Source organism: Salmo salar, chromosome 01, assembly GCF_965601325.2.
Source record: "Salmo salar chromosome 01, fSalSal1, whole genome shotgun sequence".
Taxonomy (NCBI): Eukaryota; Metazoa; Chordata; class Actinopteri; order Salmoniformes; family Salmonidae; genus Salmo; species Salmo salar.
In genome coordinates this window covers 45355748-45496590 of record NC_138291.1, presented here as the reverse complement: position 1 = coordinate 45496590, position 140843 = coordinate 45355748, and the positions used below count along the sequence as shown (strand labels likewise).

General features: G+C 42.3%; 8 protein-coding genes across 19 annotated transcripts in view; 2 read left to right on the top strand and 6 right to left on the bottom strand.

Moving 5' to 3' along the window:
- Positions 1-19320: 19320 nt before the first annotated feature.
- Positions 19321-22887, bottom strand: LOC106603844 (peroxiredoxin-like 2C). 2 transcript variants are annotated; one of them, XM_014198034.3, is made up of 9 exons: positions 22776-22887; positions 22496-22589; positions 22235-22288; positions 22003-22048; positions 21705-21832; positions 21459-21573; positions 21124-21246; positions 20803-20940; positions 19321-20702 (listed from the first exon to the last, which is right to left on the bottom strand). In XM_014198034.3, exons 1-9 carry the CDS (start codon positions 22879-22881, stop codon positions 20595-20597), a joined length of 912 nt encoding a protein of 303 aa, XP_014053509.1. In that variant the 5' UTR covers positions 22882-22887; the 3' UTR covers positions 19321-20594. The 2 variants fall into 2 exon arrangements, with proteins under 2 accessions (XP_014053509.1, XP_014053519.1); XM_014198044.3 differs by having other exon boundaries at positions 22508-22589.
- A 155-nt stretch (positions 22888-23042) lies between these two features.
- LOC106603250 (beta-taxilin) lies at positions 23043-29250 on the bottom strand. The gene is made up of 10 exons (XM_014196647.3): positions 29106-29250; positions 27712-27955; positions 27486-27577; positions 27047-27217; positions 25876-26070; positions 24993-25112; positions 24666-24740; positions 24361-24453; positions 24100-24195; positions 23043-23792 (listed from the first exon to the last, which is right to left on the bottom strand). The coding sequence occupies exons 2-10, from the start codon at positions 27938-27940 to the stop codon at positions 23142-23144; spliced, it is 1722 nt and encodes a 573-aa protein (XP_014052122.3). The 5' UTR covers positions 27941-27955; positions 29106-29250; the 3' UTR covers positions 23043-23141.
- A 6721-nt stretch (positions 29251-35971) lies between these two features.
- LOC106603258 (transcription factor HIVEP2) lies at positions 35972-49207 on the bottom strand. Of its 3 annotated transcripts, none has more exons than XM_014196658.3 (7): positions 48976-49207; positions 42037-46057; positions 41241-41416; positions 40803-40978; positions 40501-40599; positions 39514-40361; positions 35972-39286 (listed from the first exon to the last, which is right to left on the bottom strand). In XM_014196658.3, the coding sequence occupies exons 2-7, from the start codon at positions 45979-45981 to the stop codon at positions 38819-38821; spliced, it is 5712 nt and encodes a 1903-aa protein (XP_014052133.3). In that variant the 5' UTR covers positions 45982-46057; positions 48976-49207; the 3' UTR covers positions 35972-38818. The 3 variants fall into 3 exon arrangements, with proteins under 3 accessions (XP_014052133.3, XP_014052143.3, XP_082830976.1); XM_014196668.3 differs by having other exon boundaries at positions 49030-49207; XM_082974850.1 differs by lacking the exon at positions 48976-49207 and adding an exon at positions 47952-48955.
- A 10267-nt stretch (positions 49208-59474) lies between these two features.
- fuca2 (alpha-L-fucosidase 2) lies at positions 59475-72486 on the bottom strand. The gene is made up of 7 exons (XM_014196691.3): positions 72179-72486; positions 71770-71957; positions 71300-71639; positions 65050-65260; positions 64291-64481; positions 60841-60949; positions 59475-60563 (listed from the first exon to the last, which is right to left on the bottom strand). The coding sequence occupies exons 1-7, from the start codon at positions 72370-72372 to the stop codon at positions 60426-60428; spliced, it is 1371 nt and encodes a 456-aa protein (XP_014052166.1). The 5' UTR covers positions 72373-72486; the 3' UTR covers positions 59475-60425.
- A 72-nt stretch (positions 72487-72558) lies between these two features.
- tatdn3l (TatD DNase domain containing 3, like) lies at positions 72559-86530 on the top strand. Of its 6 annotated transcripts, none has more exons than XM_014196714.3 (9): positions 72559-72738; positions 72859-72891; positions 73367-73525; positions 73640-73702; positions 75037-75146; positions 75291-75346; positions 82724-82836; positions 83105-83182; positions 85732-86530. In XM_014196714.3, exons 1-9 carry the CDS (start codon positions 72685-72687, stop codon positions 85873-85875), a joined length of 810 nt encoding a protein of 269 aa, XP_014052189.1. In that variant the 5' UTR covers positions 72559-72684; the 3' UTR covers positions 85876-86530. The 6 variants fall into 6 exon arrangements, with proteins under 6 accessions (XP_014052189.1, XP_014052180.1, XP_082830973.1 ...); XM_014196705.3 differs by having other exon boundaries at positions 83102-83182; XM_082974847.1 differs by lacking the exon at positions 85732-86530 and adding an exon at positions 85017-85555.
- A 13689-nt stretch (positions 86531-100219) lies between these two features.
- Positions 100220-107918, bottom strand: LOC106603280 (dnaJ homolog subfamily C member 5B). Of its 2 annotated transcripts, none has more exons than XM_014196728.3 (5): positions 107726-107918; positions 103859-103983; positions 102697-102910; positions 102241-102391; positions 100220-100601 (listed from the first exon to the last, which is right to left on the bottom strand). In XM_014196728.3, exons 2-5 carry the CDS (start codon positions 103972-103974, stop codon positions 100510-100512), a joined length of 573 nt encoding a protein of 190 aa, XP_014052203.1. In that variant the 5' UTR covers positions 103975-103983; positions 107726-107918; the 3' UTR covers positions 100220-100509. The 2 variants fall into 2 exon arrangements, with proteins under 2 accessions (XP_014052203.1, XP_014052213.1); XM_014196738.3 differs by having other exon boundaries at positions 107709-107864.
- A 167-nt stretch (positions 107919-108085) lies between these two features.
- Positions 108086-122052, bottom strand: LOC123735051 (centromere protein O). The gene is made up of 5 exons (XM_082974845.1): positions 121428-122052; positions 120862-121018; positions 120168-120385; positions 119717-119877; positions 108086-108558 (listed from the first exon to the last, which is right to left on the bottom strand). The coding sequence occupies exons 2-4, from the start codon at positions 120911-120913 to the stop codon at positions 119719-119721; spliced, it is 429 nt and encodes a 142-aa protein (XP_082830971.1). The 5' UTR covers positions 120914-121018; positions 121428-122052; the 3' UTR covers positions 108086-108558; positions 119717-119718.
- Positions 122053-130589: 8537 nt separating this feature from the next.
- LOC106603291 (sodium-dependent multivitamin transporter) overlaps positions 130590-140843 on the top strand; it is a 10625-nt gene continuing 371 nt past the window's right edge. Inside the window, exons 1-17 of one of the 3 annotated variants that reach the window (XM_014196772.3) lie at positions 130590-130913; positions 132873-132956; positions 133145-133652; positions 133875-133940; positions 134058-134109; positions 134510-134577; positions 134837-134991; positions 135152-135292; positions 135418-135547; positions 135799-135887; positions 136027-136139; positions 136440-136510; positions 136609-136695; positions 136875-137068; positions 138748-138854; positions 139094-139215; positions 140087-140843. The exon at positions 140087-140843 is cut by the window's right edge and continues 371 nt beyond it. In XM_014196772.3, coding sequence (XP_014052247.1) covers positions 133305-133652; positions 133875-133940; positions 134058-134109; positions 134510-134577; positions 134837-134991; positions 135152-135292; positions 135418-135547; positions 135799-135887; positions 136027-136139; positions 136440-136510; positions 136609-136695; positions 136875-137068; positions 138748-138854; positions 139094-139215; positions 140087-140218 — 1875 coding nt within the window. In that variant the 5' untranslated portion in view covers positions 130590-130913; positions 132873-132956; positions 133145-133304 and the 3' untranslated portion in view covers positions 140219-140843. Of the gene's footprint in view, positions 131898-132872; positions 132957-133144; positions 133653-133874; positions 133941-134057; positions 134110-134509; positions 134578-134836; positions 134992-135151; positions 135293-135417; positions 135548-135798; positions 135888-136026; positions 136140-136439; positions 136511-136608; positions 136696-136874; positions 137069-138747; positions 138855-139093; positions 139216-140086 lie in introns of all 3 variants that reach the window. The other 2 variants (XM_014196761.3, XM_014196798.3) reach the window with 2 other exon arrangements.

Here is a 140843-nt window from a genome sequence, read left to right as displayed (position 1 = left end):
GGTGGTGTTCGCCTTAGCAATCTCACTGGAATAAAGACCTCCATTCCTGTCATTATTGAAACAGATTGTGATATCTCACATCTTAAAATAGGGCTACTTAATGTTAGATCCCTCACTTCAAAAGCAGTTATAGTCAATGAACTAATCACTGATCATAATCTTGATGTGATTGGCCTGACTGAAACATGGCTTAAGCTTGATGAATTTACTGTGTTAAATGAGGCCTCACCTCCTGGTTACACTAGTGACCATATCCCCTGCGCATCCTGCAAAGGCGGGGGTGTTGCTAACATTCACGATAGCAAATTTCAATTTATATAAAAAAAATGACTGCGTATTCATCTTTTGAGCTTCTAGTCATGAAATCTATGCTACTCAATAATTTTTTATAGCTACTCTTTACAGGCCTCCTGGGCCATATACAGCGTTCCTCACTGAGTTCCCTGAATTCCTATCGGACCTTGTAGTCATGGCAGATAATATTCACATTTTTTGTGACTTTAATATTCACATGGAAAAGTCCACAGACCCACTCCAAAAGGCTTTCGGAGCCATCATCGACTCAGTGGGTTATGTCCAACATGTCTCCGGACCTACTCACTGCCACAGTCATACTCTGGACCTAGTTTTGTCCCGTGGAATAAATGTTGTGGATTAATGTTTTTCCTCATAATCCTGGACTATCGGACCACCATTTTATTACGTTTGCAATCGCAACAAATAATCTGCTCAGACCCCAACCAAGGATCATCAAAAGCCGTCCTATATATTCTCGGACAACCCAAAGATTCCTAGATATCCTTCCAGACTTCCTCCACCTACCCAAGTACGTCAGAGTACAAAAATCAATTAACCACCAAACTGAGGAACACAGTTTAAATTTGCGCAATACCCTAGATGCAGTCGCACCCCTAAAAATAAAAAACATTTGTCATAAGAAACTAGCTCCCTGGTATACAGAAAATACCCGAGCTCTGAAGCAAGCTTCCAGAAAATTGGAACAAAAATGGAGCTACACCAAACTGGAAGTCTTCCGACTAGCTTGGAAAGACAGTACCGTCGAAGAGCCCTCACTGCTGCTCGATCATCCTATTTTTCCAACTTAATTGAAGAAAATAAGAAAAATCCAACATTTATTTTTGATACTGTCGCAAAGTTAACTGAAAAACAGCATTCCCCAAGAGCGGATGGCTTTCACTTCAGCAGTGATGAATTCATGAACTTCTTTGACGAAAGATCATGATCATTAGAAAGCAAATTACGGACTCCTCTTTAAATCTGCGTATTCCTCCAAAGCTCAGTTGTACTGAGTCTGCACAACACTGCCAGGACATATGATCAAGGGAGACACTCAAGTTTTTTAATATTATATCACTTGACACATTGATGAAAATAATCATGGCCTCTAAACCTTCAAGCTGCATACTGGACCCTATTCCAACTAAACTACTGAAAGAGCTGCTTCCTGTGCTTGGCCCTCCTATGTTGAACATAATAAACGGCTCTCTATCCACCGGATGTGTACTAAACTCACTAAAAGTGGCATTAATAAAGCCTCTTGAAAAAGCCAAACCTTGACCCAGATAATGTAAAAAACTATCGGCCTATATCAAATCTCCCATTCTTCTAAAACATTTCTGAAAAAGCTGTTGCACAGCAACTCACTGCCTTCCTGAAGACAAACAATGTATATGAAACGCTTCAGTCTGGTTTTAGACCCCATCATATCACAGAGACTGCACTTGTGAAGGTGGTAGATGACCTTTTAATGGCGTCAGACCGAGCCTCTGCATCTGTCCTCGTGCTCCGAGACCTTTTGATACCATCGATCACCACATTCTTTTGGAGAGATTGGAAACCCAAATTGGTTTACACGGACAAGTTCTAGACTGGTTTAGATCTTATCTGTCGGAAAGATATCAGTTTGTCTCTGTAGATGGTTTGTCCTTTGACAAATCAACTGTACATTTCGGTGTTCCTCAAGGCTCCGTTTTAGGACCACTATTGTTTTCACTATATATTTTACCTCTTGGTGATGTCATTCGGAAACATAATGTTACGTTTCACTGCTATGCGGACAACACACAGCTGTACATTTCTATGAAACATGGTGAAGCCCCAAAATTGCCCTCCCTGGAAGCCTGTGTTTGACATAAGGAAGTGGATGGCGGCAAATTTTCTACTTTTAAACTAGGACAAAACAGAGATGCTAGTTCTAGGTCCCAAGAAACAAAGAGATCTTCTGTTGAATCTAACAATTCATCTTGATGGTTGTACAGTCGTCTCAAATAAACTGTGAACGACCTCGGCGTTACTCTGGACCCTGATCTCTCTTTTGACGAACATATCATGACTGCTTCAAGGACAGCTTTTTTCTATCTATGTAACAATGCAAAAATCTGAAACTTTCTGTCCAGAAATGATGCATAACAATTTTTCCACACTTTTGTCAGTTAGTGTCAGTTAGTGCTAAACACGGCTGCTAGAATCTTGACTAGAACCAACAAATTTGATCATATTACTCCAGTGCTAGCCTCTCTACACTGGCTTCCTGTTAAGGCAAGAGCTGATTTCAAGGTTTTACTGCTAACCTACAAAGCATTACATGGGCTTGCTCCTGCCGTACATACCTACACGCACGCTATGGTCACAAGACACAGGCCTCCTTACTGTCCCTAGAATTTCTAAGCAAACAGCTGGAGGCAGGGCTTTCTCCTATAGAGATCCATTTTTTATGGAATGGTCTGCCTATCCATGTGAGAGACGCAGACTCTGTCTCGACCTTTAAGTCTTTATTGAAGACTCATCTCTTCAGTAGGTCCTATGATTGAGTGTAGTCTGGCCCAGGAGTGTGAAAGTGAACGGAAAGTCCCTGGAGCAACGAACTGCCCTTGCTGTCTCTGCCTGGCCGGTTCCCCTCTCTCCACTGACGTGATCTTCCTGTCCGGGTTGGCGCCCCCCCTTGGGTTCGTGCCGTGGCGGAGATCTTCATGGGCTATACTCGGCCTTGTCTCAGGATAGTAAGTTGGTGATTGAAGATATCCCTCTAGTGGTGTGGGGGCTGTGCTTTGGCAAAGTGGGTGGGGTTATATCCTGCCTGTTTGGCCCTGTCCCGGGGTATCGTCAGACGGGGCCACAGTGTCTCCCGACCCCTCCTGTCTCTGCCTCCAGTATTTATGCTGCAATAGTTTGTGTCGGGGGGCTAGGGTCAGTCTGTTATATCTGGAGTATTTCTCCTGTCTTATCCGGTGTCCTGTGTGAATTTAAGTATGCTCTCTCTCTCTCTCTCTCTCTCTCTCTCTGATGGCTCCTTGCTGTCCCCAGTCCACCTGGTTGTGCTGCTGGTCCAGCTTTAACTGTTCTGCCTGCGGCTATGGAACCCTGAGCTGTTCACCGGACGTGTCCCCGACCTGCTGTTTTCAACTTTCTAGAGACTGCAGGAGCGGTAGAGATACTCTGAATGATCAGCTATGAAAAGCCAACTGATATTTACTCCTGAGGTGCTGACCTGTTGCACCCTCTACAACCACCCCTCATAGCCTGGTTTCTTCCTAGGTTCCGGCCTTTCTATGGAGTTTTTCCTAGCCACTGTGCTTCTACACCTGCATTGCTTGCTGTTTGGGGTTTTAGGCTGGGTTTATTTACAGCATTTTGTGACATCAGCTGATGTAAGAAGGGCTTTATAAATACATTTGATTGATCATAAATGTAGATATCAGATGTTGGTGGACGATATAATTCAATCCAATAATAGTGGGAGACATATGAGGGGAAAGGAAGACATTCAGCCCCATACATTCAAGGTCATTGGCATGTTTCCATACGATTGCATTTAAAGTTATCTATAATGTACAGTGCCTTCGGAAAGTATTCCTTGACTTTTTCCACATTTTGTTACGTTACAGCCTTATTCTAAAATTGATTTTAAAAATCCTCAGCAATCTACACACAACACCCCATAATGAAAAAGCAAAACATTTCTGAAATATAAAAAACAGAAATACCTTATTTACATTCGTATTCAGACCCTTTGCTATGAGACTAGAAATTGAGGTCAGGTGCATCCTGTTTCCATTGATCATCCTTGAGATGTTTTTACATCTTGATTGGAGTCCACCTGTGGTAAATTCAATTGATTGGACATGATTTGGGAAAGCACACACCTGTCTATATAAGGTACCAAATTTGACAGTGCATGTCAGAGCAAAAACCAAGCCATGAGCTCGCTGGAATTGTCCGTAGAGCAACGAGACAGGATTGTGTCGAGGCACAGATCTGTCTGCAGCATTGAAGTTCGCCAAGAACACAGTGGCCTCCATTATACTTAAATGGAAGAAGTTTGGATCCACCAAGACTCTTCCTAGAGCTGGCCGCCCAGCCAAACTGAGATATCGGGGGAGAAGGGCCTTGGTCAGGGAGGTGACCAAGAAACCAATGGTCACTCTGACAGAGCTCTGGAGTTTCTTTGCGGAGATGGGAGAACCTTCCAGAAGGTCAACCATCTCTGCAGCACTTCACCAATCAGGCCTTTATGGTAGAGTAGCCAGACGGAAACCACTCCTCAGTAAAAGGCACATGACAGCACGCTTGGAGTTTGCCAAAAGGCACTTAAAGACTAATGAAAAGACCATGAAAAACAAGAATCACTGGTCTGATGAAACCAAGATTGAACTCTTTGGCCTGAATGCCAAGCATCACGTCTGGAGGAAACCTGGCACTATCCCTACAGGGAAGCATGGTGGTGGCAGCATCATGCTGTGGGGATGTTTTTCAGCGGCAGGGACTGTGAGACTAGTCAGGATCGAGGCAAAGATGAACGGAGCAAAGTACAGAGAGATTCTTGATGAAAACCTGCTCCAGAGCGCTCAGGACCTCAGACTGGCTTGAAGGTTCAACTTCCAACAGGACAACGACCCTAAGCACACAGCCAAGACAACGGCGGAGTAGCTTCGGGACAAGTCTCTGAATGTCCCTGAGTGGCCCAGCCAGAGCCCGGACTTAAATCCAATCAAAGATATCTGGAGAGACCTGAAAATAGCTGTGCAGCAACTCTCCCCATCCAACCTGACAGACCTTGAGAGGATCTGGAGAGAAGAATAGGAGCTTGAGGCGTCATACCAAGAAGATTCGATGCTGTGATCGCTGCCAAAGGTGCTTCAACAAAGGGCTGAGTAAAGGGTCTGAATACTTACATAAATGTGATATTTCAGTTTTTACATTTTTATAAATTTGCCCCCAAAAAATGTAAAAACCTGTTTTGCTATGTCATTATGGGATATTGTGTGTAGGTTGATGAGGGGGGAATAACAATTGAATCAATTTTATAATAAGGCTGTAATTTAACAAAATGTGGATATTTGAATGCACAGAGATACCATGACGAGTTAAGGGGTCTGAATACTTTCTGAAGGCACTGTACATAAGCAATCCACCCCCTCTGCCCTCTCCCCTTTCCCTCCTGAATATGGAATATCCAGGGACATTAAAGGCAGAAATAGGAGAAGATTTCTTTGGCCATGTCTCAGAGAAACAGAAAAAAATCTAGATTAGAGTCATTCAATAAATGTTCTTCCTGTTCACTCTTAGAAATAATGCTACGAATACTCAGAAGACCTCCTAATATTCCTCTATGCTTGGAACGAGGGTTCCAGAGCATTTTAGCCTGATTAACGGTTTGGAAAAGGTTCATGGTACAATGTTTTCTAATAGCTGGGTTAAGGGAACTGAGTTTCTGTCTCGAAGGCAGGTTTTGTTTGGGACATGTATCAAGAGTTTGCGTTAAAATGAGATTATCTGCAGATTGCTCATTGTCTTGAAAAACCATGTTAGTGACAGAGGTTATGCTCACATACACAGAATGTCCTTCTCTGAACCAGATAATATAAGCTACTCAAATATAGATTATTTAAATCATTCATGTTCCACCATTCATCAACAATTTCGGTCTGGATGGCTAATTAGGGGCAGTTTTCTCCACTTCTCCCAGAATTACATCTTCCATATCAGCCTTTTTTTCTGCAGGTGTCTTAACTCCAGACTCTGATGGGGAGCTTGGTACCCTGGGCCGCTTGAGTGTTTGTTGATTCCAAATTATTGAATGAAGGCCAGCGTTGATGTTTGGCTACCTTCTTTAGTATTCCGCGAAGAGTTGCACCACCTTCGTGGTCCCTTATTATCCTCACAGTTTTCTATTGGGTTATGATTGTCACTGGTCTCAGTAGCCACTTCATTTTTTCCCCTTCTTTTTCTTGGAATGAGAGGTCATTGTTGTAGATTCTGGCTCACCAGGTACCAACTCCAATAATTCATTCACGCTGCCTTTTGCTCTTCAACCCCTGTCTCACTTTCTGTCATTTCAGCTGGGATATGTGATACGTCTGCCCTACTCATGGGGACAGGACTGTTGTCCTACTGTAGTGTGAAAAAGTTTCCTCTATGCACCTTATGTTGTCCAGTGTAGTAGGACTGTACTCTACCATCTCCTGACACCCTCTAGAGTGGGATTGTGTCTGCCAGTCCTGTCTACGCGCAAGGCCTTGTCCATCATAAAATACTTTGATCCAGTGAGGGCCCATCTTTACAGACTGTGTTATGGGAGTGATGGGTGATGTTTCAACATATACAAAATGATCTCCATTGGAGCAGTTTGTGAATTGACGCTTGTATCTTATCATGTGCCTCATCACTCTCCCCATCACCTTACATCCAGCTTTAGCCAGAAACTCAGTCACAACACTATCATCTGCTGATTCAAGTAGTTCTTTATTTGTAACTTGAATTGAGTTCTGGTCGGCCATGCGTGACTTCAAACTGAAAGGATTATTCTCTTTGAACACAATGTTTTCTTCTGACTGTTATTTCTTTGATCAGACGCTTTACTCTTGATTCCTTACTGAGAAGATATATATGTCAGAGTCCACTTACTCTCTGTACTGACCACAAGGAGTTTGGAGGAATTTCATGTATGAGACTGTGGTAGTGCTCCTCCTCCTTAATGGGGTTGGCTATGGCCTCCTCCTTTGGACTGGAAAACCCACCACCGGCCCAGGTGACAGGCCCGATAGTGGTCAAGTTCCTGAGGTTCAAGGACAAGGTAGCTGTTCTGGAAAGAGCCAAGAACTTGAGAGGAATGTATATCTTCCTCAATGAGGACTATCCTGAAGCTGTGCACCAGAAGAGGAAATAACTTATCCCAGCCATGAAAGCTGCGAGAGCGCGTGGGGACATTGCTTACATCCGCTATGACAGGTTTCATTGTCCACCCTCCCTCCCAGAAGCCTGGACGGGATGAGAGAACCAAGCCTATGGGTTCGTAGCTTCAACCCTTCAGCATACACACACCAATTTATTAATGGACTGCTGAATGTATATGATTTTCTCTTGCTTTGTTTGCTCTTTTCAGTATTATGTCTATCTCTGATAAGCTCCCCAGGAAAGGGCTGAAAATTACCAATCTTAATATATGTAGCCTTAGAAATAAGGTTCATGACATCAATAACTTACTAACATCAGATAACATGAATATATTAGCCATTTCTGAGACTCACTTAAGTAATTAATTTGATGATGTAGCAATACAAGGACATAACATCTATAGAAGGTACATAAATAATTATGGGGGAGGTGTTGCTGTATATATTCAGAGCCATATCCCTGTAATGCTTGGAGAAGATCTTATGTCAAATGTTATTGAAGTGTTGCGGTTGCAGATTCACTTGGCACATCTAAAGCGTTTTCCTTTGGGGTGTTGCTATAGGCCACCAAGTGCTAACAGTCAGTATGTAAATAGTATGTGTGAAATGCTTGATAGCGTATGTGATGTAAACAGAGAGGCCTTCTTTCTTGGGGACCTGACTATTGACTGGTTTTCATCAAGCTGTCCATTCAAGAGGAAGCTTCTCACTGTAACCAGTTCCTGTAATCTGGTTCAGGTTATTAATCAACCTACCAGGGTGTTTACGAACACTACAGGAACAAGATCATCAACATGCATTGATCACATTTTTACTAATACTGTAGAACTTCGTTCTAAAGCTGTATCTATACCCATTGGATGCAGTGCACGTCACAATATAGTGGCTATATCAAGGAAAGCCAAAGTTCCAAAAGCTGGGCCTAAAATAGTGTATAAGAGATCATACAACTTATTTTTCTGTGACTCTTATGTGGATGATGTTAAAAATATTTGTTGGTCTGATGTGATTAATAAGCAGCATCCAGACGCCGCACTTGATGAATTTATGAAATTGCTTTTTACAATTATTGATCAACATTCACCTGTTAAGAAACTGACTGTTAGAACTGTTAAGGCTCCATGGATTGATGAGGAATTTAAAAACTGTATGGTTGAAAGAGATGGGGCAAAAGGAGTGGCTAATAAGTCTGGCTGAACATCTGACTTACTGCAAATTAAGAAATTATGTGACTGAACTCAACAAAAAGAAGAAACTGTATTATGAAGCTAAGTGCAATGATATAAACAATAATGGTAAAAAAACTTTGGAGTACTTTAAATGAAATTATGGGCAGAAAGACAAATTGAACTCCATCTTTCAACGAATCAGATGGCTTATTCATTACAAAACCATTTGATGTTGCCAATTATTTTAATGATTACTTCATTGGCAAAGTGGGAAAACTTACGCAGGAAATGCCAACAACGAACAATGAGCCATCGTATTCATGCATAAAAAACTAATAATGAAAGAAACGGTTGCATCACGGCAAGGCGCTCCAGAGGGTAAAGAGTACGGCCCAGTACATCACTGGGCCAAGCTTCCTGCCATCCAGGACCTATATTCTAGGCGGTGTCAGAGGAAGGCCCAAAAAATTGTCAAAGACTCCAGTCACCCAAGTCATAAACTGTTCTCTCTGCTACTGCACGGTATGCGGCGCCGGAGTCTAGTCTAGGACCAAAAGGCTCCTTAACAGCTTCTACCCCAAGCTATAAGACTGCTGAATAATTCATCAAATGGCCACCCGGACTATTTACATTGACACCCCCCCCCCCCCCCCCCAGTTATTTTTTCACTGCTGCTACGCGCTGTCTATTATCTATGCATAGTCACTTTACCCATACCTACTAACCTGTACCGGCACCATCTGTATATAGCCTCATTATTGTTACTTTTTATTATTTTTTACTTTAGTTTATTTTGTAAATATTTTCTTAACTCTTTCTTGAACTGCATTGTTGGTTAAGGGTGTCAGTGTTCACCAGGAAACAGGAGGGTTGAAGTCAGACGCAGGAGACTCAAGTCCGTGAACACACAAGAAATATTTATTATATATCCACACGTTGCCCAGAAAACAGGTAAGGCAGGGCAAGGCAAAACAAATGCCCAAAACAAACAGCCCGCACACAGCTTAGGGACGCAGCCCAAAACACGCTGCACTGAAACTCACAGGCAGAGGGAAAAAAACACCTGTACCTCAAACACGTAACACCTGACAACAAACAATCACGCACACAGCACAAACTACACAGAACGACTAAATACCCTCCCCCACAAATGAACTAATAAGAAACAGGTGCCCTACTAAACAAGACCTAACCGACAGAAAATTTAAAAAGGATCGGTGGCCGCTAGTAGGCCGGCGACGACGACCGCCGGGCGCCGCCCGGGCGAGGAGGGGCGTCACCTTCCGTCGATGTTGTGACAGTAGCCCCCCCCCCCCCCCCTTACACGACGCCGGCCTCGAGGGCGCCCCAGAGGGCGAGGCGCAGGGCGATCCGGATGGAGGCTGTGGAACTCCTGAATCAGCGATGGGTCCAAGATGTCCTCCACCGGTACCCAGCACCTCTCCTACGGACCGTACCCCTCCCAGTCCACGAGGTACTGCAGGCCCCTTACCCGGCGCCTGGAGTCCAAGATGGACCGGACTGTGTACGCCGGGGCCCCCCCGATGTCCAGGGGGGGCGGAGGGACCTCCTGTACCTCAGCGTCCTGCAGCGGACCAGCTACCACCGGCCTGAGGAGAGACACATGAAACGAGGGGTTAATACGATAATAAGAGGGAAGCTGAAACCTGTAACACACCTCGTTTATTCTCCTCAGGACTTTAAATGGCCCCACAAACCGCTGACCTAGTTTCCCGGCAGGGCAGGCGGAGGGGCAGGTTCCGGGTCGAGAGCCAGACTTTCTCTCCCGAGGTAAACACGGGGGCCTCACTGCGGCGACGGTCTGCGCTCTCCTTCTGTCGTCCCCTGGCCCGTTCAATGGATTCTTGAACTGCATTCCAGGTCTCCCTAGAGCGCTGGACCCAGTCCTCTACTGCAGGGGCCTCCGTCTGGCTCTGATGCCAGGGCACCAGGACCGGCTGGTAACCCAACACTCACTGGAAAGGCGATAGGTTGGTAGAGGAGTGGCAGAGAGAGTTCTGGGCCATCTCGGCCGGAAATGCCGGGGGAATCAATAATAAAGAGACTGATACTCTCCTTATGACCTCCCCCGCATTACCATGACCAGTGGCACAGTAACCTCCCTGACACGCCCTGACCCTAGTGGTCGACTATCTAAGGTGTGCACAGGGAATGGTTGGTCTAATTGAACCAGGGGAATCCCTAACTTACTGGCGACCCCACGGTCCATAAAACTCCCCGCCGCGCCTGAATCGACTAGCGCCTTAAGCCAGGAGTGAGGGGAAAATTCAGGAAAGGAAACTAACCCATACATATGACTGACAGGGGGCTCTGGGTGAGACTGGTGCTGACTCACCTGAGATGTCAAAGGAGTGCTCTGCCTGCTGTCTGGACTCCCGGGCGAGCTCCTGCAGCATCGGTCGCCAGTGTGCCCTCTGTGACCACAGTGGGTGTAGGAGGTGGCTCCCCCTCCAGTCTTCCTGGCTGCAGCCCCCCCTATCTCCATAGGCGTGGGAGCAGGAGGGTTAGGAGGTGGAACGAGCAGGACTCGGTTCGGACGCCCGCGGGCGACCAGCAGGTTGTCCAGTCGGATAGACATATCTATCAGATGGTCCAGGGTGCTTGTTGTGTCCCGACAAGCTAGCTCCCGGCGGACGTCCTCCCTCAAACTACAACGGTAGTGGTCTATCAGGGCCCTCTCATTCCACCCCGCTCCAGCCACCAAGGTCCGGAACTCCAAAGCAAAGTCCTGCGCGCTCCTCGTCTCCTGTCTTAGGTGAAACAATCGCTCACCCATCCGGGTAGTCCGGGTAGTGGTCCCTGGCCGAGTCCGGACTGTCCCAAACTGTGTTGGCCCAGGCCAGGGCTCTACCCGTGAGACACGAGACGAGGACGCTGACACTCTCCTCTCCCGAGGGAGGAGGACGGACGGTCGCCAGGTACAACTCCAACTGGAGTAGGAAACCCTTACACCCAGTGGCCGTCCCATCGTACTCCATCGGGGGCGCGAGTTTAACCCCACTGGAACCGGGTGATGTCCACGCTGGTAGTGGCACTGGTAGTGGCACTGGCTGTTGGGCAGCCGCGTTCGACGGGGTGGGAGCGCTTCTGTCCAGGCTCTCCAGGTGCGCCAAGACCTGGTCCATGGCGTTGCCCAGACGATGCAGGATGGCGGAGTGTTGAGCCACCCTCTCCTCCATGGACGGGGTCGACGAGGCGTCTCCTTCTGACTCCATAGTGGGTGCGTGATTCTGCCAGTGTTCACCAGGAAACAGGAGGGTCGAAGTCAGACACAGGAGACTCAAGTCTGAGAACACACAAAAAATATTTATTATTATATATCCACACGTTGCCCAGAAAACAGGTAAGGCAGGGCAAGGCAAAACAAATGCCCAAAACAAACAGCCCGCACACAGCTTAGGGACGCAGCCCAAAACACGCTGCACTGAAACTCACAGGCAGAGGGAAAAAAACACCTGCACCTGCACCTCAAACACGTAACACCTGACAACAAACAATCACGCACACAGCACAAACTACACAGAACGACTAAATACCCTCCCCCACAAATGAACTAATAAGAAACAGGTGCCCTACTAAACAAGACCTAACCAACAGAAAATAAAAAAAGGATCGGTGGCAGCTAGTAGGCCGACGACGATGACCGCCGAGCGCCCCCCGGGCGAGGAGGGGCGCCACCTTCCGTCGATGTTGTGACAAAGGGCTTGTAAGTAAACATTTCACGTTGTATTCGGAGCATGTGACAAATACAATTTGATTTGAAAATTATTGTTATCAATCAATAATGACAAACCTCCTGGCATTGACAACTTCGATGAAAAGCTACTGAGGATGGTAGCTGACTCTATAGCCACTCCTATCTGTCATATCTTTAATCTGAGCCTAGAGGAAAGTCTTTGTTCTCAGGCCTGGAGGGAAGCCAAAGTCATTCCACTACCTAAGAGTGGTAAAGCGTCCTTTACGGGTTCTAACAGCAGACCCATATGCTTGGTATAGTTAAAGTGAATATGCATAGATGATAAACAGAGAGTGGGGGCTGGACACAATGCAAAAACTATTTTCTATTTTTACCAATGACCTGTCACTGGCATTAAACAAAGCATGTGTGTCCATGTATGCTGATGATTCAACCATATATGCATCAGCAACCACAGCTAATGAAGTCACTGAAACCCTTAATTAACAAAGAGTTGCAGTCTGTTTTGGAATGGGTGGCCAGTAATAAACTGGTCCTGAACATCTCTAAAACTAAGAGCCATGTATTTGGTACAAATCATTCCTTAAGTTCTAGACCTTAGCTGAGTATGGTAATGAATGGTGTTGCTTTTGAACAAGTTGAGGAGACTAAATTACTTGGCGCTAACTTAGATTGTAAACTGTCATGGTAAAAACATATAGATTTAATGGTTGTAAAGATGGGGAGAGGTCTGTACGTAATAAAGAGATGCTCTGCTTTTTTAACACCACACTCCAAAAAGCAAGTTCTGTCGGCTCTAGTTTTGTCTTATCTTGATTATCGAGTGGTCGAGTGCTGCAAGGAAAGATCTACTTAAGCTGCAGCTGGCCCAGAACAGAGCGGCACGTTTTGTTCTTCATTGTAATCAGAGGGCTAATATAAATGCTATGCATGCCAGTCTCTCGGCTAAGAGTTGAGGAGAGACTGACTGCATCACTTTTTATTTTTATTAGAAACATTAATGTGTTGAAAAAATCCCAAATGGTTTGCATAGTCAACTTACACACAGCTGACACACACACTTACCCCACCAGACATGCCACCAGGGGTCTTTTCACAGTCCCCAAATCCAGAACAAATTCAAGAAAGCATCAGTATCATATAGAGCCATTTTTGCATGGAACTCCAATAAAGCAACACCTCACGGCACAACGCCTCTCCCTATTTGACCTATATAGTTTGTGTGTATGTATTGATATGTAGGCTACGTGTGCTTGATTTTTTTTTAAATGTACTTCTGTCCTTGAGCTGTTCTTGTCTATTGATGTTCTCTATTATGTCATGTGTCATGTTTTGTGTGGACCCCAGGAAGAGTAGTTGCTGCTCTTGCAACAGCTAATGGGGATCCTAATAAAATACCAAAATACCTTTGTCAGGATTTCTCTCTACATGATAAAATAGGTAAAAAAGTGTCCTTTGGGGAATTTCGTCCCACAAACTTGCTCTAGGTCTCATTTTCCTTGACATCAGTTTTTGCATCGCTGGAAATAGCCACAACTACAGCAGCCATTTTAATTGTAGTGTTAATGTTTAACCTGTTAGGGCTAGGGGGCAGTATTGACACGGCCGGATAAAAAACGTACCCGATTTAATCTGGTTACTACTCCTGCCCAGTAACTAGAATATGCATATAATTATTGGTTTTGGATAGAAAACACCCTAAAGTTTCTAAAACTGTTTGAATGGTGTCTGTGAGTATAACAGAACTCAAATGGCAGGCCAAAACCTGAGAAGATTCCATGCAGGAAGTGGCCTGTCTGACAAATTGTGTTTCATCTTGGCTCTTTTTATTGAAGACTGAGGATCTTTGCTCTAACGTGACACTTCCTACGGCTCCCATAGGCTCTCAGAGCCCGGGAAAAAGCTGAACGATATCGAGGCAGCCTCTGGCTGAAACACATTATCGCTTTTGGCAAGTGGCTGATCAGAGTACTATGGGCTTAGGCATGTGCCCGAGTCGACCGAATGCTTTATTTTCTTTTGTCTGTTTACCTAAACGCAGATTCCCGGTCGGAATATTATCGCTTTTTTATGAGAAAAATGGCATAAAAATTGATTTTCAACAGCAGTTGACATGCTTCGAAGTACGGTAATGGAATATTTAGAATTTTTTTGTCACGAATTGCGCCATGCTCGTCACCCTTATTTACCCTTTCGGATAGTGTCTTGAACGCACAAACAAAATGCCGCTGTTTGGATATAACTATGGATTATTTTGAACCAAACCAACATTTGTTATTGAAGTAGAAGTCCTGGGAGTGCATTCTGACGAAGACAGCAAAGGTAATAACATTTTTCTTATAGTAAATCTGACTTTGGTGAGTGCTAAACTTGCTGGGTGTCTAAATAGCTAGCCCTGTGATGCCGGACTATCTACTGAGAATATTGCAAAATGTGCTTTCACCGAAAAGCTATTTTAAAATCGGACATATCGAGTGCATAGAGGAGTTCTGTATCTATAATTCTTAAAATAATTGTTATGCTTTTTGTGAACGTTTATCGTGAGTAATTTAGTAAATTCACCGGCAGTGTTCGGTGGGAATGCTAGTCACATGCTAGTCACATGCTAATGTAAAAAGCTGTTTTTTGATATAAATAAGAACTTGATTGAACAAAACATGCATGTATTGTATAACATAATGTCCTAGGGTTGTCATCTGATGAAGATCATCAAAGGTTAGTGCTGCATTTAGCTGTGGTTTGGGTTTATGTGACATTATATGCTAGCTTGAAAAATGGGTGTCTGATTATTTCTGGCTGGGTACTCTGCTGACATAATCTAATGTTTTGCTTTCGTTGTAAAGCCTTTTTGAAATCGGACAGTGTGGTTAGATTAACGAGAGTCTTGTCTTTAAAATGGTGTAAAATAGTCATATGTTTGAAAAATTGAAGTTTTTGCATTTTTTAGGTTTTTGAATAACGCGCCACGGGATAACACTGGCTGTTACGTAGGTGGGACGATTTGGTGCCACCTACCCTAGAGAGGTTAAAGTAATTTGTTTAACATTGAAATGTATCACCAAGACTATTCACCATTACACAGTGAAGATACTTCTTACTCAAGTATTGATGGATGGTTAACCTCTTGACGGTCGCCTAGTATAGGGGGCGTTACAGCGATTTTTGAAAAAAATGTGTGCCCATTATAAACGGCCTCCTACTCAAACTCAGAAGCTAGGATATGCATATAATTAATACTTGTGGATAGAAAACACCCTAAAGTTTCTAAAACTGTTTGAATGGTGTCTGTGAGTATAACAGAACTCATATGGCAGTCAAAACCCCGAGACAGATCGTAACAGGATGTGGAATTCTGAATTGCGGACTCAACTTCATCCCTTTGCCTATAAATCACACCGTGAGCTATGGTTCATTGAGCACTTCCTATTGCTTCCACTAGATGTCCCCAGTCTTTACAAAGTGGTTTGATCCTGGCTACCCTCCCCTTTCGAAACGTTTAGAAAGACAATGCAACCGTCCCCCTTGAATCTTATTGGAGCTCTGGTTGAAAAAGGCCCTAAAGATTTATGTTATACAACGTTTGACATGTTTGAACGAACCTAAATAAAAATAAAAAAGCATTTTGTTGAGAGAGAAGTCCCGCGAATGACGGTACTTTTGGAGCAGCCTTCAGAACGCACTAACAACAACAAGCTATTGGGACATAAAGGATTAACTTTTTCGGACGAAAATACATTTGTTGTGGACCTGGGATTCCTGGAAGTGCCTTCTGATGAAGATAATCAAAGGTAAGGGATTATTGACAATAGTATACAAGAGTAGATTTGATATGCGATTGTGCCAAGATGGCGCTGACCTGTAACGGTAGCCTATTTTTCTGAGTATCGCATCCCCCCTCGCAAAGTGTGATTACCCAGTAAAGTTATTTTTAAATCTGGCATTACAGGTGCTTTCAAGAGATGTTAATCTATAAATCTTAGAATGACAATATTACATTTTAAAAATGTTTTCGAATAGTAATTTAGTAAATTGTAGCGCTGTTTCACCGGATGCATTTGAGTGAAAATAGTTAGTCAACGTCACGCACCGATGTAAAATGCTGTTTTTATATATAAATATGAACTTTATCGAACAAAAGAATGCATGTATTGTGTAACATGATGTCCTAGGAGTGTCATCTGATGAAGATTGTCAAAGGTTAGTGCTGCATTTAGCTGTTTTTTGGTTATTTGTGATGCATGTGGTTGGTCGGAAAATGGCTATGTGGCTACTTTTACGATATACTCCTCTAACATAATCTAATGTTTTGCTTTTGCTGTAAAGCCTTTTGAAATCGGACAACGTGGTTCGATTCAGGAGAGGTGTATCTATAAAACGATATACAATAGTCCTATATTTGAAAAAATATATATATTAAATTTTGTAAAGAAAATGGCGATAGGATTTTTCGCTGGATGTTGATCCCGCATACGGGACGGAGCCCGTCCAGAGGTTAATCCTCAAATAGACATTTGCTGGATTCAGTGTTTGCTGGATCCAGCAATTGAAGCTTCTGAGTTGGGCTGAATACTTAGACAAAAGGAGATTTCAAAACATAACAAAACAAAATATGGATATATCTTTCCGGACCTTACGGAGGTCGATATATCCTCCCCCCACCCTAAAAAAAATGTCCTTGCTCCACGAGAGAAGCAGAAATGAAAGAAAAACTACAAATGTCAAATAGATTGTTGATGATGCATTGATCATTCTATCAATTTAAGACATTTCTGGTGAATAAGGCTTTATTTAGTATTCTAGACTAGCATCAAGTAATGACAGAAGAGAAGCTGCATGTATCTAATTAAAGACAAGTTTACTAACAAGTAGCCTACCAAATGTTTGAAATTATAAGCAGAAAATATCTAAATGAGGCTTAAAGACAATCTTTTTCTGCACCCCCTGTCGTTCAGCTGAGTAATGTGTGCCGGTAGCCTACATGAGCCTTTTGAAGTAATTGTTTGACAAACAGATGAAAACATCAGGGGCGCAACTTTGGTTTTAGAAATGTATTTTTTTTATCCAGTCGGATAAACACTCCAAACAGCCTACCTGACTGCTCGGAGGCGTCTGCATGGTCCTAAAGCACACCCTTGCCTCGTTTTGTATCACATTCATATGATAAAACTGGGGGGGGGGGGGCAAGGGGGGGCAAGAATGCAATTTCAGAATGTGGGGGGATGTCCCCATGTCCCCAGTGAAAGTTGCACCACTGGAAAACATCATGACTGGTTGTGTTTATGCCACATTAAAAGGTAGGCTAATACGTTTTAAAAGTTGAAGAACACATCTTTACTATTAGGCCCATAGAGATCCTATATACAATTCTATGATTAGGCCCATAAAAAAAGTGTGTGCAGACATAAGATGAATGAAATGAAATCTACTTTCACCCCTGATTAGAAGTGTGATGGCTATATGGTGTGATAAAAGTGTCTGCTAAGTGACCAAAATGTTACGTGAAAATGAATACTTGCAAAGCAAACTCTAATGATCACCGTCCCCAAACAAGGCCAACTTTAATTACATTACGAATTATTTGGGACACAGCTCATTATAGAAATACCCAGTGTGCTTTGCAAATGTTTAGTTTTACCTTCACATTTTGGCCATTTAGCATACGCTCTTATTTAGAGCGACTTAAGCGTCCCCATGCTTCCAAGCCAAAACAATTCGGAAGAGTTCATGCATATATTATGAGTTTTTATGAAGTTTTGTCGGCTGTTCAGGTACACAACATTTTTTCTTGAGGCAATACGAAGTCCGCAGTCAAAGTCTACGCCCCCTTCATTGGTGATTGGTCAAGAGTAGGGATTCTTCAATAAAGTCTTTGTTGTCATTCAACGAGAGACGACTCATTTTCATGCACGTTTTCATTGGGAAATACTGCACCAAACATCTTCGTTAGATGTAAAATTGTGTGACTAAGATCTCCTCAGCAAAAACTTTACAATGAATGAAAGATTTATTGAGTTATCTTAGATTAATTCGGACTATTTTGGCCATGGCGTCTCTAAATGGACAAACATTACTATTGGCGCTTTTCTCTCGTTTTTCAAGCAAAGGTTTGTTAAGTGAGTATGCACACTTCAGGTATCATCGGCACCAAACGAGGGGTGACAACATTCGGAGGAAGTGCTAGCGAAAGAACTGCAGAGCAAGAGTGACTACATGTTCGATGCTGAAGATCCAAATCCAAATATTCGAGTACTCGAGTTTCACGACCATGTGCAACCACCAGAGGCGGGAATGGTGAGCAGAACCCGATTTGGACAAAGTGTTACAGCAGAGATGAGGCGGAAACCGACTGTACCAATAAAATAGGTTTACAATGCGGAATGTGTGCGACTGGGCCGGTAGACGCAGGGAGGAGGTGACCCACCACCAAAGCCTCAGTTTAAGGTCAATCATGCAAAGAGCCATAGGGTTGAAGGAACATAGGGTTGAAGGAACATAGGATTGAAGTAACATAGGGTTGAAGGAACATAGGGTTGAAGGAACATAGGGTTGAAGTAACATAGGGTTGAAGGAACATAGGGTTGAGGGAACATAGGGCTGAGGGAACATAGGGCTGAGGGAACAGAGGGCTGAGGGAACAGAGGGCCATGAGAACAGATGCATAATGGTAAGTAAAATGACATAGCGTTCTGAGGTAAATAATGTTAAGGTTATAAAAATAAATAAGAAAGGATATTCAGTGTCTCGTTACAACATTATTTTGTAATGGGATGTAATTGTGAATTGAAATGACTCATTTGGACAATGTACCAGTATGCCAATTGCCTACTGTTAAACTGGGACTCCAGTTAAACTGGGAAATTGTTTTTTTTGTTGGGGGGGGGGGGGATTATGAAATAAATGTTTTCTTAACAGAAATATATTTTCTAAATATGATCAAATGTTAAATTTCATTTTACTCAAATCTGATATCAGCTAGCTTGCTAGTGAATGCTAGCATAGCTGCATTTTCAAATCAAAGTTTATTGGTCGTATATATAGATTTGCATATGTTTTTGCAGGTGTACAACAATATTCACATAATCCAAAAAGTAAAAATAAAGAAATTAAGACTGTGTATTTATAGAAAAAGGTATGTACATCAGTAGTTATATAGGATGGGCCATGACTAGAATACAGTATATTCATATAAAGTGGGTAAGACAGTATGTACAATAATTTTACTTTAAAAGATATTACCTCATCAAAATTAAAAACGTTTATTTTACTGTATTTGACTCTGTTGACAATAAAACAGTCATTGAAATTGAGGGTTGAGGGGTCTTTCTGGTTGCATTTGACTAAATGTCTATTAGAGTGTAGTGTTGAGAATGTTGAGCTGATGGACCTAGGTCATTTTATTGTATGTATATACAATTACATATACATCATATAATCATAATTAAGCCACCCCCTTTAGACAATGGTAAATGGCCTGAGTGAACATTTATCCACCATCTTTGCTGCAGTCTGCCCTTTTAAAAGTAAAGAAGATAAGTTATGGTCCTAAATAGTACACTATTTCTCTTGGTGTCTTTTGCAATGACATTGGGTGCTTTCCAAGAATGTCCATAAGGTGAAATCCTCTTCTGCAGTGCCTTTAATAATATATTAGTAACTGGTGCTGTAGGTTATGTAGGTAATCATGAATTTAAACAACAACACCAAAACTGTGCTGCATGCTTGCACCTTATGTACCACATTTTGTAACCACAGTTCGTAGAAGAACTAAGCTCTAAGTTAGAGCATATGGTTACATCACCGGCATCTACGCCATCCAAAACACTTTCAAAAAGGTCTACAACAGCAAGCAAATAATAAGAAATCTCATTGGAAACCAATAAAAATCATAATTCACAAGAAATGAGGGAATGTCATATAAGGTTTCTCTTGATTGATCAGATACTACCTGTTAGTGTTTAGCTAGTCTCTTGTAATAAACTGTTAGAGCATGTAAGATTTGCTTCAAATTCAAATCTGGAACTTGAAGCCAGTTCCACAGTTTTTTTTTTATTCTTCCCACTCTAATCAGGGACAGATTTAGACCTTGAACAGCAGGTGGGTGCAATTAGTAGAACAGAAAACCAGCAGTAACCTCGTAGGGTAAGATTGAATACCCCTGGACTATAGTCTCCAGTGCTAGAGTTGTACAGCAGCTATTGAAAGAGACTGGCTAATATAATCTCAGTCCAGGGGTATTCAAATCTTACCCTATGGTTAACCGGAGTACTGCTGGTTTTCTGTTCTACAACCTGATAATTAATTTCACCGACCTGGTGTCCCAGGTCTAAATCAGCCCCTGATTAGGGGGGGAAGAATTTGAGGGCAATAGTCTATAGCTGATATCTCCCTGTGATAAAGCCATTTATGTATCAGATGAGATGGGGTCTGCTTGTTTCTTTTAACATAATGTTGAACCTGACAGGTTTGGGTATCCCTTCTGAATGGCACCCAGCATGTCCTCTACTGCAGGTCATTCTATAGGGCTTTCAGTATGTCCTCTACAGCAGGTCTGTCTATAGGGCTGTCACAGCAGTGAGAGAACAGCACCCTCCCCTGGTCATCCAGGACAAAGTCTCCTCCAAGCTGAGAATACACGGAAAACAGAATGAACGAAAGTATAACCATAAAAGTACACTCCTTAATGAATGTATTCTTTATGTATCTGATCATCTCACAACCACACCTGAAACATATCATCTTCTATAGACGGCAGACCTCTTGGAAACTCCAGGTTTGCCACAACGTATTCAGCATAGAGTAGCATGTTGTTGAAGTTCAACACTTTCTTTAGAGATGCTCTCAAGCCAAAAGCGCTGTATACCTGCAATCCCCCAACATAACATGACTGTTTATAGTGCATTGTAATAGTAGTAGTAAATATACTATATAGTATGTATAACATAAGTCATTTTAGTCAGATAAGTATTAGGAAGTGAGTGAATCAAATACATTTGACACTGCGATGCCTCGTTCTAAATTAATCAATTTGCCTGGTAACTCTAACCTTCCTGTGTGGGTCTAACACCATGTCATACTGGCAACCTGTCTCCGCTAGCCAATGCAACGCCCCCTCTCTGCAGCCAAATGACACCACCACCACTTGCACTGAACGTGCTTCCAGGGCAATCTGCAACACAAGGCACAGTGCTCTGTGTAATGGCCTCAACTTGAATATGTTTTTTCTGTCCAGCACCTGAATATGGACGTGCATATTTTTTCCTTATCACAGTTCTGTGTATCCATAAAGGTTATAGGCTATGCACAGAGAACTAATGTTGATGAGAAGAGTCAACTAGGTGTACCATAAACCTTAGATACAACTGTCAACGCATGGCTCACCTTATGGGCGTCCAGATCTTTCAGATGGATTCGACAGAGGAGGCAGGAGAACTGACGGATCAACACAAGTAGAACTTTCTCACCTCTCCCAAGGTACTTCCCTAACGTCAGAGTTCTGAACAAATACAGAGAGACAGATAGACAGACCAAATACGTCACTTCTGACAGACAGAAGTTAATACCCTGGTTTGACCTATTCTCTTATCACAAAGAAGAGGCCATGTAAGACAAAGTAATCAAACTCACGCTCCAGTCTGGGCATCAATGAGGGGTATGTCAGGCGACAGGCATTTTACTTGCGGCTCTTGACCAAAGATTCTATCATCCAGATGTAGCTCCTTGTCCAAGTACTCCAGAAAACTATCCCACTGCACCTATTACCAAGCACATCCAGTGGATGTCGGATGAAGGAAGTGTTAATGCAAGGTAGCTGCCTCCAGAACAAGAAAAAACACTAACCTGCTAAGCTAATACACAAGAGTTTTTACACAGAATCATGCAAGTAATATCAAACACAGGCCTAGCAACAGCCATATCAGCTTACTCCCAGCTGCAAGAAGTCCTCAACAGCATCCTGCATTTCAGCACATCTAGAGAGAGGGAGAGAGAGAACAATAACTGTAACTTCTGTATGAGCTGTTCAAAGGTTAATCTAATGAGGTAAACAGTGAATTATTACTAAAGGCATTGACTCTAATAAAGTTGATCTCACAAAGGTGTTGACATTCAAAGTCAATGGTTTTGATTAGGAAACATAGCTTTGCTGTATGTCTTACTGGTAGCTTCTCTTCCATAGTTCGTCAGCGTCTTTTCTCTTCTTCACTGACATGCTGGTGATGTATAATAATCAATGTCTTTCATTGTTTGCAAACATATTTGGTCATTTCCAATAATAATCATTGAATCTATATAGGCTAGATGTTGCATCATTTCCTGAGTATATTTTCAGCGCCTGAAAGGCTGAGTCAGTTTGACAGCAAATACGTGCTTAGAAACGGATTGTAAAGGGTTAATAACTTGTTAATGTAAAACAGAACCTTGTGAATAACCTTGCCCCTGCTGGAATAAGTCCCAGTAGTGATTGGTCCAGTTCAATACGGATCTTCTTCCTGATGTAGTCTTGCAGAAGTCCTATAAATGATATACATGTTTATTTAATTAACTGTCATAACCTCTTTTTAGGACATTGCTGACTTTAACTCACTGTTGCCATTTGCCAAGAGCTCATTAGCCTTCTACATATTGTCCATGTTGAGCAGGAATGAATCATGAATCTTTAATAGATAGCGCCAGCAGTAGGCCTAGTACACAACCTACCCTCTTTGCTCTCATGTTCAGCGAGTTCCAATAGTGCTTTTCCATTTTCAACAAAACTTGTCAAAGCTTTCGCATAAGTCTGCGCTTCTGTCTCCTTCTCAGCCATGTTGTATGGTTAATGATTAATGATTAACTACCAGCAAAGATGTGTAATAAATACAAGATATACAACTCCTAATCAATGCAGTGTTAGGCTTCCCATTTATACAACTCCCCCTTCTCAGCTTCTCTTCTAACATGGAGTCATAGAAAGAAGAAAACAAGAGCATGTTTTTATTGTTTATTCTTAAAAAATCCAGTCAAATAAGTTATGATCACTTCATGTTCTTCATCTCTGATTGTAACCTACTGTAACTACACCATAGTCTAGTCAACTGTCTCCAGTTCCCTATCTCTCTGCTCCTGGGCCTTGTCTCCTTCAGCTGCTGCAGGAGAAGAAGAAGAAAAAGGGCCAGTGGTCTCCTCTGTCATCTTGTCTCCATTACACCCCTCTATGTCATGTTCCTCTGGGGTCTTGCTGGCCTCGCTACTGGCCTCTGGGGCCTCAGTGTGTCCATGTGGCTCTGTGGTGGTCTCCTCCTCTTCCTCGTTGTCAAAGAACTCAGGTGGCACAACGTTGGAAAGGGTGAACGACATTTGAATCTCCTGCAGACGGGACTTCTGGGCCTTCAGGTTATCCAGCTCGCTGGTCAGGTGTGTTGCAGGTGCAGGTTTTTCTGGAGCAGAAGTTACAACTGCGAGGGTTTCTGTAGCAACAGGTACTTTGAGAGTAGGGCTTTCATTAGAGGGGTTTTCAGAGGGTGTCTCAATGGGCTTCTCAGCAGCAGGTACCTCTGGGTTCTCCTTCTCCTTTGTCTCATTTTCTTTCATCTCCGCTACACTGGTTGCAGCCGCTGGATTTGCTTCCTGGAGCTTATGAGAGAGACTGTTCCTCTCCTCCTGCAGCGCCCGGCACAGTTTTTCCAGCTTCTGGGTCTTCAGGGTGAACAGCTCAAACTCCTTTTCCTTCAAGGTTTTCTGAATGGAGTAGAAATATACAGGGTGAAAATCAGTACAGATATTCATAAAGATCACTCATAGGTGTCATTCCAAATGGTATCCTATTCACTATATAGTGCATAAAGTCAATAGGGCTATGGTCAAGTGTAGGGCACTAGGGAATAGGGTGCATTTGGTATGCAGACACTATCTCCACCATGAGTCAGAGTCATATTTAACTCTTTGTTGCTTGTTTGTCTTTCATCATGTCTTTGACAGAGGGTGACCGTAAAAGTAACATTCAAAAAATGGGTGAAAAGTGTACGCTACGTGTATGGTATCTTACATCTGTGAGCATATCAATAAGAGCCTTGTTGCAGCCCTCAAAACGGCTTTTCCATTGAATAGACTCCTTCTCCAGCTTCCTCATTCTCTTGGTCATCTACAAGACAAAACCCATCACATTTTTAAAGTGTGTCAGTTAAATCAAAGAGTAAACAAAGGGATTGTATTTGTGCCATGGCAACAAAATTGACCTCATATAAGATTATAGATAAGGTCATCATAATAGGAGATAGTAAGATACGGAGAACAAGGCTTAGGCTACCTTCTCCATGTCCTGTTTGAAGCTGGCGTACACTCCGTTGCTCTTCGACACAGTCCCCTGGAACTGATCGAACTTCTCAGAGTACATGGACAACTGGAGGGAGAAATGGGAAAGTTAAGTTTGTAAAATATAGAGACAGACACAGAGAGAGAGACAGAGATTTTGATTAGATTTTATTAGGATCCCTATTAGCCAACGGCAATGGTGACAGCTAGTCTTACACAGTCCGACACATAACGAAAAATACATTACAGACAAAAATACGGGGGGGGGGGGGCAGACAGACAGAGACAGTCTCCATTTACCTGGGCCTGCATCCCTTCCTCTTGCTCTTTCAAAATCTGCACCTTCACCTGTGACTGTGCTGCCTTATTTATCAACTTTGGAGAAATACAATTTACAAAAAATAAATCAGTTAATAATTATTTGCTTTGTCACTAAATGGAATTTCTCAAAAATATTTTATGTCAGTGTCTAACTTATTCCATCCACTGATCCATATTTCAGACAGTATAAAAAATGAACTGAACATGTGATTAAACTCTTACATAACAAATACATATGAATAAAATATCTTAAATTGTATAAAATCTATTAAGTCAGTCAAGTCTTGCTGAAAGATGCTAACTTACATGATCCCTCTCTCGCTTGTGCTTCTCCTCTCCCTCTTTAATGAACATGTTTGCCTGTTCAAGTTTGGTTTCCAACAACTGCTGCTGCAGGTCTCGATGTTTGAATACCTTTTCCAGGTTCTGCAAGGTAAGAAGAGGGAGACTGGGTCACTTTCACTGAGACGAACATTACACATTTGACGCAACATAGCCACAGTAAGACAGGAGGCAAGGGCTAGTATTTATCATTGGTATATTGCTAGTGGTAACATTTTTACTTTAAAGGAGAACTATGACATTTACGCAGAGATGAACAGAGCCAAGCTTATCAGACACTAACAACACTGGAAAAAAAACAACGACTTCTTTGCACAAACACTCACACTTGTCTTTTCTTACTAGCACTGACTTTGCTGATAGCTACTCGATTGAAGAACATTTACCTTACTATGACTGTGATGTGTGGTTGTCTCACCTAGCTATCTTAAGATTAATGCACTGCTAAAATACTAAAAAGGAAACGTAAGATGAGACAACTGAACAACTGAGCATGCTCTTGAGTCTTGACTCATGGAGGAGCAAGTTTTTTTTGGTCACACAGTGACTCCTGGTGTTGCATGGGCCTGTTGTGGTCAATAATGAGGGGGTCTCTATCTCAGTTGCGTATTGAATGCCGTCGCTAAGGAATTTGAAATGTGTATGTGACATACCGTATGTTAGAGAGACGCACACAGTAACATTTGTTTTATTGTTTTAAAGCATCTTTGAGATTCTCATTGTCTTGACAAACGTTATATAAAATAAATATATTATTATTATTATAGCATGTTGATATAAGTAAACACATTCAGTTTAAACTGCACTACAAACTCCAGTCCCGAGCGTCTGTAATAAGGCCCCATACCGCTTCTCTTGCGTCGTACTGGGAGATGAGGCTCTTGAGTTTCTCTGCCAGGTCGCTGTTCTCCTGACAGAGTTTGGTGTTGCGGTTACTGTGCTCCTCGATCTGGACCTGGATGTCCGTTAGCGTGCTCTGGAAGTGAGTGGTGATGTCCTTCCTCTTCAGGTCATCCTCCCTGCACCTCTGGAGGGTCTCCTCCTGCATGATCACATTATACAGGATGATGCACAGTTAGTTGGGTGGCAGGTAGCCTAGCAATGGGTTGCCAGTTAGAATCCCGGGGAGTGAGCTAGCAACCAAAGTGTTCCTGGTATCAAATCCTAGATACCATTGCCTGTCGTTGTGCCCTTGAGCAAGGCACTTAACCCCCACAACAACAGCTCCCCGAGCGCCCAGTGTGGCAGCCCCCGCACCTCTCCAAAACCTCTATATGTATGTGTGTCTTTCGGAGGGGTTGGGTTAAAAGCGGAAGTCAAATTTAGGTTGGACCTTGTGTGCAATTGACCAATAAAGTTATCTTAATCTTCATCTCACACTCACAGACACCTGATGAACAGTAAGTTACACTCACAGATATACTCATAATGCAAGGAAATATGTACTGTAATGTCGCTGCACATACAAGCAGACACACAGACCGTGTACGAACATACTAAGGGCTCTATTCAATCCGCATCCCGGAAGTTCAGCTTTACAGCATCATTTAAATTTAAAGGCAATGTTCCCACTTGAGTGGAGACTGCATTCACGGGAAATGCTGCATATGTCAGCTCAATCGGAAATGACCTTTACATTTCTATCAAAGGAATCTGTAACGCTTCAGCTTTACAAATTGAATAGAGCCCTAACTGTAGCCTAACCATACACATGCCACACAATTTTAACTTAGTGAGCGCCACTGGTTGTTGCATCAGACCTGGGTCAGTATTTGAGCTTGGAGTTTGCGCTTGATTTAGCTTGGAGTTTGAACTTTCGGGACTATTCCATTGGTTCCACTGTATAGGGAATATGAAATAATTAAGCACAGTTTAGGTATTTAAAAGTAGTATTTGATATATGCATTTGATTAAGTCTGGTTTGCTGTAGACAGTGAGATGAGAGCCTCACCTAGGATGTCACACAGAGCAGTCTGTGTACTATAGCACTGCAGTATATGCTACAGCGAGAGGCTCACCTTCAGTGTCTTGTTGTGTCTCTGCAGCTCCCTACACAGAGACTCGAGTTTGCTGCGGGCCAGAACCGCTCTGCTGTGTTCACTCTGAAGCTGGTCCTTCTCCTTCATCACCTGGAGAAGCTTCTTCTGCAGAACCTTCAGCTGCTTCTGGTCAACCCGGTGCTCCTCCAGCTACCAACACACACACACATCATTTTTGTTCTTCACAAAGAAATCTATGTAGAATAAGCAAATACTGCTGCATAGGTGTAGACTAATGATATGGTACTGGTTAGCAGCCAGTTAGATAAATATAACTATATGCTTCACTACGAATAATATAAAACATATTTAGCATGAACAGATAATACAAATGTACATGGGCAAAGACCACATCTAGTTCCCTACTAGGCACCACAGCATACTACCTCCGGTGTATAATTCAGCATGGTCCACTCACCAGCTCAGCGTGCTTCTTGATGATGGCCTCCAGTTTTTGCTCTGGAGTGCCGAGCTTGTTCAAGCTCTGCATCAATAGCATGGCCTCTTTGCCTGAATAGAGATCATGTTACAGTACAGTTAATAACACTAAAACTATTGATACACTGTAACACTAACAACTATTGATGCTGAATAGATGCTAAATAGAACAGAAGAAGAAAGATGAAGAAGAACACACAACCCACCAAGGCTTTTCAGCATCTTCTTCTCTAGTTTCTGGTCCTTGGCGGAGCTCTTGGTGACCTGCTCCTTCAGAACCTCCTCCTCCACCTCTTCCTGCTCAGCAGGCTCATCACTGGCCTCCTGGTAGGTACTGATGATGTCCTCTAGCTGCTTGCTCAGGTCGTCTGTCAGGTCCACCTGACCCTGACACTGGGCTGGATCACCCTGGTCACTCACCTGACATGTCTCCATTCTGATAGGCTTGCACTAAGATATAATGATACAGCATAGAATTAGAATTACTTGAACTAATATGGACATGTTCTTGTTCAAGTTCAATGTTTCTGTGAAGGATGACAGTTAATGAGACGAATCTTATAGCCCTATTACACACACTCACAAAGAAAGCGCCCTGATTAGTTTCTCAAGCTTGGAAATGAAAAGCAGTGCTATATACTAATAGTATTTGATATACTACTGTATAAGAAAAGCCAAGGTCAAACCAATCTTTATCAGAATAGCTTAAATAATCTTTTCCAATATGATTTAAAATGTTTTCTCTTGTTTATGTATTAAATTACCCTTAATGACATAGTCGATCAGATTAGCAATTTATAATCTATCAACCTCCACTGTCTGTTTGCCTATTGAAGTCTGGTGGTGCTTGACTGTGGCCTGTTTACGTGCATATAATTAGCCTGCTGCCCGGGTGCATACCCTCTACTCAGTCTCAACTCACAGGCAGAGCGCACCCTCTACTCAGTCTCAACTCACAGGCAGAGCAGAGTAGTCAGAGCAGAGTAGTCAGAGAAGAGTAGTCAGAGCACATGGCACCTGTTCTGGGTCCATATGCTATTTTAGGAACTTCTTAATATGGGCATGTTATTTCTTTTTTTCACAATCCTCCACTCGTTGTTGTAAATTGTAGTACATTCATATTCTTTGTTAAAGTACTTGATAGATTAATGACACTAAAAACATCACTTTAAATATCCAGCAAAGTACTTAAGTGACTACCCAACTGAGTTAGAATTGACATTTAATCAGAAGAAATTAAGACATATCTATTTCTATAGCCTTCCTAATCCATTCCAAGAAAAACTTTGAACAGAACATTCATTTGACACAACGGGACATGTAAAAATGCATTTGGCCTATATTGTGGCTGACAACTTCTCATAAAACACCAAAGAACAAGAGGTTCCATCACGATAGAAACATTACACTGCTTCACGAGTGTGACAAGTCACCCATTCCCCCCCAAAAGTAAGCTTATCCTAAATACGTTCAAACGCACAATGCAAACTTACAATGCACAAGACAGAAAACATATACCCATGGAAATATTTCATTCTACACCATCCAAAACTCAAATATCTGCAAACAAACGCATAGAAGATACTGAACTGCTTCTTACCAAAAGGTCCAGGATCTAGGAGAGGGGAAAGGAGACGTGAGGAGGGGGGTGAGAGAGAGAGGGGGAGGGGTGCTCTAACTCTGGCCCCACAGATATAACAGCTGTGAAGAAGACCTCAAAATAAACCACCGGGACACAACTGAGAGAGACAGGGGAACATACTGACACCAACATAAAGAGAGAGGCCATAGAGAAATAATAACATAGAAATAGATCCCCTGTTCAGATCGTCCCACAATGAAACCACACAAACCTTATGCCTCTAAGCTTGTAATGACCTACTGACGAGAGTTATGTTGATGTTTACCGAGAAACGTTAAGGACTTTGTAACAGTATTATCAGGGGTCGCGTTAACGCAGGATTCGCATTTGTCACGCAGAAAAGGAAAGATACAACGCAGAAAATAGGCTACATCTTGTTGCGTTTTATAAAATGCTTCTTAATGTAAATTCTGCTCGGTTTCAGTCAGGGTTCGCTCCAAATCATTCATGTAAAAGGACTAATTTCGTGCTTTAGTTTCACTTCTACACTCCGATGAAATGTTTTTGCACTGACTGATGTGCAGCCTATTGTAGGCTACTTTTGTCCGGTACTTTCCTCCTGTTTAGTATTTCTCTGGTAACTAGTTAAAATGCAAGATTCTTCAAGCAAAACATTAGGAAATGTATCTGGCTACATTCTTTCTACAATAAACATTCAGAAATATGATGGCCATGCATCGTCTAGTTCTTGCACGTCCGGTATCACTTCATTGAAGCAAAACACCACTGTTGACTTTCAATATAAAACGCAGGTGAAATGGTTTAAAACGCATGTGTTTTATGGTCTGCGTTTTGAAAATGCTGATTTCTGAAAGCTAATGCGACCCATGGCACTATGTACTAAACTATACAACCAGCAATCATAATTTGCTCACCCTCCAGCATATTAGAACTGAATTAATAGACAGTGAATACATTTTATGACTAAACGACACACGAAATCCATTGTATAATTGATCATGGTATTCTTAGTAACAGTGCCTGGAATATGAAGGATTGTGTTTAGGTGCAATTGACGTTCTCTCCTTTCTCAAAGTAACAGTTGTCTGTACTGATCATTCATCACCAGAGGATGTCGGTAGAATATAAATCTCTATTCACTTCATTCTGGAGAGTTCTCCCTCCTAGGACAAATATGATATAATCTGAAACATCACTGTGTTTTCTCTATCCTGACTGTCCTGTAACGATGTCAATAACTAATCATGGGAATTAGCGACTGCTTTAATAAGAGGTAAATTATCTGTAACTTGGTGAGTTACCACTAACACTGACTTTTTGTTAGTTAAATAGTCAACCAAACAGCTGCCCAGACGTTTTGCATTGACCCTTTTTTTGACTCATCACATACGCTGCTGCTACTGTTTATTATGTATCCTGTTGCCTAGTCTTTTTAATCTCAGTTATATATACAGTACCAGTGAAAAGTTTGGAAAACCTACATATTCAAGGGCTTTTCTTTATTTTTACTATGTTCTACATTGTAGAATAATAGTGAAGACATCAAAACTATGAAATAACACATGGAATCATGTAGTAACCAAAAGTGTTAAACAAATGAAAATATATTTTAGATTCTTCAAAGTAGCCAGGCTTTGCCATGATGACAGCTTTGCACATTCTTGGCATTCTCTCAACCAGCTTCATAAGGTAGTCACCTGGAATGCATTTCAATTAACAGGTGTGCCTTGTTAAAAGTTAATTTGTGGTATTTCTTTCCTTCTTAATTAATGTGTTTGAGCCACTCAGCTGTGTTGTGACAAGGTAGGGTTGGTATACAGAAGATAGCCCTATTTGGTAAAAGACCAAGTCCATATTATGGCAAGAACAGCTCAAATAAGCAAAGAGAAATGACAGTCCATCAATACTTTAAGACACGAAGGTCAGTTAATCCAGAAATGTAAGAACTTTGAAAGTTTCAAGGGTTTTTCTTAATTTTTACTAACCATCTCGATTGGGTTGAGGTCGGGTGATTGTGGTGGCCAGGTTATCTGATGCAGCACCATCACTCTCCTTCTTGGTCAAATAGCCCTTACACAGCCTGGAGGTGTGTTTTGGGTCATTGTCCTGTAGAAAAACAAATGATAGTCCCACTTAGCACAAACCAGATGGGATGGCGTATTGCTGCAGAATGCTGTGGTAGCCATGCTGGTCAAGTGTGCCTTGAATTCTAAATAAATCATAGTGTCACCAGAAAAGCACCCCCACATCATCACACCTCCTCCTCCATGCTTCACGTGGGAACCACACATGCGGAGATCATCCGTTCACCTACTCTGCGTCTCACAAAGACATGGCAGTTGGAACCAAAAATCTCTAATTTGGACTCATCAAACCAATGGACAGATTTCCACCGGTCTAATGTCCATTGCTCGTGTTTCTTGGCCCAAGCAAGTCTCTTCTTCTTTTTGGTGTCCTTTAGTAGTGCAGCAATTCGACTATGAAGGCCTGATTCACGCAGTGTCCTCTGAACAGTTGATGTTGAGATGTGTCTGTTACTTGAACTCTGAAAAGCAGTTATTTGGGCTGCAATCTGAGGTGCAGTTAACACTAATTAACTTATCCTCTGCATCAGAGGTAACCCTGGGTCTTCCTTTCCTGTGCCCGTCCTCATGAGAGCCAGTTTCATCATAGCGTTTGATGATTTTTGCAATTGCACTTGAAAAACTTTCAAAGTTCTTGAAATGTTCCGGATTGACTGACCTTCATGTCTTAAAGTATTGATAGACTATCGTTTTTCTTTGCTAATTTGAGGTGTTCTTGCCATAATATGGACTTGGTCTTTTACCAAATAGGGCTATCTTCTGTATACCAACCCTACCTTGTCACAACACAACTGACTGGCTCAAACACATTAAGAAGGAAAGAATTTCCACAAATTAACTTTTAACAAGGCACACCTGTTAATTGAAATGCATTCCAGGTAACTAACTCATGAAGCTGGTTGAGAGAATGCCAAGAGTGTGCAAAGTTGTCATCAAGATAAAGGGTGGCTGCTTTAAACAATCTAAAATCTAAAATATATTTTGATTTGTTTAACACTTTTTTACTTACTACATGATTCGATGTGTTATTTCATAGTTTTGATGTCTTCACTATTATTCTACAATGTAGAAAATGTACCAAAAGTCTGCAAGATCTAATCCCTGAGCTGACGAGGTAAAAATTGTCGTTTTGCCCCTGAACAAGGCAGTTAACCCACTGTTCCTAGGCCATCATTGAAAATAAGAATTTGTTCTTAACTGACCTGCCTAGTTAAATAAAGGTAAAATAAAATTTTAAAAAGTCAACAATCTACTGGCAAATCCTTTTCAGATGAAGAGAAATTATAGATAAAACATATCGGTGCTCATCAGCCATTGGACATAAACATTACACAACAAGTTGGAAATCGCAAATTCAACAATGACTGGTTTGGAAGGAATCAGTGGCTAACTGCATGCGTTGCAAAGCAGTCACTAGCCTTCTATTCAGTGGAGTGGGTGTGTGGTCCAAGTCTGGGTTTAATGGTCTCTTTTCCAAGCTTAAAAGGATAAACATTCAACGTGATGGGCCAGAAAAGTTTGAATACATTGGCCATGCAGTCAATCCAGTATGACTTCTGCTGTGTTCAAAACAACTGGAAACTGGGAAATCTCAGACTTCAGTGAGTTCAAGACAACTGGGAACTCTGAAAAAAAACTTGCACCGACTGGAAAAATACGTTTTGAATGGTCATCCAATTCAGAATTCAAAGTCAGGGACTTGGGTCTTGTATGCTGCTACCTAAATTCTGTAATATGTCAGGGAGATATGTATACTGTAGCTAAGAACGTAATACTAAGTGTATGTTGTGTAGTAAGCTGTTAGTAGCCCATGTGCCTCACCCTAATAATTTGGTCCCTTTCCCCCTCCTAACTTACCCTACTGTTCTCTTGGTGGTGCACATGTAGCCAATAGCATGTTTTAGAGAAATTGTACCATTGAATATTATAAGAACTTTGTCTGCTTATATGCCCCCCTTTATTTATCCTACAGTTCTGACTTGGTATACAGGGAGAATACTGTAAGAATAGCCCATGTCCTAAATTCTGTCGCTGTACATTTCAAAAGTGCTGACCAAATAGTTATGTCTATCCTAGCTCGCTCATTTATGTCTTAATTGAAATGACAGATTACCTCTTATCTGCTCGCCGTCACCTTATGCCATAGTTTGTTCATCTCAATTGTCAGTAGAAACCACATTTGTTTAAGCAAGTCAGCCATATGAACAGTTTTTTTTTAAAAGACAGTAGATCATTTCATGTTGTGTTGCTACCATGCTGTGTTGTCATGTGTTGCTGCCTTGCTATGTTGTTGTCTTAGGTCTCTCTTTATTGTAGTGTTGTGTTGTCTCTCTTGTCCGTGATGTGTGTTTTGTCCTATATTTATTTATTTTAATCCCAGCCCCTGTCCCCGGCAGGAGACCTTTTGCCTTTTGGTAGGCTGTCATTGCAAATAAGAATTTGTTCTTAACTGACTTTCCTAGTTAATAAATAAAAATAAAAAATTAGGCTGTTTCGCTGATAGTCAGGTGTAGCAGTGGTAAGGATTCACTCTATGATGCTGAAAAGAAAGCTCAGCTTTATGTAGGCCCTAACAGTTTGTGGGCACCGCAAGTCACCATTATAGTGCAATTCATGTATTGTTTAGTGTTGTGTTGTGCAGTGGCTTTGCTGGCATGCATCTAAAAAAAAATTGGGGGGAGGTTGCCCAACCAAGATTTACATGCTAAAATCGCCACTGCCATAGAGTATGACCTGTGATAGCATGCAAATGGAGTCGGTAAAGTGATAGCCACCCCAGACATCATGGTGAGAGTTAAAGCTGAGTATAACGTATTTTATATCAATCCACACTCATGCCTCAGCTGTGAAACTGTAAATGTCAAGTCAATTTGCTAACGTCATGTTAACTTCAATATTTAAAATGCAATTATTTTTTACCTCTTAAAAGATATCTACAATCCACATCAAAAGTTGTGAATTTAACACTGAAAATTCAACCCAGAAAAATAAACTGCACATAAAGGAAATATGAATTTCACTGTACAAGTATTTACATTTTTAGCGGAAACAAATTAATTAATCCACCCATCTTCTTCACCTAAAACCTAAAAGAACATTCACACTTAAAATTAAAGGGAAGAAAATTGTAAAACTTAAATGCACTGTACATGCATACTTACAGTGACTTCAGGAAGTATTCATACCCCTTTACTTATTTCACATTTTGGTGTGTTACAGCCTGAATTCGAAATGGATTAGGTAGATTTTTTTTCACCCATCTACTCACAATACCCTATAATGACAAATTGAAAACATTTTTTTAAATTCTTTTTTTTCCTAAATGTATTGAAAATTAAATACAGAAACATCTCATTTACATAACTATTCACACCCCTGAGTCAATACATCTTAGAATCACATTTGGCAGAGACTACAGCTTTGAATCTTTCTTGGTAAGTCTCTAAGAGCTTTGCACACCTGGATTGTACAATATTTGCACATCATTATTTTTTTAATTCTTGAAGCTCTGTCAAGTTGGTTGTTGATCATTGCTAGACAGCCATTTTAAAGTCTTACCACAGATTTTCAAGCCAATTTAATTTAAAACTGTAACTAAGCCACTCAGGAACATTCAATATTGTCATGCTAAGCAACTCCAGGTTATAGTTCCCCTCGTGTTTAAGGTTATTGTCCTGATGAAAGGGGAATTTGTCTCCCAGTGTCTGTTGGAAAGGAGACTGAACCAGGTTTTCCTCTAGGATCTTGCCTGTGCTTAGCTCAATTCCATTTATTTTATCCCAAAAAACCTCCCTTGCCAATAACAAGCATACCCATAACATGATGCAGCCACCACCATGCTTGAAAATATGAAGAGTGGTACTCAGTGATGTGTTGTGTTGGATTTGCCCCAAACATAACGTATTCAGGATAGAAAGTACATCTCTTTGCCACATTTTTTGCAGTTTTACTTTATTTCCATATTGCAAACATGATGCATGTTTTGAAATATTTATATTCTGTACAGGCTTTCTTCTTTTTACTGTCATTTACATTTGTACTGTGGAGTAAATACAATATTGTTGATCCATCCACTGTTTTCTCCTATCACAGCCATTAAACTCTGTAACTGTTTTAAAGTCACCATTGGCCTCATGGTGAAATCCCTGAGCGGTTTTCTACCACTCCGGCAACTGAGTTAGGAAGGACACCTGTATCTTTGTAGTGACTGGGTGTATTGACACACTATCCAAAGTGTAATTAATAACTTCACCATGATCAAATAGATATTCAATGTCTGCTTTTTTAAAATTTTAACCCATCTACCCATCTACCAAAAACCTCCCTGGTCTTTGTGGTTGAATCTGTGTTTGAAATTCACTGCTCGACTGAGGGACCTTACAAATAATTAAGTGTCGGGTACAGAGATGAGGTAGTCATTCAAAAATCATGTTAAACACTATTATTGCTCACAGAGTCCACGCAACTTATTATATGGCTTGTTAAGCACATTTTTACTCCTGAACATACTTAGGCTTGATATAACAAAGGGGTTGAATACTTATTGACTCAAGACTCATTTCAGCTTTTCATTTTAAATGAATTTGTAAAAATTTCTAAAAACATAATTCCTTTTTGACATTATGGGGTATTGCGTGTAGGCCAGTGACACAACATCTAAATGTAATACATTTTGGCTGTAACACAACAAAACGTGGAAAAAGTCAAAGGGTGTGAATACTTTCTGAAGGCACGGTAGATAAGGATCACTTAAAAGAAGTGGAATGTTTGAACTCACAATAGATCACATGATTGTTTTTATTTCTCCTTACTAACCATCTCAGTCAGTTATCAAAGTTTGGATGAAAGTGCTTATTTCAATTCATAAAGGTTCAAAGGCCAGAATAACAAAAACAAGTTTTTGATTAAGCCATAAGTTATAAAGCAATGACATGACATCATAAGGATCTCATAAGCATCGGTCAGTGGGACACACTGTTGCATAAGTGGAGATAATATACAGCATATAAATAGTAGTCAAATATTTTCCATCATCAATAAGAGAGTACTTTTCTAATATATAAAGACATCTCACAGTATACATAATATTCACTTCTCTATTTGTGCAATAGCATAAAGATAAAAACACAACATTGAGAATCTGCAACGTAAAGCATTTAAAATAGACACATTCACATTAAACGTAGCTGCACAAATCAGCAATTTAATTCCACAAAGTAAAAGCTATGTTTTAGTGCAATATTCATTGATAATAAATAACACTGTCACGTCAGACAATTCTGATTAAAAGTTCCTTAAAAATGATATTCACTTTCCCCTTGCTTAATATGCTTGTTCAAAACATAGGTTGAAAGCAAAGAAAAGGCACAGACAGACCTTCGCTGTTCAATCAAAAGCACCAAACTGGACAAGAAGCAAGTCTACGCTAAATTTGGTCAGACTCCATTTTCAAATCCTTTCATATTTCAGATACTTTGTTGTTATTTCCTCTCCAATTTTTTTCAATAATCAAACCCTTAACTATCATCACTCGATATGACTACAACAACAGCCTATTTTCAAAGTAGTCAAATCAAATGTTATTGGTCACACACACATATTTAGCAGATGTTATTGCGGGTGTAGCGAAATGCTTGTCCAAGTATACGTCCACATATACATGTGTATGCACATACTGTATGTGTTAAGAGTGGGTTATGGAGTATAATCAACATCAATAATTATGTTTGTGTGCAAGTATATGCAAGCTTAATTAATATATAAGCATTTACTTTAATACCATGTTTTGCACCTGTGTCCACCACTTCAACTGGCAAGAAGCTTGTCCTTCGCTATGAATATTCTGCTGACCTAAATGTTCAAAAACTCTTAATTCATAGAGAAATTCATAGAGAGCATGAAGTCTGTGTTGTTCCTGTATTTCAAGGTTTGTTCTTCGCTCAGATATAGATATAGTCTGTGGGAGGGAGACAGGAGAGGAGGGGCTTGTTAGATGCATGGCCTTTACACTACTAGCATGCAGAAACCTGAACCGACTGAGAGGAGAGCCTCCAACACCCAACCAAAAGGGCCTGGATGAAGTAATTTTGTATGTCTGTCTGTCTGTCTAGAGGAATGAGATTGAGAGGGACTGTGGATGTATTCTGGTCCCAGATCTGCTTGTGCTGTCTTGCCAACTCCTATGTGACCATAGAAGTTGGCAAGACAGCATAAACAGATCTAGGACCAGGCAAGCTGGGGGACTGGACGATGGATGAGAGGCTCCGCTGCTCCTGGAGGAAGCTCCAAGGTACACTATATATACAAAAGTATGTGGACACCCCTTCAAATTAGTGGATTCAGCTATTTCAACTACACCCGTTGCTGACAGGTGTATAAAATCGAGCACACAGCCATGCAATCTCCCTAGACAAACATTGGCAGTGGAATGGCCTTACTGAAGAGCTCAGTGACTTTCAACATTGCACCGTAATAGGATGCAACCTTGCCAACAAGTCAGTTCATCACATTTCTGCCCTGCTAGAGCTGCCCCGTTCAACTGTAAGTGCTGTTATTGTGAAGTGGAAACATCTAGGAGCAACAACGGCTCAGCCGCGAAGTGGTAGGCCACACAAGCGCACAGAACGGGACCCCCGAGTGCTGAAGTGCGTAAAAATCGTCTGTCCTCGGTTGCAACACTCACTACCGAGTTCCAAACTGCCTCTGGAAGCAACGTCAGCACAAGAACTGTTCGTCGGGCGCTTCATGAAATGGGTTTCCATGGCCGAGCAGCCACACACAAGCCTAAGATCACGATGTGCAATGCCAAGCGTCAGTTGGAGTGGTGTAAATCTCACCGCCATTGGACTCTGGAGCAGTGGAAACGCATTCTCCAGAGTGATGAATCACGCTTTATCATCTGGCAGTCTGAAGGACAAATCTGGGGTTGGTGGATGCCAGGAGAACGCTACCTGCCCCAATGCATAGTGCCAACTGTAAAGTTTGGTGGAGGAGGATTAATGGTCTGGGGCTGTTTTTCATGGTTCAGGCTAGGCCCCTTAGTTCCAGTGAAGGGGAATCTTAATGCTTACAGCATACAATGACATTCTAGACGATTCTGTGTTTCCAACTTTGTGGCAACAGTTTGGGGAAGGCCCTTTACTGTTTCAGCATGACAATTTACATTTACATTTACGTCATTTAGCAGACGCTCTTATCCAGAGCAACTTACAAGTTGGTGCATTCACCTTATGATATCCAATGCCCCCGTGCACAAAGCGAGGTCCATACAGAAATGGTTTGTCAAGATCGGTGTGGAAGAACTTGACTGGCCTGCACAGAGCCCTGACCTCAACCCCATCGAACACCTTTGGGATGAATTGGAACGCCGACTGCGAGCCAGGCCTAATCACCCAACATCAGTGCCCAACCTCACTAATGATCTTGTGGCTGAATGAAAGCAAGTCCAGTGGAGGCTGTTATAGCAGCAATGGGGGGAACAACTCCATATTAATGCTCATGATTTTGGAATGAGATGTTAGACGAGCAGGTGTCCACATACTTTTGGTCATGTAGTGTATGTCCCAAATGGTACCCTATTCCCTATAGAGTGCATTACTTTTGACCAGAGCCCTATGCAACCCCAGTCTATAGATGCTCCTCAGAAGTGATCCTGAGGTAGGCGATGGCCTTGGTGCAGGTCTGAAGACCCTCTTCCTGCTTAGGGTCCCTGACCGTGAGGACAGAGACAGGATCTTTCTCCTCCTCAGAGTCCCAGGGTGTCTGGTGGGGGGACGGCCTCTCCCTTTCCCGCTCCTTCTCCTGCTGCTGGGCTACGGAGTCCTCTGCACCTGGGCCCGCCACACAGACAGATCCCTCCTTATTGCTGTCCTGGTGGAGCTCAGTCTTCTGAAGGGACAGGGCTGACAGATGGGTCCGGTCAGAGCTGCAGGAGGGCAAAGAGCGCAGTACCTGGATCCCCCCGATAGGGACCATGGGGAGAAGAGTTCGAGCCTGCTGCTGGGAGTGTAGGGGAAGGTGGCTGAGGACGTTATGATGGGTACAACTGGAGCTGGAGGGACCAGGCAGGTTGGGGAGCGTGCTTCTCCTCTGATCCTAAAAACAACAAGTTATAGTGACTACCAGAAGACAGTTTTCTACAGTTTAATGCAGGGACTCCAGCGGTGGGAAAAAAACGAATAAAGGTTTTATATCAAGAATACTAACAACCCAGCTGACAAAGTGGTTGAAGTGAAGTCAGTGCAACTAGTTTTGCATGGACAAGCATACTAGTCAATCTAAACATGTGTGTATAATATAGTGTAAACAACTACATTACATACCAAATCCATTTCAATGGATCCTCCCTTGTGGACAAGTTCAGCCTTGGCTTGTTGCATGGTTTTATCGCCAGACCCTCTGTGTTGCGAGCCCCCTCTACGTGGAGACACAGCCCTCAGCACCACCCTCTGTCTGCCCCGGGCCGATGGCTCCCTCCTCCCAACCAGGTCCACTCCGCCTGGGGACAGGGGCCTCTCCATGCAGGCCGGGGAGAGGTGCTGGATGGGGGTGAGGTTGGGGGAGCTAGGCCTCAGCTGGGAGGTGTCCCATCGAGGTGAGGAGCGACCCCGGGGGGAGAGATCTCTACGGGGTGATGGGTAGCGGAGCTGGGAGGGGGACGGTTCCCTCAGAGGGGACTCCCAGCCAGGGGACAGCAGACCGGTGAACAGACAACCCTGGTCAGGAGACAGCATGGCCAGGCTACAGTCCTCATCCACAAGCCTCTCTCTCTCACTCTGCTCTTTGTCCAGGCTGGAGGCCAAGACAGTCCTCCGGTCTGGCCCTGTCCTCTTGCCTGAGATGGAGGTATGGGGATGGGACGATGGAGGCATGATGGAGTTGGTGAGGCAGCTGGGGAGAGAACGGAAGGTACTGAGGGTACAGCCATGGAGAGCTGATGACACAACCTGGGTGATGGTGGTAGCGGTGACCGACAGAGAGGCTATGTCACAGGGCTGAGGGCTGGTGCTCCGGGAGCGGATCTTTGGAGTGGAGCCACCGTCGTAATCATCATCGTCATCTTCGTCGATGTCATCTATCTCTTCATCCATGCCATCGGAGTCGTCTGCGTCTGAGAACTGGTGTTTGGCTGAGCTCAAGACCCCGGTCTTCGAGTCTTGCTGGGTGTCATCTGTATTGTTTGAAAGAACAGAAAAAATAAAGACAAATATATATCAAACTCCTTTCTGTCATTAATTCAGTGTTACATATCTGAATAATTCATATTAGGGAGTAAAGTATAGTATACTGGTCATTGGTCAATATTTTACCAGATTCCTGTGTCTCTGTATCATCCACTGTAACTGACACCCCAAGCTCAAGACACTTCTTCATGTGAGCCTTTGACTTCATATGCTTGGTCAGGTTTCCTGTAGGACAACAAACATTTAAAGATTCATCTTGTTGAACTTATTATATTCATTACCATTCAATTGTACATTTAGGAAATAAATGTTCCTATTGTCATCAATCAATCATGTATAAATCACTTTTTAAATCAGCAGTTGTCACAAAGTGCTTTTATACCTCTTGGTTCATTCATTTCAATGGAATAAAAAGACGGGATACCCACCTTTAGTTTTGAAAGCGAAGATGCAGACCCTGCAAACGTAGGGTCTGACGTCAGTGTGGGTGCGTATATGTTTCTTTAGCATACTAGGTTTCTTACAGCGGATGCCACACTCCTCACAGATATACTTTCCTCGGCCTCTGCCCCTCACGTACACATAGTCCTCATTGGACTTGAACCTGAGGGAAGGGAAACAATCCTTAATGTGATGTTCTATAAAAAGCTTTAGACATGCAAGGTAAGTGAAAACATATATTTCATCTAATTCCAGGTCACCCTTGGGAAAGAGGTCTTCTGACCTCAATAGGACTACCGGGTTAAATAAATAAAGTTACAAATAATTTGTACCACCAGGCGTTACCCCTATATAAAGCATTACAAACTAACATTATAATGAACATTCTATTGCTTATTGATTCATGTGATAGTATCATAACTGACCCTCCTTCAAAGATTTTGATCTGGGTTGGTGTTGGTGTTAGCGCTGCTGTTTGTTTCGAGGAGACCTCCATGTCTTTCCAGTCCTCCTTCGCTGCTTTTACCCTGCAGCTGGCATCCTTCACTTTCCTTCCATAGGAGATCACATCCAGCTCTTTGAGCTCCGGTTTGCTCTGTAGCTAAATGAGATAGATAAATAAACGTTAATATGAAGAAAGAATAAAAAATGTAACCCCGTTTTCTCTCCACTTTCGTGATTACGATCTTGTCTCATCGCTGCAATTCCCCAATGGGCTCGGGAGAGGCGAAGGTCGAGTCATGCGTCCCCAGAAACCGCCAAACCATTTGCTTAACCCGGAAGCCAATGTTTCAGAGGAAACACCGTTCAACTGACGACCAAAGTCAGAGTGATGAGCCAAGTAAAGCCCCCCCCGGCCAAACCCTCCCCTAACCCGGACGACGCTGGGCCAATTGTGCGCTGCCCTATGGGACTACCGGTCACGACCCATAATGACACAGCCTGGGATTGAACCCCAGCCTGTAGTGACGCCACAACACTGCGATGCAGTGCCTTAGACCGCTGCGCCACTCGGGAGGAGGTCAAGAATAAACATTCTGTTAACATGCAGTTTAGATATATTTAGGTAATGGAGTTAGGTAATACAGGATATTAACAATGTAATATGGTTACAATATTATACAATATTAGATAGTTTATGATGTAACTTGAGTCAAGGATTGTAAACATACATTCAATATGGAAATGTGAGGGTCAAAAATGAACAATAAAGGTTCTCACCAGCTCAAGCCTCTGTCTCCATAAGAGTGAGGAGGAGACCAGTTTCCCAGTCCCAGGTTGGTACATGGCAGCCATGGTGTACACCCATGTGTTAGTCTTCTGTTTGGAGCGGAGCAGAGCCAGGGTTGCACTGGTGTTGAGGTTAAGAGGGTTGGGATTATGGGCACTGATGCACCACGTAGTGTACACAGAGGACATAGGAGAAGTGTTGGGAGTGCTGTTTGGCTTGGTGTAGTTCAGATAGCACCAACTCACAACTGTCGTTGTGCGAAGACTTGGAAACTGAGATATCAGTTTGGTGTTTTCACCGTCAGAGATGAGGATGCCCTGACCTTTGACTAACTGCACCATAATTTCCATCTGTGCCTTGCTGTCCATGCCAGACTCTTTGAAATCATTTAGTGAAATCAGAGAGGGTGGATGTAGGCTTGTTTCCGTTGGGGAGTTGTCCATAGGGGAATCAGGACATTCTGACCCTTGTTGCTGAGGTGAGATGAAGCTTCCACTTGCTCGGTCGTCTTGAGAATGATGTGAGGATGACACAGACAAAGAGGATATAGAAGGAAGGCCTGACAGTGATGCTCCCTGGTTGGTGTCACTTTTAAACTCTGTCTTTAAACTGTACTTGCTCTCTTCGGTCACATTACAGTTCCCTAACTCCACAGCACCCAACTCCTCCACTATCTCACCGTACATTTTCTCCTCTTTGACACGTTTCTGCTGTTTTACCTCCATTAACAGGTCCAAGCTGCTGGCCGGAGATAGCATGCGCTTGTTGGATCCACCACTGGATCCACAGTTGGTGGTGGAGATAGTCCTGGAGGTCAAGGTTAGAGGGATGCCTGTCTTAAACTTAGCTGGTGACAGATCTAGTACTTGAATCTGGGCTGGGTTGGTCAACAGTCCTCGGGCGTGTCCTAATAATGCATCTAAATTTGTGGATAAATGTGCAAAGTGAGAAGTGAGAGAGTTTTCGTATGGATCATCTACAACCTGTGACACAGTGGTGTATGTAATGCTACCGTAAGACGGTACGTGAGCCTGTATTCTAACAGGAACTAAGAGACCGGAGTGTGGTGGCTGAGGGGCAAACATTGGCAGAGACTGCGAGAGCAGAGAAGTGGTTGAGAACGACAGGGCATTGCTGAGGTACTGAGGAAGAATATTTAGCGGAAGGACTGGATGTGTAAATTCAGGGTCAACATTCAAGGACGCCTGTCTTACCAAGTTACCCCGTCTGTGTTCTGAGTAACTGGCGCCGAGTTCTGCATGTCTAACTTTGGCCATTGGAGAGAGGCTGCCGTAGTCAAATGATATGCTTCGGACCTCTGGGAGCTCTCTGCGCTGAGAGTTGCACGGTGCCTGTTCTGAAGAGGAGCGTCTCATTTCATGTTGTTGACGCTGGTTCAGGACAGAGAGGGAGTGGGCGCTTCCTGGCACAGCTAAGAACTCCAACGCTTTTCCAAACTCATCCTGTCTCGCTGCCGGGGAAGCTGGCTTGGGGATAAACTCTCGCTCTCTCTCTTCTCGGTCAAACGAGAAGCTGGAGCAGTAGGATAGGTTGCTGTCCTGACTAGGGCTTCGGGAGAGGCTCGTACAGGCCGACTCGAAGCTAGACTCACCAGAGGAGTGCTCCAAGTCAGCTAAGCGCAGTCTCTTCTTCTTTGGAGGGAGTTTTTCTGGGGGGAATTGAGACAGGGTTTCACTTCTTTGAGGCCATTGGAACTCCTCTACATATCTATCGGGCTCCTTTGCCTTCACCTGTTTAACCTCAGCTGCTTTCTCTTTCTCTGGACTGTCAGGTTCTACAGTCACCCTGATCTCTGGGACCTGTATGTTGGACTGACGGACTAGCTTAGGTGTCATTTGATATGATTGATCTAACAATCTACTGTCACTCAATTGGTGTGCAAAGATCTCAGTCCTTTTATCTCGAGTTTCAGTTTGCTCCACCACTTCCATTGAGGAAGGCTTTTCCCATCTCTGGTAGTTGTAAGACTCGTCAGAATGAGACCTGCTTAGGGAGTTTGTGTGTTGAATCACAGAGATGACATTACCTAAAGTTCTCTTCTCTGTGGTGTCTTGCAACATTTCCATGTCCAGTCTATCACACTGTGCTCTATCCTGTGTATTCACACTTTGGGCATGTACTTTCACTGAAGGAGTAGTGGTTAAAGTACCTTGAGAGGCTTGCTTTGAATCACAGTCCCTCATCTCTTCAGAGTGGTCGTAGTCTGTGTGATACTTGCCTGCTACATCCTCCTCCTCCCTAATACATTTTTCCTTCCGTCGCTTCCTCGTCGCACATTCCATCTCTACACCAAGGTTGGAAATATCAGAGATGTTTCCATAGTGATCAGGAAGTTCTGTGTGTCCATCGTGTGCAGAGTGTTCAAAGGCAGCCTGTCGCCTAAGTCTCCTAATACCTCCAGGGGACGCCCTCTCATCAAAGGAGTGGCTGCCTCGCAGGCCTTGTGGCATGTCCATACACGCAGCTGAGGACGTGGGCATCGAGTTGCTCCGCACCAGCTGTCCAGAATCAGAGAGCTCTAGTTGAGCCTCTTTCATTTCTTCCCTTGTAAATGAATGTGTGTTTATTCTGATCGATTCTATCAGTGATTCCTTTTCTTGTGTGAATACGCGGGAAACACCTCGCTCTGAAGACTTACGATCACTTATTAAGTCTGTAGTGCAAGTCACAACAGTTATGGCCTGTTTCGGGTTCGGTTTGTAACACTTCCCAAACATAATCTCTTGATAGGACCTGGTGTTTGTGTTGGGAGGACCACCAGTTTGGTGTTCTGTGCTCTCAGAGCGTGAGAAGTAACCTGAGTCTGTGCTGCCTTTGCTTCCCTGGCTAGGCAGGGAGAGAGATGTGTCAGTGTCACTGCTCCTTTTCTCTGAGAGCCGGAGTGCCAGTCTCTGCTTGATGGCGCTGGATTGAATTGCACGGCTGACCTGAGAAACGTCTGGAGCTTGAGCACCATTGATCTCTGGGAGCCTGGCTGAACGCTCCTCAGATAATGTTGATGTAACTCCCTGTTTCTGGGCAATGAGATTCAGTACTTTTACAGCAGTGGTGCTATCTGGTTCCTCGACTGAAACGGAGTCCAAGAAAGATGAATAGTCATCATCCGTGTCAGAGCTCTGCTCAGCGTCAGAGTATAACTCTCCTTCTCCTTCTAAAGATCCCCGGTCCTCTATGTTGGCATTGTAAGAACCCAGTTCTGAAATTGGCACTGTCCCAGCTTTGACAGAGTGAGCATGAGATTTTCTGTGTTTGTATAAATTGCTCTTGGTTTTGAAAGAGAAGCCACAGGGAACGCAGGGGTAGGGTCGCTCCCCAGTATGTGAGCGAATATGCTTTTTAAGTACGCTGGGTTTGGCACATGCCCTCCCACAATAATCACAAACATACTTCCCAGGCCTCTGCTGCTGTTTCTGCTCCATCTTACTACACACGTCCTTGGATAGCTCCTCTATCCCTGACTGGGAACAGTGTTGAAGAGACGCAGGTAAACTGGGGGAGCTCCTCTGTGGAGAGGGCCCTTCACAGTTGCCATGGGATAGCGGAAGTGCAGAAACCAAGCGATCTGCCGTTTTCTGTCTAGCAAAGGGAACTGTCTGTCTCTCCTGTGGTGGATATGATGTTAATACATTGTAATGAGGATGACTGCAGGCTTGATCCTGTAATTGGCGTAGTGATTTCCCTAATTGTCTTAGTTTCCCTGAGTCAGACGTTTCTGTTGAACCACATGTGGTTCTACTCTGGTCCTCCTCAGGTTGTGGGCATAGGTGCCACCCCTCCCCCTCAGAATCAGCCGAAGGGGGCATTTTAGTTTGGGCAGTTGTAGGCTCTGGTGCTGCCCACTTTTTCTGTGTAATTGTCTTTTTTAGACCCTCTTTAAAGCATTTGACCTCCACAGTAGTTTCTAGTGACTCCATGACGATTCCTCTTCAGGGTTGATATCCAATCATGTCTGTTATGTAAATGTAGTAATATATGGAGATAAAGGGTCATCTGAAAGATATCAGAAAACTGAAATTATTATTAGTGAAATTGCATACCTCAAAATATTACCTCAAGGACATCCAAGCATTATCCCTACCAAAGACAGAATACAAGCTTAATCAGTAGATGCAAAGATAACTTACTTACAAAAATAATGTACTTTATGTTCCTTCCTCAAATAAACTTGGTACATAATGACCAGTGTTCACACCAGGAAAGACAAATCTGGCTCTTTACTTACTAGACTCTCTCAAATACCTCATAGTACCTCATATTACACACACACATTGTGCACTACAATCACAATGTGTGTGTGTGTGCGTACTGTATTTGTGTGCACTTGGACTCTAAACTCAAAGACATTGGATGTGCGTACTGTATATTATCCTGTCCTATATCTCAGCTCCATACCATGGGGCTATCTGGATCTCGGCGCTATTACTATGCCTTCATCACAAATGGCAGCCTATCCCTTACATAGTGCACTACGTTTGACCAGGGCCTGTAGAATGGGATGTAATCTTGGCCCATACCTCAGCAATATACAATAGGGTTGGGTATGTAATCTTGTCCTATACCTCAGCTCTATACCATGGGGCTCCACAATATGCTGCGTCTCAGAGGGAACATCATTTTCATCTCAGTATCAAAGGCTGTGTGCTCTTTAACGAGGTTATGTAAGATTATCTGGTTCAAACCCACTGAGCTACTCTTAATTAGGACATTCTATGAGTGACGCTCTCTCTTTTTGTTACTTCCTACTGCTCTCTTTCTTACAACCATCCTAGTATTCTCTCTCTCTCTATCTCTCTCTCGGGGATGATACAAATCCAAGGTGACTCAAGATGCAGAGATAAAACATGCATTAAATCAAAGAGTCTGTGCTTATACAGCAAGTATGTCCAACTAATATTCAAATGGGAAGTGCTTTATCCTCCCACTTGACATATGGCTAAAGACTACAGTAATCAGATAGAGTTTTGCATTCCTCACTTAGACAGACAGACCAAAGAGGAGAATCCAGTATATACTGTGTACTGTAAAAGGTGGCTTTTTGGAACATTCTATGAGAGAAGGTTTCCAGAGGTATCAGGGCAGAGGTGACAACATTGTAAGCCTTGAGAGGGAGGGGACAGGGGATCTATCTCTCCTCAAGGTCATTCTGACCTCATAGCTGGGTATTTTTCCATCGTTCCCAACTAAAGCAATGAGAGGAGGAACTACAAGTGCAGGGTGTCAGGGAGATAAGCCTGCCTCATTGAAACAATGCATACCTCGCCTCTGAACTACACCACAGAGAGAGAGCGGGAAGGGAACAGACCCTTTAGTATGTACACTTCCCAACCTCTTTTAAGTATATCTATTCCTCATGTAGGTAAAGCTAATGGTCGTGTCGCACGTTACAGTAATATATCTCATTCATGGTATATCAAAACTGTTCACAGAAAGATGCTACTGTACCACTGGTGTGCATAGCCAAAGAGCTCTATTTTGATTTAATCTGACCACTTTTTTTTTGTTGTTACCTTTATTTAACTAGGCAAGTCAGTTAAGAACAAATTCTCATTTACAATGACGGCCTACCCCGGCCAAACCCTAACGACACTGGGCCAATTGTGCGCCGCCCTGTGGGACTCCCAATCACAGCCGGTTGTGATACAGCCTGGAATCAAACCAGGGTCTGTAATGACGCCTCTAGCACGGAGATGCAGTGCCTTAGAGCGCTCTGCCACTTGGGAGACCCTGGTAAATAGCATTGGCACTTGGATTGTAACCGGTGCTATGGTTAGATGACCTGAAGATAGAGCTCTTTGGCCACACACACACACACACACACACACACACACCCAGTGGTGGGTTTGAAGTTGAAAAATGAAAGCAAATGCAGAAAAGTACTTCATACCTCCGGTAAAATATGGTGGTGGATCTTTGCTGTTATGGGGCTATTTTGCTTCAACTGGTCTTGGCTCCCTTGTTAAGGTCAACGGCATCATGAACTTTACCAGGACATTTTAGCCAAAAACCTGGTTGTCTCTACCAGGAGGCTGACACTTGGCCGCAAGTGGATCCAGCAAGATATTAACCCCAAGCACTAATCAAAATCCACAAAGAAATTGTTCATTGACCACAAAATCAACATTTTGCAATGACCATCTCAGTCTCTGGACTTGAACCCCATTGAAAACCTGTGGATTGAATTGGGCAAACCATGTAGACGAAGGATATCAAGGATCTGTAAATATTCTGTATGGAGGAATGGTCTAAGATCCCTCCCAATGTGTTCTCCAATCTCATAACACATTTAGAAAAAGGCTCGGTGTGGTTATCCTTGCAAGTGGTCAGTGCTAGAGTATCTTTTTTGAATTTGTTACTCATTAAACAAAATCTCTTTCTCTGAGCAATTGTATTAACATAATATAATTTCCCCGTTTTTTAGCATACAATATAGCTCAGTATTTCTATTATCTGTTTTATACAGGCTTTTTTGCAAATCTTTCTCAAGGATGCCAATATTTATGGATCTGACAGTACATGCTGATAAGACATGGATGGTACAGCAGCTGAAGCATGTTGAATGGAGACATTGGGAAGCATACTGTATGTAGGTTATGGAAAACGACCTTATAATACCACTGCATCATATCACGTTCAAGCTATACAGAACATATCCCATAACAGGGATGACAGTCATGTAGGCCAACACTAGCCCCTCATCCATACATCTTATAAGGACAATACATAGCGCCAGGGACACTGAGACAGAAAGCCCATGGCATGACAGCCCACAGCATGCAGAATGAACACCAATGCAATGAGACTGTTTTCTACTCAGAATACATGCAGTTAAAGCACAAGGTCTGTGGTAAGAAAATAGTATCTCCTTAAGCAACAGACATGCAGATATCGAATATAATCATCATACAAACCTGACATTCGTATACTCCCTTCATGTCCCATATCGCCAGTCACATGTGACATACCTCATTTTGCAAATTCCAGCGGTCCATTCTCCATCCCTGGGTTATAGTAATAACAACAATGATCAGATTTAGCGAGGAGTAAAATCTCATCAATCTTATGTTTCCGCCGCTGCTGCTGGCTGACTGAGTATTCATTCGACTATCTATTGATGTGAGCTAGTCAACAGAGAAAATACCCAAGCATGACGCGGACAGACCCAGGCACAAAAATAGCAAAGGGGCCCTGTGAGGGATTATACAACAGCCCACGTTAAAATACATTTTCTCAAACACAGCATTTACACTTTTTTAGTGTGGGTCCAAAACACAGCAGACAGATACACTTTCTCAGTGTGGAGGCAAAACAATGTTTAAACCCTTCATATACCAAAACGCTGCTTTTACCTGCGACCTGAACACAACAGACAGCAACATTTTCTTAGCTTGAGGTTCAAAACATAGCACAGTTACATTTCTCAGCGGGTCCAGGAGGGAATAGAATAGAATATTCAGCTACACTTTCCCGGTGTGGATCCTTTATACACCAAAAGGGATTCTACCAGGGTCTGGGATCCCTGATTACACTAGTTTGATAACCTGGGATGACCCAAATACACAGGAGACAGACCCAAGTAAAATCAGGGTTCATAGTGAAGTATAGTTAGGGATTTACCCTCCTCATTAGGCCAAAACACAGCAGACACTTACTTTCCCTCTGGGTGATGGGAAACAATTCACTGTGATCACTGACAACTACAAAGACATACAGTACCAGTCAAAAGTTTGAACACACCTACTCATTCAAGGGTTTTTCTTTATTTGGACTATTTTCTACATTGTAGAATAATAGTGAAGACATCAAAATTATGAAATAACACATATGGAATCATGTAGTAACCCAAAAAAGTGTTAAACTAATCAAAATATATTTGAGATTTGAGATTCTTCAAAGTAGCCACCTTTTGCCTGATGACAGCTTTGCAAATGATAGTCCCACTAAAAACACAAATTTGACCTTCGTGTCTTAAAGTATTGATGGATTGTCATTTCTCTTTGCTTATTTGAGCTGTTCTTGCCATAATATGGACTTGGTCATTTACCAAATTTGACCAATCTTCTGTATACCACCCCTACCTTGTCACAACACAACTGATTGGCTCAAACGCATTAAGAAGGAAAGAAATTCCACAAATTAACTTTGAACAATGGAAATGCATTCCAGGTGACTACCTCATGAAGCTGGTTGAGAGAATTCCAAGAGTGTGGAAAGGGTGGCTACTTTGAAGAATCTCAAATATAAAATATATTTTGATTTGTTTAACACTTTTTTGGTTACTACATGATTCCATGTTTGTTATTTCATAGTTTTGACATTTTCACTGTTATTCTACAATGTAGAAAATAGTAAAAATAAAGAAAAACCCTTGAATGAGTAGGTGCGTCCATACATTTGACTGGTACTGTATACCCTCATCATATACAGGTATGCACTTGTACAGTATAAAGAGAGGGTTGCAATTTGAATGCGATTTAATCACTATAGCCTAATACCACTCTTCCACGGTCTGGTTAGCTCCTATGCCATGCTCTCTCCATCTTCCGAACCTGGTGGTTAAACTGTTTGAATTCAGAAGTGGACCAACGACGGTGAAAATGTCCCAAAGCATAATTTGTTGGCTAAAATTAGGACACCAACCGCAAGAGAGAAAACTGTTTTATTATATAGAAGTGCAGCATGCAGCTTGTAAGGTGATGCCAAAGGCACTTTTCCATCCTTGGTTGGGCAATACAGCTCTGTTCCGTTCTGTTCCCTTATCAATGCTTTGTTCAGTCTGAGCTGGCTGTATACTGTGCAGCCTTTATACTACTGCAGTCACATCTACACCCACAGGAAGATTACAATCCACAATCTACGGTCACTGAAATCAGTCATTTTTGAGCATTAATTGTTTATGAACATAACTACAATTTTTTCTTTCATCTTTTAAAAAAGTTATAATTTAAACTGAATTTGATCTACACTTCATGACCAAAAGTATGTGGACACCTTCTCATTGAACATCTTATTCCAAAATCATGGACATTAATATGGCGTTGGTCCCCCCTTTGCTGCTATAACAGCCTCCACTCTTCCAGGAAGGCTTTCCACTAGATGTTGGAACATTGCTGTGGGGACTTGCTTCCATTCAGCCACAAGAGCATTAGTGAAGTCGGGCACTGATGTTGGGCAATTAGGCCTGGCTCGCAGTCGGCGTTCCAATACATCCCCAAAAAATTGTTTAATGGGGTTGAGGTCAAGGCTCTGTGCAGGCTAGTCAAGTTCTTCCACACCAATCTCGACAAACCATTTCTGTATCGACCTCACTTTGTGCACGGGGCATTGTCATGCTGAAACAGGAAAGGGCCTTCCCCAAACTCTTGCCACAAAGTTGGAAGCACAGAATAATCTAGAATGTCATTGTATGCTGTAGCATTAAGATTTCCCTTCAGACCATTAATTCAGACCATTAATCCTCCTCCACCAAACTTTACAGTTGGCACTATGCATTGGGGCAGATAGCGTTCTCCTGGAATCTGCCAAACCCAGATTTGTCCGTCGAACTGCCAGATGGTGATGTGTGATTCATCACTCCAGAGAGCGCGTTTCCACTGCTCCAGAGGCCAATGGCGGCGAGCTTTACACCACTCCAGCTGACGCTTGGCATTGCGATCTTAGGCTTGTGTGGAAACCCATTTCACGCAGCTCCCGATGAACAGTTCTTGTGCTGACGTTGCTTCCAGAGGCAGTTTGGAACTCGGTAGTGAGTGTTGCAACTGAGGACAGACGATTTTCACACGCTTTAGCACTCGGCGGTCCGGTTCTGTGAGCTTGTGTGGCCTACCACTTTGCGGCTGAGCCGTTGTTGGTCCTAGACGTTTCCACTTCACAATAACAGCTCTTACAGTTGACTCGTTGGAAAGGTGGCATCCTATAATGGTGCCACATTGAAAGTCACTGAGCTCTTCAATACGGCTCCTCAACTGCCAGTGTTTGTCTGTGGAGATTGCATGGTTGTGCGATCGATTTTATACACTTGTCAGCAACAGGTGTGGCTGAAATAGCCGAATCCACTCATTTGAATGGGTGTCCACATACTTTTGTATATAGTGTATTTGAACTACTGTGCACAAATCATTACATGTAACATAACTATGGATACAATATGTGCATCTCTGTCATTTGTGTGAATCTTGCCCTTTTAATACAATACAATTATCACAACTATGAATAACTGACCTGCCATGACTCCCCCTCTTCAGTTTCAGTAGGTGGTATTGGGTGAGAACAACTGGATGCTGCTATGAAAAGGAGTCCTTGGTAGGGTTTGCACCAGTTATGTACTGTAGTTAAAAACATTTTAGGAGAGGCTTATTGTTAACATAAAACCTACACAGCATAACAAAGGGTTGCTTACTAAACTTATGTAACAGTTATATGAAAATAATATAAATGCCCTTATCTTTATACATACATTTCACAGTTCTGTCCAGATATTAGGCCTGCGGTGTTTACATTAAATTCCTCTTTTAAAATATACCCATAAAACATCTTACATTTACTCTAAATTAAATGAATCAACATATCAAGAAGAAAAAGCGCCGATATATATGGGACTGCTTTACTAAGTGTAGTACTAGTACATAGAGGGATAATAATTTAGGCTTGAAGCTAAACATGAGTGCACTGCATTGCAGCTAAATCCATTATGCTACCTGTCTGTATTCAGTATCTGGAGGAGCGACACTAAAATGGCTGATACTGTGCAGTGAAGGTCAAGTTGCCAATCTATAAATATAATGCTCTGTCACAAATGGCACCCTACTCCCTATATTGTGCACTACTTTTGACCAGGACCCATATAGGGAATAGGGTACCAGTTGGGACGCACCCATGGTCTGTCCCCTAGACCTTCCACACACACTGCTTGGCATTCCCAATATCTGTGCTCTGTGCACACACACACACACGTTTGTTTTACTATCCTTGTTGATTGATTCCCAAATCCTATTTTCCCTAAACCTTAACCTAACCCTAACCTTAACACCAAATGCCTAACCCTAATTTTAACCCAAACCCTAAAAACCTTTTTCCTTGTGGAGACTGGTAAAATTTCCCAATTTTACAATCCTTGTGAGGATTTCTGGTCCCCACAAGGATAGTAAAACCAAACACACACACACACACACACACACACACACACACACACACACACACACACACTCACACACACACACACACACACAACCCTCTAGTAGTGAGCCAATAATTATATAAGTAATACAGTGCATTTGTATTCAGATCCTTTGACATTTTCCACATTTTGTTACGTTACGGCCTTATTCTAAAATTGATTCAATAGCTTTTTCCCCCTCATCAATCAACACACAATACCCCATAATGACAAAGCAAAAACAGGTTCCTAGAAAATTGTACAAATCTATAAAAATAAAAAAATAAAGAAATATCACATTTACATAAGTATTCAGACCCTTTACTCAGACTTTGCTGAAGCACCTTTGGCAGTGATTACAGCCTCGAGGCTTCTTGGGTATGACGCTACAATCTTGGCACACCTGTATTCGGGGAGTTTCTCCTATTCTTTGCAGATCCTCTCAAGCTCTGTCAGGTTGGATGGGGAGAGTCGCTGCACAGCCACTTTCAGGACTCTCCAGACATGCTCCGAGCACTGGCTAGGCCACTCAAGGACATTCAGAGACTTGCCCGAAGCCACTCCTGTGCTGTCTTGGCTGTGTGCTTAGGGTCGTTGTCCTGTTGAAAGGTGAACCTTCGCCTCAGTCTGATGTCCTGAGCATTCTGGAGCTGGTTTTCATTAAGGACCTCTCTGTACTTTGCTCCGTTAAACTTTCCCTCGATCCTGACTAGTCTCCCAGTCCCAGCAGCTGAACAACATCCCCACAGCATGATGCTGTCACCACCATGCTTCACCATAGGGCTGGTGCCAGGTTTCCTCCAGACGTGACGCTTTGCATTCAGGGTAAAGAGTTCAATCTTGTTTTCATCAGACCAGAAAATCTTGTTTCTCATGGTCTCAGAGTCCTTTAGGTGCCTTTTGGCAAACTCCAAGCAGGCTGTCATGTGCCTTTTACTGAGGAGTGGCTTCTGTCTGGCCACTCTACCATAAAGGCCTGATTGGTAGAGTGCTGCAGAGATGGTTGTCCTTCTGGAAGGTTCTCCCATCTCCACAGAGAAACTCTGGAGCTCTGTCAGAGTGAACATTGAGTTCTTGGTCACCTCCCTGACCAAGGCCCTTCTCCCCGATTGCTCAGTTTGGCTGGGCGGCTAGCTCTAGGAAGAGTCTTGGTGGTTCCAAACTTCTTCCATTTAAGAATGATGGAGGCCACTGTGTTCTTGGGGACCTTCAATGCTATAAAAATGTTTTGATACCCTTCCCAGATCTGTGCCAGATCTGTGCCTCGACACAATTCTGTCTGTCTCTGAGCTCTACGGACAATTCCTTCGACCTCATGGCTTGGTTTTTGCTCTGACATGCACTGTCAGCTGTGGGACCTTATCAAATCAAATTGTATTAGTCACATGGGCTGAATAGAACAGGTGGGCCGAATAGAACACCTTACAGTGAAATGCTTACTTACGAGCCCCTAACCAACAATGCAGTTAAAAGAAATACGGATAAGAATAAGAGATAAAAGTAACAAGTAAAGAGCAGCAGTGAAATAACAATAGCGAGAATATACACAGGGGGGGTACCGATACAGAGTCAATGTGCGGGGGCACCGGTTATTTGAGGTAGCATGTACATGTAGGTAGAGTTATTAAAGTGACTATGCATAGATGACAACAGAGAGTAGCAGTGGTGTAAAGAGGGGTGTGGAGGGGAGGGGCACTGCAAATAGTCTGGGTATCCATTTGACTAGATGTTCATGAGTCTTATGGCTTGGGGGTAGAAGCTGTTTTAGAACTCTCTTGGACCTAGACTTGGCGCTCCGGTGCCGCTTGCCATGCGGTCGCATAGAGAACAGTTTATGACTAGGGTGGCTGGAGTATTTGACAATTTTTAGGGCCTTCCTCTGACACCGCCTGGTGGAGAGGTCCTGGATGGCAGGAAGCTTGGCCCCAGTGATGTACTGGGTCGTTCGCACTACCCTCTGTAGTACCTTGCGGTTGCAGGCCGAGCAGTTGCCATACCAGGCAGTGATGCAACCAGTCAGGATACTCTCGATGGTGCAGCTGTAGAACCTTTTGAGGATCTGAGGACCCATGCCAAATCTTTTCAGTCTCCTGAGGGGGAATAGGTTTTGTCGTGCCCTCTTCACGACTGTCTTTGTGCTTGGACCATGTTAGTTTGTTGGTGATGTGGACACCAAGGAACATGAAGCTCTCAACCTGCTCCACTGCAACCCCGTTGATGCTCTGTCCTCTTTTTCCTGTAGTCCACAATCATCTCCTTTGTCTTGATCACGTTGTCCTGGCACCACACGGTCAGGTCTCTGACCTCCTCCCTATAGGCAGTCTCGTCGTTGTGTCATCTGCAAATTTAATGATGGTGTTGGAGTCGTGCCTGGCCGTGCAGTCATGAGTGAACAAGGAGTACAGGACGGGACTGAGCACACACCCCTGAGGGGTCCCGTGTTGGGGATCAGCGTGGCAGATGTGTTATTACCTACCCTTACCACCTAGGGGCGACCCGTCAGGAAGTCCAGGATCCAGTTGCAGAGGGAGGTGTTTAGTCCCAGGGTCCTTAGCTTATTGATGAGCTTTGAAGGCACTATGGAGTTAAACGCTGAGCTGTAGTCAATGAATAGCATTCTCACATAGGTGTTCCTTTTGTCCAGGTGTGAAAGGGCAGTGTGGAGTGCAATGGAGATTGCATCATCTGTGGATATGTTGGGGCAGTGTGCAAATTGGAGTGGGTCTAGGGTTTCTGGGATGATGGTGTTGATGTGAGCCATGACCAGCCTTTCAAGGCACTTCATGGCTACAGACGTGAGTGCTACGGGTCGGTAGTCGTTTAGGCAAGTTACCCTAGTGTTCTTGGGCCCAGGGACTATGATGGTCTGCTTAAAACATGTTGGTATTACAGACTCAGACAGGGAGAGTTTAAAAATGTAATTGAAGACACTTGCCAGTTGGTCAGCGCATGCTCGCAGTAGACATCCTGGTAATCCGTCTGGCCCTGTGGCCTTGTGAATGTTGACCTGTTTAAAGGTCTTACTCACATCGGCTGCGGAGAGCGTGATCACAGTCTTTCGGAACAGCTGGTGCGCTCATGCATGTTTCAGTGTTATTAGCCTCGAAGCGAGCATAGAAGTAGTTTAGCTCGTCTGGTAGGCTCGTGTCACTGGGCAACTCTCGGCTGTGCTTCCCCTTGTAGTCTGTAATAGTTTGCAAGCCCTGCCACATCCGACGAGTGTCAGAGCCGGTGTAGTACGATTCGATCTTAGTCCTGTATTGATGCTTTGCCACTTTGATTGTTCTAGCAGGATTTCTTATAAGCTTCCGGGTTAGAGTCCCTTATATAGACAGGTGTGTACCTTTCCAAATCATGTCCATCCATTGAATTTACCACAAGATGCACCTGAACTCAATTCCGAGTCTCATAGCAAAAGGGTCTGAATAGTTGTGAATAAGGTGTGTGTGTTTTTTTTTTTATACATTTGCTAAAAAAAATTCTAAACCTGTTTTCACTTTGTCATTATGGGGTATTGTGTGTAGATTGAGGAGGAACACTTATTTAATCCATATGCCTGCAATGGGAGAAAAATAATGAAAAAGGAAGGAGTCTGAAAGAAAGAGAGAAACGATGTTCCACTGGGATTTCCATGGCAACAAAATGCTCATCTCTGCTAAGGTTCCTCATCTTGTTATCAATTTCTCCTAGCCTGGGAGCCAAGGTGTTTGTGCTCTGTTGCCGGTGTCATGCCTGTAGGAGCAGGAAACAGAGCAGTGACAGCCAGGCTCTCAGGCTACTATTCTCCAAGTAAAGGTACAATGTGTTCTACATGTACAACAACAAAAAATGCATGAAATGAAATGTATGCATTCACTACTGTAAGTCGCTCTGGATAAGAGCGTCTGCTAAATGACTAAAATGTAAAAATGTAAAATGAAGTCAGAGGTTTACATACACCTTAGCCAAATACATTTAAACTCAGGTTTCTTAATTCCTGACATTTAATCCTGGTAAAAAATCCCTGTTTTAGGTCGGTTAGGATCACCACTTTATTTTAAGAATGTGAAATGTCAGAATAATAGTAGAGAGAATTATTTATTTCAGCTTTTATTTCTTTCATCCCATTCCCACATTCCTTCCTCATGATGCCATCTATTTTGTGAAGTGCACCAGTCCCTCCTGCAGCAAAGCAACCCCACAACATGATGCTGCCACCCCTGTGCTTCACGGTTGGGATGGTGTTCTTCGGCTTGCAAGCATCCCCCTTCTTCCACCAAACATAAGGATGGTCATTATGACCAAACAGTTCTATATTTGTTTCATCAGACCAGAGGACATTTTTCCAAAAAGTACGATCTTTGTCCCCATGTGCAGTGGAAAACCATAGTCTGGCTTTTTTATGGCGGTTTTGGAGCAGTGGCTTCTTCCTTGCTGAGCGGCCTTTCAGGTTTTGTCGATATAAGACTCGTTTTACTGTTGATATAGATATTTCTGTTCCGGTTTCCTCCAGCATCTTCACAAGGTCCTTTGCTGTTGTTCTGGGATTGATTTGCACTTTTCGCACCAAAGTACATTAATCTCTAGGAGACAGAACACGTCTCCTTCCTGAGCGGTATGACGGCTGCGTGGTTCCATGGTGTTTATACTTGCGTACTATTGTTTGTACAGATGAACGTGGTACCTTCAGGCATTTGGAAATTGCTCCCAATGATGACCCAGACTTGTGGAGGTCTACATTGTTTTTTTCTGAGGTCTTGGCTGTTTTCTTTGGATTTTCCCATGATGTCAAGCAAAGAGGCACTGAGTTTGAAGGTAGGCCTTGAAATACATCCACAGGTACACCTCCAATTGACTCAAAGGAGGTCAATTAGCCTATCAGAAGCTTCTAAAGCCATGACATGATTTTCTGGAATTGTCCAATTTGTTTAAAAGGCACAGTCAACTTAGTGTATGTAAACTTCTGACCCACTGGAATTGTGATACAGTGAATTATAAGTGAAATAATCTGTCTGTAAACAATTGTGGTAAAAATGACTTGTGTCATGCACAAAGTAGATGTCCTAACCGACTTGCCAAAACTATAGTTCGTTAACAAGAAATTTGTGGAGTGGTTGAAAAACGAGTTTTAATGACTCCAACCTGTGTATGTAAACTTGTGTATGTAAACTTCCGACTTCAACTGGACCTTTTCATCTGAGAGGGTTCTTTGGAACCTTCTCTGGATAGAAAAAAAAGTTTATAAAAAGGATTCTACAAAGATCCATAAGGCTTCTTCAACAGAAACAAGCCTTTTAAAAAAAAATATATATGAATGAATAAATCTCTTCATGTCCACTTTCAAGATATGGCTAGATCAGAGAAAACCACATGCAATTGCACTGGCATTCCAAGATGGCTTGCTTTCCTCTCTTGGCATCCTGGCTGGTATCAAATGTCCTCCTTCTCTTGGTGATAAGAGAAAGAACAGATATGACCAGTCTAACATACATTAGCAGTGTGCTTTCTCTTGCGGAACTGGTGTCTCCTATGGTCTAAGTATCCTATCCTGAGAATTAGACCGATGGAACATGAGAACCCCTTGCTCACCCCCTATTTCACGTCATGGAACTTTTTCGTAACAATTCCGGAGAACCTCCCATCTCCACAAGGCACAGGCCAAGCGCGTGCATTACAGATAGGAGCAGACAGACAACATTGAGGCACGTTCAATGCTCACACAGACTGGACATATGGATATCGTTCACAATTGAAGGCTTCGAATTAAGAAATTGTCCTTTTTACTTCAGGAAATTAAATTAAAAGTAGGCTACAACGACTGACAGTTGAAATTAAGCGCATGCTGACCCCAACAAAAAAAGACCGCATAGCCTATACCGAAAATCGGAATACAGGACCTGTGTTGGAATCATGTGTGCTTGACTCGTTCTACACTAGTTCTAATCGTATCCTATTCAAGGTTGCGTTTACAGTCGGGAGAGAAATGCAGTGAATATTTGCCTCCATTCTCTATAGCTGAACGCGCTGGTCTGTCGAATTGTGACATGCATCGGTGCATTAGACATGTTACCACATGTTGCTTGATAGTGGCTGACGGTAGGCAGTAGAGGGGGCTCGCATACCGCTGATCGGCCAAGCATTTGACAGACGATAAACTTTGTTCTCACCAGAAACTGGAAGAGGCTATGCTATGTAAAATTACTGTTTTACAATAACCTGTGGCATTTATGGATACAATTCTGTTGGCAAAAATATATGATAACAGTTAGAGGTTAATTCAATTCAAATGAATTTTATTTATGTAATCTGTAAAGCCAAACAACACAATTAAAACGTATCAAATGCATTCAATTCTTAATAAAAATTACATATGGATTAGCATTAGTCAGTCACAATCCTGAAAACAAAAAAAAATCTGATAAAAGCCTTTGAAATTCACATGTTCAATTTCAGTGCATACAGTATCAATCCCTTATAGAAAAAGTGCAAAAATCATTATGAAAACACCCATCACAAGAATTATTCAAGTAATTTAAAATCAATTTCATTAGCCTTCTTAACTAAAATAAAAAAACAGATTAAACAATTTTGTTCACATTCAGGTTCTATACTGGCCTGAGTTTCAGAATTACCATCAGTTCTCTACAAAGATAGGTCCTCCCCACACACACTTAAAAAAACTCTGGGGCCATTGTGAACTTTTGGTTAGACCATGGTATAAACAATTGGTCTAAAATGGCCAATTGGCTGGGTTGGCCTATGATAAAAGCTAGCAGCTAGCCATTTTAGACCAATGGTTTAAACCATGGTCTTAGCAAAAGTATAGCCCTTCTGTAAAGGAGTGGCACATGATCTGAAAGCTCTTTTACTTCCTCACAGTTATATAAACTGGGTGTGCTCATTTGAATTGACCGGTGCCCCAGGTGGGTGGAGGTTTCACTTCAGGACCATTGGAATGGTCTAAAATATGCAAACTCACCAGGCAATGCAAAACAAATGCACCCATAATTGAGAAGCAAGAAAAAACAGCTAGTCCAACATTGAGGCCCTCCCGCCAGGTCTGCAGTGGCCTAGCACTGCACCCCTCTGCTTAAAACTGGGTCATATTCAGTAGGCACAGAACAGAAGAAAAAGAACAAACAATCTGAACTTGTTCAATAAGAAGCACTTGTTTTTGTTTTCTGTTTAAAAAATGTTTTGCTAATAAACACGACCCTGCATTCTTTCCTATGCGGCACCTGTCAGGCGTAGGGTCCAGGCCCAGTGACATGGCATCTGACTGTAAGTCAGTTGAGGCAAAAACACCTTCAGACCACGAGGCTTCACCGGCTCCCAGTACAGTGGCTTGTGACCAAGCAGCACCACCTGTGCAAATAACAGGTGATCAGAGTGGCAATGCAAATTTGGTAGCTTGTTGTTCTACCAGTCGGTCCTGTTTTCCAGATGTAAAAAAAACCCTGGTGCATTGTTCTCTTTCATCAACTGTCAACCAACACTACCTGGTTGTATATATTTAAATGGACATTCAGTCAGTATATCATACATTTTCTTTTCGCAAATAATAATACAATATTTTCAATCTAATTACACATTCTACATGTGAAAGGTATACAAAAAGTAGCTGTGTGATCCTGTATCTTACCTGAGTCTTTCCTGTAGAAACAACAGGTTCATTCAGAACGACATATCCACTTGGAGGCCAGTCCAGGAGAACTGCATAGATGGCCTTGTCCTGTGGTTTAGCAGTGTACCTATTGGAACGCAGTCAAAAGCAATAATGAGCCGTTTATTAGTGAAAAGCTGTGTCTTTATTATAAGAAATGTTAACTTTGATTTAAACTAGAGGACAAACAAGTTTTGGAACATATGGTTCCTTTAGTGGGCTTATATCGAAAGCCTGTCATGAGAGCGTCTGGTAGGCATACTGTGACCATAGAACATATAGGCCTATCCTTTCTGCCACATGAATCGGGGAACTAAATGACTAGCTAAGAACTGACCAGACGCCAGGGGTGATGCTGTCATTCTGGGATCCTGCTGTGGTGTTAATAATAATAATAATACATTATTATTATTATTAGCTTTAGGAAGCACACTTTAAATCTTGTATTTATTACTGACTTTAAATGCCATTCAAACTTTAAAAAGAGGCAGACTGGTAAGGACTAGGTTGCTTGTTTTTGGTAACATTTATACTTTTTGCAGGAGTAAGTGATGGGATTTCCTCAACATTCTAAAGCTCCCCTTGTTAAAAACTCCCCTTCTTAAGATGTGACTTCCAACACATCTTAACTGACTTGACACAAATCAGCTACTTTGACCACTCCCAACAAGCTAGAAAAACAAACATAAAAGGTAAAACTTGGTACAGTTATCTCTGCTATTCAAATCTTAAAATTAGAACAGAAATATATTCTACCAATCAAACGATACAGCTGTTTAAGTAAAGGCGTCAACTATTTTCTCTCAACTTTTAAACAGAACTGAAAATGTGACCACTTTTCCAACAACTTAGACAGTATGACATATTAGTCTTCTTCTCTGCTTTACAAAATCAGCAATCATATAATATAAATATATTCTACCAAATCAGGAGATACAGCTGTGTTAGTATTATTTCAGTAATCTATTCCCCTCTTTTTATTAAACCTTTGTTTCCTCATATACCTCTCAGAACATAAATGTTTTTAACCCTTTCCACCTTGCATGGATTTTTTGTGGTTTCATTTATCTGCACACAGTGCTTCTGTTGGAAGTAAGCATCATGTGTTGAATTTGCTATCACGTTGAAAGAGCCTGCATGCTGGCTGCTCTGATGAACTCTCCTTTTGCTACGAAGTAATGACTTAAGAACTACAGATGTGTCGTGTAAATCAAATCAAAGTTTGTCACGTGCGCCGAATACAACAGGTGTAGACCTTACAGTGAAATGCTTACTTACAGGCTCTAACCAATAGTGCAAAAAAGGTATTAGGTGAACAATAGGTAGGTAAATAAATAAAAACAACAGTAAAAAGACAGGATATATACAGTAACGAGGCTATAAAAGTAGCGAGGCTACATACAGACACCGGTTAGTCAGGCTGATTGAGGTAGTATGTACATGTAGATATGGTTAAAGTGACTATGCATATATGATGAACAGAGAGTAGCAGTAGCATAAAAGAGGGGTTGGCGGGTGGGACACAATGCAGATAGCCCAGTTAGCCAATGTGCATTGGTTGGTCGGCCCAATTGAGGTAGTATGTACATGAATGTATAGTTAAAGTGATTATGCATATATGATAATCAGGGAGTAGCAGCAGCGTAAAAAGATGGGTTGGGGGGGGGCACACAATGCAAATAGTCTGGGTAGCCAATCAAGTGCTATTTGCATGTGAAAAGGTAATCGAATGCATTTGCTCCATTGTTAACATTTTTGTTGGTGGCCCAGTCTGAGGGTATTGACAGATTAAGAAGTGTGGCTTTAAGCATCCTCATCACAAGCTCCACAAACCCTGCTTGTTTGCCAACTTAACTCTAGAATCTACCCCTCTTGTTAATAAACATGTTTTCTCATATCTCTCAGAACATTAAAAAGTATTTTAAGACTAAACATAGCAATGTGGGGCTCTGGCCTTGTTCTAGGATCCTGAAATGCTGATAAAGCTTTAAGCGTCCTAGCACATTTTACTAGACAGTAAGTTGTAAATAGTATGTAGTACGATTAGTACACAGTATGTAGTTTTAGTAAGTAGTAGGCATGACAGATTTCGGACACAGTCTCTTTACTAGTCTGACAGTTTGTGAAGGAATAGTTATTGCGGTCAAATTGCCACTCCATTTAGGGCAACAACGGCCATTTCCAATTTGTCAAATTTGATAAAACTTGTCAGGATTGTAGAACCCACCAACAGTAACTGTCAATAATATTACACTCAATCTACATACTGATCTACAGACTGAGAAACCAAGATGGCAGCATGTCAGGCTTTGTCTGTGGTAGTGTTTGTAGTCCAGTGTTCATAAGTCAAATTGACCATTTTATCGTGCCTTGACCTAACCCAAAATGTAATTTTTTAAATGTATTGTTGTGCAGCAACAGCGAAAAAGGCCTTTGCTGAACTGCAACGTACCTTTACTATTGTCCAGGCTCAGCGCTGTCAGCTGAAGTCGCTTTTAAATGCTGATAAAAAAAAGTTGATGGTTTTCAGGAAATCTAAGATGAAACTTCCATGTATAGTCACCATGCAGGGCAAGCACATAGAAAGGGCATCAACTTACAAGTACCTGGGTTTCTTGTTACCTGTCTTACTTTTAGGTCTTGTGAAAAAGCTCAATCTCAAGTTGGGTTTTTATTTTCGAAACAAGTCATGTGTTATTACGTATGCTGGACACTGTACCATGGGGCGCTGAGGCTTGTTACAAACGCCAAAGCTCTCACCCATCACGGCACCCTCTATTCGGGAGTGGGCTGGCCTTCCTTACCACTTCGGAGACTAAGTCATTGTTTGACAATTATCGCCTACACTCACAGGACTGTATCTCTTTGATGACAGAGCTGGGTAAAAAAAAGCATTCCAGTACTCTGTGCCCTACCCCCACACATGGAACGAGATACAAAAGGACTTGAAACTACAGGAGCTTGTCTCCTTAAATTATTTTAACGCAAAGGTTAAATCTGTGGTGGAAAAAGATTTGGGAGGCTGTCAACGTTTTGACCCCTAACTGAACCACTCCTCCCAAAACCATGTGCCAAAGTGTTCAACATGTAAACTGATGTTTCTAAACTGTAGTGCTTTGTATTATGTTGTAAATGCTGTAAATGTTGTAAATGCTTTAACCTCAATGAGACTAACCTGGTAAAATAAAAATGTACTATTAGGCCTACCACAGTCAATACTCCAATTTCTGGACTACAGTTACTCAAGGCTACTCTCCCACTTTTATTTAAAATACAAATCACTACTATATCACAAATAGCCTCTAACAATTTAAACTTCTAAACTTCTTCCACTAACATAAAACTACTTCTGGACAGCTGAAGAAAGTCAAAACATTTTCTTCATGAAAAAAAGCCAATTTCTAGTTACTATTATCATTATGAACTTACCAGATGCCAGGTATGATGCTGTCGTTCTGGGCCCTCCATGCGGTGGTGTTGTAGATGGCCTCTCCATTGACCCCCAGCCACTGACCCATCTGCCTCAGACGCTCCTCAAAGATGGGGGCGATGCGTCCGTCATGCGTAGGTCCGACATTCATCAGCAGATTCCCTCCACAGGACACGGTCTCCACCAATGTCTGAATCACGCAAGACACAAGTACGCAGTCATAAAGCCTTTATGACAGCTATAGGAAATATTATAACATCTTCCATAGGCAGGAATGCAGCCGACCCTGCACTGCTCCCAGCAACATTTTGTTGCGTAGTTTAGTTGTGTGGGGCTGGAAAAGTAACCACATTTCAGTCTCCCCTATAACAAAATACATTTCTACTAGTTTCGTACATATTCTACTGTAGTGTACAATTATTGGTCTAGGAGAGAAGAATGAAGCCAAACAAGTCATGCTGTAGAGTAAAGCATTTAGGTTACCCAAAAAACTGTTGTAAAGTGTTATACAAGAAACATACGGGACCAGCAGCATTTCAAAAACAAGTCAAGACTTTAGACTTTGAGTGCACTTTACAGTTAAATTATGCTGTTTATGAGTTATACTAAATCATATGCAAACAGGATTATGACTGATTCAGCTACAAAAAGTATGTTATGGTAGTGGAAGAAGTTTTATTGGGTAGTAAGAGATCTTAAGGATCTGAATCTCCTGTTTACCATAAAATAAAGTGCTTTCAGAACCATTTAAAACTGACCGCCACAAGCTGCTCGATAGTGAAGTAGTCTTTAAGCTGAGCGTTTCTCCTGTAACCCCAGGAACCTTTGTCTATCGAAAAGCAGTTCTCCCATTTGTGTTTGAGCAGGTGTCCGGGCTGGTAGCGATCAGCGCAGGTGTAGTAGCCTCCATGGGTACAGATGCTGCCATAGCCCCAACGATCATTGGTCACCACGGTCTCTCGCACTGGGCTTTGGGGGGGGGGCACATTAAATGAAATCATATCATGACACATGTGATATTTATACCGTTGGTGCATACATCATACTCCATAGCATTAACTGACACATTAAATAGACCTATAAACTTCAAAAAGACATTGGTGTAGATGTTAATACACTTACGGACAGTTTCCCTGGACACTACTGTAATAATTTGTAGTTACACTGTAATAACATGTAACTGGTGTTAAATGCAGTCCGTAATTACAGGAGTGTAACAACGAATGCTTGTTACAAATGTTAAAAAGTTTCCGGTCCCAACGCACCATATTTCAGCCTACGTAAAAAACGTGATAAGTGTAAGCCAATTGAAAACCGACCACCTCATTGACACCTCTGCAATTAAGATCTTGAGTCTGATGCCCAGGCCCAATGGCAAAAAACGGGTTCACATCAAACAAATAAAAAGTTATATAATTTAGTGGTGCAATTGACAATGGGTCAATTACTTTCACCATCAATTAACAATTTTTAGACACATTAATAAAGAGCTATGGTTCAAATTGTGAGATAATCATTCATGCTTGCCAAATTGTAAGCCTATTAAGCGTGGTTGAATAATGGTTTATAAATGCATTTAAAAATGGTCATAAGACAAACTTTTATTCCATCATGTAACCTTGCAAGGGTTTCACTGATGAGGAGCACTCCCTTTGGATGGGATGCATTGGTGCAATTATTTATTTATACCAGGAATTAAGGCATCATGTCAAGATCTGCCCATTTGCGCAACACGCTCAAAATAACGACGACCTCGAACGTGCCTACATGTGTTGACACAGACATGTAACAATGCGAAAAGAACGGCGGTCGAGTAGATGGTCAGTGTGCAAAATCCAGACATCAAAGATTGCCGCGAAAGAAACACATGCGTTGAAGGTCAAAAACCGAAACACAGGAGAGAAAGTTTCCCATGCAATTTGTTTTGCTTTTCTGGATACATTAATTGTGCTAGACGATTTAACATTGGTAGTTAGCTACCGAGGTAAAGACAGATTCAGATTGGATATTCGCCTGTAGTATTCCTTACGTCCACCAACAGCAGTTAGGGACCGTCAACATAGTGACAAATCAAATTTCAATAGCTCTTTAACCTTTACTCCTAAAAAAAAAAAAACTTTCAAAACTGGTTCTAGCAAACCCGATGGCATAAACAAACATTGCACACTTTTTTTGGTCGATATACGTCTCGCACTATTTAAAATTATTTATTTACATTTTTACATTTCAATAGCTCCTTGGTCATGTGACCTACTAACAAACAAGGTTCAGAATGTACAATCAGTGGGCCTACACATTGCACACCCTTTAGTTTGTCCATTTTCATCTCACACGATTTTATATGAATTTGGTAAACATTCTAATTTCAATAGCTCCTTGGTCATGTGACCTACTGGGCTCAAAGAAGGTTCAGAATGTCCACTGATTACCCTTCTATACTGTACACCCTTTAGTTTGTCCATTTTCATCTCACACGATTTTACATACATTTTTCAAACTTTATAATTTCAATAGCTCCTTGGTAATGAGCCCTACTGACCTCAAACTACTTTCAGAATGTCCATGGACTGGCCGAGACGGGCGCCACGAGGCATCCAGTGAGGTAACGCAACTGATCCCGAAGAAGCTGGCTGGATCCCCGGGGAGAGTTCCATTTTCTTTGTGAAGGACAGGGCGGCCTGGAATGGGCCGAGAGAGGGGCCCAAGCCCTGGAAAGCGTTGCGGTTTCGGCGGCGTCCGGTGAGCTTTCCCTGGCCCTTGAAAATCCAGGGGAGAGGGTGTAAATCTCAAGCCGGGCCGTACCCATATCCGCAGCAGGTCTCCAAGGTGAACAGCCTCTGGCATGTTATAACAATGTAGTTAAGGGAAGTTGGCAAAAAAGATCCGTAACTTCGGGATAAGGATTGGCTCTAAGGGCTGGGTCGGTCAGGCTGGGGTGCGAAGCGGGGCTGGGCTCGAGCCGCGGCTGTGGGAGCAGTCGCTCCATCGTCCTCCGCTTGCAACCACTGGAAGTTCGTTGTGAAGCCCATCTCGCGGTCTCTCGTGCGTGGTCTCGCAAGGGGCTGTGTGCAGGGGTTCATCGGGGTGGTGTCCGTCGGCGGGCCGAAGGCAGACTGGTGGGGGAGGGGGGGGGTTGGGTCCGGCGGCGGCAACTCTGGACACGCGCCGGAACCTTCTCGCGGATCTCCCCAGCTACGGCGCTCGCCGGGGAGGTCTCCTCTACGCTCACTAGACTTGAGGCGGAGACTAAACCCATTGGCCCCGCAGTGATAGGGCGTTGCATGGATCTGTCTCATGCCCTACGAAGTGGGGAGAGGTATCTCCAGCTTGTCTGGGGAGGGAGGCCTACATCTAATGTGGGTAGTACCATTCACGGCCATTGATTTGCTGCGGAACCATAAAACGGACGGAAGAAGCCTAGGTTCCAACTGGGCACGGATCACTGAATGTCAACTTGATGAAATTTAACGGTGCGTACCCACCTGCCGCGGTCACACTCAAATCACCCGTGGGGTGACTGTGACCCCCTCATGTCAAAGTGAGGAAAAGGGATGATTATTTTCTGTTGCTTCTTCTGGCACCCGGTCGATGGTGCCGCTAGATACGGCATTGGGTATTTGGTTCTCAAGCCTATAACTATTGCGCTGGCACTTGATATCGATTGGGTGTAAAAACACAGTTAAAGTCTGCTGAAGGTTAGTAGCATCAACTGATGTCCAGTTTGTAAGACAGCAAAGCCTCTGATGATACCACCGGCGTGACTCAAATGGATGTCAATTTGATAATATCTGACCGTAGCATGCTACCCTTCGCGGTCGCACTCAAACCACCTTCGGCGTGGCTGTGACCCCCTCATGTCAAAGTGAGGAAATTCGATGAAGCTGGGGTAAATGGCGGGAGATAATTAAGAGTCTCTTGAGGCATCCAAATTCATCGTCATCTAATTAGTGACGAGCATGAATGGATGAATGAGATTCCCACTGTCCCTACCTACCATCTGGTGAAATCACAGCCAAGGGAACGGGTTTGACGGAATCAGCGGGGAAAGAAGACCCTGTTGAGCTTGCTGCCCCTCTCCTGATGCACACCGCATGTTTTTGGGGAACCTGGTGCTAAATCACTCGTAGACAACCTGATTCTGGGTCAAGGTTTTGTACGTAGCAGAGCAGCTCATTCGCTGCAATCTATTGAAAGTCAGCCCTTGATCCAAGCTTTTGCTCACATTTCCACGTTTATTAGCTTGCGAATGAATGTCCAAATCGTGAAAATAAGACCTGTGCAATGTTGTGCGCAATTTTTCCAACATCGTGACACTTATTTGGAGTCTGTGGTTCAAGTGGTTTGGAAACTATTGAGGTTTGAAAGCGTGAATATCCGTCGAATATCCAACCTGAAACTGTCTTTACCTCGGTTAGTTAGCTAGGGTTTTCTAGCTAGCTAGCTTAGTGTTGGCTAGCTAAAGTTAGCTAAATGTAGCCAGCTAGCAATTGTTTGCTGGCGTTTTTGTTGGGCCTACCAACTAGACTAACTAGCTAATTACTATATACAGAATAGACTTTCCATGCAATCTGTTGATTTTTGGGGGATTAGCTAACTAGCTACTTAAAGCTGGCAAATATGCTATGGTCGCTACTCGCTAGCTAACGTTGCTAGCTAACGTTAGCTGGGCTCGACGCTCATCTTCCCTGAACCTTGATCTCAGGGTATCCGTACCCCAAGGGTATAACGTGACACACCAAGCATGCTAACGTTAACTAGCTAGCTAGCCATTTGTGTCAAGACAAGCACTATTATTGCTAACTGGATAACACAACTAGCTAGGCCTAGCTAGCAATATGCCTCAACTATAAAATGTATAGTGTCTACGCTAAATTGTCATACATTCTCCTTCTCTACCATAGATTCCCACAAGATCTCAGACTCCAGGATGGGAAAATGCTTACAAGAAAAAAAACTGATGAAGATCGTCATCTCTGATGTTAAGATTTCCATTGTTAGAAAGAAAAAGACAATCCCATTTTTCGAAATTAGCTAGCCATCTAGGCTACTCACCATACTATAGGCTACAGATTTGAGTCACCACTAGAATAGCTCTTTTTATGTTATTGAGTAGGCACACACACATGCCTTTGTTTGATCCAATTATTAATCTAACAATAAAATTCCTTATTATTTTGTAAGAAGTGTCAGGTATTTTTACATGTTGCAATTAAGTTGATTAAAGATGAAGCTCATTGTCACGACACCTACGGAAGGTGGCGCCCCTCCTCGCCCGGGCGGCGCTCGGCGGTCGTCGTCGCCGGCCTACTAGCTGCCATCGATTTATGTTTCACGTTCTGTTAGTTAGGCCTAGGTTAGTTGCGCACCTGTTTTGTGTTAGTTGTTAGTGGGGAGGGGTATTTAGGCTAGTTAGTTAGGTTTGTTGTTTGTGCGGGATTGTTCCTTTGTCAGGGTGTGTTTTTCATGTGGTTCTGTATATTTTGGAGTTACGCTATTCCTTTTGGGCTGCGTCCCTGGTTACGTTCTTTTAAGGGTGGTGCGTTACTTTTGCACACCTTGCACTCCATACCTTGCATATTTTCCGTGTGGATATTTTTATTAAATTCATTAACGGAATCTTTCTGTCTCCTGCGCCTGACTCTTCGGCATCCACAAGCCACCCATTGTGACACTCATCTTTTGTTTCTAGGTATTTTCATATGGTAATGAGTAATTATATAGAAATTGACCATAGGTAACTATAAAAAGTTACACTTCACTTTAAATAGCTAAATCCTGGTAAGAACTAACGAAAACCTTGTACTTATGCAGATATTACAGATATGTATTCTGTGGTATATTATTGTGTTTATTTTTTTCACTTGTATGGCGCTTTCAGAAGCTGATGATTAGATTGTCAGAATGGGTAACTTATTTTGAAAGGTACACAATAATTACAAGTAAGGACACCTAGTAATTACCTTGTGTTGTACTAGTGAGTTTATTTTCTCACTTGGATGGTGCTTCAGGAAGCCTTAAAATAAGGGTCAGGATGGATAATGTACTATATAAGTACACATTAAGTACGCCTCAACGTACCTCATTTTAACTAGCTAAATCCTGTGTAATACCTAGTAATTACATTGTACTTTGTAGATATTACATGCACTTTGTGGTGTACTAGTGTGTCTATCCTCCAACTTGGATGGCGCTTCCGGAAGCCTTAAAATAAGGGCCAGGTTGTCAGGATGGGTAATGTACTATACAAGTACACATTAATGACAAGTATCCCTCAAGATACACTTCATTTTAAGAAGCTAAATCCTGTGTAACACCTAGTAATTACATTGTACTTATGCAGATATTACATGTACTCTGTAGTGTACTTGTGGATCACTTGGATGGCAAGGAGGTACACGTTGTTATAATGGGTAACGTATACATTAAATATACGTTTTTTATTATTAGAATCTGGGATGACACCCATACGGTAGGCCCCAGTTAGTAATGTTGACCTATTTCTGATCTGTTTTGTAAACTCAACCAAGTTAACCCAGATGGTAAACTTTTGGGGGGCAAGTCCTAGCAACAACATTTTGAAGAGTGCCCATTCACGGGTAGCTAATTAGAGCCTCCAACCTTTGTAATCTCGGACACCCAGTACATCTGTCCACAAGAGATTACAACCTTGTGACAGTTATTACTGAATCTGATGCAACAATGAAGAAACTAAACACTAAATTGATGAATTTAGTGGAAACTTGTCCATTTGTAACAAGCATTACAGACTGCAATTACCACCAATTACATGTTAATACAGATTAACTATGAGTTATTATAATTAACTACAATACTTGTTACAGTGTAATTACACTAATAAGGACCCCTTAAAATGAAGAGTTACCGAAATTTGCATCAACTGGAAGTGTGCAGATTTTCTGCTTTCTCCAGTTTTGCATTTTGACCCTAGCACCTTCACCAATGTTTTGGGAGTGTGGTAGATTCTGTCTATTATCTCTATGACGGTACCTCTCATTGTATAGCCAAGCCAGGAATCCGGTGCTGTTCCAGTATTTATCAGGAGCATCCCCGTCTCCATCGGACCACAGCAGCTCCGGCTTGTACTTGTTGATGATCTCATAGAGCTCGGGCAGCGTCTTAGTGGTGGGGAAGAGGTTGGTAGTGTACAGGTTGGCAGCGTCCTGCTCGTAAAGCGGGTTAAACCACTCAAACAGAGAGTGGTACAGTCCCAGACGCAGGTCGCTGTTGGCTCTGAGTGCTCCAGCCATTTCTCCAACTAGGTCACGTTTAGGACCCACGTCCACTGCGTTCCAGTTCCAGGAGTTCTCCGAACCCCACAGAGTGAAGCCTGCAGATAGGACAATAACAATAAACCATAAATACATTTTTATAGGCTTAATCTAGTGGAATCATATGTATTACTTTGTTAAAATGGCTACAGCTTATCAGTGGACAATGCATTACACACACACACACACCTTCATGGTGTTTTGTGGTGAGGACAATATATTTTGCCCCGGATGAGGCAAAGATGTCAGTCCATTCTTTGGCATCAAAGAACTCAGCTGTAAACTGTGGGGCAAAGTCTTGATACTTGAAGTCTGGAGGATAGTTCTTCTGCATGAAGTCAACATAGGACTTTATCTTCTGCTTCTGCCAAAACCACCTGGAATAAACATCCACACAAATTATAAAACATATTTTTTTAAATATGGGCTTGGGGAGTGAGGTACAGTTGATCAAAGCATTTAAATTCTTCAGTAATTTATATCATTTATTGAATTGACCACAGCAGGAAATGTAGATTGTGCATTTAAAGTAGGACTAATGATGAAGAAACAGCTTATTACTTTCTGTACTGCACAAAAGTATAGGCTAACAGCTTACCAGAACCACTCGCTACCAAAGCTTGGAACAGAAAACACTCCCCAGTGAATGAATATTCCGAACTTGGCCTGGTCATACCACTCTGGCAAAGGTCGGGAGTCGATGGATTCCCAGGTAGGCTCATATTTACAACTGCATACAGTAATCATCAGGAGCAGTGCGACAGAAATGAGGGCTAACTTTGAAGAAGCCATAACTCCTACGAAGTCAGGTAACAGAAAGCAGTGTTCAGTTGAGTTTTGCAACTAAAATAGCTTGCTGATATCACATGATGCTTCCGTAAATTAATCACATGAGAAAAACAGGAACACCTTTGCTAAAAAAAAACAATAGACTCCGCTCATTGGATGCTGATTGGATAATGAAAATGGTGACGAACCAGGAAGTGGAATCCACAATATTTCTTTTGCGTGACAATTTGGGGAGAGCATTGCAGAGCATGTTTCTATGAAAATTCTAGCCTATTTAGTCCCAATCTCTCCAACTTTAAATAAATTAAGTTATCCATGAAGGGCTTTATTGACTGCCACTGTCACATCTCTGCAGGAGATTTCGACAATGTATGACTTTTACGTAACGCGTATTTTATTAAAGCTTTACCAATTGTTGGTTCTGTATTAAATATGACAGTCTGTCTGTTTTGTCTAATGCTTTAATCAATGTATTGTATTTTCTTTCAGGACATAGAAGATGTGATTGAGAATTCTAAAAAGGTAACTGTAACTTGTTCAGTTGTTGTTGCTAATGTCGTTGTCCTGGGGAGGGCCCCTAGTCATTGACGTGTCCTAATAGTATACATTTTACCACTAGCCGGCCTTTGCCAAGTACCCTGCCCTGAACTTTAGTACTTTTACTAGCCGGCTACCACCCGGTCTTCAACCCTGCACCTTAGAGACTGCTGCACTATGTACATAGTCATTGACCACTGGTCACTTTAATAATGTTTACGTTACTGGTTTACCCACTTCATATGTATATACAGTATTCTAGTCAAGGCTAATTCTATATAACTACTGCTGTACACACCTTTTCTATTCATATACTGTCCATAATGTCTATACACACTATGAAAATGTTTTAATGTGTGTATTGTTAGGTATTACTGCACTGTTGGAGCTAGGAACATAAGCATTTCGCTACACCTGCAAAATATGTTTACGTGACCAATACAACTTTATTTTGTTTCAGGCTGGGCTTTTAGCACTACTAGCAGTAGCAGAACATGTTGGAGAGTTTGAAAAGATTATACAGCTGTCACAGAGGTTCCCAGGCTTTATTTTCCCTTGTTTAGGTGTCCATCCTATACAGGGGACAGCTCCTGAGCCACAGAGAGGAGCCTTACTCCAGGTATGTGCCCCAAACAAAGATCATAATCATCATCGCCACCACCATCATCATCATCATCATAATGCATGTCTACTACGGCACTGTTTGTTAAATGGTCATATTTTCTCTATGCAGGATTTAGATGCTGCTTTGCCCCTGATAGAGAAATTTAAAGACCATCTTGTTGCTATTGGGGAGGTAAGTAGTCTTTGTATTGATTTTGTGTGCAAATTGATACAGATCCACACTAGTCTCATCCAGCAGGCAAAACTCTCTATATACAGTGCCTTTCAAAAGTATTCTTACCCCTTGGATTTCTTCACATTTTATCATGTTACAAAGTGGGATTAAAATACATTTAAGTGTCATTTTTTGTCAACAATCTACAAAAAATATTGTTTAAAATTGTTTAAAAGATTAATCAAATTTACATAACTAAAATATAGTTGTTGCATAGATATTCAGCCCTTTTGTTTGTTCAGGAGTCGAATTTGACTTAATAAATCGCATAAGTTGCATGGACTCACTCTTTGTGAAATAATAGGGGTTGACATGTTTTTTTTTTCATGACTAACCCTTCCTCTGTACCTCATACATACAACATCTGTAAGGTCCCTCAGTCAAGTATTGAATTTCAAGCACAGATTCAACTACAAAGACCAGGGAGCATTTCAAATTAGTAGATGGGTAACAATAACAAATCAGACATTGAATATCTCTTTAAGCATGGTCAAGTTAATAATTATGTTATAGATTATGTATTAAAACACTCAGACACATCGATGATACAGTCGTCCTTCTGAACTGAGCTGCAGGACAGAAATTAAGGGATCAGGGATGTTACCATGAGGCCATTGGTGATTTTAAAACAGTTACAGAGTTCAATGGCTGTGATAGGAAAAAACTGAGGATGGATCAACAACATTGTAGTGACTACACAATAATGACTTCAATGAGTGAAAGAATACAAATATACAGAATACAAATATTTCAAAACATGCATTTTGAATGCAACAAGGAGCTAAAGTAATACTGCAAAAAGACATGTCAAAGGAATACACTTTTTGGCCTGAATGTAAAGCTTTATGTTTCGGGCAAATCCAACACAACACGTCACTGAGTAGCTGCCTCCTTATTTTCAAGCATGGTGGTGGCTGCATCATGGTATGGGTATGCTTGCCATCGGCAAAGACAGGAGAGTTTTTTTCTGGGTGAAAAGAAACAGGATGGAGCTAGACACAGGCAAAATCCTAGAGGAGAACCTGCTTCAGTCTGCTTTACACCAGACACTGGAAGAGTAATTCACCATTCAGCAGGACAATAACCTACAACACAAGGCAAAATCTACGCTGGAGTGACTCACAGCTGTAATCGCTGTATTGAAGAAATCCGAGGGGTATGAATACTTTTGCAATGCACTGTATGTGGTAATAAGCCTGGGGCTGGGGTTAGATCCACACTAGACAGTAACTAAGTGGTTGGTTGATGATCTTACATCACTGATAATCAGTCATCATTGCCTTCACTTCCAGGTAGGCTTGGATTTCACCCCCAGATTTGTCAGTGGTGACGCAGACAAAGACAGTCAAAGACAGGTGCTTATTCGGCAGGCAGAGATTGCAAAACAACTGGACCTTCCGCTGTGAGTCCTACACTAATATAAACCAAATCAAAATTATTAATCATGCGTTGTTGTTTGTATTGATACATTTTCCTCGCAGTCCATTTGTTTTAATCAATATATCTTGTCAGATGTTTTTTGTAACATGGTGTATCCATTGTTTAGAAATGTCCATTCAAGATCTGCAGGCAGACCTACTATACACCTGCTAAAGGAACAAGGTAATTTCATATATTTCTATGTACACTACATGACCAGAAGTATGTGGACACCTGCTCGTCGAACATCTCATTCCAAAATCATGGGCATTAATATGGAGTTGGTCCCCCCTTTGCTGCATCCAGTCTTCTGGGAAGGCTTTCAACTGTTGGAACATTGCTGCAGGGACTTGCTTCCATTCAGCCACAAGAGCATTAATGAGGTTGGTCACTGATGTTGGGCAATTAGGCCTGGCTTGCAGTCGGTGTTCCAATTCATCCCAAAGGTGTTCGATGGGGTTGAGGTCAGGGCTCTGTGCCGGCCAGTCAAGTTCTTCCACACCGATCTCAACAATCCATTTCTGTATGGACTTCGCTTTGTGCACAGGGGAATTGGAAACGCATGGAAACCCATTTCATGAAGCTCCAGATGAACAGGATGAGCTGTTGTTGCTCCTCGACGTTACCACTTCACAATAACAGCTGTCATGGAAATTCTCACCAGAAGAAGAGAGACTAGTTTCTTCAAACAACAACTTTATTATAAGATTTGCAAAAATGGAGCGGTTAACAATCACTCAAAGGTGCAGAATTAAGAGCCCAGCGAACAGAGTTGGCTCTTAGCTTTTATGGTAAAGTCCAACCTCTTTGTCTATGTGGCAGTTAGCGGATATGTGCAAACGGATGAGGAACATAGTGTATAAAAGGCGTTTTGCTTATCTGTGCAAATTGATAGCTGACGTTGCCACCATTGTCTGTTCCTTCCTGCAAGTTTCCACGCAGATGAGTTCCTACAGATAGTACCAATGGGATGTCACATACTGTGGTCGCACCCGGTTCTTATCTGTACACCCAGACTTACCTCTACGCAGACGACAACCATTCTGTATACTTCTGGCCCTTCTTTGAACACTGTGTTAATTAACAACCCTCCAGATGAGTTTAAATGCCATACAACTCTCCTTCCATGGCCTCCAACTGCTCTTAAATACAAGTAAAACTAAATGCATGCTCTTCAACCGATCGCTGCCTGCACCTGCCCGCCCGTCCAGTATCACTACTCTGGACGGTTCTGACTTAGAATATGTGGACAACTACAAATACCTAGGTGTCTGACTAGACTGTAAACTCTCCTTCCAGACTCACATCAAACATCTCCAATCCAAAGTTAAATCTAGAATTGGCTTCCTATTTCGCAAAAAAGCATCCTTCACTCATGCTGCCAAACATACCCTCGTAAAACAGACCATCCTACCGATCCTCGACTTCGTCGATGTCATTTACAAAATAGCCTCCAATACCCTACTCAATAAATTGGATGCAGTCTATCACAGTGCCATCCGTTTTGTCACCAAAGCCCCATATACTACCCACCACTGCGACCTGTACGCTCTCGTTGGCTGGCCCTCGCTTCATACTCGGCGCCAAACCCACTGGCTCCAGGTCATCTACAAGGCCCTGCTAGGTAAAGTCCCCCCTTATCTCAGCTCGCTGGTCACCATAGCAGCACCCACCCGTAGCACGCGCTCCAGCACGTATATCTCACTGGTCACCCCCAAAGCCAATTCCTCCTTTGGCCCCCTCTCCTTCCAGTTCTCTGCTGCCAATGACTGGAAGGAACTACAAAAATCTCTAAAACTGGAAACACTTATTTCTCTCTCTAGCTTTAAGCACCATCTGTCAGAGCAGCTCACAGGTTACTGCACCTGTACATAGCCCATCTATAATTAGCCCAAACAACTACCTCTTCCCCTACTGTATTTATTTATTTATTTATTTTGCTCCTTTGCTCATTCATCCACTGCAAATCTACCATTCCCGTGTTTTACTTGCTATATTGTATTTACTTCGCCACCGTGTTTATTTATTTATTTTGCTCCTTTGCAGCCCAGTATTTCTACTTTGCACATTCATCCACTGCAAATCTATCATTCCAGTGTTTTACTTGCTATATTGTATTTACTTTGCCACCATGGCCTATGTATTGCCTTTATCTCCCTTATCTCACCTCATTTGCTCACATTGTATATAGACTTATTTTCTACTGTATTATTGACTATGTTTGTTTTACTCCATGTGTAACTCTGTGTTGTTGTATGTGTCGAGCTGCTTTGCTTTATCTTGGCCAGGTTGTAGTGTAAATGAGAACTTGTTCTCAACTTGCCTATCTGGTTAAATAAAGGTTAAATAAATAAAAAATTATGACTAATTCACACAAGACAAGCCTGCGTCAGCAAAAAAAAAACACTAACATATAACAATGCACAATTCTCTTAAGAAAAACAGCATATGATGTCTAAAAATTATTTTCCACCAGTCCTCCCTTTTGAGACTATGTCTCAACCTAATAGAAAATTACTTACAAGCATTTTCATCAAACAAGCATTAACATGAGGGGAAAGAGGAAAAATGGAAGACTTTCTTACACTTAGTACATTACAATTGTAAATTACCTCCTTTGTCATTGAGTTTCAAACCTTCACATAGTGCAATTCATTCTCAGAAGGGGAAAAATAACATAAGAATTCAACATCGGTACACGCTTCATCACCACATGCAAGGCAATCGCTTCGTTTGGTGTTTGTTTGCGAGATCACTGATGAGCTCTTTCAGATGTTCCACTACAATAGTCAAGTTACCCTCACCCTGGGGTATGAATGTACAGCAATGGTCACTTATCCTTCGGCACACTTTGCAGAAGATGTGATGCTACTACTACAGCAAACTTCCCTTCTGGTAAGGTGGCCTCCTGTATACAGGGATCTTTGGCTAATTCAAGCTTTGTACCTTCTTTGGCAAACCCCTCACTGAAAGTTTACAATAGTGTCTGAAATGAAAACACTATCTCTGCTAGAATCAACAACTAACACCCTTGTGCAGCAAACATTCTGTCTCAAACACATGCCCTGTATGTACTTAACCTCTGGCTACAAATGCATTTGCACATAAATCATTCCATCTAACCCATAACATGTTAGTCACTACTGCTAGTCCACTTATATAGTTATAAACATACTAAAACATGCTCAAATCAATTGTACTGTATCATCCAGAAAGCCATATGTATTGATGCGCTTTAACATTATAATTCGGAATACATGATAAAACAAAACCCCTACTATCAATGGTTATAAACCCCATTATGGTTATACAACCCAAATTTAGAAAGACTCAACGTGAAACACTAAGGACTGTCAATCACTGAAATTCAAGACCCTCAATTTAGCACATGCCGACACAGTTAGAATGTACATTTACAAACAGGGGACCATATATATATACAGTTTATACTACTTATATTACCACTATTAACTTTTCTCATTACAGCCCCCATTTGTATCTGTTTTACTGTCGCGAGTGGCATGTTAATGACATACCGGTATCTCAATGCATTTTAATTTAAATTACAATAAGCTTCCCAGTGTGTAGACCTCCAAAATCAACATGATACGCGCAATAAACAGTTTAGGGCAACTCTAAATCAATTTACAGGCACAGTTAATTGTCCGTAGAGCTCCGAGACAGGATTATGTCGAGGCACGGATCTGGGGAAGGGTACCAAAGCATTTCTGCAGCATGAAGGTCCCCAAGAACACAGTGGCCACCATTATTCTTAAATGGAAGAAGTTTGGAACCACCAAGACTGAGCAATCGGGGGAGAAGGGCCTTGGTTAGGTAGGTGACCCGGTTAGGTAGGTAAGAACCCTGGTTAGGTAGGTAAGAACCCGATGGTCACTCTGACAGAGCTCTAGAGTTCCTAATCATCTCTGCATCACTCCACCAATCAGGCCTTTATGGTAGAGTAGCCAGACGGAAGCCACTCCTCAGTAAAAGGCACATGACAACCCACTTGGTGGTGGTAGCATCATGCTGTGGGGATGTTTTTCTGCTGCAGGGACTGGGAGACTAATCAGGATCAAGGGAAAGATGACCGGAGCAAAGTACAGAGAGATCCTTGATGAAAACCTGCTCCAGATCGCTCAGGACCTCAGACTGGGGCGAAGGTTCACCTTCCAGCAGGACAACGACCCTAAGCACACAGCCAAGACAACACAGGAGTGGCTTTGGGACAAGTCTGAATGTCCTTGAGTGGCCCAGCCAGAGCCCAGACTTGAACCCGATCGAATATCTCATGAGAGACCTGAAAATAGCTGGTCAGCGACGCTCCCCATCCAACCTGACAGAGCTTGAGAGAATGGGAGAAACTCCCCAAATACAGGTGTTCCAAGCTTTGCGCGTCATACCCAAGAAGACTCGAGGTTGTAATCACTGCCAAAGGTGCTTCAGCAAAGTACTGAGTAAAGGGTCTGAATACTTTGAAATTTGATATTTCATTTTTTCATTTTTGTAAACAACAGGTGTGGACAAACAGTGAAATGCTTACTTACGGGCCCTTCCCAACAATGCAGAGAGAAAGGAAATAGATAAATAATAAAAAAGTTAAACACGTAATAATAAAAGTAATAATAAATACACAATGAGTAATGATAACTTGGCTATATATAACGGGGTACCAGTACTGAGTTGATGTGCAGGGGTACGAGTTGGTTGAGGTAGATATGTACATATAACTAGGAATAAAGTGACAGATAATAAACAGTAGCAGCAGCGTATGTGATGAGTCAAAAAAGTTAGTGCAAAAAGGGTCAATGCAGATAGTCCAGGTAGTAGCTATTTGCTTAACTATTTAACTAACTATATAGTAGTCTTAATGCTTGAGGGTAGAAGCTGTTCAGGGCCTTGTTGGTTCTAGACTTTGTACATCGGTACTGCTTGCCGTGCGGTAGCAGAGAGAACAGTCTATGACTTGGATGGCTGGAGTCTTTGACAATTTTTCAGTCCTGGTATAGACATCCTGGATGGCAGGGAGCTCGTTTCCAGTGATGTACTGGGCCTTATGCACTACCCTCTGTAGCACCTTGCGGTTGGATGCCAAGAAGTTGCCATACCAAGCGGTGATACATCCAGTCATTGTGCAGTTGTAGAACTTTTTGAGGATCTGAGGGTCCATGCCAAATCTTTTCAGCCTCCTGAATGGAAAGAGGCATGGTCGTGCCCTCTTCACAACTGTGTTGGTGTGATTGGACTTCTACAGATCCTTAGTGATGTGGACAACAAACTTTAAACTCTCGACCCGCTCCACTACTGCTCCGTCGATGTGAATGGGGGTGTGCTCAGACTTGAACCCAATTGAACATTTCTGGAGAGACCTGAAAATAGCTGTGCAGCGATGCTCCACATCCAACCTGACAGAGCTTGAGAGGATCTGTTGAGAAGAATGGGAGAAAGTCCCTAAATACAGGTGTGCCAAGCTTGTCACGTCATAGACTTGAGGCATTTTAAAATAAGGCTGTAATGTAACAAAATTTGGAAAAAGTCAAGGAGTCTGAATACTTTCTGAAAATACTGTAGACATAGGACAGACACTTCAAAACCTTGCTTCTCATGATAAATTTTTTTTTACTGTGTTTCTCTGGGCTATTGCAGTAAAGGCCAAATTCAACATTTTATCAAATAATTTGTTTATATATTTTTTGATACCTAAAGGGGTCCTAAATTCAAAATCAAATAGCTAAATGATCCATAGTATAACCATCTAAAACAATTCCATATGTCAGCTTAGAACCCCCCCACACGGCATAGACTTTTAAGAATTCACATGATTTTTGAATGACTACTTAATTGTATGTGTGGGGTACAGAAATGATCTGTAAGGTCCCTCAATCAAGCAGTGAATTTCAAACACAGATTCAACCACAAAGACCAGGGAGGTTTTCCAATGCCTTGCAAAGAAGGGGACCAATGGGTACATGGGTAAAAAAGAAAGAAAGCGGACATTAAATATCCCTTTGAGCATGGTGAATTTACTAATTACACTTTGTATGGTGTATCGATACAACCAGTTACTACAAAGATACAGCCGTCCTTCCTAACTCAGTTGCCAGAGAGGAACTGAGGCCAATGGTGACTTTAAAACAGTTAGAGTTTAATAGCTGTGATAGAAAACTGAGGATGGATCAACAACATTGTAGTTACTCCACAAAACGAACATAAATGACAGTGAAAAGAAGGAAGCCTGTACAGAGTAAAAATATTCCAAAACATACATCCTGTTTGCAACAAGGCATTTATACTACAAAAAATTTACTTCATGTCCTGAATACAAAGTGTTATGTTTGGGGCAAATACAACCCAACGCATCACAGATTAGGGCTCTTCATATTTTTAAGCATGATAGTGGCTGAATAATGTTATGGGTATGCTTGTCATCGGCAAGGACTAGGGAGTTTTTGGGGATGAAAAGAAATGTAATAGAGCTAAGCACAGGCAAAATCCAAGAAGAAAACCTGGTTCAGTCTGCTTTCCAACAGACCTTGGGAGTTGCTTACCAAGCAAGACGACATTGAATATTCCTGAGTGGCCTAGCTACAGTTTTGACTTAAATTGGCTTGAAAATCTATGGCAAGACTTGAAAATGGCCGAATAGCAATGATCAACAACCAACTTCAGAGTTTGAATAATTTTTTTAAAGAATGATTTGCAAATATTGTACAATCCAGGTGTGCTAAGCTTATAGACTTACCCAGAGACTCTCAGCTGTAATCATTGCCAAAGGTGATCCATATGTAATATATTAGTGTTTTATTTTGTATTTTTTTTACAAAGGTTCAAATTTTTCTTCCACTTTGACAGAGTATTTTGTGTAGATCGTTGACAAAAAAAATGACAAATCCATTTTAATCCCACCTTGTAACAACAAAATGTGTAAAAAGTCAAGGGGTGTGAATACTGTCTGAAGGCACAGAATCTGCCAAGTTAATTAATATAATAAACAATGCATGTCTCAGGACTACCTGGCCTGATGACTCCTTGCTGTCCCCACTCCACCTGGCTGTGCTGCTGCTCCAGTTTCAAATGTTCTGCCTGCGCCTACGGAACCCTGACCTGTTCACCGGACATGCTACCTGTCCCAGACCTGCTGTTTTCAACTCTCTAGAGACAGCAGGAGCGGTAGAGATACTCTGAATGATCGGCTATGAAAAGCCAACTGACATTTACTCCTGAGGTGCTGTCCTGTTGCACCCTCGATAACCACTGTGATTATTATTATTTGACCCTGCTGGTCATCTATGAACATTTGAACATCTTGGCCATGTTCTGTTACAATCTCCAACTGGCACAGCCAGAAGAGGACTGGCCACCCCTCATAGCCTGGTTCCTCTCTAGGTTTCTTCCTAGGTTCTGGCCTTTCTAGGGAGTTTTTCCTAGCCATCGTGCTTCTACACCTGTATTGCTTGCTGTTTGGGGTTTTAGGCTGTGTTTCTGTACAGCACTTTGTGACATCAGCCGATTTAAGAAGGGCTTTATAAATACATTTGATTGATTTTGACTTTCCACTAGGTGTTGAGAAAGCTCTTCTTCATGCTTTTGATGGGAAACCCTCAGTTGCCATGGAGGGAGTGAAGGCTGGGTATTTCTTCTCCATTCCTCCATCTATAGTAAGAAGTGAACAGGTAAAGAGTTTTTTAATTATAACGTTATTTTTCTGTTAGTGTATTAAGGCTTTTGTTAAATTCACTTTAAATGAATTGGGATTTGATTTGTTTTCTCACACTAAGTAGTACTAACACTACAGCACTTGTTCGCTCGTTGTTTAAAAAAGAAAATTGTTGATGCATTTTATCTGAACAGATGTGAGTCTTGTACTGTCTGAACTATGTCACTTAATGTGCTAATTTGAACTTGTGTCGCTTCCTTAAAAAAAAAAAATCCCACAAGAAGCAGAAGCTAGTGAAACAGCTGCCGTTGGAGAGCATGTGTCTAGAAACCGATTCACCTGCCTTGGGTCCAGAGAAACAGGTAGGATTGCTAACTTTATTTACACTCAAAAACAAAACGCAATATACACTACCGTTCAAAAGTTTGGGGTCACTTAGAAATGTCCTTGTTTTTTGAAAGAAAAGGACATTTTTTGTCCATTAAAAAACATAAAATTGATCAGAAATACAGTGTAGACATTGTTAATTAATGTTGTAAATGACTATTGTAGCTGGAAACTCAGATTTTTTTTTTAAAAGGAATATCTACACAGGCGTACAGAGGCCCATTATCAGCAACCATCTCTCCTGTGTTCCAATGGCACGTTGTGTTAACTAATCCAAGTTCATCATTTTAAAAGGCTAATTGATCATTAGAGAACCCTTTTTCAATTATGTTAGCACAGCTGAAAACTGTTGTCCTGATATAAAAAAAAAACGATAAAACTGGCCTTCTTTAGACAAGTTGAGTATCTGGAGCATCAGCATTTGTGGGCTCGATTACGGGCTCCAAATGGCCAGAAACAAAGACCTTTCTTCTGAAACTTGTCAGTCTATTCTTGTTCTGAGAAATGAAGGCTATTCCATGCGAGAAATTGCCAAGCAACTGAAGATCTCGTACAACTCTTTGTACTACTCCCTTCACAGAACAGCGCAAACTGTCTCTAACCAGAATAGAAAAAGGAGTGGGAGGCCCCGGTCCACATCTGAGCAAGAGGACAAGTACATTAGAGTGTCTAGTTTGAGAAACAGACACTTCACAAATCCTCAACTGGCAGCTTCATTAAATAGTAGTAAGTAGACTTCGGGATGCTATTTTAATGGACAACAATTGTGCTTTTCTTTCAAAAACAAGGAAATTTCTACGTGACCCCAAACTTTTGAACGTTACTGTACATAAAACATAACACAGTATATATACTGAACAAAAATATAAACGCAACATGTAAAACAAGGACATTTCTAAGTGACCCCATATTTCATGAGTTGAACTAAAAGATCCCAGAAATTTTCCAAACACACTAAGATTATATTTCTCTCAATTTCTCTCACAAATGTTTTTACATCCCTGTTAGTGAGCATTTCTCCTTTGCCAAGATAATCCATCCACCGGACAGGTGTGGCAGATCAAGAAGCGGATTAAACAGCATGATCATTACACAGTTGCACCTTGTGCTGGGTACAGTAAAAGGCATCTCTAAAATGTGCAGTTTTGTCACACAAAACAATGAACACAATGCCACAGATGTCTCAAGTTTTGAGGGAGCGTGCAATTGACATGCTGACAGCAGAGCTGTTGTCAGATCATTTAATGTTCATTTCTCTAACATTTGGCAGTAGGTTCAACTGGCCTCACATCCGCAGACCACGTGTATGGCGTTGTGTGGGCGAGCGGTTTGCTGATGTCAAAGTTGTGAACAGATTGGTGGCGGTTATGGTACCCCATGGTGGCGGTGGGGTTATGGTATGGGCAGGCATACAGTGCATTTGGGAAGTATTCAGACCCCTTGACTTTTTCCACATTTTGTTACGTTAGTCTTATTCTAAAATATATGTTTTTTTATCCTCTTCAATCTACACACAATACCCCATAATGACAAAGTGAAAACGGGTACTTAGAAATGTTTGCGGGTACTTGAGGCTGTAAATGCTGCCAAAGGTGCTTCAACAAAGTCCTGAGTAAAGGGTCTGAATACTTATGTAAATGTGATATTTCAGGGTTTTATATTTTATACATTTGCAAACATTTATAAAACCTGTTTTTACTTTGTCATTATGGGGTATTGTGTGTAGATTGATGAGAGAAAAAAAAAACGATTTAATCAATTTTAGATTAAGGCCGTAATGTAATAAAATGTGGATATTTGAATGCACAGAGATACCATGACGAGATCCTGAGGCCCAGTGTCGTGCCATTCATCAGCCGCCATCACCTCATGTTTCAGCATGATAATGCACAGCCCCATGTCGCAAGGATCTGTACACAATTCCTGGAAGCTGAAAATGTCCCAGTTCTTCCATGGCTTGCATGCTCACCAGACATGTCACCTATTGAGCATGTTTGGGATGCTCTGGATCGACGTGTACGACAGCGTGTTCCAGTTCCTGCCAATATCCAGCAACTTCGCACAGCCATTGAGGAGGAGTGAGACAACATTCCACAGGCCACAGTCAACAGCCTGATCAACTCTATGAAAAGGAGATGTCGCGCTGCATGAGGCAAATGGTGGTCACACCAGATACTGACTGATTTTCTGATCCACGCCCCTACCTTTTTTTTAAGGTATCTGTGACCAACGGATGCATATCTGTATTCACAGTCATGTGAAATCCGTAGATTAGGGCCTAACAAATTTATTTCAATTGACTGATTTACTTATATGAACTATAACTCAGTAAAATATTTGAAATTGTTGCCTGTTGCGTTTATATTTTTGTTCAGTGTAGATTGAAATCCATATGCCATTGACTTTATCCTGGTTTGAAAGTGGTTGTAAATCAAATAATGTTTGAAAGTGATTGATGCATCTAAGAATATATTTTAGAGATGGTATTACTAACACTAGTCATGCTTTTGCATCTTAAACATAGGTGAGAAATGAGCCAAAGAATATCTCTGTCTGTGCTGAGTACATCAGCAAGATCAAAGGGGTTCCCTTGGAAACGGTGATGGAGGTGACGACACAGAATGCCCTGCGTCTGTTCCCTAGGCTCAAGACATTACTCAGAGCCTGAACAACCAATTCCGGGTTTCAATCCAAGGCATGTTATATAGCAGTGCATGGCTCTTGACCTTTTTAAAGGTAATTTACGCTTGAGGGAAATGGAAAGGGGATACTTAGTCAGTTGTACAACTGAATGCATTCAACTGAAATGTGTCTTCCGCATTTAACCCAACCCCTCTGAATCGGAGCGGGGGGGGGGGGGGGGGCTGCCATAATCGACGTCTACGGCGCCCGGGGAGCTGACATGCACAGTGTTTACCGTGAATGTGATCTCCGCGAACGTCAGGGAAATTTCCTTTCAATGGCGCATGGTGAGCTGTCCAGTGCTCTGCTCTATAAGAGGCCTTGGATTGAATCTCACCCTCTTGGGTGAAGTTCCTGAAAGTCACCACTGTCTCACCTTGGTGTTATATCAGCAAGGATGTAGAGGGAAATAAGGCAACCGAAAGGCCTACAAACTGAACAGCATTTATAAAGACTTTCAAGTTAGAGCTGCTTTTGGACTCTGTATGCCTTGGAGTTGAGGTGTAGAGTTTAAAAAACAAACTTTGAGATTGAAATGTTTCAGTATTTATGTTCATATCCAACATCTGTTATATAACAAACTAAATAAATATGACAAATGTATTTCTTTAAATAAATATGATCAGATTTCTTGTGCTACATTCCTTGTGCTATATGTAAATTATGTGTTACAACGTCACCAGACAATATATTTAGTTTTGGTAGACCATGTCTGTGATCTTAATAGGAAAAACAATATTGAAAGAAACAGGTGCTTTCCCACAGAAGTGCTACACCAGGAACACTACCTTATAGCATAACCTGGAGAAAACCATAGAAACACAGCAATGGCTTATTCATGAAATTACAGGAGCACTACATTCTTTACGGACAAATGTGACTAGTTTCAGGAAACTATGCGTATGTCGCACGTCACTACTTCACAGGAGAGTCATTTGAACATACATTTTTTTTTAATACATTTTTTGGGGGCAGAAATGCCTTCTGGAACATGTGAACTTTCATGTGCCTTAATAACAAACTTGTATTCCATCCGTAAATTGTTAAATTACGAGCCTAGTTTGTTTAGTGACGGAAAGACAGGAACCTTCCCGCTAGCCATGATTGGATGATCTGGACATGCCGGGAGATGATTTTGGATTGGTCTGCCATGTAGCATGCTTCTGTTTATGATGAGCTGCTCTGTATATGTTGATAGTACTTTCTACCGCACAATTTTTGAAATATATAACGTTAGCCATTGAGAACTACAAAAGTTTTGCTACTTTTCTCAACAACATTGATGCCCTGAATTTAGCACGCGCTATCGACAGATCAGTTGGAAAAAAGTGATTTGCTACATTCTGCATACGCCACGGTCAGTGTGATCTGTAGTAACTTGACACAACGCTGGCAAAACAAGATGTAGCTGCAAGAGTTAAATGTTTCCCGTCTGTCGTGAAGCGTTCATCCATGTATACGGGTAAGAGTCTAGCTATATTTTCAGATATTATACGTTTCTAATTTTGTCAGAAAGTCGTTTTCATGGCAAGTTAAAGTGTACTGTTAGCTAGCTAGCGAATGTTAGCTTGCTGGCTCGCAAGTGAACATTATGTGTAGGATCTGTGTAGTAATATTATTTGAATCAGAAATCTTTTGCATTCTTAGTTATAGCCTTATGTTAGCTAGCTAACATTGAACCTGGTTGGTTAACTTTAGCTACCTGCAGATTCATACTACAGCTATGACAATGTTTCTATTGGTTGGTAGTAGTATGAGTTGGGATTATGCCCGTTCATTGTATAGCGAGCTACGTCTGAACAAAAGATAAGACTATATGTCTAAACAAAACACTTTTCCAGATGATTACATGACCCATCAAGTTAGCTAAGTGTGTCTGGGGGTGATTCATATTTGGTTGTTTACTAAACTAAACTAATCACTCTGTTTAGCAAATGGCCTCACATGTGAATCCTTAAAGAGATGGGTGGGGCTAACGCTTAAGAGGGTGAGAACGATGCTGAATGGGTGTAGACAAAGAAGAGCGCTCCAGTAGGTGTACCAAAACATTCAAGGGCCATTTTCTCAAGTGGGATTCGAAGTTGATCAACTTTCAAAGCAAATTACTTTCCTATTGTTCTTCAACTGCAGTGTATGATATACAGTTTTCTAGCTCTGAGTCTCTACTTTTATCTAATGTCAAAAATCAAAAATAAATTTAAAAAAACATTTCAAAATTTGCTACATAAGACCGAATCATGGCGGTCGTTCAGAAATGTTCCTGCTTTTAGACAGCAATTTTACAGAGATTGAATTCTATATTTTACATTTACATTTACGTCATTTAGCAGACGCTCTTATCCAGAGCGACTTACAAATTGGTGCATTCACCTTATGATATCCAGTGGAACAGCCACTTTACAATAGTACATCTATATCTTTTTTGGGGGGAGGGTTAGAAGGATTACTTAATCCTATCCCAGGTATTCCTTAAAGAGGTGGGGTGTCAGGTGTCTCCGGAAGGTGGTGATTGACTCCGCTGTCCTGGCGTCGTGAGGGAGATTGTTCCACCATTGGGGTGCCAGAGCAGCGAACAGTTTTGACTGGGCTGAGCGGGAACTGTGCTTCCGCAGATGTAGGGAGGCGAGCAGGCCAGAGGTGGATGAACGCAGTGCCCTTCTTTGGGTGTAGGGACTGATCAGAGCCTGAAGGTACGGAGGTGCCGTTCCCCTCACAGCTCCGTAGGCAAGCACCATGGTCTTGTAGCAGATGCGAGCTTCAACTGGAAGCCAGTGGAGTGTGCGGAGGAGCGGGGTGACGTGAGAGAACTTGGGAAGGTTGAACACCAGACGGGCTGTGGCGTTCTGGATGAGTTGTAGGGGTTTAATGGCACAGGCAGGGAGCCCCGCCAACAGCGAGTTGCAGTAATCCAGACGGGAGATGACAAGTGCCTGGATTAGGACCTGCGCCGCTTCCTGTGTGAGGCAGGGTCGTACTCTGCGAATGTTGTAGAGCATGAACCTACAGGATCGGGTCACCGCATTGATGTTAGCGGAGAATGACAGGGTGTTGTCCAGGGTCACGCCAAGGCTCTTAGCACTCTGGGAGGAGGACACAATGGAGTTGTCAACCGTGATGGCGAGATCATGGAACGGGCAGTCCTTCCCCGGGAGGAGGAGCAGCTCCGTCTTGCCGAGGTTCAGCTTGAGGTGGTGATCCGTCATCCACACTGATATGTCTGCCAGACATGCAGAGATGCGATTCGCCACCTGGTTATCAGAAGGGGGAAAGGAGAAGATTAATTGTGTGTCGTCTGCGTAGAAATGATAGGAGAGACCATGTGAGGATATGACAGAGCCAAGTGACTTGGTGTATAGCGAGAATAGGAGAGGGCCTAGAACTGAGCCCTGGGGGACACCAGTGGTGAGAGCACGTGGTGCGGAGACGGATTCTCGCCACGCCACCTGGTAGGAGCGACCTGTCAGGTAGGACGCAATCCAAGAGTGAGCCGAGTGCCCAACTCGGAGAGGGTGGAGAGGAGGATCTGATGGTTCACAGTATCAAAGGCAGCAGATAGGTCTAGAAGGATGAGAGCAGAGGAGAGAGAGTTAGCTTTAGCAGTGCGGAGAGCCTCCGTGACACAGAGAAGAGCAGTCTCAGTTGAATGACCAGTCTTGAAACCTGACTGATTTGGATCAAGAAGGTCATTCTGAGAGAGATAGCAAGAGAGCTGGCCAAGGACGGCACGCTCAAGAGTTTTGGAGAGAAAAGAAAGAAGGGATACTGGTCTGTAGTTGTTGACATCGGAGGGATCGAGTGTAGGTTTTTTGAGAAGGGGTGCAACTCTCGCTCTCTTGAAGACGGAAGGGACGTAGCCAGCGGTCAAGGATGAGTTTTACATTCAGGAGGTATACAACAAAGTATTAGAGAATAACTTGTCACTCACTGTTAACATAAATGTTATTCAAGCAGCTAGCCAGTACATGCTAGATTTTGTTCTGGGTTCGTGCTGAGTACAGCAGTAAGATCTCCCTATGACAGAACCCATAATGCGTTAAGTCATTCCCCCATAGTGGTCCCTTTAGTTCAGTCTCAACCCTCATAGTGATAGTGGTGTCGGTCCATGGGGTCCTGGTACTACATGCAGTAGACTAGCAATTCTCAACCGGTGGGTCGTGACCCTAATTTGGGTCGCAGGAGGTTTTTAATGGGTTGCGGGTGTCATGAAAAAATACTACGGTCTAAACTTAACCCAGATAGAAAGTGTTGTTGTAATGAGAGCCCACGAATGGACAGAGTACCACATTCCAGGCCAAGATTTACAGTTCTGTAATTGACGCCGCCCCCTTTCAACAAGACCAATAAACTGCTATCCCTTTATCTTCTTATGACTCTGAATGGCCTTGAGTAGGTCAGGAAACATAAACCAGACCCTTCTGCAAGTCAGCAGACCACCTGGTGATCTGCATGTGTATCCCAAGAGGACAGTCAGGAATTGTTACTCTTTGTAACGAAGAGAAAATGGCACCAAGAGTACAAAAGGACATTTAAACATGTTTTCTTCACAGTATTAAAACTGAAGGACTCATGACATGTTGATGTAACCTGAAACAATGTGATATCTTTCTTCTGATTTTCCTATGTCATATAATAAGTATAATTGGTATTTTAGTGTAACATAAAATATATGGATTTTACACAAGAAGTGTTTGTACAGGCTACATATTCTATGTTAAAGATTATGAAACGGTCTTCTGTACAAGAAAAACATGAGGCTCAGGTTTATTGCATAAGAACATTAATTTGCGGGGTTTTCCTGAACAACAGGGCGTTCGCGTTTCACACTGTCCAGTCGTTAGAGCCTGCCTTTCTTTGAGTCTCCCTATAAATAAGAGGACTTACGAAACAGAAGTCAGATCCAGATTTGCAAGGCGAGGCCACGCCCGTGGGACGAATCATCCCATCTCCTTGGAAATTCAAAATACAGATCGAGGAACTTTGCCGAACAACACACTGCTCACTCACGACGAAACGCTGAGTTGCATCTCTCCCTAAGGGGACCCAAACATTCCACTGCACCCTAGTGCCTTAACAAGCTTTATCTCTTTGGACTGAACGGAATTGAGGACTGAGTCTGAGAAAGAAAGAGAACGGGCTCCTATGCGTGTGAGCTCTGACGAAGGAAGACACTTCTTCAGCTGTATGCTCCAACACCAGGACCACTGGCCTTTTTCCTGTTTCATCTCTGTCATAACGGAAACCCAACTGAACCAGACGACACTCAGCTAAAAATACACGTAAATACACTACCGGTCAAAAGTTTTAGAACACCTAATCATTCAAGGGTTTTTCTTTATTTTACTATTTTCTACATTGTAGAATAATAGTGAAGACATCAAAACTATGAAATAACACACATGGAATCATGTAGTAACCAAAAAAGTGTTAAACAAATCAAAATATATTTTATATTTGAGATTCTTCAAAAAGCCATCTTTTGCCTTGATGACAGCTTTGCACACTCTTACACACACTTTTAGCTGAGTGTCTGACAGATGCCCAGCAGTTGCCATACCAGGCGGTGATGCAACCGGACAGGATGCTCTCGATGGTGCAGCTGTAGAACCTTTTGAGGATCTGGTGAGCCATGCCAAATCTTTTCAGTCTCCTGAGGGGGAAAAGGGGTTGTTGTGCCCTCTTCACGACTGTCTTGGTGTGTTTGGACCATGATAGTTTGTTGGTGATATGAACACCAAGGAACTCGAAACTCTCGAACCCGCTCCACTGCAGCCTCGTTGATGTTAATGGGGGCCTGTTCGGCCCTCCTTTTCCTGTAGTCCACGATCAGCTCCTTTGTTGTCCTTGCACCACACTGCCAGATCTCTGATCTCCTCCCTATAGGCTGTCTCATCGTTGTCGTGATCAGGCCTACCACTGTTGTGTCATCAGCAAACGTAATGATGGTGTCGTGCTTGGCCACGCAGTCATGGGTGAACAGGGAGTACAGGAGGGGACTGACCACGCACCCCTGAGGGGCCCCAGTGTTGAGGATCAGCGTGGCAGATGTGTTGTTGACTACACCTACCACCTGGGGGTGGCCCATCAGGAAGTCCAGGATCCAGTTGCAGAGGGAGGTGTTTAGTCCCAGGATCCTTAGCTTAGTGATGAGCTTTGTGGGCACTATGGTGTTGAACGCTGAGCTGTCGTCAATGAACAGCATTCTCACATAGGTGTTCCTTTTGTCCTGGTGGAAAGGACAGTGTGGAGTGCGATTTAAATTGCGTCATCTGTGGATCTGTTCGGGCAGTATGTGAATTGGGGTGGGCCTAGGGTTTGGTGTTGATGTGAGACATGACCAGCCTTTCAAAGCACTTCATAGCTACTGACGTGAGTGCTACGGGGCAGTAGTCATTTAGGCAGGTTATCTTTGCCTTCTTGGGCACAGGGACTATGGTGGTCTGCTTGAAACATGTAGGTATTACAGACTCGGTCAGGGAGAGGTTGAAAATGTCAGTGAAGACACTTGCCAGTTGGTCCGCGCATGCTCCGAGTACACGTCCTGGTAATCCATCTGGCCCCGCGACCTTGTGAATGTTGACCTGTTTAAAGGTCTTGCTCACATCGGCTACGAAGAGCGTGATCACACAGTCATCCGGAACAGCTGGTGCTCTCATGCATGCTTCAGTGTTGCTTGACTCGAAGCGAGCATAGAAGGCATTTTGCTCATCTGGTAGTACTTGTAGTTGATGACTACCACATGCTCTAAACCCTCAGAGGTATTAATCACACCTATGGGGAGAGGGGCATTGTTTTTACCAAACCACGTGACCTTTGTTTTGGAGGTGTTCATAACAAGGTTAAGGGTAGAGAAAGCTTGTTGGACACTAAGAAAGCTTTGTTGTAGAGCATTTAACACAAAATCCCAGGAGTGGCCAGCTGCGTATAAGACTGTATCATCTGCATATAAATTGATGAGAGAGCTTCCTACTGCCTGAGCTATGTTGTTGATATAAATTTAGAAGAGCGTGGGGCCTAGGATCGAGCCTTGGGGTACTCCCTTGGTGACAGGCAGTGGCTGAGACAACAGATGTTCTGACTTTATACACTGCACTCTTTGAGAGAGGTAGTTAGCAAACCAGGCCAAAGACCCCTCAGAGACACCAATACTCCTTAGCCAGCCCACAAGAGTGGAATGGTCTACCGTATCAAAAGCTTTGGCCAAGTCAATAAAAATAGCAGCACAACATTGCTTAGAATCAAGGGCAATGGTGACATCATTGAGGGCCTTTAAGGTTGCAGTGACACATCCATAACCTGAGCGGAAACCAGATTGCATACTAGTGAGAATACTATAGACATCAAGAAAGCCAGTCAGTTGATTATTTACAAGTTTTTCCAACACTTTTGATAAACAGGGAAAAATAGAAATAGGCCTATAACAGTTAGGATCAGCTTGATCGCCCCCTTTAAATAAAGGACGCACCGTGGCTGCCTTCCAAGCAATGGGAACCTCCCCAGGGAGGAGAGACGGGTTAGGTCTCTCCTCTAGGCTTGGCAATGATAGGCTTGGCAATGATGGGGGCAGCAACCTTAAAAAAGAAAGGGTCTAAACCATCTGACCCAGATGTTTTTTTGGGGTCAAGTTTCAGGAGCTCCTTTAGCACCTCGGACTCAGTGACTGCCTGCAGGGATAAACTGTGTAGCGGGGCAGGGGAAAAAGAGGAAGCCGCATCTGGGATTGTTGCATTAGAAGGGGTGGGAGATGAGGAAATGTTGGATGGGCAAGGAGGCATGGCTGAGTCAAATAGGAATCCTGACTTAATGAAGTGGTGATTAAAGAGCTCAGCCATGTGCTTCTTGTCTGTAACAACTAGGGCTGGGCGATTTATAAGATCTCATATCCCGATATACGTCATTTCATATCCCGATAACGATACATGTCAGGATATATCACATTTTCTGTAAATTCAATGAATAAATAGTTTATATAAAATTACCACATGTAAAGGCCTATTCCTTATTACATTTTGAATTATACTCAACAAATAAAAGGTACTTACTCATATTTGACTATTTCTCCTTTTATTTAGAACCTTTGTGCAAATGTTCAATTAAGCATGCAACAAAATATAAAATATTAATGTATAAAATCTAAAGGTAAATAGAAAACCCTTCAAATATAGGCCTAATATATACTGCTCAAAAAAATAAAGGGAACACTTAAACAACACATCCTAGATCTGAATGAAAGAAATAATCTTATTAAATACTTTTTTCTTTACATAGTTGAATGTGCTGACAACAAAATCACACAAAAATAATCAGTGGAAATCCAATTTATCAACCCATGGAGGTCTGGATTTGGAGTCACACTCAAAATTAAAGTGGAAAACCACACTACAGGCTGATCCAACTTTGATGTAATGTCCTTAAAACAAGTCAAAATGAGGCTCCGTAGTGTGTGTGGCCTCCACGTGCCTGTATGACCTCCCTACAACGCCTGGGCATGCTCCTGATGAGGCGGCGGATGGTTTCCTGAGGGATCTCCTCCCAGACCTGGACTAAAGCATCCGCCAACTCCTGGACAGTCTGTTGGTGGATGGAGCGAGACATGATGTCCCAGATGTGCTCAATTGGACTCAGGTCTGGGGAACGAGCGGGCCAGTCCATAGCATCAATGCCTTCCTCTTGCAGGAACTGCTGACACACTCCAGCCATATGAGGTCTAGCATTGTCTTGCATTAGGAGGAACCCAGGGCCAACCGCACCAGCATATGGTCTCACAAGGGGTCTGAGGATCTCATCTCGGTACCTAATGGCAGTCAGGCTACCTCTGGCGAGCACATGGAGGGCTGTGCGGCCCCCCAAAGAAATGCCACCCCACACCATGACTGACCCACCGCCAAACGGGTCATGCTGGAGGATGCTGCAGGCAGCAGAACGTTCTCCACGGTGTCTCCAGACTCTATCACGTCTGTCACGTGCTCAGTGTGAACCTGCTTTCATCTGTGAAGAGCACAGGGCGCCAGTGGCGAATTTGCCAAACTTGGTGTTCTCTGGCAAATGCCAAACGTCCTGCACGGTGTTGGGCTGTAAGCACAACCCCCACCTGTGGACGTCGGGCCCTCATACCACCCTCATGGAGTCTGTTTCTGACCGTTTGAGCAGACACATGCACATTTGTGGCCTGCTGGAGGTCATTCTGCAGGGCTCTGGCAGTGCTTCTCCTGCTCCTCCTTGCACAAAGGCGGAGGTAGCGGTCCTGCTGCTGGGTTGTTGCCCTCCTACGGCCTCCTCCACGTCTCCTGATGTACTGGCCTGTCTCCTGGTAGCGCCTCCATGCTCTGGACACTACGCTGACAGGCACAGCAAACCTTCTTGCCATAGCTCGCATTGATGTGCCATCCTGGATGAGCTGCACTACCTGAGCCACTTGTGTGGGTTGTAGACTCCATCTCATGCTACCACTAGAGTGAAAGCACCGCCAGCAAGTGACCAAAACATCAGCCAGGAAGCATAGGAACTGAGAAGTGGTCTGTGGTCCCCACCTGCAGAACCACTCCTTTATTGGGGGTGTCTTGCTAATTGCCTATAATTTCCACCTGTTGTCTATTCCATTTGCACAACAGCATGTGAAATGTATTGTCAATCAGTGTTGCTTCCTAAGTGGACAGTTTGATTTCACAGAAGTGTGATTGACTTGGAGTTACATTGTGTTGTTTAAGTGTTCCCTTTATTTTTTTGAGCAGTGTATATATATATATGTGTGTAGGTGGTTTAAGCATGTCCCATTTTAGGTCACCTAGCAGGACAAATTCAGGCTTAGTGTAAGGGGCCAGGGGAGAGCTTAGGGCAGGTAGGGTACAGGCCAGGTATGGTGCTACAAGCTTGGCACACCTGTATTTGGGGAGTTTCTCCCATTCTTCTCTGCAGATCCTCTCAAGTTCTGTCAGGTTTAATGGGGAGCGTCGCTGCACAGCTATTTTCAGGTAGCTCCAGAGATGTTTGATCAGGTTCAAGTTTGGGCTCTGGCTGGGCCACTCAAGGTCATTCAGAGACTTGTCCCGAAGCCACTCCTGCGTTGTCTTGGCTGTGTGCTTAGGGTTGTTGTCCTGTTGGAAGGTGAACCTTCACTCCAGTCTGAGGTCCTGAGCGCTCTGGTGCAGATTTTCATCAAGTATCTCGCTGTACTTTGCTCCATTCATCTTTCCCTCTATCCTGATAAGTCTCCCAGTCCCTGCCACTGAAAAACATCCCCACAGCATGATGCTGCCAACACCATGCTTCAACGTAGGGATGGTGCCAGGTTTCCTCCAGACGTGACGCTTGGAATTCAGGTCAAAGAGTTCAATCTTGTTTTCATCAGGCCAGAGAATCTTGTTTCTCATGGTCTCAGAGTCCTTTAGGTGCCTTTTGGCAAACTCCAAGCAGGCTGTCATGTGCCTTTTACTGAGGAGTGGCTTCTATCTGGCCACTCTACCATAAATGCCTGATTGGTGTTGTGCTGCAGAGATGGCTGTCCTTCTCATGAGAGATGGCTGTCCCCTCAGGAGACTGAAAAGATTTGGCATGGGTCCTCAGATCCTCAAAAGGTTCTACAGCTGCACCATCGAGAGCATCATGACTGGTTGCATCACTGTCTGGTATGGCAACTGCTTGGCCTCCGACCACAAAGCACTACAGAGGGTGGTGCATACGGCCCAGTACATCACTGGGGCCACGCTTCCTGCCATCAAGGACCTCTATATCAGCTGGTGTCAGAGGAAGGCTCTAAAAATTGTCAGACTCCAGCCACCCTAGTCATAGACTGTTCTTTCTGCTACCGCACCGCAAGCGTTACCGGAGCACCAAGTCGAGGTCCAAAAGGCTTCTACCCCCAAGCCATAAGACTCCTGAACATCTAATCAAAGGTCTTCCCAGACCCCTCTTTTACATTGCTGCTTCTCTCTGTTTATAATCTATGCATAGTCACTTTAACTCTACCTACATGTACATATTACCTCAATTACCTCAACTAACTGGTGCCCCCGCACATTGACTCTGTACTGGTACCCTCTATATATAGCCTCTCTTGATATTTTACTGCTAATGTTGAATTATTTGTTACTTTTATTTTCAATTTTGTACTTAACATGTTAAAGCATTGTTGGTTAAGGGTTTGCAATTAAGTGTTTCAATTAAGTGTTAATTAATTAAGTGTTTCACCTGTTGTGACAATTTGTTTTGTTGATTTGATTCTGGAAGGTTATCCCATCCCCACAGAGGAACTCTGGAGCTCTGTCAGAGTGACCATCTGGTTCTTGGTCACCTCCCTGACAAGGCCCTTCTCCTCCGATTGCTCATTTTGACCGGAATGCTTTCAGAATGCACTATATGTCCATTGCGCTGCACACAATTTAAACTTAGTCTTGAATGATGCATGACAAGATATACAAGAGATAAGAGACTGTTGATATTGCAACCACACAACTCAAACGGCAATTCACCAGTTTGAAAGAAATCGCAAACATCTTTTTATGTTCAAGTCCTCAAGAACTGTTTTCTGCTAACGATAACCGGTTTGCATCTGCCAATTTATTGGCTGTCCTGTATCCAGACAATCTGTCCCCAGAGCTTCCTATGCAGTTACTCTTTCCGTAATGTGTCGAGGCCGGCAATTAAGGAGAATGAGAGCCTCAATTAATGATGTTACAGAACTGCTGTATTTGAAGCACAACTCCCTTTGGCCAGTTTCCCTGTTGTTGCTACAGCAATCAAGCTGTTTTTACCACACCTGAAACTGTCACTTCTGCAGAGAGATCGTTTTCTAAAGTAAAACTCATAAAGAACTACCTAACAAGCATCAGGCTCTCTGTGTTTTTGAACACCTGAGTAAGCTCCACTCATTACACTGGCCCCGTCGTAGCGTTGGCCACGTTTGTTCACTGACATCCACTCATACTGTACTTTCAATTCGTTTATTTTTTTGTCCCATTCTTGAAGCCCAAGAAACAAACACTTATCTTCCTAGTACATATGGAAATTAAAAAGGTTTATGAATTACTTTTGAGGTTTAATGTCATAGATATCGTGACAGGCGCATGGGCCCCCAGAGCTTGTGGGCTCCCCTCATTGCGGGGGGTCCGGTACGCCAGTGCTACATACCCCAGTAATGTAATTGAGTATGTAGTATCATCCTCAATGAGATGGTGTTTCTCAAATCCATCATCGGAACATTTCATTCTCCTCCTAAAACAGCTACTGAAAGTTTAGAAAGAATCAAACAGGCTAAAAAGTGCCTGCTTAAACTAAAAGGAAACACCACTGTCCTTATGGCATTGCTACCTCTTAAGTTTACAAGACAAATCTCCAAATGAACTCTGCCAGTCACTTAACATTGGTCTGGTTCATGCCGGCGTCTGTTGAAAACCTGCCACCTGTACATCAGGTGTGGTTTTCTACAAGGATCTTTACATATGTTCAAATACTGTAGAAGTATGGAATTTTCCTGAAAAATAAGTTTATGTAGAACTTCTGTGAGAAATAAATGAGCAGAATAGGCAGAGAATTTTTTACATGACCCCCAATTTATTCAATATACATTTATATAAATATTTTACAGTGTCAATAGTATATAAAGTAGAATCAAAACAAAAAGGAAACATTTTTATTAAAGGAGTGTGTAGTAACACATTAAATGTTAGTAACACATTAATTAAAAAATAAAGCCTTTGAAGAATCCTGCATATTAGGTTGGGAAAATTTATGAGCAATGGATTATATATCATAACACCAGCATTTGATACAAAGCCACCACAATTAAATCCTCAGGGAGATAAATTAAAGTCAATGGACAAATAATCACAGCAATGTTTTAACTGCATTATATATATTTTTTCTTCAGTTTTCACTGAATGTGATACTGCTGAACTACAAAAGAAACCCACTTTAAAATCTGAGAATTGCTGGTATGTGAGACAATGGCTTTCAACAAATGGCATTATTTGGTGTCCAAGTGTTTAAAAAGTTGAGCAGGTGTGCTCAGGAAATGCTCCATATAAAACTATAATGTACACTATACTGCACAGAAACAGAATTTGACACTGAATCCAGATCACACAAGAGGACAGACATCATCAGAAGAAATGGGAAGTCATATGGGTCAGGAAGACATTTTTAAATTACAAGAACTCCAATATTATTCCATGTAGAGAGAGGGAGGTATAAGAGAGGCATATGAGAACATGAAAAAAGTAAGCACATGTATGGAATCATAAGCTTTGGAAAATTTAAAATAAAGCTTGACAGTACAAAAATATTGCCTAAAACAAACATATAAACACATTTAAACGTTTGGCGTCTCTTCACATTGGTTCATAGGTTAAAGCTGCAACTATTGGCTCCCACACAACAGGTAGTGGCAGTCCACAGCAGCCCTTATTATAACTAGATCATTATGCTTAGAAGGGTCGTTCCACAAAATGAGTCCCTTTTGCATTCCTTTAATATTTAAAGTAGAAATTGTGCACCAATATTTACAAAAAAAAGTGCCATTTAATGTAGACCACAACTTTCAATACAGCTGATTATTCATATTAATAAAGACTTCCTAAAGTGCAAAGATTCAGGATTTTGGCATGTCTCTTTGTGCACCCTCTGTGACTTCTAGGAAGATTTTAACCCATTTAACCTCAATGGGAAAATGTGTTTTTTATTAAGTTGAACATGTGCTCTTTATGACAGAATTATGTGAAAGTTTTTACCAAGTTACCCTACCCAAAATTGACACATTTTGTTGAACGACCCACAAGGCGTTTAAAGTGCACATTAATTTACAACTTCAGACTCAGGCTGCGCTTTCCCTTCCCTTCTTTCACAAATAGCTTCCTATTCCCTATATAGTGCACTACTTTGGACCAGAGACCTATGGGTCCTGGTCAAAAGTAGTGCACTACATAGCTCTGGTCAAAAGTAGTGCATTACACATAGGGAATATGGTGTCATTTGGGAGGTATATCAGTTTCTATTCAAACACCCTCCCTACACTCTCCATTGAGCATGCATAGAAGCCATTACTCTGCACATATTGTTCTGTACTATTAAAAAATGTTACATTTTTCAATCTACAAAGAAAGATCCCCTCAGCATTAAGGTCAACTTGGCATTTGGCACAATCATAAGAATGTACGATTCTTGTAAACACAGACCCCAATTTATAATTAAAATGAGCCACTTTCAGACCCTTATATTGAGACATAAAAATATATCCAAATATAAGGCTTTGGCCACATATAGTACGGTGGGTCGACTGCATGATTTAAGCACCAGCCACTGATTAAAAAAACAAACCACAGAAACTGATCACAGTAATGTCACATTCCCTGGTTTTCCAGAAATCCTGGATGGATTCCAGATTTCCTGCTTATTCCCTCCTTATTTCGGGAAAACCTGTGAATTTTGGGAAAGTTACCAGAATTTTGCAACCCTAGTTGGGAGTAACCAGATTGGGCAGACTAGCCAGGTCCCATATCAGTTTGTGCTGTCTTGCCAAGTCCTAATGACCATACGAGTAGGCAAGACAGCACAAACAGATTCTGGGACCAAACTATGGGAAGACGTCTCGCTGACAGGTTCTTACTGGTCCACTGTGGTGAGTATAGGGTCAGAGTGGTTTGGCTGCAGATTGGTCGTGGTCGAACTCGGTCTTCTCATTAGCAGCAGCATGAGGCTGGATCACAATGGGTTCGTGTTCCCCTGCAGGGAGAACAGAGATGTACTGTTAATTCACTGAGCGCTTATCTTCGAGTCCAAGCCAGGACACAAGCAGGCAGAAATTACCTATTAGAAAAATATACTTTTATTAGTCCATATGAAATTAAAAATATTACTCTGCTTTTTTGAACCAACCCTTCCTATTAGCAATGATAATAAACATTTTCAAAACATGTTTTGTAAACATAGGCTGCATTCTTTTTCTACTAATTGGTCTTTTGACCAATCAGATCAGCTTTTTTGCCAAAAATTGGGCTGCCTGTGTAAACAGCCATTGATTAACAGAACAAAATGAAAGCATGGCCTTAATCATGTCAACAACACAAAGAACGCGTGGTTGGCAATGGGGGAAAGTATTGGAATTGGAATTAGTTCAGCTAGTGGTGTGAAGAGACACGACAAGCTTTTTAGATAGAGCTGTAGCATGAAAGACTAAAGAAAGTTCCCAACAACAAAAGTAATCACTAGCTTAGTTAGAGTTAGTGAGCACATTCGGAGCTCAATTTCCAATTGCCAAAAGCATATGGGTTAATAAGCTGCTAGCCCACAATAGCATTAATCAATGGGCGTAAGCAGTAAGCATGATATACAGTATACAAAATGCACAAAGAGTGTTAAAGCCGACCCAGTTTGGAGTTTCAACTGAGTTGCCAGAGATTGCCCTAGGGCCTGGCTGAGCCATTATTATTATAGTCTCACCACCGGCTGTGAAATTAAAAAACATTTTCAGACTCCTTCTACTTCATCCCTTTAAGCATGTGCACGTGATGTCCTGGTTGCTCTAAACAAAGAGGCTGATTCTAAAACTAGCTTCTAAAGATTTACCACATTGACCCACACAGACATCATACTTATGGAGTGGCTGCAGATCTGACTTTTCTGAACCCCTCTTCCCAATTTGTATTTATTTATTTTACTTAACTAGGCAAGTCAGTTAAGAACAAATTCTTATTTACAATGACGGCCTAGGAACAGTGGGTTAACTGCCTTGTTCAGGGGCAGAACGACAGATTTTGACTTTTGCAGCTCGGGGATTCGATCCAACAACCTTTCGGTTACTGGCCCAACGCTCTAACCACTACGCCCCAAAATGGCTAAAGGCCTCAAAGGTTTTGCGCATATGCAGGATTCTCTACTTTACGCACTACTTGTAGACAACAGGCTACTGGTGGCAAATGGTGCTTGTTTAATACAGTTGCAAAAAAGACATGTCTGCAAAATCACATTATGACAGTATTCTACATAACAAAACCAAATATAATAGCATAGTGTAACATTACTGTAAGACAAAAAACACCACCTAATTTCTTATGAGATTTTAGGATGGTTGTGCGATTGGTTGCATTTTTCTCATGTGGCCAAAACTCAACAGCATGCCCCAGTAGCAAAATATGTGCTTTAATCACAGGTAGGTTATGCTACAGTTTACTCTAAAATTCATTCACTGTACATCGTTCAAAACAACACTGTATAACTAAAGATCTAAAAGGATATCCCCATAAAACTGACTGAGATCAAATGGTTGGTTTATCTAGTACTCCCTCATGCGCCTCCCCCCAGGCCTTGCCGCCACCCCCCCCCCCCCACCCACCCCACCCCCCCAGGCCTTGCCCCCACTCACCCCTGTCCTGCTCAGCTCTGATCTGAGCCTCCAGGTCGTCTGGGTCTACGTATCCGTGCTCCTCCTGCAGTGGCTTGCACCTGCCACAGCAGAAAAAGCAGCAGCAACAGCAGCAGCAGAGGGTGAAGATCCCACAGCACACCATCAGGGTCTGGGAAATAAAGAAGGAATTTGTTTCACACAGGTCATAATTGACATAAGTTGTCATGCATACACTTGTAAGTGTTAGAAAACTATAATAACCCGATTTTTGATTTCTGTGAACCCTAATGACCTTAATGATTAACATGCAGTACAATTTAGCAACGCCTAGGTCGTGAGTTAATTTCTAACGGGATCACATACACTTAGTAAAAATGTTCAGTATTCACTCACTGTACAATAAGTAACTTTTGGGTATAAGCGTCAGCAAAGTGTATACATATGAAAATGTGTAAGCCCTAAAAGACTTCTCACCTTAAACCAGCACTTGTGAATGAGGAAGTAATATTTAACGCTCTCGTCTCCAAACTGCTCGGCCACATAGAGGCCCATGGAGCCGTACTCATCGTAGACCTTCCTCTTGGTCTCATCGTTGAGGATGGAGTTGGCATTGTTGATCTCTTTAAACTTCTCAGCTGCCTCTGGATTGTCTGGGTTCTTGTCAGGATGATGCCTCAGTGCTAGTTTCCTGGGAGGAGGAGGACTTTTATTTATATTGTCACAGGGAAACTTAAAGTCATGTTCTGCTTTTATTCCCATGAGTAAGTCATGGGAAAGTTTGAGTTTAGAAATATAATAGGAGAATCATTTGACCTCATTTGCAAAAACCACAGAGCAGGTAATCAGGTTACCAGTATGCAAATATGTCTTTTGTTTTCTATCTACTAGAAACCAAAAAGAGTAAGGACAGCCTATGTTATATTTTCTGTTAATGGTGCTTTCATTAAGAAAACAGACGTGTTTTTAACTGTTCTGTAGTCTTTCTCAAAGCATTTGTCTGTGGTTGAGAGTTTTATAACCAGGGGTGAAAGTAAGGCGGTATGGTCCGGCAAAATAAATAGTGGGTGTATGCCGTACCAGTAAAACTTCACAATAATTAAATCGAAATGTCAAGAAAACTGTAGGCTATTACACCACTATCATTACCGTATGTCAGAGGCATGACAAATGAGCTATTGACAACAGGTGGTATAGCCTACACTCTAAAATGTGACAAGAACACTGACATTTTGCCATGGCAGAGATGAGTGGGCGACACAGAGACGCGGGTGCGGACAGCAGTGGACGCATACATTTTGGCCTAATGACAATCGCCTCTTTCCATTCACCACTGTTTGGAGGCTGGAAATATGTTGCGAGTGGATGAACATACGCGGGGTAGCCTAGTAAAGGAGCCCTTTGTAGTGATCGTTTGACAATCAGATAAAAAGCATCATGACTGGTTGTGTTTATGCCACAATAAAAGGTAATACATTTTAAAAGTTAAATGACAAATCTTTACGACAAGGCCCACAGAGATCCTATTGAATTAACAGGGATTATATATGTAGTTCTATGATTAGGCCCATAAAATGTTTTGGTGCACATATAGGAGGTCCCGTACCAAGAAGAAATGTGATCTTTCACCCGTTTATACCTGTATGCCTTCTTTATTTCTTCTGCGGATGCCCCCTTCTCCAGTCCTAGTATATTGTATAGACTGTCACCTGCGGTGGACATCTTACGTTGAGGCCTTTCGTTTGGTTCCGCCATGTTTTAGATCTGCAACAATGATAAATACAACAGCTATGACTGGTATGCCATGAGGATATAGTGAAAGATCATTGGCTTTGCTTGTGTTTTAGCTCATGACACAAGGATGAAAAAATGTGCCACATTATGTTTCTGTCTGCCACCAGGCTGCATTCGACCCCATCAATTACGCATTAACTCCACCCGGCACCAGTGTGTGTTAGAGATGTTGACGATAAGCATGGCCTGACTCATCTCTCTTTAACTTCCAACATACTGGACACAGAGACATAAAAATGGTCTCCACTAGTTCATCTGACGTTGGGGAAGTAGATAAAAGGCCTCGTTGCCAAAATCCCGAAGTATTCCCTTAAATAAACACCATCACAAAGATCATTCATTATTACTTTGTTAAGGGCAGGTCTTTGGGAATTCATTTATGAATTTAACAAAAATGCATTTCAAAGGAACAGAATGGCATATTTTCAGTTTAAATACACAACTGTGCTTTGAGTGTTGCAAGTAATGGCAGTAATTCAGCCACCAAAAATATATATTTTGAAATAGAGCTCAAGGGTTCATTTTTAAGAGTTGTTTGGCAAGGATAAGCAATGTCATGGAAAGAACAGGTGTTCTTAATGTTTTGTAATCTCAGTGTATGTGTGAAATTAGTTTCAATGTAGTTTTGGTGTAGCCAGGGATTTTGGGCCCCATGAAAAGATATCACATTGGGCCCCACCACCACAGGCCACACCAACCCGGCGCAATTGCTGTAACCACACATCTCCAGAACCCAATCGACCCATTCAAAGCTTTAAATAACTCTACCTTTGCAGGCTTTCAACTCTCTTGTAGTCCAATATTTATTGTACGATATTTACTGACAGTGAGCTGTGAAAATATAACACTGTGCATGCAACATTCTGCATAAAGTGGAATTCACTATTTGATGCAAGACTGATACCCTCTATAAGAAATGCGCTAAAGGACATATTTTACAGTCTAAATGGTAAAATTCTTGAATGGAAAATTCTCTTAAAATTAATAACTTAAAATAAATATAACTTAAATATACATTAACCTCTTCAATTAAAACAAATTAACATTATCATCTATAAATGACATAACAAACAAAATAATAAAATCAGCAGCAGATGTTTGAACTAAGTATACAAACCAACTAGAAAATAAGCAGCTGGAAAAATGGAAATGGAAAACAAAATGGAAATGAAAAGGCCTGATGGTGGTGCTAGAAGAAAGGTCAAGTGGTCACCAAATCAATAGGTTTCTTCCACTTGGGGTCTTGATTGTGCATAACTAATTTTATGGCAAACCAGCCATTACTTTGAGATATATCTTGTTCTCAGTCTGTTCTCAGTCTTGTTCTCAGCCTGTGGGCATCATGTGTGTAGTGATCCAATATCCATAGCCATGTCATTTAACAGTTATCACTGGCCTTTGCTCAGCCTTATTCACCAAGAGCCCAACCTTCTAGCTAGCAAAGTCACTGATCAAGTCTTTGAAGTCCAGCTTTCTAGCTAACTGACTTTCAATGGACAGCATGGCAAGACTGCAAAGCCTGTCCTGGGACCTCAAATAGTTGATCAGTTTTAGCTTACTGAAAGCTCTATCGCCACCAGCAACAGTCACAGGCAGTGTGCAAAATATACTTAAAGAAATGCACATTTCTCCAAAAATGTTTTACAGCTGCATCTTACAAATTGTATTCAGGTGACCAAGAGGGGACAAGTTAGGGGGGGAAAGTGGCAGCATTTACAGTGTTCAGGTGTTTTACTTCATTTTGAAACTCAGGTGTAAGATCTCTGGAATACTTCATGATCAGTGGTTGGTACACAGAAGGGAGTTTATCCTCACTAATCTGCCCAACTTTCAGAACAGCACAAAATTATTCTACAATTTTTTGCAGTGGTGTGGAACCTAGCGTCCAAGTCATTTATGATGTTGTCCATAGCAGTAAAAAAAACAAAAAAAACACTGTGTTCCCAAAACATCGTTGCTGCACTGTCTCCTCTTGAGAGATCTCATCATGGAATATCTTCCTTTTCCTCTGGCGGCGGTGTTCCTTTCTAAATTGAGGTGCAACCACCATTTGCATAGCAATCAGTGTTGCCTCAGACAGGAGAGAATCCCATCCACCCCCCTGTGCTCACACGTTCTAAACAATGGCGAACCAGTTTCCAACACCTGCGTCCGCCGAACTTTGTGCAACAGGTAATTCATATGTTTACCTAAGTAGTTAGAAGGGTCAGAGCCAGTGACACAATCAAATCATTGATTCATTGAACCGTCACTCCAAAACTAGCGGACTCATTGTCCCTCTAAACCCCGCCTTTCACGGAAAAAGAATGGCAAAACTCGCAACCGAAAAGACCGGCAGTGAAAGCAAAGATACGAGTAGCGTGACCAAAAGGTAGTACATGCGGGCAAGAGCCTAGGCAAAATGTATTCAATAGGATTGGTTGCTGGGAAAGTTTAACCGAAAACGATTTTTGCATTTGTTTTCAAATATATATATTTTTTAATCATTTGACATTTAAAATGATTTGCTTACAAGTTTGGGGGTTTTGCTTTTGATGTCTTTTGTTTACAATTCTATACATTTTGCTTTCAGTTGTTTGGTTTTTGATTTCAACATCCATTATTTCACCCATCCACGAAAATATGTTTACATTCTCAACTTTATTTTTCATGTTAACGATTTATTTTATTTTGAATTCAATACATATGGCGTGAAATTGACCCCCATTAGCCTGACGGTCAGGGGGGGAAAAAATGACATGTCCTTTTAAACTGCTTATAGCATATATTATGTTTGTGATATTAAGATTCTAACAAAGATAGTGTGTTAGACTTATTTAGGAAAAGTCAAGGGCAGGGAGGACATAACTTTAAAAATGGCAGAGTACTTAAAGTCAATTTCGTTTTGAGTCAATATGATGCTCTCAGCTCTCCTAGTGTTAAATGATTACATTTGTGGCTGCCTAGCCTACCATCTCCTGGTCGCTGAGCCTTTCCTACCATCTCCTGGTCGCTGAGCCTTGCCTAGCCTACCATCTCCTGGTCGCTGAGCCTTGCCTAGCCTACTATTTCCTGGTTGAGCCAGTAAGAGATTGCCAAGCCTATTGTGATTATTACTGTTACGTCGGGGTACTATGTTCTATTCTCATTAATTATAGGCCTATGGCCGATTATGTGTAGGTCTATGTGAGTCTCATGTTTTGTAAGAGTAATGGATTTACGTAGGCCTACAAGACTATTGGTCTGTAATGCGAAATCACATTTTAGATGGTTTGTTGGGTGCGATCGATTACAGTAGAGTATAGCGTGGGCTATGCTTTTATGATTATTTGAGTGCCCACATTTTGGCGCACCTATGTTTTTGCTGGCCCTGACATTAACGAATTTCTGCCTACACCACTGCTTTTGACATTATAATGCTTGTAGAGCAGTCTGATGGGAGTTTGAATAGGAGCTTCCTGGGCGTTAGCGAACAAACACTTGATAGTCATCGTCGACGTCTCTAACGCACTCAGTACTGACCTACAGCATAGCCATTCACACATGCTCGTTGAATGAACCTCTGTAGTCGATTAATTTGAGACAATGAAAATAAAATAATCGATCCGCCATTAAAGACTGATCCCGAAACAGATTGTGGGAAAGTTACGCTTTCAGTTGGTTAGATAAACTATGCATGAGGAAGTCAAGTGCATAAAACACAAATAATCACACACCGCCACATTCTACCCACTTTGTTTCGACGGGGGTCGATAGTCTCCTGGTGTCCGTGGCACGATTATTATTGACGCATTTGCCAATCAAAAAAAATTAACAAGTGTAGACTCACAGAAACAAAATCTCCCAAAACAAAACTTGCCGGTGACTTCAGGAAGTAGAACATGTCATTATAGCCTGCCAATTCCGGTTTGGACTCACCCGGTTCGCTTGTGGCGGGTTTGCGCATAAAATCACACACGCGCTCTAGTTGTACTGGAATGTAATTGCGGCCATATGCATAGAATCTTTGCATATGTTTCTATCCGCGACACATGGAAAATGAACACATATAGTGGAACATGTAACAGCATTACATTATTACAAACAATGTTAATTGTTTTTGTTGAAAAAAATACTGTTTATTCTTGATGCCTTATGAAAACACAGATGCGCCAAACTATTTGTATTATGCCAATAACAACCAATTTGTTTCAGCCTACTAAGTAAAAATAAGAATAATTTGACAGAACACTAAATATAATGTAATACAAATATCAACATAATAAGAATCACATAACGTTCAGGTCATATGCATTATCAACCAAGTTGATCAACCAAATGTTACATTTGGTGTGAAACAACTATGATCAGTTTGGTAGTAGATGGAGAGATGTCACTGGAGGTCCCATCATTGTGGGTTCATGACATTGATGACAATCTTTCCCTTGTTTCTATTGGCTTCTATGTGTCTGTGAGCATCAGCTATCTTCTCCAGGGTAAACATGCTGTCGATCACAGGTCTCAGCAGGCAGGGGGAGGTGATAGGGTCTGAGAAGTGAGCCCTTTCTGAGAAGGCTCTCACCAGATCTGCACAGGAAAAAACACATGGACACACTCTTTACATTCAGGAAGTATTAACAAATACAGTGCTGTAGGGGACAGGCATAATTATTTCATTGCATGATGTGAGAGTTAGAGGTTCGAGAGCAGTAGGTTGCTTAGCAGTTAAGAACATTGGACCAGTAACCGAAAGGTTGCTAGTTCGAATCCCCAAGCTGACTAAGTGAAAAATATATTGTGTGCCCCTGAGTAAGCCACTTAACCCTAATTACATTAGGGTCGCTGTCAATAATGGCTAATCAGGGGGAGTAGGATATGCAAAAAAACTGTACTGTACTTACTTAGAGAGACTTAGAGAGACTTGGTCATTTCTTCAAACAATCATCTTTATTTAATATTGATTAATGATTGCAATAATGAAACCGTCAAGCCTACCTTTTACAGACAATGCACAGACAATGCACAGTTTATATAGCTGATACCCAGAATGCTTGGTTCCACCCCTCCCATATAGATTGGGGGGCACCATAAGCCACTTTGGGTTGATCCTCTGGATCAACCCAAGATGCTAGGATAATTAGGAATACTGAGGCCTTTGTTCTGTTCCTCCAGGCTCTCTCTATCTTGGTGACTCTCACCATATCTTATCTATGGAATGCCAGCTGTAGGTTTTTAATCACCAAGCCATCACTTAATCAGTTGCCAGCCCAAGCTCCATAAAGACTCCTCTCAGTTAACTCAGAAAGGAGAGAGTCCTAAGAACCTTACTCTATTAAATAAAACAACAATTTGCTGCACAAATAACATCATCTTGTAATCCTGATAGCACATCCTCTCCCAGTTGGACCCACCAATGCAGTCTAGGATGACATCTGCTTAAAAAAAAAAATCTCTTAAGTCTATGTTGATTAAATGTTTTCTCTGTATACATTTATCTCTCTGTATGTGTAAGATTTGTATACACACACTGAGTTGTTTGCATATAATAGACATATTATCAAATACTCATTCAATGTTGCAAGCACAAACCCTTGATTCATAATTAAACCGCAGGGAATGGCAAATGCTCTGCATCAGACCGCAAGGCGCTACAGAGGGAAAGTGAGTACAGCCCAGTACATCACTGGGACCAAACTTCCTGTCATCCAGGACCTCTATACCAGGCGGTGTCAGAGTAAGGCACTAAAAATGCTCAAAGACTCCAGCCACCCATAGACTGTTCTCTCTGCTGCTGCACGGCAAGCAGTACTGCTGAACAGTTAATCAGATGGCTATCCAGACTATTTACATTGACTCCCTTTATTATTATTGTTTATTGAATTTATGCATTGACTGTCTTGCGCTGGCTTGCGAACTCACTAAACTCTACCCACACACTCACACATACTACACTGACACTCCAACAAACACACACACTACATACGCTCACACACAAAAAACACACACACATGCATATTGGCGCCACACACAGACACACTTTTCCACACAGGCTGTTGCTACTCTATTATCTATCCTGAATGCCTAGTCACTTTTACCCCTACATATACTGAACAAATATATAAATGCATCATGCAACAATTTCATTGATTTACAGTTCATATGAGGAAATCAGTCAATTGGCCCTAATCTATGGATTCCACATGACTGGGAATACAGATATGCATCTGTTGGTCACATAAAAAAATGGGCCTCACAATGGGCCTCAGGAGCTCATCACTGTATTTTTGTGCATTCCAATTGCCATTGATAAAATGCAATTGTGTTCATTGTCTGTAGCTTATGCCTGCCCATACCATAACCCCACCGCCACCATGGGGCACTCTGTTCACAACGTTGACATCAGCAAACCGCTCGCCCACACAACGCCATACACATGGTCTGCGGTTGTCAGTCCGGTTGGACGTTCTGCCAAATTCTCTAAAACGACATTGGAGGTGACTTATGGTAAAGAAATTAACATTCACTTCCCTGGCAAAGCTCTGGTGGAAATTCTTGCAGTCTGCATGCCAAATGGGTACTCCCTCAAAACTTCAGACATCTGTGGCATTGTGTTGTGTGACAAAACAGCACATTTTAGAGTGGCCGTTTATTGTCCCCAGCACAAGGTGCACCTGTGTAATGATCATGCTGTTTAATCAGCTTCTTTATTCGCCACACCTGTCAGGTGGATGGATTATCTTGGCAAAGGAGACATGTTTACTAACAGGGATGTAAACACATTTGTGCACAAAATTTGAGAGAAATACGTTTTTTGTGCATATGTAACATTTTGGGGATCTTTTATTTCAGCTCATGAAACACGAGACCAACACTTTACAACACCAACACTTTCCCTACGGTGAAGCATGGAGGTGGCAGCATCATGCTGTGGGGGGTATTTTTCAGCGGTAGGAACTGGGAGACTAGTCAGGATCGAGGCAAAATTGAACAAAGCAAAGTACAGAGAGATCCTTGATGAAAACCTGCTGAGTGCTGAGAACCTCAGACAACAACCCATAAGCACACAGCCAAGACAACGCAGGAGTGGCTTCGTGACAAGTCTCTGAATGTCCTTGAGTGGCCCAGCCAGAGCTCGGAATTGAACCCGATCAAACATCTCTGGAGAGACCTGAAAATAGCTGTTGAGCATCCAACCTGACAGAGCTTGAGAGGATCTGCAGAGAAGAATGGGAGAAATTCCCCAAATACAGGTGTGCAAGCTTGTAGCGTCATACACAAGATGACTCGAGGCTGTAATTGCAGCCAAAGGTGCTTCAACAAAGTCTGAGTAAAGGGTCTGAATACTTATGTAAATGTAATATTTTTAGGTCAATGAGGCTCATAGTGTGGCATATGGTGGGTGTGAGGCAATGAAGCAGGCAGTGGAGGTGCAACAAGTGAGAGTGCAAAGAAAGCTGTCATATGCTGAGGCAGTGAGCGTGGTCCAGGTACAGGGAGATACAGGATCAAGGGAGAGATGGGTAGAATCTAGACTGGGGATTACGGGGAAGGTGGGCAGCGATATGTTATACATAGATAAGATAAAGCTAGTGACGTTCATAGCGGGAGCTATCAATAGCACCGCTAAAATAGAGTCTAAAACAGAGAGGATTTCGCTAATAATGAAAGCTGCTGGGAGACATCGGAGTATGACAGGGTTGACATGGGAAGAGGTTCAAGATGACCTCAATCAGCCGAGGGTGGAGTCATGTATTACTGGATCTTAGTTGTAGTAATACAATGGAATGCTCAAAGCCTGTTGGCTAATGGGCAGGAGTTCAAGCGGTTCATTGTACAGTAGATGTGCCAGCTAAGCCTGAAGTGATTTGTGTGCAGGAAACATGGCTCCAACCGACTGTGGAGTTTATCATACAGGGATATGTAGGGGTTCGTAGGGACAGGGATGTGGGGGGGGGGGGGGGGATGTGCCACTTTCATAAAGCAAGGACTTCCTTACAGGATGCTAGGCAAAGGTATTGAACAGGAATATGTGGTGGTGGAGGTGTGGTTGAGAGGAGGGGTGCTAGTGGTAGAGAACTTCTATAATCTGTGTCAGATATTGGACCTGAAAGTGCTGGAGAGGGTGGAGGGCCAGGATAGAAGTAAGGTAATGTGGTGTGGGGATTGTAATGCCCACAACACACTGTGAAGAGTGAAATGGATGGATGGAAATGGCCAAGTGATGGAAAATCTGATAAATTAAATATCTGGTGTGCCTGAATGATGGCCGAGGGACCAGGATTGATGTAGCCACAGGGAAAGAGTCTGCCTTGGACCTCACTCTGGTATCTAGTGCGATGGCCAAAATCTGTGAGTGGGAGGTATGGGAGGAGTCGACAGTAGGGAGTGATCATTACCCCATGGTATGGACAGTAAGCCGGAGGGAGTAGGAGGTGTCAGTGGATGGAGTAGGCAGGTGGGTGATTGGAAGGGCAAAAGGGGATCTGTTTCAGGAGCTGAGTGAGCAGGTGATGAGAGGGGATGTGGGTAGTATGAATAACTGGGTGAGAACAGTGTTAGTGGGGGCAGCTACTGAGGCTATACCTAAGAGTTCAGGGAGGAGGATGGGGAAAGCAGTCCCATGGTGGACGGAGGAGTGTGGGGCAATGGTGAGGAGTAGGAACAGGGCACTTAGAGTACTGAAAAGGAAGCATAACATCCAACATCTGATTCAGTATAACAAGCTATCGGCCAATAGCTTTAACATCAAATGTATGTAAGATTATGGAATGTATGATTACGGAGAGGCTAACTTACTTCCTGGAGAGGAGGGGGCTAGTATCACCACATCAGAGTGGGTTCAGGAAGGATAGGGGAACTATGGACGCAGTGCTCTGCTTAGAAGCCACCTCATTGGAAAGGCTAGATGTCATACAAGGGCAAGGACTCAGAATATGTAGTGGAGGGTAGACCTCCCCAGTGTCTACCCTATAGGTGGAGATGGCGGATATGAATTATTGGGTCAACCTTCAGGGACATAGGGTTTCTCATCCTGCGAAAAGGACTTTACAGGCATGATGGGAACATGAGCGAAGACAGAACACAAGCTTTGGGTGGGTGGGTAATACCCAGGCGAAGGAGATGGGACTGTATGGAAGGGAGTTTAGTCCAATGGTAGCTATTTCTGTAAATCCACCATGGCTACTCTCGCCTCCAGTAGTTGTCTAGAAGTGTCGGAGAGACTTAAGATAGGGAGGGTGTTGAGCCATTTGATTTGTTTAAGAGATGTCTCGATACTGTGGGTAGTATGAATATTATCAGGATTTTGTGACCATTTACACAGATGGTTCAAAAGATCCAAGGACAGGACGTACTGGGTCAGCATTTGTAGTGCAGGAATGTGGGGTGGCAGTCAGGAAACGTATTACAGATCATCTGGCTGTATATACGGCGGAGCCGATGGCCATACTGTTGGCCTTGCAGTGGGTGGAGGAAGTCAGGAAACGTATTACAGATCATCTGGCTGTATATACGGCGGAGCTGATGGCCATACTGTTGGCCTTGCAGTGGGTGGAGGAAGTCAAGCCAGACAGAGTAGTTATTTGCTCTGATTCATGTGCAGTGTTAATGAGTCTCCCGTCCTTTAGCTCACATAGCAGACAAAACCTGCTTTATGAGGTGCTACAAACCCATTGCAGGATTAGACAGATGGGTTTACAGATAAGATTTACTTGGGTCCCAGCCCATGTGGGGGTGGAGGGGAACAAGGCAGTTGATGTACTGGCTAAACAAGCACTTAGTAGTGGGGATGTTGAGGTTGTAGTTTCAATGAGCAAGGCAGAGGCAAAAAGCCTGATATCGACAGTGATGGTGCAGAATTGGCAAGAGCAGTGGAATAGAGATACTAAGGGCAGGCATTTATTTCAAGTACAGAGGAAAGTCAAGGAGGGGAGGATGGCAGGAAGGGACAGAAGAGGGAGGCTATTTTTACAAGATTACGGGTGGGACTCAGCCAGTTGAATAAGACCTTAAATGTAATAGGAAAGCATCCAATAGGAAAGTGTGATTATTGCCAGGAAACAGATACGGTGGAGCATGTATTGCTACAGTGTGGGGAGTATCAGAGGGAAAGAGAGAGGCTGAGATCTAGTATGAGGGAGAAGGGGATACAGGAAATTAGTTTAAAGAGTATATTGAGTAGAACATCATTAGATATAGTCTCAAATATTTTGATATCTTTTTTAAGGGCAACGGGGTGGCAGGTAGGATTTTGTTTCTGTCACACCCTGATCAGTTTCACCTGTCCTCGTTATTGTCTCCACCCCCTCCAGGTGTCGCTTGTTTTCCCAAGTGTATTTATCCCTGTGTTTCCTGTCTCTCTGTGCCAGTTCGTCTTGTATGTTTCCAAGTCAACGAGCGGTTTTCCCGGTCGCCTGCTTTTTGCATTCTCTTTTTACAAGTCCTCCCGGTTTTGACCTTTGCCTGTTTTCTGGACTTTGTCTGACCATTCTGCCTGCCTTGACCATGACCTTGTCTGCAACTGATCTGGTTTTGACCTTTTGCCTAACCTCTTGCCTACCCCTTTTGATTAATAAACATTTTAAGACTCCAACCATCTGCCTCCTATGTCTGCATCTGGCTCTCGCCTTGTGCCATGATAGTTTCTCCCTGTCTCTGGCCCACACTCCAGTACAGTAGGTGGCGGTAATGCACAATAACTTTGGATGCCAACTGCCGATAAACCCCACTGAAGAGAAGGTCAATGGGCGAATAGGTCGGATCCCAACCGGGACGGATAATCAATGGTAATCGAGGGAAGATGGCGGAAGTGGATGCTGAGTTTGAATTAAGCATCGAGTTGAATACATTTGGTGAAGATGAATGTTCTGAATGGACAACAGTAGTATTGAAAACTGTAACAAAAAGGAAATGGTCTAAAATTGGAGTGGAGAATACTTGTGTAAATGATCATTTTGATTAATTGTATTTCTGAAGAGCAGAGGAAGATTGCAGTGGGCCTCAAAAGAATCCGGACAACAGAAGTTTTGTGTTTTGAACTTTGGAGTAGAGCACCTGTCAAAGGAGTCATCTCAGGGGTGACGACGTATGTTCAGGTTGAATAACTGAAGAGAATTCCTGGCGTGGTTGGTGCCCGGCGTCTGACCCATTGGGTGAATGGAGAGAAAGAAGAAAGTCTGTCGGTCCTGTTGTTTTTTGACAAAGAGCAAATACCTACGCATGTAAGATACGCCGTAAGAGCTTTCGTCCCCAAACCACTGCAGTGTAAGAATTGTAAAGGATTTGGTCATGTTTCAAGTGTGTGCAGACGAACAGAGTATACTGAAGAAAGGTGTGTAGAAGGATGACAGTGTTGCAATTGTGGTTTGGATCATGATCCTGAGTTCCTGGAGTGCCCTGTGAGGGTGAAGGAAATTAAGGTGGCAAAAGTTAGAGCGGTCAACCGAATCTCCTATGCGGAGGCAATTAAAATAATTGAGAAAATGTATGATGCCAGTGAAGAGATGGTAGTGGATACACCACAGCCTGTAGTAAATGTTTGCTGCCAGACAAAAGATACCCTGTGTGTTAAAAAGGTGGATGTTGTTGTGTTCATTGCCACAGTTATAAACTGTACAGCACAAGTCTCAAAGAAGCAGAAGAAACTAGACATTATTGTGGCTACAGCAGAAAAGCTTTTGGCACTCAAGGATTTTATGTCGAAAGACTTGCAAGGGGTACTGGCACCGGAAGACCTGCCCTCCCAGGTTCCCCTTGAGCCTGTGTGGGGATCAGATCTGTTTTATTTATTTATTTTTAACAGAAAAGTAGTTTGGTTAATTTTATACATTTTTTTTTGTCATTTTTTGGTAGTTCAGTTTTTTGGTTGTGTAATCGCCAATATACCAAAGAAGAAAAATCTCAACCGGCAAGATGGCGGAAGCAGAAGTAGGTGTGTATCTTGAAACAAATGACGGTGGAATCGAGGAAGATTAGCCTATTGTCCAAAACAATCAAACTGAGGAAAGTATTGTTAGAAAATAAAACATCCAGTTCTGTGAAAGTCCCCTCGTCTTACAGGAGGAGTACGGCTTGTTGAAGAGGAGCGGATCAAGTTGCCAAATCTGAGGAACCCATTTCAGATATCCAGACTGGTGGAAAGAGTGATCGGTAAAATACATTCTGTGAGGATTACGAGAAGTGGACTTGTTCTGATTTCTTGTACTTCTGAGGAACAGAAGGATCGTGTTTTTGTTTCACCCGATTTTAGAAGGTTGCCATGTAGTCAGTGGCGGAACTAGAGTTTTATACGTGGAGTGGCCAAGGCTACTTTAGACCATGTAAGAACATTTGTGTGTAACCTTAACCTGGCATCTAAGGAGCATGAATGAATCCTATGATTGCTGATTAGAGGTAGAAGTGATCATTCACTTAACCTGGAGTTCTTCAATGTGGCAGATAGTGTGGTCCAAAAGTGTTACTTCACTAGAATTCTTTAACATACTATGAATAGTCAGTGTCTCTACCTCGGATCTGCAGCTTAATTTGTTTCTTTCTCTCAAACACACACACACACACACACACACACACACACACACACACACACACACACACACACACACACTGTACTCACATACTGGAGAGACTTTGGTCACTCTGTTTTCATGAATATATATAATCTGGGTCTATAAGTGAATGAACGTCCAAAATATTTTCAGAAAATAATGCTCAAGCACCAAGGAGATAAGATAGCATTTGTGTTTTACATAAACTATGACATTTATTTTACAAAAAAGTACATTTACAAAATGCATTTTTTTTTACATACCAGGTATCAAGCAGAAATTCAATTTGTGTCCATCAATATTATAAACTTACAGTATCATAAACTCAGCAAAAAAAGACACGTCCCATTTTCAGGACCCTGTCTTTCAAAGATAATTCGTTAAAATCCAAATAACTTCACAGATCTTCATTGTAAAGGGTTTAAACACTATTTCCCATGCTTGTTCAATGAACCATAAACAATTAATGAACATGCACCTGTGGAACGGTCGTTAAGACACTAACAGCTTACAGACGGTAAGCAATTAAGGTCACAGTTATGAAAACTTAGGACACTAAAGAGGCCTTTCTACTGACTCTGAAAATCACCAAAAGAAATATGCCCAGGGTCCCTGCTCATCTGCGTGAACGTGCCTTAGGCATGCTGCAAGGAGGCATAAGGACTGCAGATGTGGCCAAGGCAATAAATTGCCATGTCCGTACTGTGAGACGCCTAAGACAGCGCTACAGGGAGACAGGACGGACAGCTGATCGTCCTGGCAGTGGCAGACCACGTGTAACAACCCCTGCACAGGATCGGTACATCCGAACATCACACCTGCGGGACAGGTACAGGATGGCAACAACAACTGCCCGAGTTACACCAGGAACACACAATCCCTCCATCAGTGCTCAGACTGTCTGCAATAGGCTGAGAGAGGCTGGACTGAGGGCTTGTATGCCTGTTGTAAGGCAGATCCTCACCAGACATCACCGGCAACAACGTCACCTATGGGCACAAACCCACCGTTGCTGGACCAGACAGGACTGGCAAAAAGTGCTCTTCACTGACGAGTTGCGGTTTTGTCTCACCAGGGTTGATGGGTGGCGTTTATCGTCGAAAGAATGAACGGTACACCGAGGCCTGTACTCTGGAGCGGGATTGATTTGGAGGGTTCGTCATGATCTGGTGCGGTGTGTCACAGCATCATCGGACTGAGCTTGTTGTCATTGCAGGCAATCTCAACATTACAGGGAAGACATCCTCCTCCCTCATGTGGTACCCTTCCTGCAGGCTCATCCTGACATGAACCTCCAGCATGACAATGCCACCAGCCATACTGGTCGTTCTATGCATGATTTCCTGCAAGACAGGAATGTCAGTGTTCTGCCATGGCCAGCAAAGAGCCCGGTTCTCAATCCCATTGAGCACGTCTGGGACGTGTTGGCTCGGAGGGTGAGGGCTAGGGCCATTCCCCCCAGAAATGTCCGGGAACTTGCAGGTGCCTTGGTGGAAGAGTGGGGTAACATCTCACAGCAAGAACTGGCAAATCTGGTGCAGTCCATGAGGAGGAGATGCACTGCAGTACTTAATGCAGCTGGTGGCCACACCAGATACTGACTTACTTTTGATTTTGATTCCCCTTTGTTCAGGGACACATTATTCAATTTCTGTTAGTCACGTCTGTGGAACTTGTTCAGTTTATGTCTCAGTTGTTGAATCTTGTTACGTTCATACAAATATTTACACGTGAAGTTTGTTGAAAACAAACGCAGTTGACAGTGAGAGGACGTTTCTTTTTTTGCTGAGTTTATTACAGCTGCCTCAGGACTACCTGGCTTGATGACTCCTTGCTGTCCCCAGTTCACCTGGCCGTGCTGCTGCTCCAGTTCCAACTGTTCTGCCTGCAGCTATGGAACCCTGACCTGTTCACCGGACGTGCTACCTGTCCCAGACCTGTTGTCCCAGACCTGCTGGAACCCTGACCTATTCACCGGACGTGCTACCTGTCCCAGACCTGCTGTTTTCAACTCTCTAGAGACAGCAGGAGCGGTAGAGATACTCTCAAAGATCGGCTATGAAAAAGCCAACTGACACTTACTCTTGTGTTACTGACTTGTTGCACCCTCGACAACTACTATGATTATTATTATTTGACAATGCTGGTCATTTATGAACATTTGAACATCTAGGCCATGTGCTGTTATAATCTCCACCCGGCACAGCCAGAAGAGGACTGGCCACCCCTCATAGCCTGGTTCCTCTCTAGGTTTCTTCCTAGGTTTTGGCCTTTCTAGGGAGTTTTTCCTAGCCACCGTGCTTCTACACCTGCATTGCTTGCTGTTTGGGGTTTTAGGCTGGGTTTCTGTACAGCACTTTGTGATATCAGCTGATGTAAGAAGGGCTATATAAATACATTTGATTTGATTTGTTAGACTTTCTGGATAAGTCTTTAAGAGCTTTCCACACCTGGATTGTGCAACATTTGCCCATTATTCTTTTCAAAATTCTCCAAGCTCTGTCAAATTGGTTGTTGATGATTGCTAGACAACCATTCTCAAGTCTTGCCATAGATTTTCAAGTACATTATAGTCCAAACTGTAACTTAGAACATTCCCTGTCTTCTTGGTAAGCAACACCAGTGTAGATTTCAAATCACATTTTATTTGGCACATGTACACCTTACCGTGAAATGCTTACTTACAAGCCCTTAAACAACAATGCAGTTTTAAGAAAAGTTAAGTGTTAGGAAAACATTTACTAAATATTATTTATAAATGTTTTTAGGCCTAAGTAGCAAAATTATATCTATGGATAGCTTGTTCAGTCTGGAGTACATTTACAGCATACTGTGTGTTCAGACTAAGCGATACTGCCGGTCTTTTTAATGGTCACTAAGGCTGTGTGTACTGGGGACTCCAGGAGTAGGGCATAGTTCTTCCATTGTGGAGAACTGGCCAGTGCCATGTCTACACACACATCAAATCAAATTTTATTGGTCACATACACATGGTTAGCAGATGTTAATGCGAGTGTAGCGAAATGCTTCACTCGCATTAAGCAAGGAAGGTATCAATCATTTTACAGAAGCAACAGGTATGCACATGGCTAAAGATAACATCCTCCAGAAAAGCATAGTACATATTGTCCTGTGTTGTTTCAACAACAACCCTTAAAAGGTCATTTAATATTAAGTATCTAGATGGTATTTATGAATTCTACCTTCAGACTATGTTGACCTGGTTGGGCAGGCATTGTGTGTGGTCAGCATACTCCAGTGTACACAGTGCAGCCCCGGCTTTCTCTCCTGGTATAGTGAAAATCAGCACCAGTATAGTAGAGAGAGTATTACTCTCCATTACCCAAACAGAGCTATGACGCTCCTGGAAGCAGACAGGGAAAAGGGGGAGAAGACTGGTCTGAGCGATGGTGTATACATTTTGTCTATAGGAGCTTTCAGAGCAAGGATCTCAAAATACCACGAAAAACAAATAGCATGATCTAACATACTGTATACAGCCATTATCACAAAAGTTTCTTATACTATATTATTCAAAGACTATTACACCTCTCTTACATTGAGCAGACAAACGCATATTTTTAGTTCTGCAAAAGACAAATAACATGAATATTCTATTTCAGATATCAATGTGGATGGCTGGTACTCTGATACCTTGATGAGGTGCAGCTGCTGCTTGCGGCCAACGTAGGCATTGAGATATTGGCTGAGGGTATACAGGAAAGCCCTGACGTCTGTCTGCATGTTGCTCTGCTTGACCAGCCTCTCCAGGGGGATGAATGGAGGGATGTTGTGGCGACAAATTCTCAGATTAGAACCCAGGTTCATCTCCAGGTTATATGTCTCAAGGTAGACACCTATATCATACCCACCTGAGAAAGACAACGAAGGAAAAAGAGGTGTGGATAGATGGTTGGTGATAATGTCTAAACCAGTGGTTCCCTACCCTTTTCAATTACCGTACCACCAACTGAATTTTGCTATGCCTGGAGTAGCCCTGAAGTACCCCCTCATGTACATTTTACCAGTAGGCCTATGTTAATGAGTCGTTTGTTGTCACTGGCTATATCGTAAAAATTCTTAATTTAAGGGTAGGCATACGGTTAGCAGTGTGGTTAAGGTTAGGTTTAATTTATTATGATTTTGTAAGATAAATTGTACAAATAAGCAGGGTTTAGTGACCATAATCATGACTCTGTGGCTGTGATAACTAGTGACGACCTAAGTCTTAAGTACCCCCTGTGGATAGGCCAAGTTGGGAACCAATGGTCTAAACTAAAGAAGCGATATACCACACACACACACACACACACAAATAGATTGTTGATCAAGTTTGGATTATAGGTACCGATAAGGTGGTGACCATGAAGCAGGTCCTGCAGTTGTCTGTGTCTAGCCATCAACAGCAGAAGTTGTGAGTTCTCTGAGCCATCCTCCAGGTCATCCTCATCCCTCTCACATGGAACACCTGTTTTGTCCAGTAGAGTTCTCAGCTTCTGGAGGGACTAGAAAGAAATACATAATGTTGAACTACAGTACATTGACTTCTCAGATACATCTGCTGCACCCTCTATGTTAACCTTGGTTTTAAGTAGCATCAAACAGGTTTGCAATATTTTTAAACATTCTTTAACACCTCCACCTAATAGTATGTTTAAAGGACGTCACGCTGATTTCTTAGCGAGTACAGCTTCCCCCGATTCAGTTCATACCGAGGCTCAAACTCAGGACCTCTGCCTCGCAAACACACGTGAACGCCCTCCTGAAGCGTCAAGTGGGGACACTTCAGTCTGAGGAGTGAGTTTCACAGATGCCCATCTGCTATATATGCATCCATTGATTCAGACCACAACTGATAGGTAATGTGACATCAGTATAATTGATCTCAGAAAATGAACTAGCTAACTTACTTACTGTATTTGCTTTTATTTAAACGTTTAACTGGTCTCTTTTAGTGAGGAGTTCCTGTAGTGTTGCATTCAGCTCTTCCTCACGACTAATCTGCCGAAATTCCTGCTGCTTCACTGCCAAGTTGTTCGCTTCCATTTCCAATATGTTCAAGTACCCCAAAACATCTGTGGATATAAAAGATTTGGATAATACATTTTATACCATGGCATTATTGAATACTCGTTTCTGATTGGTTTGAAGGGCATTCTAGCGCATGTATTATTTCCCTATAAACTCACAGTATATTTGCAAGTAGAATTCAATGGCTATAGTTCTTACATGTTCTATGTTTGAGCTGCTTTTGAAAACAAAAGTCAAATTGGGAAACATTATTGGCCTTGTTAAATTCGATTTTAATAATAGCAAGCTAGAACTGATGGTTTGGTTAGCTGAACTAGCAAGCCTGTTTGGTTACCAAGGCAACTACTGTTGCTATCTAGGGTGTGTTCGTAAATTCATCAGTTATTCTGCCCTCTGCCACACTCGTATGAGAGTGCTCTGAAATCGGAATAGCTAGCCAGCGTGAATTTACGAACACACCCCTAGTAAACTTGCTAACTAGTTACTTCAGTGGATGTTGAATACATTTCTAGCGGTACATTTGTTAAATTATGGCCATAGTATAAAAGAGAATCAACTCGCCGCTCAATACATTCTCTCTTTTTTTTTACATTTCAAATGGTAAAGTATACAACCGTAGTTCACTCTGTTCATAACATATTGTAGTTTGGGGAACAGAAAACTGTATTGAGATCAAATGTTTCATCGATGAGAAAATGCGCAGAATGTAGGCAAAAATCCATTTCGTTCCATCTTCTCCCACTGCCCGTCAGTAGTGTTCCTCTCACTACCATATTTGGTATTGAGTGGAAACGCCAGGCAGATGCTTCACATTTATACATCCACTGAAATATCTGCCTCATTGTTCTGTGGTACCACCGAATATTTAACACAGTATCAGTGCGTTCGACTACCCATACTAACAGTGTATACTACTAGTTAATTTTAGTATACTGTAAACGAACGGTATCGTTTCAGTTGAGCGTACTAGCACTTCGCCTGTCTACCGAAAGTTGATGCTGTTATTATGCAATCTCTTACTAGCTTGTTAGCATAACAAATTACTAGCTAGACATATTACGATGTTGAGTGTCTTCGTAAATTCAATCTGGAGTTCCATAGTCAGATTGTTCATAAATTCAGAGTTTTGCTCTTGGGTGCTCTGGCCAAGGAGTAGGGTTGCAGGTAACCTAGTGGTTAGAGCGTTTGGCTGGTAACCGTAAAGGTTGCTAGATCGAGTCTCCGAGCTGACAAGGTAAAAATGTGTAATTCTGCCCCTGAGTAAGGCAGTTAACCCACTGTTCAGAGGCCGTCATTGTAAATAAGAATTTGTTAACTGACTTGCCTAAAAGGTTAAATAAAGGTTAAATACAATCCAGTGGTCAAGCACCCAAGCTAACGTTGGCTAGCTACTTCCAGACACAAATGAGAGAACACCTCATTCTGACCATTTTACTTGCCCTAACAGAGCTGGTTAGGCTGTTTTCATGTTATCCAGAGCGTTGGTGACTAACTGTGGTGCTGGCAACAATTGAACTATGCTTTTTTTGCCAACGTTTACTGACACTGGCCATATTCAAAAGGTGTTGATCGTTCGTAAATTCATCAGTTATTCTGCCCTCTGGCACTCAGAAGAGAGTGCTCTGAAATTAAAGTAGAAAGCCAGAATTAACAATGTCCATATTCAGAGCCTTTGCTATGAAACTCAAAATTGAGCTCAGGTGTATCCTGTTTCCATTGATCATTCTTGAGATGTTTCAATAACTTGATTTGAGTCCACCTATGGTAAATTCAATTGATTGGACATGATTTGGAAAGGCACACACACCTGTCTATATAAGGTCCCACAGTTGATAGTGCATGTCAGAGCAAAATCCAAGCCATGAGGTTAAAGGAATTGTCTGTAGAGCTCCGAGACAGGATTGTGTCGAGGCACAGATATGGGGAAGGGTACCAAAGCATTTCTGCAGCATTGAATGTCTCCAAGAACACAGTGGCCTCCATTTTTAAATGGAAGAAGTTTAGAACCCCCAAGACTTCCTAGAGCTAGCCGCCCAGCCAAACTGAACAATCGGGGGAGAAGGCCCTTGGTCAGGGAGGTGACCAAGAACCTGATGGTCACTCTGACAGAGCTCCAGTGTTCCTCTGGAGATGGGAGAACCTTCCAGAATGACAACCATCTCTGCAGCACTCCACCAATCAGGCCTTTCTGGTAGTGTGGCCAGACGGAAGCCACTATTCAGTAAAAGGCACATGATAGCTTGTTTGGAGTTTGCCTAAACACTCTCAGACCATGCGAAATAAGATTCTCTGGTCTGATGAAACCAAGATTGAACTCTTTGGCCTGAATGCCAAGCATCATGTCTGGAGGAAACCTGACACCATCCCTACAGTGAAGCCTGTTGGTGGCAGCATCATGCTGTGGGGATGTTTTTCAGCGGCAAGGACTGGGAGACTAGTCAGGATTGAGGCAAAGATGAATGGAGCAAAGTACAGAGTTTCTTGATGAAAAGCTACTCCAGAGTGCTGAGGACCTCAGACAACAACCCTAAACACTCTCTCTGCAAAGACAACGCAGGAGTGGCTTCGGGACAAGTCTCTGAATGTCCTTGAGCGCTTTATGGCGGTTTTGGAGCTGTGGCTTCTTCCTTGCTGAGCGGCCTTTCAGGTTATGTCTATAGGACTTGTTTTACTATGGATATAGATACTTTTGTACCTGTTTCCTTCAGCATCTTCACAAAGTCCTTTGCTGTTGTTCTGGGATTGATTTGCACTTTTAACACCAAAGTATGTTCATCTCTAGGAGACAAAACGCGTCTCCTTCCTGAGCAGTATGATGGCTGCGTGGTCCCATGGTGTTTATACTTGCATACTATTGTTTGTACAGATGAACGTGGTACCTCCAGGCATTTGGAATTTGCTCCCAAGGATGAACCAGACTTGTGGAGGTCTACAATTATTTTTCTGAGGTCTTAGCTGATTTCTTTTGATTTTCCCATGATGTCAAGCAAAGAAGCACTGACTTGTTTGAAGGTAGGCCTTGAAATACATCCACATGTACACCTCCAATTGACTCAAATGATGTCAGAGCTTCTAAAGCCATGACAATTTTCTGGAATTTTCCAAGCTGTTTAAAGGCACAGTCAACTTAGTGTATGTAAACTTCTGACCCACTGGAATTGTGATACAGTGAAATAATCTGTCTGTAAACAATTGTTGGAAAAATTACTTGTGTCTTGCACAAAGTAGATGTCCTAACCGACTTGCCAAAACTATAGTTTGTTAACAAGAAATTTGTGGAGTGGTTGAAAAACGAGTTTTAATGACTCCATCCTAAGTGTATGTAAACTTCTGACTTCAACTGTATATATTAGTGTAGTTTTAGTTATAAAAATTGTTCGCGACTGCGCCTAACGTTCGCAATTAGCGCTAACTAGCTAACGTTAAATATCCCTGCCCTCGTGGACTAGTTAGCATGTTACCGTCCATGGGCTCTGGAGAAAAGCCTTACTACACAAACTATGAGCTAACATAACTAGGTAGCTAAACGTTAGATAAATACTCCTGCCCTGCTGGGATAACATTAGCTAGTATGTCACCATGTGGAAAAGTGACTACATGAACTGTGAGCTAACATTGGCTAGCTAGCCCTCAAAGGACTTATGGGCTCAATGTTTTCCCATACAAAACATGAACATTTCTAATCAAATGACCTGTGAAGTCAGTTATACATGTCAGCAGGGATGGAAATTAAGCTAGCCCGAGTCTAGTACTTTTCAGTCTGGACTAGTAGACAATATGCCAAACCAGCTTGACACAGCAAACATTGCATGCCACCGATTCAGGACCTGAATGTAGAAATGTACATCCCTGCACATCAGTTCCTTTCAGACGATCCCCCTATCACTGTTAGCCTTGAGGTCACTGAGGAGGACCGAAGGTTTTACCTTTCCTCTTGAGAATTTGAGTCAGAAGTACAGTCACATAACTCATCGCAATACTTCACCTCTTCTGGCAAATGGTACCCTAGACTGTCCTGATTATCTAGTTGAGCATTCCAGATAATTCCTCCATCCCGGCAGCAATGTCCCATCCACATAGTAGGACCTTAGATGTGCAGATAGACCAAAACCCAGTCTATTTTACTGTTACTGTAGTCAAGTTGTTGGGTTATGGTATTTAAATATAGATATACCATTTTAGTAATCAACATAGCTAGCTAGTAAAAGTAACTATTTTTGGTGGTCTTTCAGATGGGCTAGAAAATAAGGGAAAGCCGCACACTCTAAGAGCTCAGATGCAAAAATGTAATAACCAACGTTTCGACAGCAAAGCTGTCTTCATCAGGGTATCATCACAAACACTGCGATATGAGTCATTTATATAGTGTCAAGAAACACACAGGTGTTTGTAATCATGGCCAAGTGTGGCCTAATATCATTGGTTAACTCAAATATTTAAAAAAATGGCATACAAAGAACATACAAAAAGACAAACTGCCAGGATCTTTAATTTAAAGACCCTTGCTCCCTTCGGTCTCAACATAGACTTTGATCTGAAGCCATTCTTGTGATTATTGTGATTTTGCCATTGTAATTGTTTGTTAGATACATTTTAGACTACAAATGCTATGATCGTATGCTATCCATTTGTTTGTCTTTTTGTATGTTCTTTGTATGCCATTTTTTTAAATATTTGAGTAATTTGAGTACCTAATGATATTAGGCCACACTTGGCCATGATTACAAACACCTGTGTGTTTCTTGACACTATATAAATGACTCATCTCGCAGTGTTTGTGATGATACCCTGATGAAGACAGCTTTGCTGTCGAAACGTTGGTTATTACATTTTTGCATCTGAGCTCTTAGAGTGTGCGGCTTTCCCTTATTTTCTAGTTTTCTACTCCGCTAGCCAGCACCTCGCCTTTATAGGTGTGCGTTTCTTTTTTCTAGATCTTTCAGATGGGCTAACCTGAAACCCAGTGACAATGCTCGGGTCTGCAGTTGCCATTTTCCGTTGGGAAAGAGAAATGGCCCTGTATTTACCAGAAAAAGAAGCTCCACACAACAAAGGGGATAAGAAATAATTTAAACATCACATATATACATTTCTGTGATAAAATGCAAGGTGAATTGTTTTACTGAATGAAACTGAGGAGATGCACTCAGACCAGCCTTTGTGATTTAACTTATGAACAGGCAGGAATGACTGGGGCTTTCAGCAAGTAAGACACAGGGTAAGAAATAATTTGAACATCACAGATATAAATTCCCAATGTGCCCATGATAAAGTTAACTACATTACTTTAGTTGGCTGCTTTGAGCAAAACGTATGTTATATAACCTATTCTGGGAGCCTAATTTTTGTGTATGAACTATGTGGAATGTTTTTGGGACCATAGCCTTCCCTGAAAACAGGTACTGACAGGAGGTACGACTAGAACACTGATCCAGTGTACCCTCAAATAAAAGTAAGAACAGAAACTGACTTGTGCAAAGACTATTTACAACATATACTGCACAAAAAAATAAAGGGAACACTTAAACAACACATCCTAGATCTGAATGAAAGAAATAATCTTATTAAATACTTTTTTCTTTACATAGTTGAATGTGCTGACAACAAAATCACACAAAAATAATCAATGGAAATCCAATTTATCAACCCATGGAGGTCTGGATTTGGAGTCACACTCAAAATGAAAGTGGAAAAACACACTACAGGCTGATCCAACTTTGATGTAATGTCCTTAAAACAAGTCAAAATGAGGCTCAGTAGTGTGTGTGGCCTCCACGTGCCTGTATGACCTCCCTACAATGCCTGGGCATGCTCCTGATGAGGTGGCGGATGGTCTCCTGAGGGATCTCCTCCCAGACCTGGACTAAAGCATCCGCCAACTCCTGGACAGTCTGTGGTGCAACGTGGCGTTGGTGGATGGAGCGAGACATGATGTCCCAGATGTGCTCAATTGGATTCAGGTCTGGGGAACGGGCGGTCCATAGCATCAATGCCTTCCTCTTGCAGGAACTGCTGACACACTCCAGCCACATGAGGTCTAGCATTGTCTTGCATTAGGAGGAACCCAGGGCCAACCGTACCAGCATATGGTCTCACAAGGGGTCTGAGGATCTCATCTCGGTACCTAATGGCAGTAAGGATGGTCTTCACTGAGCCTGTAAGACCCTCCCTCCTCCCGGATATAACAAACTTCACTGCCTCTTCAATGGTAAGGTCCCTTGCACCATATGGACACTTAACCTTCACCACTGCTGTGGTGCCCATCAGACCATCCGGTGAGGCACCCAGGATCCCAGACCATGTGACCCAAAGTCCTGACTCCTGCACAGCCATCCCTGTAGCCATTTTGAATGCCTTGATGCCCTCCTCTTCGTTATCAATTTTTTTTGGTCACATACACATGGTTAGATGTTATTGCAAGTGTAGCGAAATGCATTTGTTGTAAGAAATGTGCTATATAAAAATAGTTTGATTTGATTGATGACATTAGTTTAAGAATATTAATAAACTGTCATTTTCACATGAGGACAAATGCAGTTTTTCCATAAACTTTTAATTGACACCTTGGGATTTTATCACTTGACATCAATCATATAGTGGGAAGGATTCTATAAATCAAGACTGTGTGAATGCATTTACCACTCTGAATAAATAAATGCGGTGCCTTTTGAAGATTTGTCTCGTAATGAAACTACAATACAGGCTGGATGTCTAAAAGTCAATTTTTTTGAATGTCAAGAGATTTTTTGATTCATTTTCAATGACATTCCAGAACTGAGTTATCACTCATTGAAGTCTGGTATCTGGGTAATCTATAATTGATTAAGTGGCTCTTTTATTGTGGAATGTTGAGATGTATAGAAAATATTGTATTGCTAAAATGCTCAAACTTAATAGCTACACTCACCAACACAGGATAAACTTTATCCCTCATGCTGGCCCTGACCAAACTGGTTACGTAATCGCCATTCACTATAGCTGCACTTCTCAAAATGGCCAGACTTCTAGTGGTCTTCTCCCCTTTTTAATGCTCATCCTTGAAAAATGCCATAAGGTCTGAACTAGACACCAAAGTCGACATACTGTACAAAGACTTATCTAGTCTAAGTAAAACAAAATTATTTTTTGATCTACTGCTCTGCTAACTAGCTAGCTAAAGTGTAGTCAGTGGCTAGCTAAGACATACAAAGGGGACGCACATTCATGGTTTGAGCACAAACGTCTCTGATCGCGCTAGTGAATGGTAGCTGACAGTGTGATTAGAGATGAGGTGTAGGAGCTCCCTGCAGGAATTCGTAGTCTTGCTGAAGTCTTCTCTGTTGCTAATTAGCATTTTCGAGGAGAATATATTGAACACTCAATTTGTCCTAGAGAATTACATAGCTATCAAAACGACACGCCAGGGTAAGCCTACACGAAACACAGACCGTATATGAAGTAGTTCTAAAATTGAAAAATGATTGGAACCATTACCGGGTTTTCCCGCTATGTTTTATGGGTATTATATAGTGTCCACTGTGCTAGATACATCAGCAATCACCACGTTAACAGCATATCTGGACTCACATCAATCAACAATAGACAGTTAATTATTGGCCAGAAGTTCATCAACAGAGCCACTCACAACCCATCACTGAAGGAAGCTGTGGGACAGGCCAAATGGACTACAGATACACCCATGTCCATAATGCTGAAACGGACCTAACATTTTTTGTATAAAAATATATACAAAAATAACGATAAAAACTAAAAATAATAAAATGTGTGCGTATGAAAGTGTGTAGATGTATGTGAATGCACGCCTTAACGCCCCCAACCCCCTCCCCTTGCAGAGTTGTGAGCTATAATTTTAATAAAGCAGATTTTTTTTTTTTAAACACAACAAACTCATGTCGGGAAAGGAAAAAAATTGAAACTAATCTACGCCTGTTCTGATAAAAACCTTAGGGCATTTAGCCTCGGGGGATGCCTTGCTTGACCACAACCTCCTTCCTTGCTCCTGGCCTGCCCTGCAACTTTCACCAATCCATTTGTTTCTATGGACAGAAAAGAGCAGAAGCTCTGAGCTGTCCGATCAAGTCCATTGTCTACTGTGATGACCCAGCCCACCTTCTCGGCGTGAGTAGTTGCAAGAGAAAAGCGCTATAATCATCATGCACAAGAAATGTTTACAAAGGATTGCTTTCAATGAAGAACTAAAACAATCTTATGATCAAAGAGGTACATTTAAATGATAAAAGTGAAGAGTTATGGTGTACCTTTTAGATGCTAATTTATCATATTCTAGGTGTTCGTTAACAAACCAAAACGTGACATTCTTGAACAACGGAGACGTGGATGAGTCATCCCCATTTGTCGTTTTGCAGATAACCATCTCTAGATAACTTCAGAAAAAGTTTGAATTTCTGAACTTGTGAGAGGCTTTTGATTTTCGCTTATTACCTATGGGACAATTATCATCATATTTGGAGATGATGCCTGGTCCAAAGTAAACCACGTTTTCAACGCATACAACCTTGTCGCGATGCATGATGACAGGACATAGATTTACAAAAGTGTTGGATTGGAAGTGTGACTGTCATTTTATACAGGTAAGATGTACAGTCAATGGTACGTGGCCGTAAATACGTATGAGGATACCGGTCCGGACCTCGGTCATTTCTAATAATTAGCTACAAATAAATGTATTTTGTACACAAAGAAAATAAATTACAGGTCAACATAAATATTGCTCCGAGTATTGATTAAACAAACCTCAGAACGCTTATATTCTTGATCTGGCCGATTTCTAATCGCGCCTGACTCTGCGAACGATTGGAGTCATAAACAGTGATTTTTGTTCGTTATGTTCGTCTGCGTCCCCGATACATGTGCCTTGTTAGCGGCACATTCACACCAAAGACTACAATATGAAGATGGGCTAAATCCCGATCACACTTGTCGGCGATGTCATGGCGATGTTGGCTAGCTAAACTCATGCGCAGAGACACGTCATCGGGGCAAACGGCCGTTTCGCGCCGAACTGCGCATGTGTATAGCACAGTGCTTTAACTGTAGAGCACAAGTGTCCAAGAAGCTGAACATCATATCTGCAGCCGAGAAGTTTGTGGCTCCAAGAGTTCACGGCAAGGACTATTGTAGCTAAGATATGTCCCACCTCACAGGAGTCTTCAGAGACCTGATTTAGATTTTTTTTTTTTTATTTACAGAAAAGCAGGTTGATTTTGTTTAGTCAATTTCTTTTTTGATAGATGGTATGATATCTTTATTTTTACCCACATTATTTCGGATCCTTATTATCTAGATCCAATTGTTGCGAACGCCATTACGCCATAGAAGAACGGTGACAGGCGGGGGCGCTCCAGTACAGTAGGTGGCGTTAATGCACAATAACGTTGGATGGCAGTAGAACGGCGGGGGCGACAGCGGTAACAAGCTAGCTGTACAGTGTCCTTCGTCCCCGCATTTCTGTTAACGACAGCAAGGGCAGGTGGGAGTGAAGGACACTGCTAGCTAGTCCGGTACAATGCAGGTGGGGGCGACACTGTGTGCTAACTAACTAGCAACTTGTTAGCTAACACACAGTGTCGCCCCAGCCTCCCGTCTGCTGTGCTAGCGGGAAGCAGGAGCGACATTCGCACCCGCCTGTTACACGGTTTTCTCCGGTACACAGCCGACCGGAGGCGTGGGCGACACCGTGTGCTAGCTAACTAGCAAGCTAGTATGCGGTCTCCCCAGCCTCCCATCTGCTCTGGTAGCGGTAAGCGGTGGCGACACCGGTAGACCTTGTCCTTCGCCCCTGCCTGTCGCGCACTGTTTTCCGTATTTCAGGTAACGACGTTGAGGGCAGGTTTATTTCCCTTTTGACCCACATTTAAGTGTCACAAGCATGAAGATTTGGGGAATGCCGACATGCAGGAACGCCCCAAATTGCAGGCTGCAGTTGCACAATATTGCCCTCTAGCACATTGTTTCCCAACCAGGGGTACTAGCACCCCTCTGAGCACTTGGCCTATCAACGGGGTACCTGAGAAGACTCGTGAGACCATAGGACTACTGGTAAAATGCACACGAAGACGGTACTCCAGGCATAGCAAAACTCAGCTGGTTTTACACGAACCGAAAAGGGTTGGGAACCACTGCTCTAACAGCGCAGGCCGAGGCAGGGCCTGAGACGTGAAACGAACTACCCCATCTCTCAGTCGGTGAAGTAGGCAACAAGAGACGCTGCTGAAAGTGTGTTTTGCTAGATGCTGGACGAGGCATTTTTAAAACCGCCCCGCGACAGCGGTCGTGTCAACAGATATCCAAAAACAAACAATATCCGGTTCTCGGAGAATGAGTACACAACTGGTAAATAGTCGCTTATATACAGGTTACGCAGGGGTGAATGTACTCTGGTACGGCACCACAGTCAAATACATAGTTGGGGTACGCCGTACCAATAATACACGAACCTATCACAAAACAGAATGTAAATAAAAATGTAGGCAATTACACTATTATTTATCATTACCGCATGAAAATGAGCATACCGGGCAGAAATTAAATCTACCTTCACCCCTGTAGGTCAGTCCAGTGGCTAGCTGCCAGTAGATATTTCTATTGCAGTAACGTTGAAGGGCTTTGGCTAGTATTACTTAATCCGTTAGAAGGATGAAGTATGCCTCAGCAGGAGCAAAAATGACGCTAAATTCTCATAACTTTACTTTACAGAAAGTAGGCTACTGAGGCAGACAGTGATGTGGGCATGTGGTGCTCATTGGTGAGGTTGAGGCAGCAATGTATGCAGAGAAGACAGTTTAGTACAGTGATTCCTTAACTTGGTGCCGGGGCCACATGTGTGGTCCCCTGAGAAACCGGGTTAAACAAAGAACTTAAATATCTCCACATGGCCCATCTTCCTTATAGGTCTACATTAAAATGCAATCAATTCCCTCGGTCACCCATACGTAAAATGTATGCATGCATGACTGTAAGTCACTTTGGATAAAAGCGTCTGCTAAATGGCATATATATATTAATATGAAAATCTCCACATGGTCCATCTTTTTATAGGCCTACATTAAAATGCAAACAATACAGCTCTAAAAATTTCTGCCGTTTCAAGGCTATAACATTACAGCTGTATAGCTAATAGGCTATGTGTTTGTAGTTCAACTGAGGTGAATTAACCTATGGCAGTCAAGGTGATAATGGCTGGGATCGCTTGTTTGTTGTTCTCCAAATAGCGTTTTAAAAGTTGAATTGTTTAGAAATGCAGTTAAGCTGACAACTGCAATGCAATGGCAGTAATGGAAAATCTCTTTTGACTTGCCCTTCATAAAGATGGGGATCTGAAAGCTTGTGGAGGCAATTTATCCTGCTCGTCAAATTGTCTTTTCCAGACGGATGTCTTGGACTGAAGGAGAGGTATGTGAAAGCTTCTTGAAATGACTGTGTGCTTTCATATAGATTTATTGTGGCAAACAATAACGTAGACCTAATTCATCATACTCAATCTAAGTTCTATTTTCTTGAGGGAGTAGTTAGGTAGGTAGTTACCAATAAAGGCGGCATTCCGAGTTAATCAACATGTTTCCCCCTATATTTTATTACAGTGTATCTGAAATCTGTGCAAGGCTGTTGGGATCTCCTTACGGATGGGTGTGGGCAAGGACTCTCCCCTTACGCCGCTGAGCCGTCCTACTTGGAGTCCCCTCCACATCCATCTCCATCCCATTCAGCTACAGTAGCCATATCCTGATCACTGGCTCCAAGATGGATCCTTTGGAAAAAATGCACTTCACCACTATCGACTATGTCATATTTGCCCTCTTGCTGGTGGCATCCATGGGCATAGGGCTGTATTACGCCCTGTCAGGGGGTCGACAGCGCACCACTCAGGAGTTCTTGCTAGCGGACCGGGGCATGAGCTGCCTTCCTGTATCCCTGTCACTTATCGCTACATTTCAGTCAGCGGTGGCTATAGTGGGTGTGCCGGCAGAGATCTATACCCATGGCACTCAGTACTGGTTCATAGGCTGTGCGTACATCTTGGGCCTATTTATTCCAGCACATGTTTTCGTTCCTGTGTTCTACAGGCTGCATCTTACCAGCGCTTACCAGGTACGTACTGTAGGCTCTTTGCAAACTTAGCTTAAGATGGAGAGAAATCTTTGGAATTAAAATATGTAGGCTAATACCAGTTGAAATTTATAGGCCTAGCTTTTAAACCCTGCTAAGGAGTTTACATAGTTTTGGTTTCTGGTAGGGAAATAAATAATGAATAAATACATTCTGAATATACTGATGTGTATATCACTTAGTGATAGTATTTTTTCTTTTCAGTATCTGGAACTGCGCTTTAGCAAACCAGTGCGTATCTGTGGAACACTTACCTTCATCTTTCAGACAGTAAGGTCCATACATACCAGATGCAATAATAAAGACAAAAACAAGTAAAAGAAAGAACTTATGAATGTTGTAGATGACCAGTTTTTCCGCTGATATGACTACTGCTATCTCTTGCAGGTCATCTATATGGGTGTTTGTGTGTACACTCCGGCCCTAGCACTCAATGCAGGTCAGTAATTTAGGCGTTGGTTTTAGGATTTAAAGACCGTGATAAGTTTTAACACTTTAATGGCGGGTTATGGCTGTCTCCAAGAAACAGATTAAGCGTAGTTCAGGATTTAAATGCATCAAGGGACATTCTCAGTTGAAAGAGCTTTGTATTCCAGGACTTAAATGCAACAAGGGACATTCTCAGTTGAAAGAGCTTTTTAGTCCAGGACTTAAATGCATCAAGGGACATTTTCAATTTAAGAGTTTTTTTATTTTTTATTCCAGGACTAGGCTTAATCTGTGTCTGGGAAACCGGACATGTTACTGTGTTTTGTGCCATGAGTAGGTTATCTAGAACTGCAAAATGCACATTATGAATGAGTAAAGGTTGCTTAATTTGGTTCCATGCTTCCCTATAGTTACTGGCTTTGATCTATGGGGAGCAGTACTGGCAACTGGACTGGTGTGTACACTGTATACTACTCTGGTAAGTTGTTCTTTGTCATTTTCAGAGTTTGTAAATAAGCTGTTATTACACAATGGTAAATAAACTGGAAATATTACATAATCTAAAGTACAAATAAAATGTACTCATGAAAATCTTTTTCTTTAACGTTGATATTATGAAATGTCATTGCAAAGTGTCCTTTTTTCTCTATATCTTTAGATGTAACATCAGCCATTATAAGCTTGAAGCCTATACGATAATAGGCTCTGTGCCTCTGTGTTGTACCTGGTCCTGACAGGGAGGCCTGAAGGCAGTGATCTGGACAGATGTCTTCCAGACCATAGTGATGTTTGCTGGCCAGCTGGCGGTCATCGTGGTGGGGGTCCAGCAGACTGGAGGGTTAGCAGAGGTCTGGAGGAAGGTCTGGGAGGGGAACCGTATCTCTGGCATAGAGTGAGTGGACTGGTTACTATCTTCATGTATTCGAGCGATGACTGGCAATCCTGTTTAAAGTTTGATTTTAAGGACATCTTAAATTCCATGTTCCAATTCCAAAGTTCCAGTTCTAATATTCCAATTCTATGTTCCCTCTCTTGTCATGTCTGTTCTACAGCCTGAATCCTGACCCTACGGAGAGGTACACATTCTGGACCCTGGGGGTGGGAGGGGTTTTCCTGATGCTGTCTCTGTATGGGGTGAACCAGGCCCAGGTCCAGAGATACCTCAGCTCCAAGACCGAGAGGGAAGCCATCATGTAAGACTGCATGTTCCACACTCCATACACAACACCACATTACAGTGCATACACATGGAATCATGTGGTAATACCATGGTAATGGTATCGATACTGACCTATTTTAACGCATTGTGATTCTGCAGGTCTTGCTACATGGTGTTTCCCTCTCTACAGGTAGCTCTTGCTCTGAGCTGTGTCATGGGGCTGGTCATGTTCGCGCGTTACTGTGGGGAGGACCAATTTCACAAAATAGGCAACTTATCAAAAAATGAGGTCAGTAGAAGTGTGTGAGTGTTATTATTTTGGTCTTTCAGAGTGCATCATTAGAGTATTATAGCTTGTGGATTAAGTAATATGCAATTTAGCAGTCAGCAGATGTTTTTATTCAAAATTACCTACAGTACAGTGAGTGCATACATTTTTTGTCTGTGCTCTCCAGTGAGAATTGAACCCACAAACCTGGTGTAGCTAGTGCCACACTCTTACCTACAGTACACCAAGCATTATGTGTTCTCTATCCACAGATGGTGTTATACTTTGTTATGGACATGCTGCAGGATCTACCTGGTCTGTCTGGACTGTTTATAGCTTGCTTATTTAGTGCAGCTCTCAGGTATGTCAATCAATATTTTTAACACCCTTTGTCACGAAGGGCTTTACATTAACCCAGCCTAGACATCCAGAACAAGCAGAAGCATAGGATCAGAAGAGTGCTTTGGTGTTGACACTTAGTTTCATATTTGTCTCCACAGCACCATCTCGTCAGCCTTTAACTCTCTGGCCACAGTGACCTTGGAAGACCTGATCAAACCACACTGCTCATCCATGACAGAGGCCAGGGCCACCCTGCTCTCCAAGGGACTGGGTACGTTGAGATCTCCTGGGCCCTGTCCAGAAACAACCCCTATACCTTATCCCCAAGGACCCAGCCACTTCATCTACAGTAGATCTGATCAAGTGCCTATGGGGTAGGGACTAGGGGTTGTTTCTGAACAGGACCCTGCTCACTGTTGACAGTGTGTCTTTTAACTTATTTGTAAGTTCTACATTATGCTTTCCTCACTTTACCTGTGAGATGTTTTCTAAGACAGCATGTTTTCTAAGACAGCACTCATATAATATCAGCATTAAAGAGTGACATTTACTTTTTCTGTTTCTGAACTAGCATGTTCATATGGACTGATTTGCCTGGCTATGGCCTATTTAACCCACTTGATGAGTGATTCCGTTTTGCAAGTAAGGACAACGTTTGATATATTTTAATAACTTACTGTATTTAGTTAACTCAAATATTATGTCTGATTCTGACATTTTTGTATTTATTTAAATTCAAGGCTGTTTTCAAAATCTTTGGAATGGTTGGTGGTCCTCTTCTTGGCATCTTCTGTCTCGGGATGTTCTTTCCTTGGGCTAACTCTACTGTAAGTACTCAATGTATATAGTGAGGGCATACATTTTTAGTATGTGAATGTGATCCCTATGGGAATCAAACTTAGCGTCACGCCGGGTTACTCTAAAACCACTTTGTGACAACTGCTGATGTAAAAAGGTCAAGACTCAATCAATACATTTGATTGACTGATGTACTGTGTTTCTCCAGGGTGCCCTGGCGGGTTTGGGGTCAGGCCTGGCGATGGCCTTCTGGGTGGGCATCGGGAGCATCGTAACCCGTACCTCTGGTGGTCCTGCTGCTGTGTCTCATTTCAACTGCACTGCTGTACAACTCTCAGGAAACATCACCACAGCCATAGGGACTGCACTCAATATTACTGCTGTGCCTACTAGTACATCCAGGTAAGAGTCTGAGTGTATCATGACAAGCTCTATACAAATAAAATGTACCTGTCATAAGAGGAAAACAACAACTAATAATCAGATAATCTGAAAGTATTCTATTTAGTTTGCTCATAGATTTTAAATGTTTATTATTTTTTTTTGTCACTGGCCTAAACAATACCCCATAATGTCAAAATGGAATTATGTTTTAAGAAATTTTTGCAAATGAATAAAAAATTAAAAGCTGAAATGTTTAGAGTCAAGTATTCAACCCCTTTGTTATGGAAAGCCTAAATAAGTTCAGGAGTAGAAATGTGCTCTTAACAAGTCACTTAAGTGTGCAATAAGTGTTTAACCGCTACAGGATCGGTTGGTCTCCCGCGGGACGGTTGAGCTAATGTAGGCTAATGCGATTAGCATGAGGTTGTAAGTAACAAGAAAATTTCCCAGGACATAGACATTTCTGATATTGGCAGAAAGCTTACATTTTTGTTCATCTAATTGCACTGTCCAATTTACAGTAGCTATTACAGTGAAATAATACATGCTATTGTTTGAGGAGAGTGCACAGTTATGAACTAGGCAGTTATTAATAAACCAATTAGGCACATTTGGGCAGTCTTGAAACAACATTTTGAACAGAAATTCAATGGTTCATTGGATCAGTCTAAAACTTTAAACATATACTGCTGCCATCTAGTGGCCAAAATCTAAATTGCGCCTAGATTCGTAAGTCATATATTGGCCTTTCTCATGCATTTCAACAATGATGGTACAAAAAAAGCATGTTTTTTCTTTGTATTATCTTATACCAGATCTAATGTATTATATTCTCCTATATTATTTTAACAATTCCACAAACTGCAAAGTGTTTCCTTTCAAATGGTATCAAGAATATGCATATCCTTCCTTCAGGTCCTGAGCTACAGGCAGTTAGATTTGGGTATGTCATTTTAGGCACACAAAAAAAAGGGTCCGATCCTTAATTAACATGATTTTGAATGAATGAATGTAAGGTCCTTGAGTCGGGCAGTGAATTTCAAACACAGATTCAATCACAAAGACCAGGGAGGTTTTCCAATACTTCGCAAAGAAGGGTACCTATTGGTAGATGAGTAAAAATACAAAAAAGCAGACATTGAATATCCCTTTGAACATGGTGAAGTTATTAATTAAAACTTTGGATGATGTGTCAATACACCCAGTCACTACAAAGATACAGGCGTCCTTCCTAACTCAGTTGCTAGAGAGGAAAGGAACCTCTCAGGGATTTCACCATGAGGCCAACGGTGACTTTAAAACAGTAACAGAGTTTAATGGCTGTGATGATAGGAGAAAACAACTGAGGATGGATCAGCTTCATTGTAGTTACTCACAATACTAACCTAATTGACAAGAGTGAAAAGCACGCCTGGACAGAATAAAACACGCATCCTGTTTGCAATAAGGCACTAAAGTAACACTGCAAAAAATGTGGCAAAGCAATTAACTTTTTGTCCTGAAAACAAAGTGTTATGTTTAGATCAAATCCAATACAACACATTACTGAGGACCACTCTCCATATTTTCAAGCATAGAAACAAAACAAAATGTGGAATAAGTCAAGGGTTATGAATACTTTCTGAAGGCACTGTAGATGCAAATTTGTAGTACATTTTGTGATTTTATATTAACTGTGTCTTTCAACTGTTCTTTAGCCAACCAATGGGTCTGCAGAGATTCTACTCCTTATCCTTCATGTGGTACAGTGCTCTCAGCTCTTTCACTGTGGTGATCACAGGGTTGATCGTTAGCTTTCTCACAGGTAGGGGAGAGCTCTTGATCATTACCATAGAAGATGCACTCAGGGCTGGTTTTCCAGACACATATTAAACCTACTCCTGGACTAAAAAGCATGCAATGGAGATTGAGATTTTTCATTGTGCATGCCTTTTACTCTGGGACTACACTTAATCTCTGTCAGGTAAATTAGACCCAAAATTTTCACAACAGATTCTGAATTAAGTTCATCTAATTGGTTGGATTTATATCTTTTAATTTTAGGACCAATGAAAGAGGAGGATGTGACCCCAGGCACTCTGTATCCTCTGTTGGGCAACATGCTGTTCTTCGTACCAGATAACCTCAAACAAAATCTGTGCTGCGCCACCCCACTGGGGCACAGGGTAAGTCAACAGAGCACATGGGCTCATCACACTCACAGTTCAGGATTGTGTTCATTCGTGGAAACCACATCAAAAAGCAACAAAACGTTTTGCAACAAAAACAAGTATTTATTAATTATTGGACAAGGTCTGGTCCCCAGGGCTGCATTTAGCAGGCACAACATAATGGAACGTTCAGATAGAAATATGTTATGTTTGTCTGACATGTAGAATAAGGAATCACGTCAGTTCCATTCATGACGTTTCTATTAGGGAGCAAACCTTGTGGAATGCTGCCGAAGGTTCCCCTGATGCATTTATAGCAGAGGGGGCTATGCATTCAAGATAATAAGATTTCCACACTGCACTTTCAGCAAGTGTGTAGAGCAGACACAAACGTTTAAAAGTCTGTTGTGGAAAACCCACCTTCTTCAATGATTGAACTCTGGCTTCAGTTAAAATATGTTATATTATTTTGTCATTATGGCTAGCAACACTCAAGTCCTATTGTTTTGGGTCTGTGTGAGAGACATTTCAACAAAGCTACAGTGCCTTCAGAAAGTATTCACACCCCTTTACTTTTTACACATTTTATTGTTACAGTATTGACTCGGGTGTGAATACTTATGTAAATTGAATATTTCAGTATTTCATTTTCAATAAGTTAGAAAACATTTCTAAAAACATGTTTTCACTTTTTCATTATGGGGTATTGTGTGTAGATGGGTGAGAAAAAAAAACATATTTAATCTATTTTGAATTCAGGGGGTATGAATACTTTCTGAAGGCACTATGTGCTATTGTATCAAGGGTACTTAACATTACCCATTATCTTATCTCAAGGTGAATTAACTCTTGGTGAGTTGTTTATAGTGTGTTTTTGTACGAGTAGCCAATCATCCAGGAATGTCCACCTGCACAACACAAGGAAAGTAATGTTCAGGCCGTCTACACAGAAGAAGAAGAGGAGGAGAGGCAATACTTTCTTCCCACACCTGTTATGGAACATGAGACAACTGTGTGATGCACAGAGACACTTCCATAACCTCATGTTATGTCGCGGCCCATGGGGCAGTGAAATGGTCCACACCATTTCAAGTCACTGTTTTTCACAGAGGACCTGTTCTTTTGAGGAGATGATGCTCTGAGGGGAGAAGTGTTGTCGGGAGTGACTCTTATTTTAAAGCTTTACTCCAGCTTCAGGTTTGTAATTCAAGTGACTGGATAAAAAATGCACTGGTACTGTACATGTATATTGTACATGACGCATGGCAAGACCAAATAAACGTAGAGTATTACGTATTCTGGAAATCAAAACATAAACCCGAGGCCATATCGAGTTCTGAGGAATTCAGATTTGAATGGACCGGATGTATAAATGCAAAAAATCCGGTTTATGTTTCCACTCATTACCAAATATGGTGATAAGAGGAAACCCAGTGGCCTGCAGTGGGAGAAGAAGGATTTTGGCCGACATTCTGCCAATTTTCTCAACGATTGGCCAAACATTTTATCTCCATACAGTTTTCTGTTTCTAAAACTACAATCTGTAACCAACTGAGAGGACTGCATTTTGTAGACTTTACCCTTTGCCAAAGTTTGAAAAAAGTTGTTGTTTAGGAGTGAAAGGGTGAATTGAGTTATTATTG

What these genes read in the sequence shown, in the direction of transcription:
- LOC106603844 (XM_014198034.3), bottom strand. Translation starts at nt 22,881, where the DNA reads ATGGCTGAGAAGGAGACAGAAGCGCAGACTTATGCGAAAGCTTTGACA. An exon ending in GGGGCAAGGTTATTCACAAG is followed by an intron (nt 22,289 to 22,495) that starts GTTCTGTTTTAC and finishes ATACATCACCAG; the next exon opens with CATGTCAGTGAAGAAGAGAA. An exon ending in TAGAAGATGATATGTTTCAG is followed by an intron (nt 20,703 to 20,802) that starts GTGTGGTTGTGA and finishes GTGTATTCTCAG; the next exon opens with CTTGGAGGAGACTTTGTCCT.
- LOC106603250 (XM_014196647.3), bottom strand. Translation starts at nt 27,940, where the DNA reads ATGGAGACATGTCAGGTGAGTGACCAGGGTGATCCAGCCCAGTGTCAG. An exon ending in GAAGATGCTGAAAAGCCTTG is followed by an intron (nt 27,578 to 27,711) that starts GTGGGTTGTGTG and finishes ATCTCTATTCAG; the next exon opens with GCAAAGAGGCCATGCTATTG. An exon ending in AGGAAGGGATGCAGGCCCAG is followed by an intron (nt 24,454 to 24,665) that starts GTAAATGGAGAC and finishes TTCTCCCTCCAG; the next exon opens with TTGTCCATGTACTCTGAGAA.
- LOC106603258 (XM_014196658.3), bottom strand. Translation starts at nt 45,981, where the DNA reads ATGGAGTCACTAGAAACTACTGTGGAGGTCAAATGCTTTAAAGAGGGT. An exon ending in GGAGACAGAGGCTTGAGCTG is followed by an intron (nt 41,417 to 42,036) that starts GTGAGAACCTTT and finishes TATCTCATTTAG; the next exon opens with CTACAGAGCAAACCGGAGCT. An exon ending in GATCCATTGAAATGGATTTG is followed by an intron (nt 39,287 to 39,513) that starts GTATGTAATGTA and finishes TGTTGTTTTTAG; the next exon opens with GATCAGAGGAGAAGCACGCT.
- fuca2 (XM_014196691.3), bottom strand. Translation starts at nt 72,372, where the DNA reads ATGGCTTCTTCAAAGTTAGCCCTCATTTCTGTCGCACTGCTCCTGATG. An exon ending in AGCATCATACCTGGCATCTG is followed by an intron (nt 60,950 to 64,290) that starts GTAAGTTCATAA and finishes GCGTTCCAATAG; the next exon opens with GTACACTGCTAAACCACAGG. An exon ending in TTTCTACAGGAAAGACTCAG is followed by an intron (nt 60,564 to 60,840) that starts GTAAGATACAGG and finishes TTATTTGCACAG; the next exon opens with GTGGTGCTGCTTGGTCACAA.
- tatdn3l (XM_082974846.1), top strand. Translation starts at nt 72,685, where the DNA reads ATGAAGGGCTTTATTGACTGCCACTGTCACATCTCTGCAGGAGATTTC. An exon ending in AGAGAGGAGCCTTACTCCAG is followed by an intron (nt 73,526 to 73,639) that starts GTATGTGCCCCA and finishes TTCTCTATGCAG; the next exon opens with GATTTAGATGCTGCTTTGCC. An exon ending in CTATAGTAAGAAGTGAACAG is followed by an intron (nt 82,837 to 83,101) that starts GTAAAGAGTTTT and finishes AAATCCCACAAG; the next exon opens with AAGCAGAAGCTAGTGAAACA.
- LOC106603280 (XM_014196728.3), bottom strand. Translation starts at nt 103,974, where the DNA reads ATGGCGGAACCAAACGAAAGGCCTCAACGTAAGATGTCCACCGCAGGT. An exon ending in TTCACAAGTGCTGGTTTAAG is followed by an intron (nt 102,392 to 102,696) that starts GTGAGAAGTCTT and finishes TTTATTTCCCAG; the next exon opens with ACCCTGATGGTGTGCTGTGG. An exon ending in CAGAGCTGAGCAGGACAGGG is followed by an intron (nt 100,602 to 102,240) that starts GTGAGTGGGGGC and finishes TTCTCCCTGCAG; the next exon opens with GGGAACACGAACCCATTGTG.
- LOC123735051 (XM_082974845.1), bottom strand. Translation starts at nt 120,913, where the DNA reads ATGGCTAGACACAGACAACTGCAGGACCTGCTTCATGGTCACCACCTT. An exon ending in TCATGGTCACCACCTTATCG is followed by an intron (nt 120,386 to 120,861) that starts GTACCTATAATC and finishes TGTCTTTCTCAG; the next exon opens with GTGGGTATGATATAGGTGTC. An exon ending in AGCAGCTGCACCTCATCAAG is followed by an intron (nt 119,878 to 120,167) that starts GTATCAGAGTAC and finishes GTCTGCTTCCAG; the next exon opens with GAGCGTCATAGCTCTGTTTG.